Consider the following 121,896-nt stretch of genomic DNA (forward strand, 5'->3'; position numbering starts at 1 on the left):
CCTCTTGCTGCTGCCCTAGGCAAGGTGGCTGCAGCAGTGGCAGTTCCTCTTGCTGCTGCCCTAGGCAAGGAGGCTCCAGCAGTGGCAGTTCCTCTTGCTGCTACCCTAGCCAAGGTGGCTGCAGCAGTGGCGGTTCCTCTTGCTGCTGCCCTAGGCAAGGCGGCTCCAGCAGTGGCGGTTCCTCTTGCTGCTGCCCTAGGCAAGGCGGCTCCAGCAGTGGCGGTTCCTCTTGCTGCTGCCCTAGCCAAGGTGGCTGCAGCAGTGGCGGTTCCTCTTGTTGCTGCCCTAGGCAAGGCGGCTCCAGCAGTGGCAGTTCCTCTTGCTGCTGCCCTAGGCAAGGCGGCTCCAGCAGTGGCAGTTCGTCTTGCTGCTACCCTAGCCAAGGTGGCTGCAGCAGTGGCGGTTCCTCTTGCTGCTACCCTAGGCAAGGAGGCTGGTGCTGAAGAAATTCAGTCTTGAGACCTTCTGCCTCATCAGCACTGTCTGATGCCTCGAATCCACCAGTGCCTAAGTGTTACATTTGCACCTGCCTCCTTGTTGAACCCTAAATTCTTCTCATCTTCTCTTTACTTTGTTGTCCTTTAAGGAGGCATGACACATGAGTTCTCTTTATCATAGGATCATCTCTCTTTCCTTTCTTCTCTTTGAATCGCTCCTCTGCAGATACTAAATCTAACCAAATTCACAGCAAGTAATAAAAATCCCAAAGCATCTATGTCATCTTCTTGCCTTCTTTCACCTCGATACGTGGGAAATTGCAGTAGCTTCATGAAGTAATGCAGAGGGTTGCAACCAAGGGGTCTTCATTCTCTTCTGAGCAAAATCTCTGAGGTCACATGGACAGCCCCAGAGACAAAAGTGAGCAGAACAATGGATGCAAATGTTATCTATATTCAGGAGGCTGGTTTCTACACATATCCACACAAACACTGATCTCAGGCAGGCAAGCAAGCTCCGATAAGAATTAATGAGTCCCTGGCAGTTTTATGTACGTTTATTTACAATTTACATCCAGAGAGCAGCTCTGGGCCTACCGCCATTAGCTAAGACTTGGTCACTCTGATTCTCCGCCCCTGTCGCAACACTAGGGCGCCAAAGTCCAGTCCTTCCTCTTTTGTACTTCCATCGCATCTTAATCCTTTCAGCTCTTTGGTTCAAGGAGAAGGTGGGTGAACTGCCCCCCCCCCGTCGGCTACCAAACGACAATTCCTCCAAACACTGTCACCCTCCTGTTTGCATAGCAACCCCCTCAATGACTTCTATCTCCTCCCCTTCCTCTGCCTGTGAGCTCTCCAAGTTTAGGAACTCTTGATAAAGGGGGGTCAAACTAACCCACTCCTGCTCTGTCTGTGGCTGTAATCTTTCACTTCTAGAGTCAGACTCTGGCTCCCTTTGTACTGTCAATCCTTCATCTCCAGAGTCTGACTCTTCCCAGGTGTTCGATTCAGCCACATCCCCAACACATCTCTATCCTCAACTGAAGCAAAGAAGAAGCATTTTAGAGTTCTGAGAAATGTTCCCGCTAGATAAAAACATCAGTGGAGGCTTGTGAGGAGGGCTGGTTATGGTTGGATTCCATTTGGAAAGAGAATGTTTTTATGGAGGAATTGTGGCCTGCCAACTAGAGGTAACAGATCTCAAACATGTCAGGAGTGCAGCCTACACTCGAGTAGAACGCTGGCAGAGACACATGCCCGATTGGCATGTTCTCTCCTGCCTGGTCAATCATTCAGGACCTTCAAAAGCTTTCTTCAGCCCAAACATCACAGCGACTGATGCCAACCGATACCGGCACACTTAGGGATCCGCAGAGTTTGCACATCATGCGTGACAGACCTCAGCATTTTGGCTAATCTACTTTATTTACATATAAACACACACCGAGCACTGCAACATGGCTCCCTCTCTCTCTAGCATCAGACAGCAAAGAGAAAAAGAACAAAGGACAATAGTCCCACTTCACGGAACATAGTAACACAAACATCCTGTCTCCTTCACTTTTCTGTGGAGTCAAAACATATACCGTCATGTGAAAGACAAACAATCCTATGACTGCAATCATAGATCAGGAATTCTAACAAAACATTGGTATGTTCAGTTGAAGGGCCCTAATCCGGGGAAGCCCAGCCATCCAACACGACACTTGGTGGGCATGAAGTCAGCATCCTCAGCATAGCCTGGCCTGGTTCTCCTCTTCACAAGCATTGGTTCCTCAGACATCAAGAGAGGAGAGCTGGGAGCGGCTGTGTGAGGTTGCCTGCTTCACGCCCTCTCAAAAATCCACACCTAGGGCCACAGCTCCTCTGGCACCACCACCCCATGCTACATGTCAGGGATGTTCCCATTCTGACAGACAGAGAGGAATCCGAAGAGGAGGGGAGAGAGCCCAAGCGGAGTAGAAACCTGATTCCTTCACACAGTGAAAGCGAGATAAGCCTATCTGACTCAGGAATGCAGCCTGTCAGTTCTGAAAGTAACACAGAGCTGAACGAACAGGATGCAGGAGAAAAGAGGGGGTTCCACTCAACTCTAGAGGAGGAGGAGAGGCTAGCAGGGCCAGAATCTCCAAAAAGCAGAGATTAAGTCCTTTAGCAGAACAGTGTAAAACCGGAAAGAGGTGGGGGAAGAGGTGGAGACTGGCTTGCTTCGGCCGGAAAAAGAATCTAGTCAAGTCAACTGACTCTGATGATGATAGATGAGTTAAGGAAGCTCTGACTGCTGAACCCTGTCCAGTCATACCTTGTTTTGCAGCCAGGATCCATTCTGGAGCCCTGGCCGCTAGCCAAAAAGGATGCAGAGCAAAGCGCCGTGTCTGAGCATGTGTGTGGAGCAGTTTGCACTTCTGCACATACACAAAGTGCAATTTAGTGCTTCTGCGCATGCGCGAGCAGCAAACCTGGAAGTAGCCCATTCTGGTACTTCCGGGTTTGCCGCAGATGTTCGCCGGAATGGACGCTAGACAAGGTGGATGTTTGCAGAGGTATTACTGTACCTGGAGTACTGTGTCCAGTTCTGGGCACCATAGTTCAAGAAGGACACTGACAAACTGGAACGTGTCCAGAGGAGGGCAACCAAAATGGTCAAAGGCCTGGAAACGATGCCTTATGAGGAACGGCTAAGGGAGCTGGGCATGTTTAGCCTGGAGAAGAGGAGGTTAAGGGGTGATATGATAGCCATGTTCAAATATATAAAAGGATGTCACATAGAGGAGGGAGAAAGGTTGTTTTCTGCTGCTCCAGAGAAGCGGACACGGAGCAATGGTTCCAAACTACAAGAAAGAAGATTCCACCTAAACATTAGGAAGAACTTCCTGACAGCAAGAGCTGTTCGACAGTGGAATTTGCTGCCAAGGAGTGTGGTGGAGTCTCCTTCTTTGGAGGTCTTTAAGCAGAGGCTTGACAACCATATGCCAGGAGTGCTCTGATGGTGTTTCCTGCTTGGCAGGGGGTTGGACTCGATGGCCCTTGTGGTCTCTTCCAACTCTATGATTCTATGAGTCTACTGTAATTGTTGAATAAATCTGAAAGTAATAAAACTGCCAGAAAGTTGTGTCTTGTTTGGGAGAGACTTACCAAACCTGACACTACACATCTGATTCCATGCCCATAAATATGCACAGGGCTGACCAGCCACTGAATATTTCCCATTCCTGAGGGCCCTACAGCCCTCTAGATTCAACCAAATGATCTAGGGAACCAGTGGGTCGCATTCAACTCTGTTCTACACAAAGTAAAGCCTTTGGATTTTTAATGATCCAAAGTTAGTCATAGGTCTCTGAGTAAAGTTAATATTGGATATAGCCCAATGAGCCTATAAGCCTCAGCCCCTGGCCAATCTGAGTCATTCATCTCTTAGTCATAAATTTACACCCAATGGGCACGCTTATTTGTGGTATGACAAGGTAAAAGTTCATAAAGTCTTTCCGAACCATGTTACAAGGAAACCGGTGTATGAGGTATGGGATAAACACAAAAATTTATTGGAACACAAAATACCATGGTGGCTCTCTCCACTTGAAGCAGTACAGTGGTACCTCAGGTTAAGTACTTAAGTCGTTCTGGAGGTCTGTTCTTAACCTGAAACTGTTCTTAACCTGAAGCACCACTTTTGCTAATGGGGCCTCCTGCTGCCACCGCACCGCCAGAGCACGATTTCTGTTCTCATCCTGAAGCAAAGTTCTTAACCTGAAGCACTATTTTTGGGTTAGGGGAGTATGTAACCTGAAGCGTATGTAACCCGAGGTACCACTATATTGGTAAAAAAAAAAAAAAAAAGGAATGTGAGAAATGATTGGGCAAATTATAAAGAATTATTAAATTAAACAGACCAGGATTTAAAACTAAGGAGGTTTGAAGATATAAGGGAATTAGTAACAGATTGTTAAAGTCGTTGTCAATTTTACAAATAGGGGTATTTTATTTTACCTTTTTAAGCAATGCAATTTATGTGGGAAAACGTGATGGGAGTGTTAGGATATTTCTGTTCCACCTTAAAAGGGAGCAGGATGTATGTGTCACAGCCTGCATATTTCCTGTTCACAGGATGTTTCTGTTTTGATTGAGCTGTTGTCTCTCTCTCTCTGCCTGAGCAGACCAAAGCAGGCAGTCATGTTTTTCTTTGTTCTGACCAACGCTGAATAAACATTCTAAATGATACTCTCCTGAGTGCAACTTTCGCTGTGCATTATCTGCTGATAGAGTGTGCATCATTTCTGGAATGTAGAAAGTTATTTTCTGGAGCTCGTGTCGCTAATTGCTGATACTGCGTATCTACGGGAGGTCGATGGACGTCTGGAGACGGCTTGGGAGCCATGATGGACTTTGTCTCCCTGGCAGTATCCCAACAGGGAGTAGTTCCAAGAAGGTCCTGATTTCAAGCTTTATAACTCTGCTACATACATATATACAGACATACAACCTATAAGCCAACCAGTTTTATTTTCAGCACCAACCACTTGCACCCACCCTCAGTTGAGCCACACGTTTCTCCTTCTTTCTGCCTTCCTGACCCTAGAGTTCTGAACCTGCAGAGAGCAGAGCAGGAATCCCCATCCGGCCTTAGGACCTTCAATATATATCATAAGTGTGAAAGAGCATACAAAGCTCCTTCGCAGCACATTCATATTGTTTGTCTATTAGACCTTCATCATCATTTATGTCAGCTTGGAGCAGCTCTTCAAGAACTCAGGTCCTGGATCCCTCAAGTTGAATATGCAATACATTGGAATTGGCATGGCTTGCATCCAAAGCATGCGCTCCTTATGCACACTGAACTGTTGGAAGGTCTCCCCACCCTCCATTTTTACTACCAAAATCCTACCCAATAAAGAGAGTTTCATCCTCCCCCATGTCTCCATACCTTGTCTAATCTTACTCCACACAACCACTTAATTGTTCTGAATCAGAATAGCATTCTTATTTGTTATCCAAATACAGTGGTACCTTGGTTTAAGAACAGTCTAGTTTATGAACAACTTGGATTAAGAACGCTGCAAACCTGGAAGTAGGTGTTTTGGTTTGTGAACTTTGCCTTGGAAGCAGAACATGTTCTGCTTCCTGTTGAGTGCGTTCCATTTGTAAATTGAGTCCCCTGCTGCTATGGGAAAGCACACCTTGGTTTAAGAACGCTTTGGTTTAAGAATGGACTTCTGGAACGGATTAAGTTTGTAAACCAAGGTACCACTGTATTTCACTTTCTTCTCCACCTTAATACACAATAGTTTTTGCACATGAGTTTGCAGCAGCACTCTTGGAGTGTGCTGGTCCTGGGGGGTGGTGACCGTGCGGCGTGGTCTGCGTCCGGTCCGAGGCTGAAGCGGGGTCCAAGGCAGGCAGTCGGGTGAGGTCAGGAACTCTGGCAGAAAGCAGGACAGGAACAGGTAACCAACAATGTTGCTCCCACAACCTGGGACTGGGGCTGGCTGGCCTTTATCTCCTCTGAGGCATAGGATGGCCCCGGTCCACAGGTGACTCCCTTCTCCTGGCCTGGAGGCGAGCACTCCTCCTGCGAGAACTTAGTTCCCTCCGCCTCTCTGCCCTGAGCCTCTGCAGCTCAGGAGAGGCTGGAGGGTTACTGGACCCAGAGGCAACCTGAGCTTCCCCTGACAGGGCTGGGAGAGGAGCACCTGCAGGCAATGGGTCCTCCATCACCTCTGGAGCCAGAGCAGATTCAGCTGGTGTCTGCTCCTGAGGATCCGGCACAGGTGAGGGCCCTTCAGGTTCAAGTCATGCTACAACAATAGAGGAGTTAGGAAGGAGAAGAGAAGAGACAGAAAAGTGAGCATCCCACTCCTTGAGGTGGTCATGAGGACACTGTTAGAAATACCTAACAGGCATGCATCCTTGGAGAATTTCATTTTGAAGGGTAAAGAAAGACGAGAGGAATCTACAACGTACGGGGGGAGGGAGGAAGTTACAGAGTTGAGACACTGAGCTCAGCAAGGAGTCAACCATAGGTCACTGAAACCAGTGCTTTCATGCTGATAGTGTTGGTAATGGTGGTGGCTCTGGACCACAAGCCATTAATACCTGCTTGCCTTCAGAGCATCCCTTGGCATCCTTCAACACCTGCATTGCTTGGGAAAGCAGCATGTGGAACCACAGCAGGAAGACCCACAGCACCCGGAACCACAGCAGGGGGAACAGCAGCAGGAGGACTGTCCTCCACAGCAGCCGCTGCAGCAAGACTGGCCGCAGCAGCAAGGGGAGCAGCCGCAGCAGGGGGAGCAGGAACAGCAAGAGGAACAGCCGGACGGCTTGCAGCAGCAGGGAGAGCAGCCACACTTGGAACAGCAAGACATATTTGCAGTGGGGAAGGAAGGCAGCGCTGAAAGGAAAGAAGACATTGCCCTTGAACCAACCACATCATCATCAGACACATTAAACTATCTACATGTCAGTGCCCTGCATTGTGGAGACTGGCAAAAATGGGATTTGCACTTAATGTTTCTATGCTCAGCGGTGCTCTTAGCGAAGTTTAGATCTGAAGTCTCTGTGGCTTTACATCTACAAGGTTTTACTTGAGAAATAATATGGGATAGACAGAGTCTGGAATGCTGCTTTGTTATAAACCCTTGGACGCGGGTGTCTCTTGGGCTCCGATCAACTCTGAGCCTCTTGGGCTTGCCGATCAGAAGGTCAGCAGTTTGAATCTCTGTGATGCGGTGAGTTCCCATTGCTCTGTTCCAGCTCCTGCCAACCTAGCAGTTCAAAAGCGTGCCAGTGCAAGTAGATAATAAGGTACCGTTGCGACGGGAAGGTAAATGGCATTTCTGTGCACTCTGGTTTTCACCACAGTGTTCTGTTGCACCGGAAGTGATTTATTCCTGCTGGCCACATGACCCAGAAAACTGTCTGTGGGCAAACGCCGGCTCCCTTGGCCTGAAAGCGAGATGAGCGCCGCAACCCCATAGTCGCCTTTGATTGGACTTAACCATCCAGGTTAAGTCCAACCATTTCTTAAGGAAATCAGCCCTGAGTGCTCACTTGAAGGACAGATCCAGAAGCTGAGGTGGCAATATTTTGGCCACCTCATGAGGAGAAGACTCCCTGGAAAAGACCCTGATTGAGGGCACAAGGAGAAGGGGATGACAGAGATGGTGGGACAGTGTTCTTGAAGCTACCAGCATGAGTTTGACCAAACTAAGGGACGCAGTGGAAGACAGGAGGGCCTGGTGTGCTTTGGTCCATGGGGTCACAACGACTAAAGAACAACAACCATCCAGGGGTCCTTTACCTTTATACCTTACCTAAACCCTGGGATAGTCTGCCCATAATCATAATTCGGCAAGAGGCCCAGAATGATTCCCAAGCATAAAATCAGTGGTGTGAAATAGTGCCTTTGCAAGATCAGAGGAGACCTTAGCTCCCCTGTGGTCAAGAAAGCTACAACAATGAGCAAACTCTGGAATGGGACTTACCTTGTTCAGCAGGAGGAGTTTGCGTGAGTTTTGGATCCAGTGATTGTGTGAAGAACTGCTGGGGTGGGCCTTTTTATATGGCTCTGTAGAACCTTTCCCCAGCAATGAGGCATGACTCAAGAATGCTGACGTCTCCCTTAATCCTCAATGGTTGGCCTCTACTGCACCGTCATCCAGCGTGCATGCTTGACTGTGTGGACATCCTTCATTTTTAAATGTATGTGATTAAATATATTCAGCAGTAGTTAACCCTGTCATTCTCCCTCCTGTCCAAAGGAGTCATTTATAGGATTGTTTTGAAAAGGATTATGTTGAGATGAACAAATGAATGGGCGTCAGATGAGCTTCTAACCTCCATCCAGAGCCTGAGGATTTTATTTCTAGAAAAATCTTTTGACTCCCTACCAATTATTTCCAGGGGTCATAGGTTTCCCATAAGAAATATGATTTACGCTAAACACACACTAATTTCATGTCTGACTTTAAAATAATCATAGAATCATAGAATTGTAGAGTTGGAAGGGACCTGCTGTAATGACCGCTCTCCCATCAACCGGAGGGCACCCTTTGCGTGGCTGCGAGCAGCACCCCATTTCCTGAGACAACGGCAGAAGTTCCTGGTCCATGTCCCCAAGTTACAGCCCTTTGAGGTTCCCACCAAACTCAGTTCTAATGAACCTATCTGTGGCGGGGGGGAGGCAGAGCTCTTTGCGTAGTTAAAAGGGGCGAAGCCTACCTGAGAGCATGCGATCGGCTGAGTCGGAGGGGAGTCACCTGCTGAAAGGTTGTCAGTGGTCTCCCCAGTATTGCAATAAAATGGGGGCAGGCACTCTGCGTAAACAAATGTTTTCCAGAGCCACCCACTTCCCAGAGAGACCTGAATACCCTGATGTGCCCCAGATCCCCGGCAGGGACTGGGAGGGATACACACCCAATGCCTAAACCAAGGTCTTCCTACATCTGAAGTTTAAATAAAGTTGTGGCCAATTTAATCCCATAACACATTGGCATGAACCATTCATTTCTTCCGGGTGGCTCTTGGGGTCGGGGGTCTCTGCCTGGGCACGCAATAAAAAGCTGTAACTATTTTATGGCCAAATGTGTGTTTAACCAGTGAGATGTGCTTTGTGATATAGCAAATTGCTCAAGAATTATTATTTTTTGTCAATGTTTCCAACCTCTGGAAGGCCACAGTTTCCTCATTGTCTGAGTAAACACTACTGATGGAGGCAGTGGTACAGGAAAGTGACTTTAGATTCTGAATGGTCTAATGGAAGGACGGAGTTCTTTGTGTTAGGGGTGGGGAACCTATGTCCCTTCATATACATTTGAACTGCAGATACAGTGGTACCTCGGGTTAGGTACTTAATTCGTTCCAGAGGTCCGTTCTTAACCTGAAACTGTTCTTAACCTGAAGCACCACTTTAGTTAATGGGGCCTCCTGCTGCTGCTGCGCTGCCGGAGCACGATTTCTGTTCTCATCTTGAAGCAAAGTTCTTAACCCGAGGTACTATTTCTGGGTTAGCGGAGTCTGTAACCTGAAGCATATGTAACCCGAGGTACCACTGTACCATCAACCCCAGTCGGCAAGGCCAATGGTGAAGTTTGATGGGCTTCAGGAGTCCAGCAATATCTAGAGGGACACAGGTTCCCCATCTTTAGGGTGGACGGTACTGATGGACGCAACAGTGCAAGGAAGTAATTTCAGACTCCTGACCCAATGGTCTCTTATGGGCCACTTAGATCAGAAGCAGGGAACAGCCAGCATGACCAATGGTGTCCAAAACTCTGGAGGGCAGCAGTTATCCCAGATCTAGGATCTAATTAGGGCAATGAGTGAATGAAGACGTCTCCATTGCAAGTTCTTTTTTTCAAGTTCCATTTGGCCCTCCCTGGACAATGAGGCACCACTTAAGAATGACAGGTGTTGAGTAGCTACTGAGGCAGATGTTCATCCTCTATGTTGTCTGTTGCTGTGTTCCGTGCCAGCACTCACATCATTTCATTAAAAGGGCGCGTGCTGTGGCATATGATTAAAGCCAACATCTGCTAATAGCTACCCTATGGTTCCCACCTTTGACCAGAAGTCATTTCTGGATACAAGGTGAACCTGCTGTCTGATCCTAGTGGAGCAGATTTGGTGTGTGTGGAAGCAGAGTTTCATTGCACAATTGCAATGCCTTTGATGAATCCACCACATATGTTTTAGCTTAAGATACATACAAAAATGCATCTTTTTGAGGAAAAGTGTGTTGAAAATAATGCAATTTGGGTGTGTGTGGTTTTAAACAACAACAAAAATCAGAACAATGCTGGAAGTTACTTACAGACACAAATGAAATCGACACAAATTAGAAACAGAATTATCTACACAACCCTGATTTGAACATACTAAAATATACATTGAAATGCCTATCATGAATGAAAACAGAAACTTAGATGATTTTCTTAAATAAATTTGAAATTAATGTAAAGGTATAATAACAATGTGTGTGTGTGTGCGCGCACCAACTAAAAAACATTTCTTTCTTTCTTTCTTTCTTTCTTTCTTTCTTTCTTTCTTTCTTTCTTTAAACTAATTAGAATTAATGTCACATGAATGTTAGAATGGAATGAAGGGGCTTATGGTATGAATCAAACAGAAGTCACTGAGCTAAACAAATGGGAATGTATCCAACTAAGACCAAATCAGAGCAGACCTATTAAAATAATTGATGCAAGTGAGTCATGTCCATTCATTTCAGTAGATGTACCCTGAGTATGGCCAACGTCGCATTCACCCCATACAGGGAGAAATTCGGTGATGGTAATGCTTTGGGAAGCTGTATCTGGTCCTTGAGTGACCATTCCCTGCTTCAAACCTTTCTCGGGATCCATCGTCATAAGATCAGGGCTATTATTTTAAGGTCACCAGTGACACTGAAGCCTCACTGGTATCTTAGTAGCCCACCTGACTTTGCTGGGTGCCAAATGCCTTCCTCAGTAAGCGTACTTAGTACTATATGTCACATGGATTCTGTGATTTGATGGGAGGCCAACAGCAACATTAAACCCGTATGTCTCCAGTGGGATAAGCATCCAATGAGACCTTCTGGCTCGTGAATCAGGGTCTGTCGTCATCAGATCCCGGAAGACAGCTTAGTAAAATGTCCAGCATCCTTGATATTCTCCCATTTAAATTAATTCTCTGAGTGCCTCTTGGACACATGAGCAAATTACAGTGCTATTAGATGAAACTAAGTTTAATAATAGACCACAAATAGACTTTGTTCATCACAAATATAGTGAGGACCAAGAAGGATCATGGACCGGATGTTGGCACATGGGATGTAAATGCATTTTGATGGCCAGAGGAACTGGGCATGCTTTGAAGCTGTCTCACTTCCTTCGGAAAGGGCTCCCAGAGCTATATAAAAGGACTCCAGCTCCTCAGCCCTTCATTCACTTGACTTCATTGTCCTTCCACTGACCACTCCCAGTAAGGTAAGAGAAATTCTATTGATTCTTATGACTTGGAAAAAGACAGGGTAGGAATAACCTTTGACAGAATGGAAGCTATTCCTTCATATTATGAGACTGTTGTGTAAGTGGGTGCTAAAGTTAATGACCAGCCTGTTCTCTGCTGGAGAAGTACAGTAGTAGAAGAAGAAGAATTTGGATTTGATATCCCGCTTTATCACTACCCGAAGGAGTCTCAAAGCGGCTAACAATCTCCTTTCCCTTCCTCCTCTACAACAAACACTCTGTGAGGTGAGTGGGGTCGAGAGACTTCAGAGAAGTGTAACTAGCCCAAGGTCACCCAGCAGCTGCATGTGGAGGAGCGGGGAATCGAACCCAGTTCACCAGATTACACCACTATACCAAGCTGACTCTTGCAACTCCCAGGTAGAGCCTCTGCTTTGTATGCAGAAGGTCCCAGGTTCAGTTTCTAGTATATTCAAGTGGGACTGGGAATAGTAGGCAATACTGTGATCCGAGGGCCAATGGTCAGACTCAGTATAAGGCACCTTCCAGTGCTCCTGTCCTCCATTGGTTATGAACTAATGACCTTCAGCAGGATGCAAACTCTTACTCAAAATTAGGTTTCTTTTTAAAATTATATTTAAAAAGTTTTTTGCTTTTGTTCATTGCTGACTGATTCCATAAGAATGGAATCAGTTGGGAGATTTCTCATTTCTCTTGCAGAAATCCATTCAGGGATTTCATTAATTTAATTGTATCTCAGTTTGCTTTTGTCCTCAATTTAGATACATCAACCCTATATTTTAACTCTGTTCATGTTGGAAATTGTGAGCTTTGGGTCTTGTAATTGGTTTTTGATGCACCTGTGGCCAACTGATAAAGTGTGTTGTTGTTCACGATACCACATTGATTGTGAATTGATAACCATTGATAGAACGTAAGATGGTTGGTAGAAAGTGAGAAAACTCTTGAGTCTTTTGCATCATTACATCGCGGGGAGAATAACATCAGTGTGGGTGTTAAGAAGACTCTTACGCTGCTGAGATTTAGGTCTTACCCACATTTGTAGGTACAGGTCTGGGTTTTAAAGCTCTCTCCCCAAGGGTGTTGGGGTTTCCTCCCTGGCACTTTCCATGTGAAAACCCACTCTTTGTGGCTGAATCAGAGCAAATGGCAATCTGCAGAAAACCCAAATTCTCATTTGTTCCAATTCAGCATTAAAATAGTGGGTTTTCCTGGGAAAGGTGGGAGGGGGCAAAACAAAGGCTTTTGGACACAGACAAGGAAAGTGTGGAACGGTACCTTGAAAGCACAGAGCAAAAATTAAGTGTGGGATGAGTCCTCCCACCTTACCCTCCCATTTTGAGAACTGTTCATTCCTATTTTCTTGTTTTTCCTTACAAAAGAGTCTCTGGTACAAAGTCCTTCTGAATGAAAGTGAATTTCTGAATTTCTCCATGTAGTTTCTTAATGGTGAAATGCCCAGTGTATGTTTCAGCCCTACTCAGAGAAGACCTATTGAAATAAATGTCCATAAGTTAGCTGTGGTCATTTATTTTCATGGGTCTATTCTGACCAAGGCCAGTGTTGGATTCCTACAACCCATTCTGTGCATGTGAGGAATTCTCAGCCACTGAAAATCCACTATTAGTTTGTTGTGATGGATGAAGGAACCAGGGAGGCTAAGACCCAGAGACCAAAATAGAAAGGGGCCAAGTCTGTTGCTTCTGTTAACAATTGTAAAAATGGTAAAAATGACCGTTAGAAGCTGAGAAAAGTGTGGAATGAAGAAGTAACGAGTGAGAATAGGTATAAAAAAAACCCCACAAGCAAATCTGGATGAATTCAAGATGATTGTTCATTGTTGTATAACCAACTGCAAACAAAGCAGACTGGACACAAAATCTTTTAAAATGATAAATTACAACATTAAACTACAGATCCACATTTTGAGCACATTTGAAACACAATTTAAAAGACATGACTTCCCCCAAATGATCCAGGAAACTTTGATTCCCCCCTCACAGTGCTACAACTCTCATCACCCTTAGTGAACTATAGTTCCCAGGATTCCTTGAAGGAAGCCATGTGCTCTGGATGTGTTTATGGTGTGGATCTGCCCTAGATGAGCAGTGCATCCAGAATTGCACCACAAATCCCCCACCCTAGCAAAAATGGGGAGGCCACATCACCATATATTCTCCAGAAAAGGACTCAGATTCTCCTATGGTTCAGGAGAAGATTGAAAAAGAATTTACAAAACAGTCAGCAAACTTCCTTTCTGAGACTACTTCAGATGAGCCATAGTTAAAGGCATCAAACTGCTAGGACCTTTGCTTGGTAGGGTCAGGAGATCTACAATGGTGGGGAATTTGACTATGGAAGGGAACTTCCCATTACCAAACAAACCCTATGTGAGTTTGGGGCACATTCATTTTGTTAACAATATTGAGTAGTCTCATTATAAGAGGATAGGGGGAGTAGAGGAATGAAAGCATCAAAAATCACTTCAGACAAGATTGTTCAGGATCCTGATAGGATACAGCTGATCACCAAAAAACATACATTTATTATACTACAATGCGGGTGGCGCTGTGGTTTAAACCACTGAGCCTCTTGGGCTTGCCAATCAGAAGGTCGTTCGTTCGAATCCCCACGACAGAGTGAGATCTCTTTGCTTTGTTCCAGCTCCTGCCAGCCTAGCAGTTTGAAAGCACACCAGTGCAAGGAGATAAATAGGTATCACTGCGGCTTCCACTTTCATCAGTTGCTCTAAATTTTTTTTAAAAAAATCTGCTTCTAAGGTGGCAGTTCTAGAGCACTGAGGATGGGGTGAAGAATCTGTAGCCAGGTATTGCGGAACTACAATTCCCATTAGTCCCAGCCAGCATGACAAGTGGCCAGGATTATGGGAGTTGTGGTCTGACAATATCTGGAAGCTACTGGCTCCCCACCCTTGCCCTAAATTATGAATGCCACCAGTAGAGTGGTTATGTTGGTTGGGAAAAAATATTGCTAGCAATTTACTGTGTGTTCAACTTCACTAGGGGGTATACCTTATACCTACTTAATGATAAAACTCTCATCTTTGCGTATGCCAACAATACCATGGTATTCTGAGTATGCCTTGCAAACCAGTCCTGCAAAGCTACTGAAACATGACTGTCCGTGGCACATCAAAGTTTTCAAATATGTAGCCTACCCACCAGAAATAGATCGCTACTGCAGGTGAAGAAAGAAGTAGCTTTTTTTTTTGCAAACTTGAGCTGGAATACGAAGCACATTTTAATGAAAAGAAGGGGGGGGACCCTGCTAAACTCTCCCTCTCAGTTTCACAATAACTTGGGGACCTGAAAAATGTGGCAAAAAAACCTAATTGTTCTTCTTTGGCCTTTCTTCAAAATGAAAAGCTTTGTGTTGTCATTGTGTTGCCCATATGATCCCTGATTGACTGGACTGTGTGTAAGTCAATAAGAATCTCCATTCCATTTCTTTAAAATATAAATAAATGCCAAAGATGGAGCAGTAAGAGGAATGAAAAAAGCAAATTGTGTTGGGTATGTGTGGGGGTCTTGGAGAGCATTTGCAAAACCCTGGGAAATCCATGCAAGAAATGGTTATCCATCAAAAAACAAACAAACAAACAAACATACAAAAATCAGGGAGCTTGCCCCTAATATATGCAATGCCTTTTTCCATTTCAGCTTCACCTCCACTCCGTAAAACATGGGCTGTAACGATTGCTGCGCTGTGCCCTGCTGTGGCCAATCCTGCTCCTCCCCCTGCTGTTGCATCCCTTGCTGCTCTCAATCCTGCTGCACCCCTTGCTGCAGTCAGTCCTGCTGTGGCCAGTCTTGCTGTGGCAGTTCCAAGGGCTGCTGTCAGTCCTGCTGCGGCAGTTCCAAGGACTGCTGTCAGTCCTGCTGCGGCAGTTCCAAGGGCTGCTGTCAGTCCTGCTGCGGCAGTTCCAAGGGCTGCGGCCAGTCCTGCTGCGGCAGTTCCAAGGGCTGCGGCCAGTCCTGCTGTGGCAGTTCCAAGGGCTGCTGTCAGTCCTCCTGCGGCAGTTCCAAGGGCTGCTGTCAGTCCTCCTGTGGCAGTTCCAAGGGCTGCGGCCAGTCCTGTTGTAGCATCCCTTGCTGCCAAACCTGCTGCGCCCCCTGCTGTCCTCCATGCTGCAGTACCAAAGGATGTTGCTCCAAGAAATGCTAAGGAATGCAGTCTCGACAGAAGCTGCCAGGTGGAATTTACATCTTTGACAGAGTCGCCCTGCTGAATTAAGCACCTAAAGCTTTGAACCTCCCCCCTTCTCTCTCTCTCTCTCTCTCTCTCTCTCTCCTTCTTCCCCTCCCTTTAATCTTTTCTGATGTCTTCTCGGCAATGAAAGGGGGAGCCTTTTTAAGGTCAGACGCGGTGTTCCCATTTTCTTCTTGGTGCCCGGGGTCCTTTCAATCATAGTTCAATAAACTTATATGATGACTTGATATTCTTGTAGCCTATCATTTGTGAGTCTCTCTCCTTTCTCCCGCCCCAATGGTTTCCTAAGAATATTCTCATTCCTATTACTCTTGCAATTAATTTATTAATCATCTTCTGAACCACTGACTCAAGGCGATTTACACGTAAGGTGATTAGAAATGCAAAACAACAAGCGTATTTAAAAAGAAGACCATACAAAGTCATGGTGGAGACCCATTTATCCAGCTGGGAAAACCTGTTGGAACAAAAGCATCTTTAACCGTTTCCAGGAAGTACAGGAAAGGGGTGCCTGTTGTGTCTTGCCAGGAATGCTGTTCTACAGCAGCCACTCTCAAAGCCCTGCTCCAGGTTACTGCTGAGAGGGCTTTTGAGGTGTTTGCAACTTGCAGGAAAGACTCTCCCACATATCACAGCGATCTACTGGGTGTATAATGGGAAACGCTGTCTCTCAAGTTACCTGGTCTTGAGCTGTATAGGAACATAAGAAATACTTAGATGGATTAGGTCAATAGTCTACCCAGTCCAGCATCCTGTTCTCACAGTGACCAACCAGGGGAACTATGCAAGCAGAACTTATGCTCAAGAGAACTCTCCCCTCCTGCAACTTCCAGCTACTGGTTTTCAGAACCATGTTGCTTCTAACAGTGGAGGTAGTTGCAACCAGGGGTGTGGAGAAGATCACCTAAGCCATGGGTAGGCAAACTAAGGCCCGGGGGCCGGATCCGGCCCAATCGCCTTCTAAATCCGGCCCGCAGATGGTCCGGGAATCAGCGTATTTTTATATGAGTAGAATGTGTCCTTTTATTTAAAATGCATCTCTTGGTTATTTGTGGGGCAAAGGAATTCATTCATTCCCCCCCCCCCCCAAAAAAATACAGCGGTACCTCGGGTTACATACGCTTCAGGTTTCATACGCTTCAGGTTACAGACTCCGCTAACCCAGAAATAGTACCTCGGGTTAAGAACTTTGCTTCAGGATGAGAACAGAAATCGTGCTCCGGCGGTGCGGTGACAGCAAGAGGCCCCATTAGCTAAAGTGGTGCTTCAGGTGGAGAACAGTTTCAGGTTAAGAACGGACCTCTAGAATGATTTAAGTACTTAACCCGAGGTACCACTGTATAGTCCAGCCCCCCCCCCAAGGTCTGAGGGACAGTGGACTGGCCCCCTGCTGAAAAGGTTTGCTGATCCCTGACCTAAACCCTTATATTCCAGCTCAATCATTGAGATTGCCATTCACCAAGCTGGTGGCTCTCATTTGACAACAACAAGAAACCCAAGCCTTTAGTTGTACTCACCCGTTCCTGTGTAATGCTCTGCCATAGATATTCAGCAGGTGCCTTCTGTCCCAACTTTAAATGCAAGCTGAAAACTTTACTATTACATGGACAGGTGGAGTCACCCCAACCCCCAGGCAACCCCTGACAATGTGCTATGGGATTAAAATTGGGCACAACTTTCTTAAATTTCAGATGTAGGGAGACCTTGGCTCAGGCATTGGGCGTTTATCTTTCCCAGTCCCCAGCTGGGGTTCTGGGGGACATCAGTGTTATCCAGAATGTGTAGGGATTGGGCTGGCTCTGGAGAACATATGTTCAAGCAGAGAGTCCACCCCCCATTTCACCGCCACTGGAGGGGAGAGCAATGACAACCTCTCGGCTTATGGCCAATGCCTCCCCTCAAGACCCCTTTAATGGGGAACCCTGGGATCACAGCTGCAAGGGGGTGTGGGTCACTGCTTCACGCCCCCCCTTTTTTAGGAAGATAGACTAAAGGATTCCGCCCAAGACCTGAAACCGCCAAAGTTGTGATGTTTTGCTACAGTAAAGGCAAAACCTGTCAATGCAGGAAAATTCCTTTCCGGCCCTTCAACAGCGACCCTGACGTAGCAGCACCTGTGTACCTGTGGAGAAGAGGTTAACCTGCAAAAGAAGCCTTAACTGAGGGAGGGCTGGGTAGGAGAAGCTCTGGAGCCAACTGACGCTTCGCAGGTAAGATTCACCTTCTGTTGTGTGGGCAGGGTGGTCCCTCCCCTTACCTGGCTGATCCCCTGGCAACTCCTCCCCAGGCAGGATTGGGTGATTGGCTAAGGTAGGCGGAGACCGCCAGGTATTCAGCCCAGGGAGGATGAAGCCAGCCCGAACTACCAGGAGCTGCACTGGGATCCGTGTGTGTGTGTGCGCACAACCACACAAAAGGCACGCCCCATTTGATGTGGGGAGCAGTCATTACACCAGGCAATTTAGGAAACATCCTTCCACAATGGTTCATGGGTGTCAGTTTTTAATCTTTATGTGGTTTTTATGGCAGTGTTTTATGTTTCATTGCTACAGAAAGCTTTGGGTTTTTTTATGACATAGCAGTATATAAATATATCTTAAAACTAAATATGGAGAGGCCTGGGGGTTGCATCTGGTCTCCAAGCCTGAGGTTCCCCCAGTTTTGGGCTAAGCAACAAAGGTTTGGCTTTTAAACCTGAACCTTCCCTTTCAAACAGTTGCAAAGTCTGAGCAAGCACATTGAATGTTTTGCGATGCTGTGGTGTTCCTCCTTGTTAGGTTGATAATGAGGTTGTTGACATCACTCAAATTTCCTGGAACACCAAACCCTGATGCTTATCTTCTCAACTGTATATCTCTAGTCTTGTTTAAATCTAAACATTAAAGAGGCCTTTCTCTCTTCCCTGCTCCAAAAAAGTATTAAAGGGGAAGAAGTAGTATTGAAAATTTCTGCAGAAAGATTAAATTCATCCCCCATTCGTAATTAAATAACCGACAGGGTTTCCCCCTCCTGTCCTTCTGTGATAACCTTAGTCTGATGTCTGTGGTGGCTACTTCATTCTCACTTTGCCTCCAAAGCCTCACCTCCACTCGCCACTCGCCACTCCCTACCACCCACCACCTGGTGCCAGCCCTGTGTACAGTCTAGACACTGATATGTGGTATTGAATCCATCAGGGCAAATGGGGCACTGCCTCACCAACCTTTTTCAGCCCTCAGCAACTCTGAAAATATTTGCTGCCTTACCATCACACAGAGCGTGATGCTGCCTGTCATCCCCTCTGGCTCCTCCTACTCCTGGTGGCCTCTCTGTCCTACCAGTCCCAATGGGCAGCACCAGCTGCCACTGGCTTTCTGCTATGCCTCCAATCAGAAGAGAATGCCTGAGCTGTGCCACTGCTATGACCCTGTCTGTGACCAGGAGTCGGATTCCTCTTGACCAGGTGGTTGTGAAATCCGCTCCACTTCCCAGTGGGGAGGAATTGCGGTGGACCGTGTGGCCTCCCACTCCCCACCGGGGGCAGGGGACTTTGTCCCCCATTGCCTGGGGGATCCCGGCCATGTCAGAGCCCGGCCAGCCAATCTGCTGGCTGGGTGTGTGTGGCCGGGGCCATTTAAACTGAGGAGCGAGCCAGAGGACTTCCTCTTTGGCTTGCTTCCTCAATCACCCACCCTCCCTCCCTATTTTGCAGGTTAGGCAATGACCTTGCTATGGACTTCGGTTGGTCGCCTTGGTTGTCCAAGGGGCCTGGTAGGAATTTTTCCACTTGGCATATTGGGATTGGCCACTTGGTTTTCACCTAGGTTGTAGCAATAGTCACATCTTTGTTAGGGTTGCGGTTAGGCATTGTTTGACCTTATGCGGGGGAGGGGAGGTGTGGCCATCACCTCCATGCTTAAGGGTATTCCACCAAAAGTATCCAGGGGTGTTGATCTTGTCCGAAGCCCGGTTGGGGGCTAGGGCCTTGACACGACCCGATGGGATCACCAAGGGGAGCTTAAGTTGGTTTGCATCGACAGGGCTCCCCCCACCGGTGGTTTACCCTTACCGGACTTCCTGCACAGGGGCAGGAGTCAGATATAGTTGGGTCCAACCAATGGCTAAGCCAATACCGCTCACATTCTGTAATTCAATAAAGTTGTGGCCAAAATTTGCCCAATAACATAAACCTAATATCTGTGTCCTTGTGTGGTTATTTCCAACGAGGGGGTGGTTGCGGGGTCTTGACACACAAGCCAGTGTTCCCTGCAAGCCCAACTCAAGAATGTGGCACTTCCATGGTGATTCTGAGGACTCCATTTCAGAAGACCCTGGAAGACCTGGATCACCCTCAATCTGTCGCAGTAGGAGGCTCTGCCCCTTTAAGTAGAGCAGAATGTCGCACCATGTGTGGTGGTGCTCACAATTCATCTGTACCTAATGAGCAAGGGCTCAGTTTCAGCTTATTCTTCAGTGGAACAACTTCAGAGCTCTGTGTTTCCCTTTGCACAAGCCTGCATCCATGCTGACCTATATCTTTCCTTGCCTTGTGTCCAGCCTGAGTGCCACCTTGTTTTGCAACTTGTTTGCCTCACTGCAAAGTAGGACACTGTCATCCCTCCCGGCTAGAAGTACAATGGATCTGGAGGCTGGCGAGTTGTTTTTCAACAACTTCTCTAGAGCAGGGGTCAGCAAACTTACCACGCCTCGGCCGGTGTCTTCAGTGCCAATTGCACGGCAGACCGGAGGATGGGGGAGCGCGTGCCCATACGCATGCACACATGCTATTTCCACTGCACTTCCGGGTTGGAGGAGCACCGGAAATAGCTTGTGCGCATGCGCACAGGCCTCCTCTGACCTGGCTGTGCACCGGAAATAATGCCTGCACATGTGCAAAGAATGGCTGTGCATGTGCAAAGAACACTTGTGCATGCACACAAGCTATTTCTGGTGCTCCTCCAACCCAGAAGTGGGCAGCAGTGCAGCGCCGGTAAGAGCGGGTGGTGGCAGTGGGCAACCCCTCGGGCTTTCTCCGGCCCACGGGCCTTAGTTTGGGGACCCCTGCTCTAGAGTATAACAATGTGCACTTGGAGATGGAATTCCATAAGATAAGAGAAGTAGCCACCCATCCACCCAATTCTACCTGCAGAAGCTGACAAATGTCAGGTGGGATGTCTGCCCACCTCACACACCTTCACCCTCTGTTGTCTGAGGCAGCTTCCTCACTGCCTAATGGCAGGGACAGTCCTGACATAGCCAAAGGAAACTTCCAGAAGGCCTATGGCCAAGCCCAAGAGACTATGTGCATTGTAGCATCTAGGAACTGCGATGGAAACAAGAGATTCAGGGGAAATAAAACAGAAGACAAATGGAACATACATAATTTCAGAAGTTTTATTGTTGCTGCATTAGGAGCGTCTCCACCCCCATCGTTCTGCTACCTGAAGGAGCGTCTCCACCCCCATCGTTCTGCCCGGACGCTGAGGTCCAGCGCCGAGGGCCTTCTGGCGGTTCCCTCATTACGAGAAGCAAAGCTACAGGGAACCAGGCAGAGGGCCTTCTCGGTAGTGGCACCCGCCTTGTGGAACGCCCTCCCATCAGATGTCAAAGCGATAAATAACTACCTGACATTCAGAAGACATCTTAAGGCAGCCCTGTTCAGGGAAGTTTTTAATCTGTGATATTTTAGTGTATTTCTGGTTTTTATGGAAGCCGCCCAGAGTGGCTGGGGAAACCCAGCCAGATGGGCGGGGTACAAATAATAAATTATTATTATTATTATTATTATTATTAGGAGATTGAAACACTGAGTATGTCTGTAGCCAGCATAATGCCAATCAGATGTGGCTGGATTTGGTGCACACCAGAAGTTGTTGCTCTCATTAGTCCCATCCAGCATGGTTAAAGGATGATGGGTGTTGTAGTCCAACAAGGAACTGTATGGTGCCATTTTGGCTATGCTACAACCCTCTGCTGGTTTTTTGCTATGAGGTTCTATGGATAATGTTGGGAAGTGGAGTTTGTTGAGGTTGCCGAGGTTTCTCTGGTGAAGAAAGCAAGGGCCCTCTTGCAAAAGAACTACAGTTTCTTGTGGAATGACAGTTTCAGCCTTTAAGTGTAGAATACATGCAAAGAAAGGAATCACTAAAGAACTGTAAGCCAGGCTAACAACGACACCAAGAAAAACAATGACCTGCAATTATATAACACGAGAAGGGAAGAACATAATGCAATTAGAGTGTGGAGGCGGGGAAAAGGCTTCAGGCATCTAATGTGGTACAGCAGATAAGCCAGAAAGTAGTCAAACTGGGACTGCAAATTATGCCCTTCTCCTGTCAGCTGCTGAGACTAAGACATACAGGATTGCTGATGGAGTTCCTTTAGCATTTCTTCACTGGGGGGCAACACCGCTGGATGGGGAGCTGAGCCCTAGGAGCGCAGCAGGAAGAATAGGAATACCGGGTGACCCAAGAACATTGGTTGGGTCTGCTGACATAATAGACCAGTCTTGGACTGGGCCTCTGGCAACAGCAGCACCCACGGCCTCTGCAGCAGCGACAACAGCTCATCTTTAGAGAGGAGAAGGGTAAACCTGGAAAGAAAGATTGGGAAGGAGAGTTACAGAGAGTTGAACTAGGGCAAGCAGGGTGCTATTAGGTAAAGGGAAAGGGACCCCTGACCATTAGGTCCAGTCGTGACCGACTCTGGGGTTGCGGCGCTCATCTTGCTTTATTGGCCGAGGGAGCCAGCATACAGCTTCCGGGTCATGTGGCCAGCAGGACTAAGCCACTTCTGGCAAACCAGAAGCCGGAGCGGTACCTGTTTATCTACTTGCACATTGACGTGCTTTTGAACTGCTAGGTTCGCAGGAGCAGGGACCGAGCAACGGGAGCTCACCCCGTCGCGGGGATTCGAACCGCCGACCTTCTGATCAGCAAGCCCTAGGTTCTGTGGTTTAGACCACAGCGCCACCCGTGTCCCTTCAGGATGCTATTACTCTCCGCTAAATCCCCAAGTGACTCATTCACTTCCCCTGACCATTAGTTCTATGTCTTGGCATGTTGCCTTTGTCTCCATCTCAAAGTTCAAACAGCCACAGAGAAATCTTTAATTCCTGCCCATATAGCTTATCCCAAGAGATAAGAAAAGTTTGTTCCTGTTTCAAAGCAGCTACCCTTTCTTCTTCCAAGTTACATGGAACCAGGCAGAGGGCCTTCTCGGTAGTGGCACCCGCCCTGCGGAATGCCCTCCCACCAGATGTCAAAGAGAAGAACAACTACCAGACTTATAGAAGACATCTGAAGGCATCCCTGTTTAGGGAAGCTTTTAATGTTTAACAGATCACTGTATTTTAATACTTTGTTGGAAGCTGCCCAAAGTGGCTGGGGAAACCCAGCCAGATGGGTGAGGTATAAATAATAAAAAATAGAATAATAATAATAATAATAATTCCAAGAGCCAGTGGGGTGGGGTGGGTAGAGTGTTGGACTAAGACCTAGGAGACTAGTGTTCTTGTCCCCACTCAGACATGAAGCTGGTCTAGACATTGTATCAGTGTGGATAAAATGGGGAGAGGGAAAATCATGTATGTCAACTTGGGCTACTTGGATGAAAGGTGAGATATGAATGTAACAAAAATAAAATCCCAGGGTTACACCCAACTCAGTCCACTGAAATAAATGGACCCAAGTTAGGCATGTCTGTAACTGTGGCTGAGTCTACTCTGAGTAGCAAAAGCATTGGCTACAGCCCCTATATTCCAGGGAAGGGAAACTTGCTGGCTCTCAGGGATGGTGGGAGTCTAATAGTACCTGGAAGGACACACGTTTCCCATACCTGTCCTATTCTTTCAACAAGATTATTTTTGGCCCTGGTATGGGACAAAATGGAACCGAGACAGAGCTGAGGGACAGCCTCCCTCTCGACAACAAATAATGAACACTGAAAAATCACTTGCTTTCTCAGAGAAGACACATGAATTTAAGAATTTGCAAAAAGAACTGACAATGAAGGAATGTATGAAGGGACGACCAAATTCCATCAAACATATATTTTCCCTGCATCAAAAGAGATAAGCAAAATCAGCTTACCTTGGCCAACTTTGGAAGTGCTCAAGAAGTTCTAATGAATGAGTGAAGAGCCTGTGGATCAGGGACCTTTTATATGGCACAGCAAACACTTCCTAGAGGAAGTGAAGTAGCTCCAAAAAGCCACTAATTCTTGATGAAAGGCTCATATCCTCTCTGGTTTGCCACCTTCCAGTTTAAGATACTTGGCTTGATCAATATATCTCATTAAATATCTCTCATTAATTAAAAATGTGGGTGATTAATGCTATCCCGGTTTAATACACTGATGATTTTGACATCGAAGTGGAACACACTTAGAGAAGTATGTAAGAATAACATCAGGTGAGTTGCTCAATGATGCCCATCAACTGAAGTCTCTTGCGGATGACACAGTGCTTGGAATAAACAACGTAGTTGAGTTCACTGAATTAGTTCACAAAACCTGTGGACTACAGTGGTACCTTGGTTTGCAACTCTTTTGGATTACAACCACGTCAAACCCTGAAGTGTGTGTCCCTTTTTTGGGATTACAATCTATTCCCCCCCCCCCCGAGGGTTGGAGGAGCACCAGAAATAGCTTGTGCGCATGTGCACGGGCCTCCTCTGACCCGGATGTGCACTGGAAATAACACTTGTGCATGTGAAAATAATGTTTATGCATATGCACAAGCTATTTCCAGTGCTTCTCCGAGCAGCGCAGCACGGGTAAGAGCGGGTGGAGGCAGCGGGTGGCAGGGGTTGCCGCGGGCCAGATAAAGTAGTCCCTCGGACCTTATCCGGCCCACGGGCTTTCAGTTTGGGGACCCCTGGTCCATTCCATGCACATATGCATTCATTCAAATCGGATGAACACTTGGAAAAGGCTGGGGCCACGTATGAAATGCAGCAGTGATTCATGTGGAATCTGAGCAACCTATCTTCTGCCTCATCATTTGGAGCATCATAAAATGCCATCTCACCTTCTGAAGGCTGGTAGTAGGCGTGATGAGATGGACATATTGCAACACGAGTGCATGATCTGACCATTGGGAAATGTCATCTTAAAGAATAACAGCAATTAGGATGCAAGGGAGAGCAGAATCCATATTAGGACACGGGGTTTCCTTCCAGGTGACGTGGCAATGGCAACTGAACTAGCTGGTGAAAAAAAAGGGGGGAGAAAAATTAATGGAGGTGCAAACATCTATCAATATCTATTAGTGAGATCTAAATGGAACTGCCAAGTTCAAAGGCAGTATAAGAACATTAGAAGAGCCAAAATATGCAGGGATTTATGATATGTAAAAAGAACCAAGGAAAGAGAAGATGGGAAGTCACTGATATCTTAAGGATGTAAAAATGAGTACAGTGGTACCTCAGTTTAAGAACAGCCCTGTTTACAAACTATTTGGTATATGAACTCCTCAAAACCGGAAGAAGTGTTCTGGTTTGCAAACTTTACCTCGGTCTACAAATGGAAGCCGAACGGTGGAAGGACACTGGTGGTGGGAAGCCTCATTAGGGAAAGCGTGCCTCAGTTTAAGAATGGCTTTGGTTTAAGAATGGACTTCCGGAACGGATTACTGGTAAGTTCGTAAACTGTACTTTAAACTGTAAAACAGATTATCAAGAATGTATAAAATTTTGGCAAATGCTTGTTGGCGATGTGGAGGAAATAACAGTGACATGATCCACATGTGGTGGACTTGTGAAAAGATTAAGATTTTTTTTGGGGGGGGGGAATATACGATGAATTTTAAAAGTTGATGGGGATAACTTTTACTAAAAAACCGGAGGCATTTCTATTAAGTATTTTAGATAAAGAGATTCTAAAAAATCTAAGAGAGGTATTCTTGTATGCAACCGCAGTGGCTCGTATACTTGTGGCCAAGGGATGGAAAGATCACGAGGCTTCAAAAATAACAGATAGGCAAATCAAATTACAGGATTTGGTGGAGACGGCTCAATTGACTAGCAAACTCAAAAGGAACTGAAAGCAAAAATTTGTGGGAAAATGGGATGGTTATAGTAGATATGTTAAAAAATACAATGATAGCTTTGACTCCGTGCTAGCATTTGAGTGATAAAGGAACTAAAAGGAGGTGGACAACAATTAAGGATTTATTATGTTTTCAGAATATATTGGAAAATTTATATAGAAAGGTTTATTGTTTTGTGTACATTCGGATTGTAAGATAAAACATATGCAAAGGAACTTGACAGGAAGTCAAAGTTGAAGAAAAGATTTTGTAAGATAAAAGGGGAAAATATTTACTTTCATTATTATCATTTTTTTGTGTGTGTGTGTGTGTCTGTACATATGTGTGTTTTTGTATGGAATGTTTGGGAGGAAATAAGACGGTAAATAACAAATAACAAACTAAATATTGATGTAGGTAATTTTTTATTTCTCAATTATATTTAGTGCTAGTATGGTTGTAATGTTTTTTGTAACATAAAATCATTCAATAAAAATTATTTTAAAAAAAAAAAAATTGTAAAACAAAAAAATTAATAAAAAGTATCAAAAGACATTAGAATAGCCCTGTCTTCAGTAAAGTGTTGACCTCCGATTGTGCTGATAAGCAGGGATGTGATCCTCAAATGCTGTTGGACTCCAACTCCCATCTTTCTTGGTCATGTTGGCTGGAGCTGCAGGAAATTGGAGTCCAACAACATCTGTCCACAGGTTCCCCACATAAGAAGAGGCTGTTGGATCAGAACAATGACCCATCTGGTCCAGCCTCCTGTTCTCACAGTGGCCAACCAGATGCCCCAATAGGAAGCTCACAAGCAGGATTTTAGCACAAGTGACTCTCCCCTCCTGTAATTTCCAGCAACTGGCACTTAGAAGCACTGCTGCCTTCTGTGGGAGCACAGCATAGCTATCATGCCTAGAAGCCATCAGTAGCCTTATCCTCCACATTTCTTTCAAATCCTCTGTTAAAGTTACCCAAGCTGGTGGCCATGACTGTATCCTGTGGGAACGAGTTCCATAGTTTAACTATGTGTGGTTGGAAGAAATGCTTGAATCTCTCCTAAGTCATCCGACATTCATTACTGAATGTCCACGAGTTCTAGTATGATGAAAGAGGTAGAAAAACTTTATTGGCTTTCTTTGCGCAATGCATGATATTATAAACTGGATGGACTTTGATTACATGAAGCCAAGCCTGATTTAATTAATTGCTCATCTACGCAAATACTGTCATCAGTACTATCTCAAACACTCTGGCTGAGATCCGATGATGTGCTTGTGATGCAATATCTAATGCTTACAACATCTAACACCTATGACCAGAAAAACACTCCAAGTGATATTGTGGCAGATAAATACTGTATAGTATTTATGCAGCATGATTTCGGATTGTAGCAATACGATGTGGCCTTTCAGCCAGTGTTTTCATTGTTCTGGCTAAAACCTTTGCTCCTTGAGCCTTAACCTGGTGAAAAAACAACTCTTTTTCTGACTGCCTTTGAAATGTTTGAAACAGGCAATAAATGCCACCCCCATTTGTCATGTGTAGGGGACCTGTGGTCCTCCAGATGTTGCTGGACTCTAACTCCCATCATTAGCAGTCATTTTGCTTTTTCTGGGGGTTTAATGTATATTTTCAGGGGTTTTTCCCAAACCGTGGAGCAGATTTGAGGATGGTGCAGGTCACACACAGGGGTAGAAAGGTAGAAGTTTCATTGCCCAAATTGAAGTAATTATACATATGCAATTATTTAGTTGAATGCTGGTGTTTGCTCCTAACTAACTTAAAGCAGTTATAGCCCGGCCACTTTAGTCCATGTGTTTGTAACCTCAAAGCTGGACTACTGCAATGAGCTCTATGTGGGGCAGCCCTTTTGGCCTGGTTTGGAAGCTTGAACTGGTGCACAATGTGCTGGCCTGATGCCTGATGGGAGCATGTGGTTGATGGAGGCATCTGACTAACATGTGATACCATTGCTAAAGCATATTCACTGGCTGCCCGTCTACCAGTGAGCCAGGTTCAAGGTCCTCACATTAAAATACAAAGTCCTGAACAACTGGGGTGTATGGAGTGTTAGGGAAGGGGGCATAACTTTAGTCCCCACCCTGTACTTAGCTCTCACCTGTGGTTCCTAGAAACTCCTTAGCATGTAACAGCAACCACAACCCAGGCATGGCTTTGACTGGCCGGCTCAACCAGGTGAGGGTAGCCATTGAGTCTCAAACCCTCAGTGAGTTAGGAGCTTCCCCTGCATGTGAAGACAGGCTCCAGCAGATTGAGCAGATGAGACAAATAGTGGGTCCAAGGGTCAAGAAGGTGGTTTCTGCATGTGTTGTAGAAAGAAGTGGGGGCAGATGGATCTCACCAACCTGGGAAGGTAGCTTATGTAGGAGAAGGAAAACTCTGATCCTGATCCTCTACTGCTTTCTGGGATATCTTTTGCAGAAGAAAAGGCTAAAAGGTAAACCCTACACAAATCCAGAGTGAGTCCATAAGAGGCTGGATGGCAATCTCTACAGCTCCTTCCGGGAAGTCCTGAAGCCAAGCTGATGCCAAACATATGGATGGACTTTGGTTACATGAAGCCAAGCCTAATTTCAGTAATTGCTCATGTAGGCAATTACTGTCATCAGTACTACCTCAAACACTCTGCCTGAGATCCAATGACGTGTTTGTGATGCAATATCACATGCTTATCACATCTTACGCCCATGCTCAGAAGGTGAGCTGGTATATGATGACCAGAAAAGCACTCCAAGTGATACTGCAGCGGATAAATATATTATTTACGCAACATGACTTTGGAAGTTATGTGTGAAATCTAGGAACCCGTGACTTTATATGTGAAAAGAATTGGATTGTAGCAATAAGATGGGGCCTTTCAGCCAGCCTTTTCATTGTTCTGGCTAAAACCTTCACTCCTTGAGCCTTAACCTGGTGAACAAACAACTCTTTTCCTGACTACCTTTGAAATGTTTGAAACAGGCAATAAATCCCACCCACCCCCATTTGTCATGTGTAGGGGACCTGTGGTCCTCCAGATGTTGCTGGACTCTAACTCCCATCACTACTAGTCGTTTTGTTTTGCTTTTGCAGAAGAAAAGGCTAAAGAGTAAACCCTATGCAAATCCAGAGTCCATAAGAGGTTGGATGGAAATCTCTACAGCTCCTTCTGGGAACTCCTGAAGCTAAGCTGATGCCAAACATATTGATGTGCTTTGGACCACATGAGGGAGGTTTCTTGTCTGGGCAGCTCTGGATATCCATACAAACTGCCCAGGCTTGCACCCTGGAGAGGTCACATATGTGTTGCTGAAATAATGGTTTGACTTCAGCCCAAGAGGCACACTCCATTGTTTTCGAGACAGATGAATGCCAACAAGAACAGCTGAGCTGCCTTAGGGACCACCTGAAACCTTATATCTCGGCTCAGTCACTGAAATCATCTGCAGGAGCACTGTTGGTCATTTCCTGAGTTGGCGAGACTCGGGTGACAACAAAGAGGAGAACCACTGAAACTGAATAAATGACAATATCTCTTTAACCAGATCTTTGACTGATTAACCATCTATGGCTTTTAAAATGTGTGTGGGTGTGGGTGTTATCACTTTGCTTTGCTTTTGTCTTTGTTTTATTGTGTACTTTGCATTTTCAAATTGTGTTTTTATGTTGTGAACTACCTTGTGATCTTTAAATGAAGGGCAGTATACATATTTAATAAATGATGGTGGTGAATGGATGGATGGTGATTACAAGGAAGACAGACCGGATCAACAGAACAAGGCATTGCCATGAATTCAGATTTATTCATTCATATCCCAGACACATGGGGAAAATGAAAGCATCATCCATTTCAAGAAAAAGACTCTTTCATCTGGATTTTTGAGACTGATTGAAGAGAAGAATTCCAGTTTCCTGAAGGTTGCGGGAATGAAGCTAGAAGCATCAACCTCAATGAGGTTAACTCAGGAAGGCAACAAGCAGGCATTAAATATATATATATATTGACATTGATCTCAATGTCTCAGGTTTTGAGCTGGCAAACAGCAAGCTGGCATTCGCTTCTGGGTATTAGGATTGCTATCAGTCTTCAGATTCAGAGACCAGGTAACAATTTCTAAAGTGCTCAGAACTTGTACTGCTGGCAAGTATAGCGAGACTGGTTGCAATAGCCACGGCTAGAGCAACAACATGGGGAGCAGCCACATCTGGAACAGCAGCTGCGCCTGTGGCAGCAGCAGGGAGAGCAGCCACATCTGGAACAGACTTGACGGCTTTGACAGCAGCAGGGAGAGCGGCCACATCTGGAACAGCAGCTACGCCTGTGGCAGCAGCAGGGAGAGCAGCCACATCTGGAACAGACTTGACGGCTTTGGCAGCAGCAGGGAGAGCGGCCACATCTGGAACAGCAGCTACGCCTGTGGCAGCAGCAGGGAGAGCAGCCACATCTGGAACAGACTTGACGGCTTTGACAGCAGCAGGGAGAGCAGCCACATCTGGAACAGACTTGACGGCTTTGGCAGCAGCAGGGGGAGCAGCCACACTTAGAACAGCGGGAACTCTGGCCTCCACAACAGGACATTTTGAAGTAATGAAGCTAAAAGAAACAAATAAGGCTTTGGTGTAATCAAACCACGGTATGTTCAATATGCATTGTTCAATGTGCATCTTGGAAGTCATGATTTTCCTCAAGTGCTTTTCTGTTCAGCGTTATTTATGTCTATATTATATTTTAGCTTCTTCAGATGAATGTCAGATTGGAATGTATAATTCATTCTTATTCAGTATCCTCAAATCTCACCACTTAAGATTTTAATACACAATCAAAATCCATAGTTTGAATGTGATTTCCCACACACACACACCCTCTGAATCTGAAACCTGGGCAACTTAACACTTTCAGTCTGTTCCATATTATTTAAGCAGCCTTCAGATATGTCTACTTGCTTTCAGATGCATTCAAATAATGTTGCACACCAACCATCTAATGTCTAGAGGCATGCAATGCCCTTTCCCATTATTTACCAACATGAATAAATAAATAAGCAGTGCATGTGAGCTCAGTAACTTTTCTCATAAAATGTAAGATTGTTTGTCAACTGTCATCTATAGAAACCATCTCTACAAAGGAGGGACACAGAGGTGACCCTTGTGTCTTTCTCTACATGCTACCCATCCTTCTCTCCTCTCCCCCCTTTTCAGCTCTAGATTGCTCTGGGTGGACCCAATTGGATATGGAGCAATCCAGGATACAGTTGTGCCTCGCAAGACGAAATTAATCCGTTCCGTGAGGCTCTTCGTATAGCGGTTTTTTTCGTCTTGCGAAGCAAGCCCATTGACAGCTTAGCGGATTAGCACTACTGTATTAGCGGTTTAGTGGCTTTTAGCGGATCAGCTGATAAGCGGCTTAGGGCTTAGGAAAAGGGGGGGGTCAAAAAACCCCGCAGGAACTCGCAATACATTTTTGTCTTGCGAAGCAAGCCCATAGGGAAATTCGTTTTGCGAAGCGCCTCCAAAACGGAAAACCCTTTCGTCTAGCGGGTTTTCCGTCTTGCGAGGCGTTCGTCTTGTGGGGCACCACTGTACTTCGACCCAATCTGGACAAGTCCAGTATCAACTTTAATCTACTTGTTTAAGCTCAAAATCTGACTAGATCCAGAACAAAGCCCTCAGAACGATCCCATGGATTTCACACTTCCTTGAATTTGCCTATCCAGTAAAGGTAAAGGGACCCCTGACCGTTAGGTCCAGTTGTGGCCGACTCTGGGGTTGCGGTGCTCATCTCGCTTTATTGGCCGAGGGAGCCAGCGTACAGCTTCCGGGTCATGTGGCCAGCATGACTAAGCCGCTTCTAGCGAACCAGAGCAGCACACGGAAACGCTGTTTACCTTCCCGCTGGAGCGGTACCTTTTTATCTACTTGCACTTTGATGTGCTTTTGAATTGCTAGGTTGGCAGGAGCAGGGACCAAGCAACGGGAGCTCACCCAGTCACAGGGATTCGAACCACCGACCTTCTGATTGGCAAGTCCTAGGCTCTGTGGTTTAACCCACAGCACCATCCGCATCCCTTTGCCTATCCAGTATTAGGTCAGTATTCAGAAATTATCTGAACAGTTTCAGAAGATTTAAATTGTTGCCACTGGAAATGTATGGTTCTCGACCACAGCAAAGAGCACATCAAAAATCAAGCAGTAAAGCAGACAGCCTGATGGATCTGATCCTTCACGTATTATTAGTGGATCCATCCAATAACACAAATTTCAGGACTGAGGTTCTGGAAGACATTTTATGCCAGCTAAATGATCCAGCTTCCCAGCAGTTGAATTGAACTTACCTTGCACAGCAGTCAGAACTTGTCAGGTCAATGGAGATTCAAGTCAACGAGTGAAGAGCTCAGAGACAGATGTTCCTTTTGTAGAGCTCCAAGAGCCCTGCCTCCTTGAAAATGAAGCACTACCAATGAATGAACTCATGCTTCATTGCTACTCAAAGCACATGTCTATGTGTTACATCCACCAACCACATATTCGTTGAGTTTATCCACATCTTCCACTATGACAGCATTTCCCCAAGGTCTGTAATTAGGTAGCATTTGATGCTTATCACGCTATAATCCTCACATCGCACACACTCTGCGGAGGTAACTTCAGAAGTGTGGTTTCTTGAATAGTAACACTGGCAAGAATGGAATGGACCTTCTCATTGGATCCATCCCCATGACTCAACAGCGCAGGATTGCTCAGTAGTTTGTTATTCTGCCGGAGCTTCATTGCTTAGACTCAGAAATTCATTTTAATCTATTTGCTGCGGTTAGCTAGATGTGTCCATTCTGATAGGTCACAAAGGAAAGATGAGATCAACATCTCAAAGACGTCAGGGTATTTTTTCCTCCTCTGTTGTGAGCCATCCCCTCACCCCCCAAATGATACCATAAGAACATTAACAGAGTCTACTGGATCAACTCAATGGCTCATCTAGCCCACTATCCTGTTCTCACAGTGGTCAACCAGATGTCCATGGGAAAAGTGGAAGCAGGATTCAATCATAATAATACCCTCTGCTCCTTTGGGCTTCAGCAACAGAATTTTGTCTTTCTCACTGTCTCATTAGAGGACCTGTGTCATGTTCCGCATCATACAAGAAAAAGCCAACCATTAACAAAAGACTCGTTTCTTTATCTGCCTTCACAATTCTACCTGGCATTTTTAATTGCTTCTCTCTGGGTAAGGATGGAGAGCATGTCAGTGTTGGCTTTGCTGTATTGGTTATATGTCCAATGCTTTGGTTACATGAGTACATATAGGACTGTAGCCAACTAAGTTATATAGAGAACAGACCTATGCAAATCAAAGATTCTAAGTCCAGCACTGAATTTAGTGCTGTGCTGGTGATTCCCTTGCACATGGCTCACAAAGATAGATGATAGGTGTCAGGGAATGAGCAGAGGAGGAATGGTGGAGACCCCCTCCCCAGACTGACCCTTCCAGAGAAGAGGAAGATAGTTCAGAATTACAACAGAGGTTTGAGGGAGGTCACAGCTCATAGGCAGATGAGGTGAAAAGTTGGGGAATAATGAGAGAGGAGGAGGAAGAAGAAGAAGAAGACAAAGCACCAGGGAGTGACAGCTGACAGACACAGTGTCCTTAGAAAGCATTCCAGACCCCGCTCTCCCAGAACCCAGCAAGCCTTGAAAGTAGGAGAGCAAAGAGCTCAAAGACAGAGGACACTCATCAGCACCAGTAGAAGAAGTGATGAAGATGATGAACGAGGAAGTGGGAAGATGGGGGAAGGGGGGAGAATCACTTGGGACAACACCATAATTCAAGAGGCTGGGTTCTAAAGCCTCTCTCTCTCTCTCTTTGGACGTTCCTCAACAACCGGCCTAGAAAGTTGCTGACAGCAGCCTGACAATAGGTTGCTCAGATTGCCCATAAATCAGTCCCGCATTTCGCACATGGCCCCAGCCTTTTCCAAATTTTCACACAACTTGAATGAATACATTAATGTGTATTGTGTGGACAAGGGAAGTCCTTCTGGCTGGAGCTGCGGGGAATTGAAGCCCAACAACAGCTGTCCACAGGTTCTCCCCATCAGAACAGGCTACTGGAGCAGGACAATGGCTCATCCAGTCCAGCTTCCTGTTCTCACAATAACCAACCAAATCTCCCAATTGGTAGCTCACCATCAGGATCTGAACACCTGAGTGACTCTACCCTCCTGTTGTGTCCAGAATCTGGCATTCAGAAGCACTGCTGCCCTGAATTGTGGAGGCACAGCAATGCCATCATGGCTACTGGCCAATCCTCTCTTAAAGCCACCCAAGTTGGTGGCCATCACTGCCTCCTGTGCAAATGAATTCCATAGTTTAACTATGTGTGGTTTGAAGAAATGCTTGTATCGACCCTGAATCTTCCAATATTCAGCATTATTAGATGTCCATAAGTAGTAGAATTACGAGAGAAGGAGAAAACGATTTTCCCTATTGGCTTTCTCCAATATATAAACGCGGGTGGCGCTGTGGGTTAAACCACAGAGCCTAGGACTTGCCAATCAGAAGGTCGGTCGTTCGAATCCCCGCAACGGGGTGAGCTCCTGTTGCTCGGTCCCTGCTCCTGCCAACCTAGAAGTTTGAAAGCACAAAGTACAAGTAGATAAATAGGTACCGGTCTGGAGGGAAGGTAAACGGCGGTTCTGTGCGCTGCTCTGGTTCGCCAGAAGTGGCTTAGTCATGCTGGCCACATGACCTGGAAGCTGTACGCCGGCTCCCTTGGCTAGTAAAGTGAGATGAGCGCCGCCACCCCAGAGCCGGTCATGACTGGACCTAATGGTCGGGGTACCTATACCTTTACCTTTACCTTTTTAATGCCATGTCACCTCTATCGCAGCTTTCCTCTACACTAAACTGCCCCAAATGTTGTGTATCTCTGAGAAGGAGGTGGAGGGGCAAACAAGATGAAAGGGTGTGTGTCTTTCATGTTCTTCTTATTTGCTCCTTGCTGTCCTCTATTGAAAACGGAACTCTGTACCGGATGGACTTTGGTTAGATGAAACCAAGCCTGATTTTAGTAATTGCTCTTCTACGGAAGTACTGTCATCAGTAGTACCTCAAACCCTCTGGCTAAGATCCAATGATGTGCTTGTGATGCAAGACCTCATAGTTATCACACCTAACACCCATGCTCAGAAGATGAGCTGGAAGTTATGTGTGAAATCTAGGAACTCATGACTTTATATGTGAAAAGAATTGGATTGTAACAATATGATGTAGACTTTCAGCAAGCGTTTTCATTGTTCTGGTTAAAACCTTGACTCCTGGAGCCTTAGCAGCATAGTAAACAAACAATTCTTTTTCTGACTACCTTTGAAATGTTTGAAATATGGAGAAGGCGTCCCCCATCCCCTGTTTGTCATGGTTAGGGGATCTGCGGTCCTCCAGGTGTTGCTGGACTCTAACTCCCATCATTACCAGCCGTTTTGCTTTTTCTGGGGGTTTATGTATATTTTCAGGGGTTATCCCCAACCTGTGGAGCAGATTTGAGGATGGTGCGGGTCACACACAGGGGTGGTTAGGGGGAAAGTTTCATTGCCCAGGTGGAAGTCATTATTTATTTGAATACTGCCATTTGCTCCTAACTAACTGAAAACATGACCACATGTGTGTAACTTCAAGGCTGGAAAACTGCAATGTGCTGTATGTGGTGCTGCCCTTTTGGCCTGGGTTGGAAACTTCAGCTGGTGCAGATTGTGCCAGCTGCATTGCTGATGGAGGCACCTGGCTCATGGAGGCATCTTGTAATACCATTGTTAAAGCTATTCACTGGCTGCCCATCTACCCCTGCGGCAGGTTCAGGGTCCTTGTGTTACTTTACAAAGCCCTGTACAGCTGAGGTCCAGAGACCACCTGAACCCTGGTGTCTCAGCTCAGTCACCAAGATCATCTGTAGGAAGAGTATTGTTGCTCTTTTCCTGAGTTGGCAAGACCTACTTGACAACAGGAAACCAAACCTTTAGTGTTATCTGCCCAGTTCAGCAGGAACCTTCTGTTTCAACTTTTAAACACCTCCTGAAGTCTTCTCTATTTTGTCAGGCTGACAATTAGGAATACATATTTCCACAAGAGTTTGCTGATCTCTCAGCTTGACTTTCTATATGGTTTTTTTTGTATAGTATTATGTACATTTGTGAACTGCTGTGATATATTTTATAAATAGTGGTGCATATACATAATTTTATAAAAATATAAAGTTATTAATACGTGTTTTATCTTGGTTCAGAAGTGCTTGTCACAGTTGCTTCTCTACAAGGAGGAAAGTTGTGTAGCCTCCCTTTATTCCAGTTCTCTCTCTCCCTCCTCCTGCTTTGTTGAGAAGTTTTGCCATAGCCACAGCATTTGAATGGAATTGGCTGGGGGCCGCTAGGGGCGCCTTGGAAGATGGCAGATAATAACATCTATCCAGCCCGCACGAGGTAATTTGAGGCTGATTATGGGGAGTAAATCAGTCTCCCTCGTCTCTCCAGGGAATGGAAAGACACAGTTTTCACCCGTAGTTGCCATAAATCACCCCCGAGTTCGGAAGAAGGAGGGGGTGCGAGGCACTGGGGGTCTCGGCGGGTCTCGGCACTCCTCTGAAGCTGCTTCCAGGAGCGAAACTAGTTGCGTTACTTAAAAGGAAAAAAAACGGAGAAAGCTATCACACATGCTTCGAGAGAGGCAGGAGGTTTTAGCTGCTAATAATTTGGCCACTGAAAGGAAGAAGATTGAGATGGAAGATTACATCAAAGTACTACAGACATGCTGGTATGTGGAAGGCAACGGAACGGAAAGGAGGGGGGAAATGACTTTTTATTTCTTGTTTCATGTGATTACCAAATAACCCTCCCCCTCAGAAGATTCGTCACAATAACTAATTGGCAAATGGGGTTAAAAATGAGCTGCGTAGGGAAAAATAATATGAATTTAAAGGTTTTAAAGGACTTGGAAAAACAAAGGCTCTCTTTGTGGCGCAGCAAGAATTGAGATTTGATACAGAAGGACAGACATCTGTTGCGGGGAGTTTGGTGTTAGGGAGGGTGAGCCGAAGATTTGTTATCTGGATGGGATTGTGAACTGGAAGGGGCAGCCCTCCTGGAAAAGACTAATTTATGATGCAACAGGTCTGGAAAGTTAACGAGTGGGCTTTTAGACTGTATTTCACTGGAACGGCAAGATGGTGATTGCCCGCTCGAGTGGAAACACCTGGACTATTGGATGAGAGTGATTCACGAGAGAGCAATACAGAATCCGCACAGAAATATAAATAACTGTTTTTTTAACCCACTTGCGGAGATAACTCAGAGGTGAATGAAAAGGAAAATGAGTAACAACAAGGACTGAGAAGAGGGACTGAAAATATCATTGTAAATATGAAAGCAGCAGAAATATCCGAGGATTGGACTCCTGTCGATCAAGAAGCATGGGTACCCACCACAAAAATTTACAATTGGGAAATAATTGGATTATATGATGTGTATTGTTATAATTTGGATTAATTGGTTTGATATGTTTAATTTGGTAAATGGAAACTTAATAAAAATTGGTTTTTTTTAAAAAAAATGAATGGAATTGGCTGATGAGTGAAAATAATTGATTGGCCAAATTATGGGGGAATTTAGAAAAAATACCTCCCATTGTCTTTCCAAGTTGAAATATCAGAATATGAGTATGGGGGGGTGTGATTTTTTATTTTTAAGTTTTTGTTTAATGTTTTTATTGGAGTTTTGCCCCAACTTCCACTGGAATGGCAGAGTTGCATCAGCAGGAACCTATGTACACAGAAGGGCACCAGAGCTGTGTTTTATTAATTGCCCAGGCTGGAATGCAGCCATTTGGCTGGAGAAGGTTTCTCCACCCATTCATAAACCAACCCTGACATCCAATGTCATCCCATTTCACAGTCACGGCAAGACCTTTGTATCGTATTCAACCAAGGCCACATTCAAAGCATATTTTTCAAGTACTGTGATACATCTTTAGCAGTCACATAGAGGAGGGAGAAAGGTTGTTTTCTGCTGCTCCAGAGAAGTGGACACGGAGCAATGGATCCAAACTACAAGAAAGAAGATTCCACCTAAACATTAGGAAGAACTTCCTGACAGTAAGAGCTGTTCGACAGTGGAATTTGCTGCTAAGGAGTGTGGTGGAGTCTCCTTCTTTGGAGGTCTTTAAGCAGAGGCTTGACAACCATATGTCAGGAGTGCTCTGATGGTGTTTCCTGCTTGGCAGGGGGTTGGACTCGATGGCCCTTGTGGTCTCTTCCAACTCTATGATTCTATGATTCTATGATTCTATGATTCAGTCATAGGTCCCCCCTAGAATTCTGGGAGCTGTCATTTCTTAAGGGTGCTGGGAGTTGTCATGGGACAGCCTATTCCCCTCCAGGAGCTATAATTCCTTGAATTCCCCAGGAAAATGGATGTTAAACTCCCCTGAGAACTGAAGTTCTGGGAGGGGAACAGACGTCTCCTGACAACTCTCAGCACCCATAACAAGTGACAGCTCCCAGGTTTCTTTGAGGGAGGCAATGACTATCAAAATAGCACCAGAGTGTTTCAGACATATTGCATGAATATGGTCTAAGTTATTCCCCAAAGACACCCACTGAAATTTAACAAATGAGAATATCTGTTTAGGGAAGTTTTTAATGTTTAATAGGTTATTGTATTTTAGTGTTCTGTTGGAAGCCGCCCAGAGTGGATGGGGAAACCCAACCAGATGGGCGGGGTATATATAATAAATTATGATGATGGTGATGATGATGATATCTTTAACGAGGTGTCTGGCTGATTAACATTCTATGTCCTTTTAAATGTGTTTGTCAGAGGTGATTATCAGTTTCTTTTGCTTTTTTCTTTGTTTTACTGTGTATTTTGTGTTTCATTTTTGTGTTTTTATGTTGTGAATTGGATGAACGGCAGTACACAAATTTATTAAATGATGATGATGATGATGATGATGATGATGATGAATAGGTGTGGTTGCATGAGAAACAGACCAGACCAACAGTACAAGGAGCATTGCTGATCATTTCCTGAGTTGGTGAGACTCAGTTGACAGCAAAGAGGAGACCCACTGAAATTTAAAAAATGATAATATCTCTTTAACCAGATGTTTGGTTGATTAACATTCTACGGCCTTTTGAATCTCTCTCTCTTTCTCTCCCTCCCTCTCTCTCTCTCTCTCTCTCTGTGTGTGTGTTACCGCATTGTTTTACTCTTCTTTGTTTTATTATGTATTTTGTGTTTTCAGTTTGTGTTTTTATGTTGTGAAGTACCCTTTGATCTTTGAATGAAGGGCAATATACAATTTTAATAAGTAGCGATGGTGGTGAATGGATGGGTGGTGATTACAAGGAAGACAGACCAGATCAACAGAACAAGGCATTACAGTGAATTCAGATTTATTCATTCATATCCCAGACACCATGGAGAAAATGAAAGCACCATGTATTTCAAGAAAAAAGACTCTTTCATCTGGATTTTTGAGACTGATTGAAGAGAAGAATTCCAGATTACTGAAGGTTGCGGGAATGAAACTAGAAGCATCAACCTCAATGAGGTTAACTCAGGAAGGCAACAAGCAGGCATTAAATAAATATTTTTTGACCTTGATCTCACGTTTTGAGCTGGCAAACAGCAAGCTGGCATTCACTTCTGGGTGTTAGAATTGCTATCAAGCTTCAGATCCAGAGCCCAGGTAACAATTTCTAAAGTGCTCAGTACTTGTACTGCTGGCAAGTATAGTGAGACTGGTTGCAATAGCCCCGGCTAGAGCAACAACATGGGGAGCAGCCACATCTGGAACAGCAGCTGCGCCTGTGGCAGCAGCAGGGAGAGCAACCACATCTGGAACAGGCTTGACGGCTTTGGCAGCAGCAGGGGGAACGGCCACATCTGGAACAGCAGCTACGCCTGTGGCAGCAGCAGGGGGAGCAGCCACATCTGGAACAGACTTGACGGCTTTGGCAGCAGCAGGGAGAGCAGCCACATCTGGAACAGCAGCTGCGCTTGTGGCAGCAGCAGGGAGAGCAGCCACATCTGGAACAGACTTGACGGCTTTGGCAGCAGCAGGGGGAGCAGCCACATTTAGAACAGCGGGAACTCTGACCTCCACAACAGGACATTTTGAGGGAGTGAAGCTGAAAGAAACAAATATGGATTTATTGTAATCAAACCATGATATGTTCTCATCCATGCATTATTCAGTATGTGTACAACTTGGAAGTCATGATTTATCTGTTCTCTGTTCAGGATCCTTTCATTATGGTTCACCGTTATTATTATTATTTTATAATTGTTCATTCTATTATTCAATAATTTATAATTAAATTAATTATGTCCGTATAATATTTTAGCTTTTTCAACTGAAGGTAGAAATGGAATACATAATTCATCTTTATTGAACATTCCCAAAGTTTATCACTTGAGTTTTTAATATGCAATCACAATCAATAGTTTGAATGTGATTCCCTCCCCACTCCCTCTGAATTTGAAACCTGAGCAACTTAACTCTTTCAATGTGTTCCATATTATTTAAGTAGCCTTCAGATATGGATAGTTGCTGTCAAATCCATTCAAATAATATTGCATACCAACCATCAGATGTTTTCAGGCATGAAATACCCTTTTCATCAGTTAACTAACTAACTAACTAACTAACTAACTAACTAACTAACTAAGCCACACCATTATATGTGAGCTCTGTAACTTTTTCTCATGAAATATAAGATTGTTTGCCAACTATCATCTATAGAAAGCATCTGGCCTATCCAGTATTAGGTCAGTATTCAGAAACTATCTGAACAGTCTCAGAAGAAGAAGAAGAAGAAGAAGAAGAAGAAGAAGAAGAAGAAGAAGAAGAGGAGTTTGGATTTGATATCCTGCCTTTCACTCCCTTTAAGGAGTCTCAAAGCGGCTAACATTCTCCTTTCCCTTCCTCCCCCACAACAAACACTCTGTGAAGTGAGTGGGGCTGAGAGACTTCAGAGAAGTGTGACTGGCCCAAGTTCACCCAGCAGCTGCAGGTGAAGGAGTGGAGATGTGAATCCGGTTCCCCAGATTACGAGACTACCGCTCTTAACCACTACACCACACTGGCTCTTTAAATAGTTGCCATCAGAAATGTATGGTTCTCAATCGCAGCAAAGAACATTCCCAGCTGAAGGAATAACCCATATTCTATCAGTAAAGTAGACAACCTGATGGATCTGATCTTTCAAGTATTTTTGGTAGATCCACTCAATAGCAAAAATTTCAGGACTGGGGTTCTGGAAGACATTATATGCTACCTAAATTACTAGTCTCCCAGCAATTGAATAGACCTTACCTTGTACAGCAATCAGAACTTGTCAGCTCAATGGAGATTCAAGTCAACGAGTAAAGAGCTCAGAGACAGGGGATCCTTTTATAGAGCTCCAAGAGCACCATCAATGAATGGACTCATGCTTCATTGCTACTTAAAGCACATGTCTATGTGTTGCATCCACTATCTACCAATCACATATTCGTAGAGTTTATTCACAACTTCCACAATGACAGCAATTTCCCAAGGTCTGTAATTAGGCAGCATTTGAAGCTTATCACGCTATAATCCTCACATCACACACACTCTGTTGAGGTTACTTCAAAAGGGTGGTTTCTTGAATAGCAACACTGGCAAGAATGGAATGGACCTTCTCATTGGATCCATGTGGCTGAACATCCCCATGACACAACAGCGCAGGATTGCTCAGTAGTTTGTTATTCCATCTGAGTTTCATTGCTTGAGCTCATAAATTCCTTTTAATCTAGGTGTTGTGATCTGCAATACGTGTTCAGGTTTGTAAGTCAAAAGGCGAAGGTGAGATCAACATCTCAAAGACGTCAGGGTATTTTTTCACTCCTCTTCTGTGCCCTCCTTCCTGATGGATGCTTCCAAGGAAGCGGGGGCATTTGGCAGGCCCCCAGCTCACTCCAGCCCACCAGCCGGTTGCCGGGTGATCTCCGGTCCTTGGATCGGCATGTAACTGCGACTTGAGCTTCAGAAGCTGAGCACACAAGCCAGCAGAGTAAAAAACTCTTCGCAACAGAAGGGCAGATAGAGGCTGTGTAAAGCATATTTACAAGCAGTTTATTCAGCATCAGGACAAAGGAAAAACATGTCTTTTCCCTTTCGTTTCCAAGAGCAAGCAGCATAAGCAAAAGCTATACACAAACGGAAGTTCCCAGCAAGCTGTGCTGGAGTGTAAACAGGCATGTGACACACTACAGCCTGTTCCTCTTAAGGTGGAACAGAATATAGTAACACCCCCACCCCCAAATGATACCATAAAAATGTAAGAAGAATATACTGGATCAACTCAATGGCTCATCTAGCCCACCATGCTATTCTCACAGTGGTCAATCAGATCTGTGCATGGGAAATGTGCAAGCAGGATTCAAGCACAATAATACCCTCCACTCCTGTGATTTCCAGCAGCAGAATTTTGTGTTTCTCGCTGTACCATCAGAGGGCCTGTGTTACGTTCTGCATCATACAAGAAAATGTCAGCTGCTACCAAAAGACTCATGTCCTCATCTGCTTTCAGAAATCTATGTGGCATTTTTAATCTCTTCCCTCTGTGTGAGAATGGAGAGCATGTAGATCCATCCAATAACACAAATTTCAGACCATTTAATGCAACAGAATTTTGTTTTTCCTGCTGTCTCATCTCTTCCCTCTGGATAAGAGCGAAGAGCATGTTCAATGTAGGTTTAAGAAGCTACTGTAGGGCTTATGTTCCTAAACCTTTGGTTACGTGATGAACACATAGGATTGTAGACAACTACAAGTTATGTAGAGAGCAGAACTGTGGAAATCAAAGAATCTAAGTCCAGTGCTGAATCTAGTGCTGTCTAGGTGGCTCCTCTGAACAGGGCACCAAGCCAAGAGAGTTGCAAAATAATAAATGAATGAATTGTTGTGAAAAGAAGAAATATTTAGAAGTGGGCACCAGATTTTGTCCTTGCTCATAGTGCCACATAAAGCAACTACTCTATTCCAAACTTAAAAATGGAAAGCGTAATGCTGGTGGTCAACAAAATAGGTTTAAAGACTCTCTCAAGGCAAATCTAAAAAAATGTAGTATAAACACCAACAACTGGGAAACACTGGCCTGCGAGTGCTCCAGTTGGAGAACAGCCTTTACCAAAGGTGTCACGGGCTTTGAAGACACTCGAACTCAGGACGCAAGGGAGAAACGTACTGAGAGGAAGGCACGCGTGGCAAATCCTCATCGTGATCAACTCCCACCACATGTCCCAACTGTGGAAGGATGTGTGGATCCAGAATTGGCCTCCACAGTAACTTACGGACTTATTGTTAAAACCGTGTTTGTCGAAGACAATCTTACTCAGCTATGAGTGATCACCAAAGAAGAAGAAGAAGATATTAGCCATATCTACCCCTGCTAAATTAGTTACGTCTAGACTTCCGGGTTAGCGCGATCGGCTAATGGCGGATTCCCTCCGAGCTCCGGAGGGAATCGGCTTTGCTGCAGACGGGTCTTACCGCGACGGCGAAGCGGGGACCCTCAGAAACCGCAGGCGCGGAAGCCTGCGGACTTGGTGACTCGGTGGGCACCTCAAGCGCCCCCCCGACCCACGAAGAGCCTTTTTAAAGGCTACGGAGAGGGTACGGAGAGTGGCGTGGTGCTATGAGTAGACCGCTACTGCAGTGAAGCGAAGCCGCGAGCCATGGCCGGAGAGCGCTGACTTTTTTTCCCTGAAATTTGGACTTGAAGCAACCCGTGAGTAGAAGGGAATTTGGACTTTAAAAATTTTCACCTTTGAATTCGGTACGACCGGGGGATGTGCTAAAGGGAAGTCCGCACCCCCTCTATCTACAAAAAGATTTAAAGCAAAGATAGGAGAACTAAGGTGGAGAGATCTCTTTTTTGGTATGAGTTAAAAGACATTAATTCCACGAATTTGACAGAAGAAGATTTGTGCTGGAGAGTAAGAGTCGAATTTTGGAAGCTTTTGTTTAAACCCCACCCCCTAGACCCGGGAGCGCCCTGTGTGTGAGCTGGAGGAAAAGGAACAAGGAGTTTGACAGCTGTCAAAAGAGCTGTCAAACGGGCAGTTAAAGTTAAAAATTTTATTGTTTAACATCTCTCTGGACTAAATTTGTTACATTTGAATTAAAGTGTTTGGGAACAAAAAAGTTATAAACAACAAAGTATCTGACTGTTGGACTATTAAGTAACCAGAATCCCCCTAGGGGAAACTTTGAAACATTGCAATGGCTACAGATGGAAAACTACAGGCAGAGATAGAAAGAATGTTCTTTTTCGTGGGAATACTGCAGGAGCAGAGCACGGCTATGAACAAACAACTTATGACCTTGAACTCTAAAACAAGCAACTCTGCTGAATGCACAAAGGATTTGACTGAAACAGAAGCTGCAGCTGAACAAGAAGAGACATCTTTGGAACTAGGGGAGAGGGAAGAAGGAGCTAAGAAAGTACAGGAGAGTACCAACTTCAAGCCTACATTGTTAGAATATAAAGAAGAAGACTTTGGGATTACCAACCTGCGAAAGATGCGAAAGAGGAAAGAGGAAGCCTTGGAACACTTGGAATATTGGAACTTAAAAGAAATAAGAAATATGATTGGGGCTTCCTCTTTGTGCATGGGAGATCAGTTGACTTTTTGCAGCAGTTGTTACCAAGTTTCTTGAATGGGAGAAAATTTGATGAGACTGTGTTTGAGCTCCTTCAAGACCCGAGGATCAACAAAATTTGCTACCAACAAAACCGGCAGAGAGAGACTGACAGAATCCAGGCTAGGAACTGTTTTGTGGACATTTAGTTGGGAAGGGACAGAAACCGGGGTAGGGAGGGGGGGAAAAAACAGAATTTTAAAATTTTTATGATTTCTATATTTGTCTATTATGACCTACATTTAATATATGAAAGGGAATTCGTGGAAGGGAATTTGGGTCGACCTTAGAAAAGAATTTAATATTCATAAGAAAATTGGATAAGTAAAATTTGGCCAAGTAATAAGAACCAACTGTAAAAATAATAATAATATGTTAAGGATGAGAGATAAGAATTTGCTAACTTCCGGGTTAGCGCGAACGGCTAATGGCGGATTCCCTCCGAGCTCCGGAGGGAATCGGCTCTGCTGAGGACGGGTCTTGCCGTGCCGGCGACACGGGGACCCTCAGAAACCGCAGGCGCGGAAGCCTGCGGACTTGGTGACTCGGTGGGCACCTTAAGCGCCCTCCCCGACCCACGAAGAGCCTTTTTAAAGGCTGCGGAGAGGGTACGGAGAGTGGCGTGGTGCTGAGAGTAGACCGCTACCTCAGTAGAGCGAAGCCGCAAGCCATGGCCGGAGAGCGCTGACTTTCTTCCCAAAATTTGGACTGGATAACAAAGGACCCGTGAGTAGTGGAATTTGGACTTTAAAAATTTTATCCTGTGAATTTGGCACGATCGGGGGATGTGTTAAAGGGAAGTCCGCACCCCCTCTACTTATAGACGTTTCAAAGCAAGGAACGGAGAATTAAGGCGGAATGAATACTGTTTTGATGATTTAAAAGTTTCTCACAAATTTGATAGAACAAGATTTTTGTGCTGGAGAGAAAGGGAATTTGGAACTTTGTGTGTATCCCCCCCAAAAAACCCGGGAGTGTCCTATTTGGGTCCCGGAGGAAGAAGTAAAAGGAGTTTGACAGCTGTCAAAGAAGCTGTCAAACGGGCGGACAAAGTAAAGAATTTTGCTATTTAATAACTCTTGGAATTAAAGTTGATACATTTGGACTGAGGCGATTGGAAACAAAGTATTGATAATAACAAAGTAACAGATTATTGGAAAAGGACTACTAAATAACTGAAAGCCCCCTAGGGGGAATTAGTGACATTACAATGGCTGCAGAGGGAAAATTACTGGCGGAGATAGAAAAAATGTTTTTTCTCGTGGGAATCCTGCAGGAGCAGAGTATGGCTCTGAGTAAAGTTTTTATGACCTTGAATCCTGAAACAAACAACTCTGCTGAATGCACAAAGGAGATGTACGATAAAAATTCTGCAGCTGAGCAGGAAGAGATGCCTTTGGAATTGACAGAGAAAAAAGAAGGAGTTCAGACACTACAAGTGGAAAATATCAACCAGAAATCTGCAGCGTTAGAGTATGAGCAAGAAGACCTCTGGATTACAGACCTGCGAAAGATGAGAAAGAAGAAGAGAGAAGCCCCTGGAGTACTTGGAATATTAAAACTAGAAAGAACAAAGCAATATGATTGGGACTTTTCTCTTGAGTATGGAAAACTAGATGGTCTTTCGCAGCAAACACTCTTCAACATTCTGAATGAAAGAAAATATGATCTGACTCTGACTGAACTCCTTCGGGGTCTTAGGACCATCAAAGAGGACTACCAATATAGCTGGCAGAGAGGGACTGACAGAGAATCAGACGCCTCGGACGTGAGGAATCCGGGCTAGAAATATTTTTTGTTTGTTTTCTGGACATTTGTCTAGGAAGGGACAGAAACCGGGGCAGGGGGGGGAGAGAATAGAATTTTAAAATATTATGTTTTGTTTTACTTGGTCAATGTGACCTATAATTAATATAATAAAGGGAAAATTTGTGAAGGGGAAGTTAGATCGACCTTAAAAAAAAAAGAAGTTAATGATTATAAGAGAATTGGATAGTTGAATACAGATAAACAAAAGATTTTAATTTTTAAAAGCAATGTGAATATCTTTAAGAGGTTAGGTAAGAACTTGCTGAATTAATTTTGGAATTGGGATGTAAGAGGAGGGGGTGGGGGGAAGTCAATGAAAGTGGGTAAAGAAACTTAGGGTATGTAATTGTATTTGTGTGTTTGTTTGTCTTTGTCTTTGTGTGTGTGTCTGTTGTTATAAAATGTAAAAACCCAATAAAAATTATTTTTTAAAAAAAAAAAGAGAGATAAGAATTTGCTGAGTCAATTGTTGGAATTGGGATGTATGAAGGGAGGGTGGGGGGAAGTCAGGGAGGGGAGTTAAGAAAGTTATGAAATTATACATGTTTTGTTTTTGATTATTTTTGTGTGTTAAATGTGAAAACCTAATAAAAATTATTATTAAAAAATAAATAAATAAATTAGTTACGTCTATCAACTTCAGTGGGTCTTCATGTGGATACAATATCCTCATTTGAATGAAGTATTTAAGAAAGATGGGATATGATGCTTTGGGGAACAAATATCACAACTCAAGAGAGACCTATTGGAATGTAATGTAAAAGTGCTGTCTAAAATGTATAAAATATTATTGGAATAGGAGACAAATGATAAGCAAGTAAAATCCTCAATGATACATTGGGCAATAGATATTGGTCATAATATAGACATGGAAGCATGGGAATCATTGTGGAATATGGACAGAAAAGTTACAGGATGTTATGGTTTAAAGAGATAACTATATGAAAATGATATATTGATGGTATCTAACACCGAGTAAATTGGCAAAAATGTATAAATCTAAATCAAATAAGTGCTGGAAATGTAGAGAGAAAGAATGCTCTTTTTATCATGTGGTGGTCTTGTAGTAAGGTTAATGAATTGAAAAAGATGTTTGAAATAACTGGAGAAATAACCGGAAATCAAGGTAACACACTTTTTATAAAAGAATAGAAATGGTTTATTGAATATTTACAGATAAATTGTAAACAGATAAGAACATTGGCAGGGTTATTGTTATAACCTGCAGTTTCATAAGAGTATATATTTAAAGTAGATGAATAAATGAACAAATTAATTTGGATATGCAGAAGATATTAAAAATATATTTTAAAAACTGCAGAAAGAGGGGGAAAGAAGTCAAGTCTTGAAATGTTAAAATGACTGTAAAATTATTGAAAAGTATAAACCTGAAAATCAAATATTATTTTTTTTTTAAAAAAATACATTAAATCGTTGAATCACATAAAAACTTACAGTGATTTTATCACACTCCTTTTTTCCTGGTTTTTTAAAGCCAGTGCATAGAGGGCTATGTTCTAATTGTTGTTAATCACCTTGGGACCTTAGTGTGAAGGGAAGGAAATAAATTGTACTACTACTACTATTACTACCAATGTATGAGCTTGAAAAAGCCAGATCAACAAAAGATCAAAGTAATTTTGGAGTTCTGAATTAGTGGGCAGTATCCAATGTTACTCCCACTTCGAGCAGACATACTGAAATTAATCAATATTGCTAAATTAAGTCAATTCATTTCAATGGGTTTACTTTGAGTGGGCCTTTGTCAGCAGCAATCCACTGGGTTATAGTCTGTGTAAGTCCTACTCAGAGTATTCCCATTGAAATTAATAGATATGAATAACTTAGGCCGATTAAAGTCAATGGGTCTAATCTGAAAAAGACTACTTTTGGACAGCCAATGTCTGTCACCCATATGTTTTGCAATGCACCCTGCTTGGTGTCTACTGAAACTTTCCCTTCCTTCCACCCAGTTGCATCTGTTTCTCCCTGACCACTTCATAAAAATGTATATGACCAACTCTTTGATTACGTGGTGGTGAACACATAAGCCAGGCACTACCACAGACTTGAATGGCCAATGCTTTAGTTATTTGAGCAACACATCTAAGAACCGATTCCAGAGTTATATTGCCAGCCCATAAACCAAATTCCACTGAAGGATTATGAGGTGAACACACTGGTTACGTGGCCAACACTTGATTCTCAGCCTACAGTACGGTTGAATGACAAATATCTGGGGTATGTTGGTCAGCTAGAGCACGATAATGAGTCATGGCCATAACTGGGATCATGGAGTGCTGTAGAACAGATTCTTCACCGGAAAGCTCAAAACTGAAGCTTATAGCTACTGAGGAAGTTGGTAAGAAAGGGTGGTAAGGACAAGAAGGCCTGGGATGAAGGAGAAATAGAAGGCTTTTGTTAAAAAACCAGAAGCTTTTTTACTGGGTATAGTGTGTAAAGAGATACCGAGAAACAAGATAAAAAATTGTTCTTATATGCAACAACTGCGGCAAGAATTTTGTTAGCCCCAAAATGGAAAGTACCAACAAAAGAAGAGTGGCAGTTGAAATTGATGGACTTTGTAGAATTGGCAAAACTGATGGGAAGAATCCAGAACCAGCAAGATCGAACATTCCAAAAAGACTGGAATAAATTGATATTATATTTGAAAGACAACTGTAAGCAGTTAATATCACTAGCAGGGTTATCTGAAGATTTGTAAGATGAAATTGTTACTTATTCAGGTGGAGTAATTTAATGATATAACAAGAATATGAGAGGAAGTGAAATGCAAGGATGCAAAATATAATTTTGTAAACCATTAGGTGGGAGGGAGGGAAGTTGGCAGGCTGAGTTGAGCCAAAGAGTTATAAGAAGAGGATATAATCTTACGTAATGTGATTATATGTAAAACTAATAATATATTTTTTAAAAAGTAATAGAAGGCAGGTGTGGTGGAACAGTCTCTGTTGGCAAGCCAAGGGACAGTTGGTGGTGGAACCCACCCAGTAAGCTGCAAAGGTGGCTAGAGAGACTTTATACTGAAGCCTCTGCTGTAACAGCAAACTGGTGCTTTAAAACAAGGTTTCAGAATAGCAAGGACAGAGTTGGGCAAAGCTCCATTGTACATGATTTTTGGTTAACATATATTGTTATCATCTCTGTTATTTTTTCTTGTATTTTTTTTTAACTGTCCCTTTCCAACCCTGTTCCAAAATCACCAAATAATTTCCTATCTCATTACCCAATAGCCCATGGGTAGGCAAACCTAGGCCCGGGGCCCAGATCCGGCCCAGTCGCCTTCTAAATCCAGCCCACGGATGGTCCAGGAATCCGCATGTTTTTACATGAGTAGAATGTGTGCTTTTATTGAAAATGCATCTCTGGGTTATTTGTGGGGCATAGGAATTCGTTCATTTCCCCCCTTCAAAATATAGTCCCCCCCCCCAACGAGGTCTGAGGGACAGTGGACCGGACCCCTGCTGGAAAAGTTTGCTGACCCTGGCAATAGCCCCCAAAACTGTGGATTGAACTGTTGTGCAACCTGCCTTCATTTTTGCTCCCCTATCCAACCCTAATGTCAGGCAAATCCAGCACTACAAATCTTCCAATGGAGGCTGTGTGATGATACCTTTACACACCCACACACGGATGTATATTTTATGTTGAAAAGACCTTAAAAGGTAAAGGGACCCCTGACCATTAGGTCCAGTCATGACCGACTCTGGGGTTGCGGCACTCATCTTGCTTTATTGGCCGAGGGAGCCGGAGTACAGCTTCCGGGTCATGTGGCCAGCATGACTAAGCTGCTTCTGGTGAACCAGAGCAGCACACGGAAAAGCCGTTTACCTTCCCGCTGAAGTGGTACCTATTTATCTACTTGCACTTTGACATGCTTTCGAACTGCTAGGTTGGCAGGAGCAGGGACTGAGCAACAGGAGCTCACCCTGTCGCGGGGATTTGAAGCGCCAACCTTCTGATCAGCAAGTCCTAGGCTCTGTGGTTTAACCCACAGCGCCACCCACGTCCCTGAAAAGACCTTAGGGGTGTATTAATATCTAGAATATTTACCATACACTGGGGAAACCTGTATTCAAAGATCACCTTGATTTCTCTACCACAGATAAAATGAGGAATCCTATACACTATCATGAGATAGTTAGATGAATAGCAGGGTAAAATAAAGTAATAATCATCAAACTTAGAGGCACATTGAGTATGCAGGGTGGGACCTTCCTTGATCTGGACTCCTGCTAAATGCATGATCTGCTAGCAACCACGAGGGAATGTTGCATTGAATGTAGAAAACTCTCAGATCAGGAAGATGGCCTTAAAATCAGAAGATAAGAAGAGCTGGCTGGGTTAGGCCAATGATCAACAACACAAGACACTGCCAGGAATTCAGAATTTTATTAGTGGAAATAAGGAAGAGCTAAAGAGAAAATACACCCAATACACCGAAAGGTAAATATAGAACAGCATATATAATTCATGAACATATCAAGGCACTTTTAGGGGTTTTCAAATGTTCTGAAGAGAAGAATCTTAAATTTCACGAAGGAGGCAGGGACAAAGGTTGAGGCATCTCACTCAACGGGAAGGTAACCAGCATGTCTTTAAGTATTGTATTTATGATGACGTTCATCCCTATATTCTGAGTGTTGAGCTAGCAACCAGAATGCTGGGTTTTCCTGCCCAGATCTGGGCTGACATGCAGTTGTTGTTGTTGTTGTTGTTGTTGTTGTTGTTGTTGTTGTTGTTGTTGTTGTTGTTGTTGTTGTTTAAACCCAGGGCCCTGTTAGCAGTTTCTAAAGAGTTCAGCACTTGTACTGGTAAGTAGAACAGCAGGTCTGGCCGCAGCAGCAGGGGACACAGCAACTCTGGTTGCAACAGCAGCCGGGGGAACAGCCACACTGATTGCAGCAGCAGCAGGGGCTGCGACGACAACGGGAACAGCAGCACGGAGAGCAGCGGGACTGGTTGCAGCAGCGGGGGCAGCAGCAGCGGGACTGGGAAGAGCAACAGCAGGGGGAGCAGCCACACCTGGAGCAGCAGGTCAACTTGCGACAACAGCAGGGAGAGCAGCCACATCGAGAACAGCAAGACTGGGAGCAGCAGCATGGAGAGCAGCCACATTTGGAACAGCTCTGACGCTGTGAACAGCAGCAAGGGGAGCAGCCACACTTGGAACAGCAGGAGGACTTTTGACAACAGCAGGGGGAGCAGCCACACTTGGAACAGCAGGAAGACTTTTGACAACAGCAGGGGGAACAGCCACACTTGGAACAGCAGGAAGCCTTGTGGCAGCAGCAGGGGGAGCAGCCACATTTGGAACAGCATTTAGCCTTGTGGCAGCAGCAAGGGGAACAGCCACATTTGGAGCAGCTCTGACCCTGTGAACAGCAGCAAGGGGAGCAGCCACACTTGGAACAGCATTGAGACTTGTTTTGACAACAGGCCATTTTGATGGATCAGAGCTGGGAAAAAGTGAAGAGTTGGTTTCAGTAATCAAACCATGCAGTTCTCACATCCATACATGCATCGAGAAACACACAATGCAATCTTTTGTTATGCCTTCAGTATATTCCTGGCAATTATCAGTTACAAGAACCATACTTGACAACCCCATGGTAATTTCAGCCGTGGCCTGAGAGACCAACACACATCAACATGGTAAGACAGAACTCAATAGATTATAGAAACTTGAAGTTTATTAGTCTGGGATGACAGCTAGAGATATCCAGCATTAAGTGACCATTTAGCCAAAAAAGCTAAATGACATAATATATGGAGAACAATTTACAATAAGGAATGAAATTCTGACAAGGGATTTCTTTGCAAATTCATTCCTTCTACTGCAAAAAAAATCTCTGTAAGGAATGAAGTGGAATATAGCAGTAAAGAAGAAAACCTGATGGATCTTGTCCTGCAGGTAGTTCCCGTAAATCTACTCAATAACTCTAATTATGGCTATGGTTTCTGTAAGACATTTAATGCTATCTAAATAACCGGCAATTAAATTCGAACTTACCTTGTACTGCAGTCGGAACTTGGAAGCACAATGGAGATTCAAGTGAATGAGTGAAGAACTTGGGGAAGGAGGATCTTTTTATACAGGACTAAGCACCCAGCCCCTAGGAAATGAGGCACCGCCAATGATGTTCTTCATTGCTACACAAAGCACATCTCCATGTGCTGCGCTTTCCATCTCCCAATCCCATGTTCGTTGTGTTGGTTCACATCTTCCACCTCAAGAGACTTTCCCCAAGGTCTATAATTAGAGGCATTTGAGGCTCATCACATTGTAAACCTCATGTCACGCACACACCAGAGGGCACCTGAGAAGGACAGCTTCATGAATTCAAATGCACGAAAGAAGGGAATGGACCATTTCATTGGACCCATGCGGCTGAACGTCACCATTGTGACTCAACAGCGCATGATTGCTCGCTAGTTGGTTACACCATCTGAGCTCTCTTGCTAGAGGTCATTCCTTTTAATCTAAGTGTTCCAATTAGCAACATGTGTACATTTTTATAAGTCAATAGGAAAAGATGAGATCAACACCTCAAAGACCTCAGGGCACCTTTTCTTCCTCTTTTTGAGTTTTTCCTTTGGAATCTCACATTCCTCCAGCATCCGTAGGCTTGGGAAGATGTTCACAGGTTCACTGTATAATCAGAGCACCTGTGTGTGATGTTCTCACTCCACCTGAGGTGAAGTCAGCTGTCACCAAAAGGAGCATGTCACCTGCTTTTTTATGTACAGTGGTACCTCGGGTTACAGATGCTTCAGGTTGCAGAATCCGCTAATCCATAAATCGTACCTTGGGTTAAGAATTTTGCTTCAGGATGAAAACAGAAATTGTCCAGTGGCATCGTGGTGGCAGTGGAAGGCCCCATTAACTAAAGTGGTACCTCAGGTTAAGAACAGTTTCAGGTTAAGAACGAACCTCCGGAACAAATTAAGTTCTTAACCCAAGGTACCGCTATATTTATATTCAGAGGGCAGTTTTAAGGCAATGGATGTTGAATACTGCAGTGATTCCCACCCCCCACCTTCCAACAAATAGATAAAATCATCTGCTAACAACTGGAAAATGTATCACCTACTATATGCAAATGATTTGGGGAAAGAAAAAACCCCTGGTCATAGCAGTAATGATTACTTTTACCTATTACAAAATAATACCTAGAAAGCAATGTACTGTAATAGGTTCGTTAAAAAATGGGTCTTTTCATTACATTTTGTAATACTGTGCTTAAGTATAATGTCCAGTGATGTGCTGCTTTCAATCTGTTATAATACTTTGAGTATCTGCCCAAATATTACTTTTTTGGTAGACACTGTGTTGAGGAGGTTAGCCTAGGACCTGGGAGTTGAGGGTTCAAATCCCTATTTGGCCATGAAACTCTCTTGGTTACCTTGTGCTAGTCACTTCCTCTCAGCCTAACCTATGTCATAAGGCTGTTGTGGGGATTAATTAATGAGGGTAGGATATAAATGCAATAAAATAAATAAACAAACAAATAATGAACATTTTTTAATAATAATAATAATAATAATAATAATAATAATCAGATAAATTTAAACAGTTTTAAATACAAATAAACAATATTAAGTCAATAATTTTTTTAAAAATAAAGTGTGTGTGTGTGTATATATAAAAGATACATGTGAGATTTGAAAGACTGTCTGACTCAACCTGACCTTACTCACTGCAAACTTTAAGCTCTTCGGATTCATGGTGCAGGTTTCCTGTTGAGAACTGGTTTCACAACTAGTAGCAGAACTAAAGTTCTGCTTCTGTAAATCATTGCGAAACCTCTTCAGGAATGGTATTGTGCCCCCAGGGTCTTGTAGCATCAGTGTTCTCAGAAAAATAAATATTTTATTTATTTATTTTGAGTTGATTCTTTCATAAAACGTATATACCATTTGATTGTAAAGAACCCTCGCCACCTCATCTTGCACTTGCAAAAGCAATCACACCTTTCTGCAATTTGTTTTCTCCTTTGCAAAATGTCTCTCCTTTTACACGTGCCACTCATTTTTGTGGTCTTCTGATGGTTTTGATTCACTCATCCATTTTTGCAGTCGATGGTGCTTGTGTTTGTTCCTTCTTCTTTAAATCAGTTGGGGGATTTTCTATTTGTTAAAACAGTGTTCTTCAACCTTGAGTCCCCATGTTTTGTTGGAATACAACTCCCATCATCCCTGACCATTGCCTAGGCTGGCTCAGGATGATGAGCCTGAGCTCTGCGAGTGCGGCTTTTTCCTGATTGAAGTGCAGAGTGTTTGAGGACCTGGACATTCGAAGGAAAACAAAATGCTTGTTTACAAAGCTATTGTACTACCAACTTTACTGTATGCTTGTGAAACATGGACCACTTATAAATGCCATCTCCAACTCCTTGAAAGATTCCATGAACAGGGTCTTCAAAAAAATTTACACATCACTTGGGAACATAGGCGAACTAATATCAGCGTACTGGAAGAAGCAAAGATCACCAGTGTTGAAGCAATGATTCTTCAACATCAACTTCGTTGGACTGATAATATTGTGTGGATGCATGATTCTTGTCTTCCAAAGCAACTACTCTATTCCAAACTTAAAAATGAAAAGCGTAATGCTGGTGGTCAACAAAGTAGGTTTAAAGACTGTCTCAAGACAAATCTAAAATAACATAGTATAAACACTGATAACTGGGAAACACTGGCCTGCGAGCGCTCCAATTGGAGAACAGCCTTTACCAAAGGTGTCATGGGCTTTGAAGACTCTTGAACTCAGGATGCAAGGGAGAAACGTGGTAAGAGGAAGGCACGCTTGGCAAATCCACACCGTGATCAACTCCCACCCGGAAACCTATGTCCCCAACTGTGGAAGGACGTGTGGATCCAGAATTGGCCTCCACAGTCACTTACGGACTCATTGTTAAAACTGTGTTCATGGAAGACAATCTTACTTGGCTATGAGTGATCGCCAAAGAAGAAGAGAAGAAGATGAGAATTGTAGTCCAACAACATCTGTGGACCCAACCAGCTTAGTCCCTTTTGTCAAGGGATGGATGTTAACTGAGATTAGTTGCTTTTGGGAAATGTTGAAACTCAACCAAAACTAGTTCCTTTTCAAAATGGACTTTCCAAGCTCTGGTATGACCTGAATGACACTATTTCCATAGCATCCATTTCTCCTACACCTATTTGACTGTTACTTGCCAGTGATTGCCATGGATCATTTCTATGGCCTTCTCTTGCCCACTTCTTGTATTTATGCATTCAAATTGGATGGAAATGTGGAAAAGGCTAGGGCCAAGTGTGAAGTATAGGAGAGATTCATGTGGACTCTTAGTGACGTGATTCTGGGCTACATCACCATTTGGAGCATTTTGTGGTCATTATAAAATACCAGCTCACCTTCTTCAGCCTGGTTGTGGATGTGATCTGATGGACACAAGCTCATGATTCAGTCATTGGGAATTTTTAAAAATTATAGCGAACAGGACTCAAGGAAGAGCAAAATCCATATTATAATGTAAGAATTGCATGTAAATAAGACTGAAGGCAAACAGGGTTGATGGGGCACTGCCCAATTTACCCTAATAGGCTGGCCTCCAATGACAATGACAGCAACAGCAGTGACAATAATACGGAAATGTGTCATATTGGGAATCCGCTGACAGCATACAAATCAATCTGGCGAACCTGATCCAAACACACACACACACACACCATTCACACTCAAAAACAAATCTCATTACACCAAAACAAAGACAACCAACCACACCCTAGGCTACCCCAACCTCTTTCACCACCAAAGAAACACAGCAAGTGGATAGAAGAAGAGGAGGAGGAGGAGGAGGAGTTTGGACTTGATATCCTGCTTTTCACTCTCCTTAAGGAGTCTCAAAGCGGCTAACAATCTCCTTTCCCTTCCTCCGCCACAACAAACACTCTGAGGTGAGTGAGGCTGAGAGACTTCAGAGAAGTGCGACTAGCCCAAGGTCACCCAGCAGCTGCATGTGGAGGAGCAGAGACATGAACCCGGTTCACCAGATTATGAGTCCACCGCTCTTAACCACTACACCACGTGGGTAAGAGAATCCACACAAGCGACACTGACACAAAAACCCACACCTACACTAAGTAGAAGAATAGAAGCATTGCCACCTGACTCCACCCCACTCATCATTCCCCCTCTCCCTCTTTCCTATTCTTTTCATCCTAACCTAACACTAATGTCTAACAACAAATAAAACTGATCAGTAGAAAACGCAGCTTGAATAAAAGAGACATTGCACACATTTTTGTAAACTAAGAAATCTCCAATAAAAATATACTTTTAAAAAAGAAATGTGTCTTATTATTGACTGTTATCAATAGAATTTATACCCTGCCCTTGGAAATGTAAATAACTATCAGATTTTTGAAAAGCTAGCTCATAAAAAAAAAAGAATTAAAATAAATAGCATTAATTGAATTAATGCGAATAGATTGTTGCTGTTTTGACTTTCATTTTGCTATCTTATTTTATGGGCTGCACAAACTGCTTTTTAAATAATGGTTTTTATTGGGTACTACAGGGAGCACCGGGAATGAGTTTCTTGAATCAAGGAGGTGGTGGCCTCCAAACATTTGGGAATCACTGCTCTAACTCATTTAGCTTAGTATTGTCTCCACAATAACTGCTATCAGTTCCCCAGGGTTTCAGACATAGATTTTTTCTCTCTCTGTCCTACCTGGACATGCCAGAGATTGAAGCAGGGACATTCTGCATGGAGAGCAGGGGCTCTTCCATTGAGCAATGCACCTTTCCCCAAGAAAGAGTTTTGTGAAGTACAGAATGAACCAACAACACCCTGCAAAGCCATGATTCCAGAATTTCATTGTAGGAGTCATTTCAGAGTTAAAGTTAAAGGTAAAGGTAAAGGACCCCTGACAGTTAAGTCCAGTTGCAGACGACTCTGGGGTTGTGGCACACATCTTGCTTTACTCACCGAGGGAGCCGACGTTTCTCCGCAGACAGTTTTTCCAGATCATGTGGCCAGCATGACTAAGCCACTTCTGGCAAAACCAGAGCAGCACACGGAAATGCCATTTACCTTCCCGCCGGAGCGGTACCTATTTATCTACTTGCACTTTGACGTGCTTTAGAACTGCTAGGTTGGCAGGAGCTGGGACCAAACAACGGGAGCTCACCCCGTTGCGGGGATTCGAACCGCCAGCCTTCTGATTGGTAAGCCCAAGGTTCAGTGGTCTACAGCACAGCACCACCCATGTCCCAGAGTGAGGCAGAGACAATCACCCACCAAACACCAAGGGGATAATAAGAGCACCATATATTCCATGAAAAGTCAAGACTGCTTCACTGAAAATTTAGAAGAAGTATTGAAGAGAATTAATCAACTGTTTCGCAAAGGAGGGACACTGAACTCAGCAATGAGGCATTGAACTCAACAAGATGAGCTGGGGGGGGGGGAAACCAGGCCATTTAAATATATATATTCCTGACATTCCAGGTGTTAAGTTGGCAAGCCAGTGGAATGTTGCTTCCAAGTTGGTTTTTACATCCACAGTGCCGTTAGCAATTTCTAAGGAGCTCAGCCCTTGGTGTGGAAAGAATTGCATCCAGAAGAGCAGCAGGAGTTGGAGCCACAGCAGCAAGAGAGCAGCAACCCTGGTTGCAACAGCAGCAAGGGGAACAACCACACTGGTTACAGCAGCATGGGGTGCAATGAGAAGAGGAGCAACAGTTGCTACGTCCGAGGTTCATTACTTGCACTCATTCCTTCTAATGCAGTGATGGCCACACTTGGCCATCGCTAGCTAACAGGACCAGTAGTCAGGGGTGATGGGAATTCTAGTACCAAAACAGCTGGAGGGCCAAGGTTGGCCATCACTGTTCTAATGCATGTGCTGTAATTAGAATAAGTGTACATATTTTTTATAAGTCAATAGGAAAAGATGGGGTCAAAATCTCAAAAACTTCAGGGAATTTTTTTCTTACTCTATTTTGAGACCCACCACGGCAAAAAAATGATACCTTAAGAATATAAGAAGAGTCTGCTGGATGGTTCATCTAGTTTACCATCCTGATCTCACAGTAGTCAGCCACAGAAGGTGCATTGCCCATTGGATAATTGCGAGCAGAATTCAAGCACAATAGCACCCTACCTTCCTGTGGTTTCCAGCAACACAAATGCATGTTTCCGGCATAATGTTCCAGCACAATATAAAGCAAAGCCAACTGTTACCCAAAGGCTCATACCTTCAGAATTCTGATGTAAGAGAAAGAAAATTCCAGAGACACCAACAAACTTAACTCTAGTTTAAGTTCAAATTAAATCATTGAATCACCCAAACAACCTATAGTACTTTTATCACACATCTTGTCCCTGATTTCCTCCCAACCTGTAGCCAGTGCCTAGTAGGCTACTCTCTGTGTTATGAAGCAACTACTGTGTTTTAATTGTTGTTAGCCACCCTGGAACCTTAGGGTGAAGGGAAGCAAATAAATTGTACTACTTCTACTATCACTACCAATGTATGACCCTGAGTAAACCAGATCAACAAACGATTAAAGTGATTTTGGAGTTCTGAATTAATTAGCCAATGTCACTCTCACTTAGAGCAGACCCATTGAAATTAATCAATATTACTAACTTAGGGCAAGTCTTTTCAGTGGGTTTACTCTGAGTGAGCCTTCATCAGCAGCAATTCACTGGTTTGTACTCAGTGTCAGTCCTACTCAGAGAATGCCCCTTGTAATTAATAGACATGAATAACTTAGGCCCATTAAAGCAATGGCTCTAATCTAAAGAATATTATTATTATTGGACAGCCAATGACTGTCACCCAAATTTTCTGCAGTGCGCCCTGTTTGGTGTCCACTGAAGCTGTTCCATTCTACCACCCAGTTGCAACTGTTTCTCCCTGACCATTTCATTACAGAGTACACTACCAACTCTTTGGTTATATGGTGGTGAAGACATAATCTAACACTTTAGTTATGTGAGCAACACATCAAAGAACCGATTCGAGAGCTATATTGCCAACACATAATCCTGATGCCATTGAAGGATTTTAAGGTCAACGCCTTGATTACATGGGCAGTACATGATCCTGAGCCTACAGTACAGTTGTGTAACAAATATCTGGAGTATGTTGGCCAACTAGAGCATCAGAATGAGCCATGGTAGTAACTGGGATCACTGAGTATGGTAGAGCAGTTTATTCACTACAAAGCTCAAAGGTGAAGGTTTACAGCTACTGAGGAAGATGGTGACAAGGGCTGGAGAACATCAGGAGACCCAACAGTGAAGGGGCAACACAGCCATCAGGGTGAGTTAGCATTGATGGCCTTAGCCTCCATGAACAAGCCTAATGCTCTTCTGGATAGGCACATAGAAAGTTGCCGAATAAAGAATCAATCCATTGGTTTTGGAGCTGGAAAATTCTCAGGCCCACTTGAACATCATGGCTTTTGAACCTGGGACCACGTGCATATAAAGCAGACACTCTACCCTGCAACTGAGCTAAAGATTTTCAACCAACAACACAAGACACTGCCAGGAATTCAGAATTTAATCAGTGGACATTAGGAAGAGCTACAGAGAGAAAAACACACCCAATACACCGAAAGGAAAACATAGAACACTATATATATTCCATGAACAAATCAAGGCCCTTTGGGGGGGTTTGAAGAGAAGAATTTCATGAAGGAGGCAGGGACAAAGGTTGAGGCATCTCGCTCAACAGGAAGGCAACCAGCATACATTTAAATACTGCTTTGTGTTGATGTTGATTCCAATATTCTGAGTACTGAGATTCTAACCAGGAACCCGGATTCTGTTTCCAGGATCAGGGCTAACTTTCTAGTTTTTGCATCAAAGGCCCCGTTAGCAGTTTCTAAAGAGTTCAGCACTTGTACTGGTAAGTAGAACAGCAGGTCTGGCCGCAGCAGCAGGGGACACAGCAACTCTGGTTGCAACAGCAGCCGGGGGAACAGCCACACTGATTGCAGCAGCAGCAGGGGCTGCGACGACAACGGGAACAGCAGCACGGAGAGCAGCGGGACTGGTTGCAGCAGCGGGGGCAGCAGCAGCGGGACTGGGAAGAGCAACAGCAGGGGGAGCAGCCACACCTGGAGCAGCAGGTCAACTTGCGACAACAGCAGGGAGAGCAGCCACATCGAGAACAGCAAGACTGGGAGCAGCAGCATGGAGAGCAGCCACACTTGGAACAGCTCTGACGCTGTGAACAGCAGCAAGGGGAGCAGCCACACTTGGAACAGCAGGAAGACTTTTGACAACAGCAGGGGGAGCAGCCACACTTGGAACAGCAGGAGGACTTTTGACAACAGCAAGGGGAGCAGCCACACTTGGAACAGCAGGAGGACTTTTGACAACAGCAAGGGGAGCAGCCACACTTGGAACAGCAGGAGGACTTTTGACAACAGCAGGGGGAGCAGCCACACTTGGAACAGCAGGAGGACTTTTGACAGCAGCAGGGGGAACAGCCACACTTGGAACAGCAGGAAGACTTTTGGCAGCAGCAGGGGGAACAGCCACACTTGGAACAGCAGGAAGACTTTTGACAGCAGCAGGGGGAACAGCCACACTTGGAACAGCAGGAGGACTTTTGACAACAGCAGGGGGAGCAGCCACACTTGGAACAGCAGGAAGACTTTTGACAGCAGCAGGGGGAGCAGCCACACTTGGAACAGCAGGAAGACTTTTGACAACAGCAGGGGGAGCAGCCACACTTGGAACAGCATTTAGCCTTGTGGCAGCAGCAAGGCGAACAGCCACATTTGGAGCAGCTCTGACCCTGTGAACAGCAGCAAGGGGAGCAGCCACACTTGGAACAGCATTGAGACTTGTTTTGACAACAGGCCATTTTGATGGAACAAAGCTGGAAAAAAGTGAAGAGTTGGTTTCAGTAATCAAACCATGCAGTTCTCACATCCATACATTCATGGAGAAACACAGAGTACATTATGCCTTCAGTATATTCTAATTCCCTGACAATTATCAGAAACTATACTTGAGAACCCTGTTGTTATTTCAGCTGTGGCCTGAGAGCCCAATACACATCAACGTGTGTGTTACTCAAAAGATTATTAAAAAACCTTGAAGTCTAATATTCTAGAGTGCCAATACAGAATTAGGTGAAAATTCAGCCAAAAAAATCTCACAGAGTATTCACACTATCTGGAGAACATTTAACAATAAGGAACGGAATTCTGAAAAGGGATTTATTTGCAAATTCATTCCTCTTACTGAAAAAAAAAAAAATCTCTCTAAGGAATGAAGTGGAATAAAGTCATAAAGAAGAAAACCTGATGGATCTTGTCCTGCAGGTAGTTCCCGTAAATCTACTCAATAACTCTAATTATGGATGTGGTTTTTGTAAGAAGTTTAATGCTATCCAAATAACCAGCAATTAAATTCAAACTTACCTTGTACAGCAGTCGGAACTTGGAAGCACAATGGAGATTCAAGTGAATGAGTGAAGAACTTGGGGAAGGAGGATCTTTTTATACAGGACTAAGGACTCAGCCCCTAGGAAATGAGGCACCGCCAACGAATGGAGACGTTCTTCATTGCTACCCAAAGCACATGTCTATGTGCTGCGCTTTCCATCTCCCAATCCCATGTTCGTTGTGTTGGTTCACATCTTCCACCTCAAGAGACTTTCCCCAAGGTCTATAATTAGAGGCATTTGAGGCTCATCACATTGTAAACCTCATGTCACGCACACACCAGAGGGCACTTGAGAAGGACAGCTTCATGAATTCAAATGCTCAAAAGGAGGGACTGGACTGTTTCATTGGACCCATGCAGCTGAACGTCACCATTGTGACTCAACAGCGTATGATTGCTCGCTAGTTGGTTACACCATCTGAGCTCTCTTGCTAGAGGTCATTCCTTTTAATCTAAATGTTCCAATTAGAAATATGTGTACATTTTTATAAGTCAATAGGAAAAGATGAGATCAACATCTCAAAGACCTCAGGGCACTTTTTCTTCCTCTTTTTGAGTTTTTCCTTTGGAATCTCACATTCCTCCAGCATCCGTAGGCTTGGGAAGATGTTCACAGGTTCATCAGAGCACCTGTGTGTGAAGTTCTCACTCCACCTGAGGTCAAGTCAGCTGTCACCAAAAGGAGCATGTCACCTGCCTTTTTATGTATTTATATATAAAGGACAATTTTTTAAAAGGACAATGGACACTGAATTAAATCTGCCCCCCCCAATATATAAAATCATCTGCTAAAAACTGGAAAAATATTACCTACTATATGTGAATGATTTGAAAAAAAAGATCTGGTCTATAGAAGCAGTTATTAAATTAACTTACTATGAAATTATATATATAAAGAGTCTGAGAGGTTCATGGAAAGTTGGTTTTTTTGTGTTATGTTTTGTAATAATCAGTTTAACTATAGTGCTCAAGAGCCCTGTTTATTGAAGTTTTTAATGCCTGATGTTTTATTGTGTTTTTAATATTCTGTTGGGATCCGCCCATAGTGGCTGGGGAAACCCAGCCAGATGGGTGGGGTATAAATAATAAATTATTATTATTATATTATAACATTATGCTGCTTGCAACCTATTGTATTACTATGGGCATCTGTCCAAATATGAGTTTATTTATCTTCTTGGGTCTAATTAGGCAGCATGGTGTAATGGTTAGAGTGTCAAGACTAGAACCTGGGAGACTAGGATTTAAATCTCCACTTGGCCATGGGGGACAAGGCCAACTGTGACTTTAAGGAAGAATGGGAGCTTTCTACAAATTATCTAAAAAGACAACAAAATGAACTGGACTCCTTGGCAGGTTTTGAATAAACATACACAAATTTAACATGCAGAGAATAATATGTGTAGAGAAATCAGAGAGAGGAGCTGAAGGAAGTCCCTGGTGGGAGGGGGGAGGGAGAGATGGAAGGGGGGTAGGGAAAAAAGGGGGGAATAATGTATGTGATTATACGGTTTGATAATTTGTTATGTTGAAACTGGTTAATAATTTTTTTAATAAATAAATAAATCTCCACTTGGCCCTTGGACCAGTCACTGCCTCTCAGCCTAACAAATCTTATAGAACTGTTGTTGAGGGGGCTTGAGTAATTCTCCTCCTCCCCCAATGGCAACAAGAAGCAGGGATGAAACAAGAAATTCCTACTATGATTTATTCAGATATTATGGTGAAAGACAAAGAAATATAGTCATTCCTCAATCGTGGTGTTGCTCACACTGAGCTCCTCCCCCTTCCCCCTCAACAACAAGACCTTTTTCTATGGTCAGAAGATTGGAAAACTTTTTCTAGGTCAGAAGATTGGAAAACTATTGCCTAACAGAAGGTAGATCAGTTGGGTGTCATTCTAGAGTGAATATTTTCTTTTATGTACAACCCATTGGAGGGGCAGGATTACCTGTGGGGACACTAAGAGTGAAGTGGATGGTGGGGGGGGGGGGAGGCTGGAAAGGTAAATAACTATCAGATTTTGAAAAGTTAGTCACTGGATCAAGATGATCAATTCTGTTGAATTGCACAGTTATCTGAAATCCAAATAAAACCATTTAGTTTATTTAACGAAATAGTTTTAATTTGATTTCAAATAAATGTGCAATTAATTGTTAATGTTCTGAGTTTTATTGTGTCATCACCCCATTTCATGGGTTGAACAAACTGATTTTCTCAATAATGCTCTTGATTGGATAGTGTGGGGGACAATGAAAATGAGTTCATGAAACCAAGAAGATGGTGGCCCCAAAAACTTTGAGTTTGGATGCTGTAACCTATTTAGCTTAGTATTTTCTCCACGGTAACCACAAGCAGTTCTTCAAGGTTTCAGACATAGATTTTTTTCCCTCTGTCCTACCTGGACATGCCAGGGACCTTCTGTATGCAGAGCAGGGGCTCTTCCATTGAGCAATGGGCCTTTCCCCCAGGAAAAGTTTTGTGAAGTACAGAATGAATCAACAACACCATGCACAGCCATGATTCCAGAATTTAATTGTAGGAGTTTTTCCAGAGTTAGAAGGAGACGATCACACCCCAAACACCAGGGAGAAAATAAATGCAGCATATATTTCATGAAAACGTCAAGTCTCCATCACTTAGAAGACATATTGAAGAGAATTACTCTTCAGTTTCATAAAGGAGGGAGGAACATTGAACTCAGCATCAAGACATTGAACTCAGGGAGATGAGCCTAAGAAGGCAACCAGGTGGTTTAAAAATATATAATCCTGATACTATGAGTGTTGAGTTGGCAAGCAGCCAGTGGAATTTTGCTTCTAGGTTCTGGGCTAGCAGGTTGGTTTTTACATCCGCAGTGCCATTACCAATTTCTAAAGAGCTCAGCACTTGTTCTGGAAAGAATTGCATCCAGAGGAGCAGCAGGAGTTGGAGCCACAGCAGCAAGGATAGCAGCAACCCTGGTTGCAACAGCAGCAAGGGGAACAGCAGCATGGTCTGCACTGACAACAGGAGCAACAGCAGGGCTTGGAGCAGCACTGGTTGCAGCAGCAGGGGGAGCAGCAGCAGGACTGGGAACAGCAACAGGGGGAGCAACCACACTTGGAACAGCAGGAGGACTTTTGGCAGCAGCAGGGGGAGCAACCACACTTGGAACAGCAGGAGGACTTTTGGCAGCAGCAGGGGGAGCAACCACACTTGGAACAGCAGGAAGACTTTTGACAACAGCAGGGGGAGCAACCACACTTGGAACAGCAGGAAGACTTTTGGCAGCAGCAGGGGGAGCAGCCACACTTGGAACAGCAGGAAGACTTTTGACAACAGCAGGGGGAGCAACCACACTTGGAACAGCAGGAAGACTTTTGGCAGCAGCAGGGGGAGCAGCCACACTTGGAACAGCAGGAAGACTTTTGACAACAGCAGGGGGAGCAGCCACACTTGGAACAGCAGGAAGACTTTTGACAACAGCAGGGGGAGCAACCACACTTGGAACAGCAGGAAGACTTTTGACAACAGCAGGGGGAACAGCCACACTTGGAACAGCAGGAAGACTTTTGACAACAACAGGGGGAGCAACCACAGCTCTGAGTCTGGGAGCAGCAGCAAGGACAGCACCCACACTTGGAACAGCAGGTTGACTTCTTTTGACAACAGGCCATTTTGATGAAGTGCTGCTGAAAGAAGCAAAGCATTTATTTCTGTAACCGAACCAGCTGATATTTGCACATATGCCATTGGTAATAAGCATGCATTTATGCAATCTAAATGCTTGGGTGCCAGCTTGTGCTGGGTCCCCTCATTATAATCTAAATCCTTGCCAACCATCAGGTACAGAAAACACCAACCATCAAAACTTATTTGACACTCCAGGGTTGCTTGTTTCACATTTGTTTTGCTAGCTGTTTACTGCAAGAGTGTTCAACAATGCCCTAAAGTATGATGTTCTGAGGGGTCAGTACTCACCAATACAAAGGGGACAGAAAAAAGTGACATGAAATTATATGAGTTATATCCTAAGTTAGTCCTCCTCAGAGTACACCCCCTTAGGCCCATTCATTTCAAAGGGTCTACCCTAAATAAACTTTAGTTGTGTTGTTGTTGTTGTTGTTGTTGTTGTTGTTGTTTAGTCGTTTAGTCGTGCCCGACTCTTCGTGACCCCATGGACCAGAGCACGCCAGGCACTTCTGTCTTCCACTGCCTCCCGCAGTTTGGTCAAACTCATGCTGGTAGCTTCAAGAACACTTTCCAACCATCTCATCCTCTGTCGTCCCCTTCTCCTTGTGCCCTCCATCTTTCCCAACATCAGGGTCTTTTCCAGGGAGTCTTCTCTTCTCATGAGGTGGCCAAAGTATTGGAGCCTCAGCTTCACGATCTGTCCTTCCAGTGAGCACTCAGGGCTGATTTCCTTCAGAATGGATAGGTTTGATCTTCTTGCAGTCCATGGGACTCTCAAGAGTCTCCTCCAGCACCATAATTCAAAAGCATCAATTCTTCGGCGACCAGCCTTTTTTATTGTCCAGCTTTCACTTCCGTACATCACTACTGGGAACCACCCTATAAAAGCTTGTAATATAATGTTCCACAACAGGAATGGTAAGATAGAAGTTGTGGTCCAACCACATGTAAAGGGCTACAGGTTCCCCATCCCTCTCCTAGAGTGTTGGCAAGAGCTGTCCAACATCAGCTGAATATTTAGCAAAGAAGAAGAATATTCACATAATATCTGGAGAACATTCTACCATAAAAATGTAGGAAGATCCTGCTGGATCCGTCTAATGGCCCATCTAGTCCAGCATCCTATTCTCACAATGGCCAACCAGATGTCTACGGGAAACCCATAAGCAGGACTTGTGCACAAGAGCACTGTCCACCCTTGGGGGTTTCAGCAACTGGCCTTCAGAAGCATTACTAACTTCAACTGTGGAGGAAGAGCACACACATTATAGCTAGTAGCTGCCCATAGACTTCTCAGACATGGACTGGCCCAGTTCTCTTTGAAAGCCACCCAAGTTGGTGGCCAACATGGCCTGTAAGTAAGGATTCAAAGAAGGGAGCTGGTTGCAAATTCGTTCGCGCTCTTGCAAATAGTGTCCTTGAAAGAAACCAAGCAGAATTAAGCAGCAGAGAGAAGAGAACCTGATGGATCTCATTCTGCAAGTAGTTTCAGCAGATCCACCCAGTAACTTCAGTAGTAGGAACTTCAATGCCTTCCTGGAAGAACTACCACACTAATTTTGCTATTGCCCAGCAATTAGATCCAACTTACCTTGTTCAGCAGTTGTAACTTGTAAGCAGAGCTAATATGCAATTGAATGAATGGAGAGCTCAGGGATGGAGGATCTTTTTATACAGATCTGTGCACCATACCCCTAGGAAATGAGATGTGGCCAATGAACGGACACATTCTTCATAGCCCACCGAAGAACATACCCCAGTGCTGCGCCATTCATCTCCCAATCCCGTGCTCTTTGAGTTTATTCACATCATTCATTACAATAATTTTCCTACGGTATATAATTAGAGGCATTTGATGCTCATCACACTGTGCTCCTTACATCATACACATGCACACCAGAGGGCACTTAAAGCGGATGGTTTGGTGAATATGAGCATGGCGTGAATGGAGCGGAACTTCTCATGTGGTTAAACATCATAATCATCACTCAAAAGCGCATGACTGTTCACACTTTGGTTGGCTGGAGGTCATTCTTTTTAACATAATCACTGCAAAGAGCAAAAGCACATGCATACCCCTATACCACAATGAGAAAGGTGAGGTCAACAGTTCAGAGTTTTTTAAATAATAATAATAATAATAATAATAATAATAATAATAATAATAATAATTTATTTATACCCCACCCATCTGGCTGGGTTTCCCCAGCCACTCTGGGTGGCTTCCAAAAAATATTAAAATACTGTAATACATCAAACATTAAAAGCTTTCCTAAACAAGTACTACTACTTCTTCTTACAACAACTTCTTACAACAAGTACTACTACTACCTAGTTTTTTGGGGGTGGGGGTTCCTCTCCACTAAATAACCTAAGAATGCCATGTTCCTCCAGCAAAAAAATGATGCCTCTGAAGTTGTTGGCATCGCTCAACCTAAGAGCCTGCCACCTAAATCCACCACTATCTAGGACAAGAGTGCAGAGCCTATGGTCCTCCAGATGTTCCTGGACTCCAGCTCCAACCATTCATGACAATCCGGCCTGCTTGTTGGAGTTGATGGGAGCTGGAGTTCAGCAACATCTTGAGGGTCACAGGTTTCACATCCCAATCAATAATGCAGAAGTTGTGCTTTTTTCTTTTTCTTTTTCTTTTTCGGTAAATTGTCCCTGCTTATGGCAATTCCTCTCAAGGGGAACTCAGCTTGACCCCTTCATCCTCTCCTTTTGAAGACTGGATAGGAAGCTGCCTTGTAGTAAGTTGGACACATTGGTCCATCTGAGTACTGACTACATTGACTGGCAATGGCTCTCCAAGGTTTCAAGTAGGGAGTCTCTCCCAGCCCTAACTACAGATGCCATTGGGGACTGAACAGGGGACATTTGGTATGCAAGGCAGATGTTCTACCATGGCAAATATGACCACTTCTGCAACCTCATCCGTACCTATTTTGGCTACTTTGGAACAGGCCCTGTAGCTGATTTTCCTTACCCCAATGCAACAAAATAAAACTTTTACAAATGGGAATGAAATGCATATTTCTAATTCTGCAGCATTTTTTTGGAGACAGGCCAGTGGCACATACTAGATTGGTACATCACTACTAGTGATTTCCTATCTTGAACCAATCTCCTTATGTCTCCTATTAAAAACAACAACAACAACACTCTTTAATTGGCCTTACATAAGCAACCCACCTTTATAGATTAGCTAAAACAAGCCCTGAGTGCCCACTGGAAGGACAGATCCTGATGCTGAGGCTCCAAGACTTTGGCCACCTCATGAGAAAAGAAGACTCCCTGGAAAAGACCCTGATGTTGGGAAAGATGGAGGGCACAAGGAGAAGAGGACGACAGAGGACGAGATGGTGGGACAGTGTTCTCGAAGCTACCAGCATGTGTTTGACCAAACTGCTGGAGGCAGTGGAAGACAGGACTGCCTGGCGTGCTCTGGTCCATGGAGTCATGAAGAGTTGGACACCACTAAATGACTAAACAACAACAAGCTGTGGTCTAAACTACTGAGCCTAGGGCTTGCTGATTGGAAGGTTGGCAGTTCGAATCCCTGCAACAAGGTGAGCTCCCGTTGCTCTCTCCCAGCTCCTGTCAACCTAGCAGTTTGAAAGCACGCCAAAAAGTGCAAGTCCACACCAGCGGGAAGGTAAACGGTGTTGCTTTGCGCTGCTCTGGTTTTGCCAGAAGTGGCTTAATCATGCTGGCAACATGACTCGGAAAAACTGTCTGCGACAAATGCCGGCTCCCTAGGCCTGTAAAGTGAGATGAGTGCCGCAACCCCAGAGTCGTTCGCGACTGGACTTAACTGTCAGGGGTCCTTTACCTTTACCTTTAAGTTAGCAAAAATGTATAGCACAAGTACAAATATCTGCTGGAAATATAAAGAAAAAGAAGGTATCTTTTATCATATGTGGTGGACTTGTACTTTAAGGTAATAAAAGCTTTCTGGGAGATGATATATAATGAAATAAAAAAAAAGTTAAAATAACCTTTGTTTAAAAAAACAGAAGCTTTTCTATTAGGAATTATAGGCAGCGACATTCCAAAGGAGCAGAAAGGACTGTTTGGAACAGCTGGCCAGATGTTATTAGCCCAGAGATGGAAAGAAGACAAGGTCCCTAGCAGAGGAATGGCAAACCAAGCTGATGGACTATGGCAAAACTGACTGGAAAACTCAGAAACCGAGAGGACAAAATTTTTATATAAGAATGGGAAAAAAATTATAAATTATTTAGGAGACCACTGTAAGCAGATGGAAACATTGGCAGGATTTTTATTTTACTTGTAGTTTAACAAATAGCATGGACAATACAGATTGATATAAAAGATAGAGTATGGAAGTATATGCAGTTGTAAATTTTTAAAATGGGATCCCATGGAGGGGATGGGGGGGGGAGTCGTGAGATTCGGAGGAATCTCTGTGTATGGACTTATATTTGGATTTTTATAACTTTGCATTTGAAAAATCAAATAAAACTGATTTCTTTTTTAAAAAAGCATTGACTTGACTATTGTTGGTCCATTAATGTCAATGAGTCTGCTATGAGTAGAACATAGTTTGATACCACTCATGGTTTTGCTCCAGACACACTCAAGTGATTACTGTATCACACACATACCAGAGGGCACTTGGTTTTCTGAATATGAGGGAGAATGGAAATGAACTTCTCATGTGATTGAACATCATAATTGTGAGTTAGGAGGTATAATGACATGAAGTGGTGGGAAGATGGCCTCTGGTCTGAGAAACCAATTTGTCTGTGCATATCGCCAACACCCAGAAGCCTCTGGGTGCTGGTAACAGCCTCTCTAGCCAACAATTCCCATTGACTTTCTTTGCTCGCAGACCTAAATCACAGACTCAGTCATCCCACACGGGTGTACCCCAGTGTGCTTATTTGAAGATTAATCTTCTAACAACCTTCTGATGAAGTCTGTCATTAGCTGAAGGTAGCCTTACAAATCCACAGTCTGAGGACATCATCCAAATGAGGGGTATGAACTGAGTCAAAAAACCCACGTGTCGGATGGCTCTTATTTGCCGTTCTATAGTGGTGCCTCACTTCCTATGAGAAGGGTTCGAGGAGCTGTATAAAAGACGCCTGGTTCTCCAGAGGTCTTCATTCACTTCGTTGGATTCAATCTTCCTTCCTCCTTCCATCACTTTGACAAGGTAAGGTCGTGTTCCAGTAGAGTTAGCTGGAACAACAGTGGCAAAATTGTGGGATAGCTTTTGGGCTCTGTTTCCAACTGGATTCTTGTTCTAATAATTGAGTGGTTCACTGTACTTGAGAAGGCTGTCCAGCTTTTCCATTTTAAAACAGAAAACGTTTGATGCCTTTTATATGTACATTCTAGAGCTAAACAATTGTTTCTCTGCTAAGTTTTTTTTTTCATTTCAGTATTTTGGTGCATGGGTATATTTGAAGTCTTCCAAAACAATTTCACTGGATTTTTTGAGGGTGGGTTGGGATATCTCCAGTAGCCTCTTTCAGCATATATATATATATTAATTTTCTGTACAATGTACCAGAAGTAGCATCCTTCTTGGTGCGGGAAAATATTGATGATCCTTTGTGGACATCCCCAGGCTTTCAGAAGAGCTAAGGTCTTGGGCTAGTGCTTCAACTAAACAGTATTTTCACTGAACTAAGTTTGGGCTATGCTTCGACTAAAGTTTTTCAATGCATGTCTTAAGTTATTTTGCAGAGTAGCTAAAGTCTTGCAAAGAGCTGTGCTCTGAGTAACAGGCATAACAAAAATAATAACTTCATTATTTATACCCCACCCACCTGGCTGGGTTCTCCAGACATTCTGGGCAGCTTACAGAATATCATAAATAATAATAAAGCATCAAACATTGCTACAGGTGTCACATAATGCCCATTCCACATTTGTAAGAACTTAATCCTTTCATGTGGCAGCCGCTACACATTGGAGCTCCCTGCCTACTGATATCAGGCGGACACCCTCATTGTACTCTTTGCAACGTCTGCTAAAAACGTTTTTTGTTTAGACAAGCCTACCCTAGTTAGTGAGACAGTTGGTGCGAGTTTTAATCTGTTGTTATTCTATTGCTATTTTAACTTTTTGGAAAGCCTTATTACTGCCATTCTTCCTAATGATAATTTCATTGTTTTATCTTTTTTTGCAAACTGCTTTGAGGGGTGTGTGTGTGTGTTTTAACAATCTAGCCATGTATGCATTTTGTAAAATGCATAGATATATAAGCAACCGCCACCAAACATTTAGAACTCACTTGCTGCATTATATTAATGAACATGGAGTGAAAGTTATATTTGATAAGCTACCAAATCCTGTTCTTCATAGATTCTATCTTCTGAGTTGCCAATATAAGAAATATTGGTGAGAAACCTTAGGCAGAACTTTATTTATATGGAGTATATGGACACGGCACTCATTCAGACAAGCGATTTGGCTTTTACCAATGTCAGACACAAATAAAGCAGGATCAGATACTTTGGAATGGTCCCACAAGATGTTTCTCTCTTTCCTATAGCTTTATCTCTACTCTGAAAAAATGAGCTGTTCTAACTGCTGTGGCCAAAGTAGCTCCTCCTCCTGCGGCTGTTCCCAGGGCTGCTGCACCCCCTGTTGCTGCAACCAGGGCTCTTGCAGCCAGGGCTGCGGCTGCTCCTGCTGCAACCAGTCTTGCTGTTCCAGGGGCTGCTGCTGCCCCTGCCAGTGCCAGCAGTGCTGCTGTCCCTCCTGCTGCTGCCCCAAGTGCTGCTCCTCTTGCTGTAACCAGTGTGGCTGTTCCAACTGTGGCTGCTCCTCCTGTGGCAGCCAGTGTGGCGGCTCCTCCTGCTGCTGCCAGAAGCCTTGCTGCTGTTCCAAGTGTGGCTGTTCCCCCTGTTGCTGCCAGAAGCCTTCCTGCTGTTCCAAGTGTGGCTGTTCCCCCTGTTGCTGCCAGAAGCCTTCCTGCTGTTCCAAGTGTGGCTGTTCCCCCTGTTGCTGCCAGAAGCCTTCCTGCTGTTCCAAGTGTGGCTGTTCCCCCTGCTGCTGCCAGAAGCCTTCTTGCTGTTCCAAGTGCGGCTGTAGCCCCTGCTGCTGCCAGAAGCCTTCCTGCTGTTCCAAGTGCGGCTGTAGCCCCTGCTGCTGCCAGAAGCCTTCCTGCTGTTCCAAGTGCGGCTGTAGCCCCTGCTGCTGCCAGAAGCCTTCCTGCTGTTCCAAGTGCGGCTGTAGCCCCTGCTGCTGCCAGAAGCCTTCTTGCTGTTCCAAGTGCGGCTGTAGCCCCTGCTGCTGCCAGAAGCCTTCCTGCTGTTCCAAGTGCGGCTGTAGCCCCTGCTGCTGCCAGAAGCCTTCTTGCTGTTCCAAGTGCGGCTGTAGCCCCTGCTGCTGCCAGAAGCCTTCTTGCTGTTCCAAGTGTGGCTGTAGCCCCTGCTGCTGCCAGAAGCCTTCTTGCTGTTCCAAGTGTGGCTGTAGCCCCTGCTGCTGCCCCAAGTCCTCCTGCTGTTCCAAGTGTGGCTGTTCCCCCTGCTGCTGTTCCAAGAGCAGCTGCTCCGTACCCTGTTGCCAGCAGGTTTGCTGTAAGCCCTGCTGCCCCCCCTGCTGCAGCACCAAATCTCCCTGCTGTTCCAAGTGTGGCTGCTCTCCCTGCTGTTGCTCAAAAGGCTCTTCTCAGCAATCAAAGTCCTGCTAAAAGCTGAAGAGCAGATCAGTTTCCTCCATGCCAGCTGCCTGCTAATCAACTCCATGTGACCTCACCAGCCCTACCAAAGCTGATTCCAAGTCCTCTTGATTGACTGCTTTCACAACAACTCCTTAAATGCTTCATAATTTGCACTTCATTCGGTCATTAACATCAAAACTTTGGTTTAAAAAAATCTAATAGTTTATATGTGTCCTTGAAGAGTAACTCTTTTAAGCCTCTTGGGTGTGCAGAATGGTTTTTGCTTCAGATAATTGGCCAGTCTTCTGTTGTCCCTTTTCTTGATTGTCTACACAGGAGTTAATAAAATCTTGAAATCAAAGATGTTACTAAAGTCTTGGTGTGCTTTTTCTCCATTCATCTTTGAACACTCAGTTATCAACATTCTCCTATGTTCTATGGAAGCAGTGGGGAGCCCTTTTCAGCTCAAGGGTCATAGTGCCTTTGGGGTTTCCTTCCGGGGGCCTCATACTAGTGGGGGGCAGAACTGGGGGCCAATGGAGGAGGGGCAAGAAAGGTGAATTTTACCTGTGTGCCATAGACTATTTTCTATGCACATTCACACACATCCTCTATATTCTCCACCTGGTGAATTAAGAGGCATGATCAGAGTTCAGAGGCATGGTAGAATCGGGGGGGGGGGGGGGACTGTGTGCCAAACAAGGCTAGGGTTGAGGACATTAGTTTAATGGCAAACACATCAGTGCAGAGTCGATTCTTGATAGCCACAGTCACAAAGTGAGTTGGGGTGAGTCTTCAGGGCTGCATAGAGAGAGCCACATTCAACCCCTGAGATTCCCATTCCCTCTTCTACAAAATAAGCGCTTGGAGAATTTCACTTCACATAGAAAGGAGGAGGAGGAGGAGGAGGAGGAGGAAAGAGAGAGAAAGAAAAAGGGCAAACACTTTTGTATTCAACCTCACACACTACAAGCAAGCAACCACCAACGGATTATTCCCCAAGGTCATGCGGCCATTAACAGAGGAGGGAATTGTAGTCCCATCCATCATTTAGCCCGAGGTCAGTGTGTGTGTGTGTGTGTGTGTGTGTGTGTGTGTGATGGAGAACAATCTGAAGTATTTTGCCTAAAGACCTTCTCATTCCACCAAAAAGTAGGAAACAATTTCTGCAGAAAATAAGCCCTTTGCACCAAAAATAATTGCTGGACACTTGAAAGCCACACACATTTTTCTTCTTTTTCTTACTACCCACAATGGCTTTGCTCAGCCTCCACAGCTGGAAACAGCAATGTGGAAGCCACAGGAGGGGAGAGGGCTCTCGTGGTCAGGTTTTGCTTTTGGGCTCCCCACTGGTATCTGGTTGTCCACTGTGAGAACAGGATGCTGGGTTGGATGAGTCATAGGCCTTATTCAGCAGCCAAGCTCTCCTTACGTTCTGATGATTGTGTCTTAGAGGAATCATCAAATGCAAAGGTTTTGTTTTACAAAGGCACTAAACCTAGATTCCGGGCATCGCTGACAGAGACACTCACCTTCAAACCATTACTGCTATTGTTGATCCTGCCCTGCCAGTGGAGTTTTCTGCCCTCTGGCTCCCGACACTCCTAATGTCTATTTCTGTAAACCACCAGGTCCTTCAAGTTTTCTGGGAATGGCCTTAGGATGGGAGGCTGCTTGATGAGAGACCTGCCGTAATGGCAGTGATTAGGCAGATTCCATGGGATTCCATGGGATTCCTCATCGACAGTCATATTTGGGAAAAGGGTGTAGCTCTGTGGCAGATCACCTGCTTTTCATGCAGTAGGTCCAAGTTTCGGTCCCTGGCAACTCCAATTAAAGAGTCTAATGTCATGTCACGTTGCCGGCACTGGGATAGACCTAATTCTAAGACTCTGGAGAGCTTCTCCCAAACAGTATGGGCACTACTGAATTAAAGTTCTTCCTAATGTTTAGGTGGAATCTTCTTTCTTGTAGTTTGGAGCAATGGATCCAAACTACAAGAAAGAAGATTCCACCTAAACATTAGGAAGAACTTCCTGACAGTAAGAGCTGTTCGACAGTGGAATTTGCTGCCAAGGAGTGTGGTGGAGTCTCCTTCTTTGGAGGTCTTTAAGCAGAGGCTTGACAACCATATGTCAGGAGTGCTCTGATGGTGTTTCCTGCTTGGCAGGGGGTTGGACTCGATGGCCCTTGTGGTCTATTCCAACTCTATGATTCTATTCTATGAAATGGGCCAATGTGAGACAAGGATATAAGAAAAGCCTGCTGGATCAGGCCAATGGCATCCTTTTCTCACAGTGGCCAACCAGATGCCTAGGAAAAATACACCTGTGATTTCCAGCAAGTGGTATTCAGAAGAATTGCTGCCTCTAACTGTGGAAGCAGATCACAGCCATCATGGTTTTGTTGTTTAGTCGTTTAGTCATGTCTGACTCTTCGTAACCCCATGGACCAGACACGCCAGGCACTCCTGTCTTCTACTGCCTCCCGCAGTTTGGTCAAACTCATGCTGGTAGCTTCGACAACACTGTCCAACCATCTCGTCCTCTGTCATCCCCTTCTCCTTGTGCCCTCCATCTTTCCCAACATCAGGGTCTTTTCCAGGGAGTCTTCTCTTCTCATGAGGTGGCCAAAGTATTGGAGCCTTAGCTTCAGGATCTGTCCTTCCAGTGAGCACTCAGGGCTGATTTCCTTCAGAATGGATAGGTTTGATCTTTTTGCAGTCCATGGGACTCTCAAGAGTCTCCCCCAGCACCACAATTCAAAAGCATCAATTCTTTGGCGATCAGCCTTCTTTATGGTCCACCTTCACTTCCATACACCACTACTGAGAAAACCATAGCTTTTAGTATACGGACCTTTGTTGGCAAGGTGATGTCTCTGCTTTTTAAGATGCTGCCTAGGTTTGTCATTGCCATCATGGTTAGTAGCCATCAGTAGCCCTCTCCTCCATGAATTTCTCTAATCTTAAAAAATGCCTGCTTCTTGGGAGAAAACAGATGACAAACCTAGACAGCATCTTAAAAAAGCAGAGACATCACCTTGCCAACAAAGGTCTATATAGTTAAAGCTATTGTTTTCCCAGCAGTGATGTATGGAAGTGAGAGCTGGACTATAAAGAAGGCTGATCACTGGAGAATTGATGCTTTTGAATTATGGTTGGGCTCCCTCTTTGCTATCCTTCTACCAGCAGGCTATCCTTCTACCTTCCTCTCCAAACAGGCCTTTGAAGTGCAGATGATGTTAATTGCTGGCATGCTGTCAGGGCAAACTGTATTTTAATTGGTGGTTCTAGATGTGTTTTTATATATTTTGACTATCATTTTTAACTAGCTTGCTTTTATGACTTTGTATTTTATAATGATGTTTTAAAATGATGTTGGAAGCTGCCATAGGCACCAATGAGAAGGGGCCCAGGTCTAGGCTTGTCATACATCCAGAAAATTCTGGACATATATGGAAATAAGATGTCTAAAATAGCGAGGGGGCGAGGGGGGGTTGAATTTTAACAGGACATTGGGTGAATTCTTCTCGGCTTCTTCCTCCCTGCCCAGCAGCTCTCAGTGCTGCTCCCCCATGTACATGCCCCTCTCCAAGTACACTGCTACCTTGGTTCTCAAACACCTTGGTTTTCAAACACCTTGGTACTCAAACAACTTGGAACCCAAACACTGCAAACCCAGAAGTAAGTTTTCCGGTTTGCGAATTTTTATGGAAGCCGAACGTGCTCCGTTTTGAGTGTTATGCTTCCTATTTGAGTGTTACGCTTCCGATTTGAGTGCCACACTTCCGTTTTGAGTGTTACGCTGAGGTCCGTCGTTTTTTGCTATTTATTTTGTGTTTTGTTTTTGCGGCTTTTTTGTTTTGTTTTTGTGACTGTGTGCAACCCAGTTCAGCTACTGATTGATTGACAGTGTGACTGCAGTGCATTGTTGATTGCTTTCATTTTATAGATCAATGGTCTCGTTAAATAGTAAAATTCATGTTAAATTGCTGTTTTAGGGGTTGTTTTTAAAAGTCTGGAAAGGATTAATCCATTTTGCATTACTTTCTATGGGAAAGCACGCCTTGGTTTTGGAACGCTTTGGTTTTGGAATGGACTTCCAGAACAGATTAAGTTTGAAAACCAAGTTACTACTTTATTCTGAACATTCTGGTCTGGCTTCCACACCACTTCTAGCCCTTCACTTGGGGGGGGGGGGTGAGGTGTCCCCAGTTTTCCTTCATAAAATTTTGGCTCAACAACTTTGGGGTTGTTGTTGTTATTATTTAAAGTTCAACAATTTCAGTGGTTTCAAAAGACAAACAGACAGATGATAGATAGATAGATATAGATAGATAGATAGATAGATAATTTATTATGGTCAAAGACCATATTTATTGCATAACACAATAAAAACAGCATTCAAAAAGATTAAATATACAATCAGAGCAGATTGCAGCAATAGCTCATGAGTTAAAATTGAGATATATACATACACCAGTACAACTGAGATTTGGGCTACCATAAAGAAATTGACCCTGAGGCACCCCAAAGGGTGACTTCAGGATTTCCCTAGTAAGCTATTTTATTCTAGAGGATGATCTCTGCCTACAAATCTGGGCGCAGAATTTGGCTACCAGCCAGGTCGTCTTGTAATCTTTGCCTAAGAGGAGAGAATTAGGTTTAGACTTGTCTGAAAGATCGGCGAGCCTCTTCAGCAAAGGATCAATCTGGATGCGAGGAAATAGAGATATGTTGCTGGAACGGCTACGTATCTCCCATTTTCTACGATTTTATAATTGGGGATCCCTTGTACAGTCCTGTTGTCTCTCTATGTCCATGATTCAGTGGTTTCCTTAAAAAAAGCTCACTCAACAACATTGAGGATGTCAGGAATTTATTTATTTTTAAAAAAATACGGCAAGCTACCCAGGTATCTTAAGCAACTCCCAATGAAATATTTGGGAGGAAGAGCTCCCCCATGTAGAGAACAATCAGATGTGGAGGGGACCAATCGCAGAACCAAGCACAGCAAAGCTTTGATGGCTGGCAACTCCTGCTACCCTGATGCTGGGAAAGATTGAGGGCACAAGAAGAAGGGGACGGCATGGTGGAAATGACTGGCAGAATCCAAGACCTGGGAGAAGAGTTGGTGGAAGAAGATTGGAAGAAATTTAAAGATTATTTGCAGAAACACTGTAGAATTAATGAATGTTAAAATGATGTTGGACTGGAAATAAGTGGCATTAGCAACAAAAAAGAGTATGCAAAAATGAACTAAAAATTTGGCGAAATTATAGGGTTACAATTTGTTAAGATTTAGAGTTAAGATAAATGAAAGAGGGTAAGGATTTGCTGATTTGAATATCTTAATGGGAATACAAAAAGGGGAGGTGTGAGGAAGTCAAGGAAACAAGTTAATGAGTTCAAAGTTATAAAAAATGATTTGTTTTAACTTTCTTTTTTCTATTTCTCTATTTTTTTCTTTTGTTTTTTGTAGCTTGTATTTTTGTTCGAGAGTGAGATGGTTGGACAGTGTTCTCGAAGCTACAAACATGAGTCTGACCAAACTGCGGGAGGCAGTGGAAGACAGGCGTGCCTGGCGTGCTCTGGTCCAGGGGGTCACGAAGAGTCGGACACAACTAAATGACTAAACAACAGCAACAACTCCTGCTACTGTGGAGACGCAGGAGGAGGAAGCATCCCTGGGCCAGTGGCAGCAGCAGCAGGAAGAGGCTGAGTGCCAGAAAGGAGGAGCTGCCAACCATTGAAGCCACACTGCCACCACATTCGACTCTACCCCCTGGCTCCTCCCAGCACCATGTGCATGTCATGTGTGCATCATTGGGCCCCCCAAACTTCTGCTCAAGTTTGTACCTCTGGAAGCTGCCTTGAATCCTAATATGGGAAGGAAGGAAGGAGATGAGTCAAGCATGGTGGAGATAAGTAGTCCTGGAGTTCTAAACTGGATTTAAGACAGCCTAAGGGATGCGGGTGGTGCTGTGGGTTAAACCACAGAGCCTAGGACTTGCCGATCAGAAGGTTGGCGCTTCGAATCCCCGCGACGGGGTGAGTTCCTGTTGCTCAGTCCCTGCTCCTGCCAACCTAGCAGTTTGAAAGCACATCAAAGTGCAAGTAGATAAATAGGTACCACTCCAGTGGGAAGATAAACAGCGTTTCTGTGCGCTGCGCTGCTTCACCAGAAGCGGCTTAGTCATGCTGGCCACATGACCCAGAAGCTGTACGCCGGCTCCCTCGGGCAATAAAGCGAGATGAGCGCCGCAACCCCAGAGTTGGTCATGACTGGACCTAATGGTCAGGGGTCCCTTTACCTTTACTATTAAATGGTGATTATTAAAATACATAACTAGGGGCTAAATTTCTGAAAGTGAAGTTTTTTCCTAACTTGTTCATCTGAGAAATGGAAACCCTTTTGGATTTAAAATGTAATTGTGGAAAGGACAGCTTCAGGATCAAGGACACCAATACAGTGGATTGCTGCAGAAAAGTCTATTTTTTATTGCATTCTACATATACAATAAAAGCAAGTAAAGAAAAGTTTCAGAATTTGGAATCTGGGGATTTGTCCCGTCTACCAAGAAAGCAGTTGAAAACAGTGTGATAGACTCAAAATGTGATCCTCTCAAATTCATCTCCCCCACCTCCTCTCAGAAGCATTCCAGCAGTTAAAGCAATAGGACAACCTGCGGTAAGATAAATCAGGTAGTGAGACAGAGCTGGACATTTTGCTCAGCGGTATGTTGGAAGGGAAAACAAAACAGCAGGCCTTGAATTTAGTGTTATTGGCAGCAATGTTGATTCCTTCAGCAATTGCAGGTGAAGTGGGGGGACGGGCACACTCCCCTTAGCAGCATTTCTTGCTTGGGACACAACACTGCTGAATTTGAGCACAGCAGCCATGGGACTTGGGAGCACAGCAGGAGTGCATGGATTGCATGGGTGAACAGCACGAGCAGCAGCAGGAATTCATGGACTGGACACCGCTGTACGGCATGTAGCAGTAGACTACTCTGGTTCTTCCATGCCCATGGCAGCTGCAAGAGTCAGAATGGCCACAGCAGCCCATCTTTGTGGAGTGGAAGCAAAGCTGGGGAGAAGAGGAAGAAGAATGGGGCATGTCAGCAAGAAACAACAGCATCCACATGAAATTTGAACTGCATTGAGAATACAACTAGGGCTCTCCTGAATGAGACAGAATGTCAGAACATAGGAAGCTGCCTTAAATGGAGCCAGATCTCCAGTGTTTGAAGCAGGGGTCTTTTCCAGCCCCAACTGGAGATTTTGAGGATCAAACCTAAGACCTTCTGTGTGCAAAGCAGATGCTATGCTACTGAGCTACGGTCCTTGTCCTATGAATAAAGTAAGATGCCTGCTGTATAGCTGTATAGTTACTTATTTCCTTGACATCTGATGGGAGGGCATTCCTACTACCAAGAAGGCCCTCTACCTTGTTCCTTGTATCTTCACTTATTGCAGTGTGGGAACTGCCAGAAGGCCCTTGGATCTGGACTTCAGTGTCTGGGCTGGACGATGGGGGCAGAGACGCTCCTTCAGGTATACAAGGCTGAGGCCATTGAGGGCTTTAAAGCTCAGCACCAACACTTTGAATTGTGCTCAGAAATGTACTGGGAGCCAATGTAGATCCTTCAGGACTGGTGTTATATGGTCCTGGTGGCCACTCCCAGTCACCAGTCTAGTTGCCACATTCTGGATTAGTTGTAGTTTCCGAGTCACCGTCAAAGTTAGCTAGCTCAGTACTGGTTGTGTCTCTCCAGGGTTTCAAGTTGAGAATATCTCCCAGCTTTACCTGGAGATGCTGGGGATTGAAGCCTTGTAAATCAGGTACACTATCACTGAGAAAGATAATTTTACTTCAGGAGGCTGCTTGCTATGTAGGGCAATTAGCTGCCTCTAAGGAGATAAGGAAATTCTCTGGATAAGGCCTCCAGGGAGGCCTTTTCAAAATGGCCAACCCAATTCCCCAATGGGCAAGCCTAGAAGTCAAAGAAATACAGCTTAGGTTTCATAGCTTTCTAGGATGAGAAGGGGACCTTCAATCTCATTGATTCTGTCCAAAATCCCTCCTCAGTGCAGGATCTGTTCATCCAGGATGTTAGGGCAGTATCCTTGATTATTCTAGTTCAGCCTCTGCTTAAATCTCTCCAGTAAAGGAGAAAATAATAATATAAGAAAATAGTCCTGCTAGACCAGGCCAGGCCAAGGCCTCACCTGGTCCAGCATCCTGTTCTCACAGCAACCAACTAAATGCCTCTGAGAGAGTCCACTCACCTTGAACGCAGGTGGGAGATGGTGATTCTGATGAATCCAAGTGTATGACTAGAGATCCCTGGGAGAAGGGGAGCTTTATATATGCTGTCCAGAACACTTATCTCCTAGGAGGTGTGAGGCTCCACCCAAGCATCGCAAACTCTTCATGAACCATGAGGGCACATGTTACATTGCTGTCACCACACCATCTTCCGGTTTATGCTTGTCTTGTCTTAATTCATGTCTATTAAAAAATGATTGTAATCGCTGGCTTAATGACAACCTAATACACAGACCAGCCCCAGAAAAGAGTTTATTGGGGTGTATGGAATTTAATGGCGGGAAATCATGGGTCTTGCCTGGGGCGTTATGGAAGCTGGTTCAATCCTTCCTAGTCGAATTCCAATAAGTGTCTACCACTGCCTCAAAGTTTCCATTGCTTGGTGCTTTAGGGTTTAGGTAACCTCAATTTCTAGATCTCTCTGATGCATTTGCCCAAGGTAGCAAATATCAAAATGGTATAACTGTACAATTAAAAATCAAATGAATATATATATATATATATATATATATATATATATATATATATAATCTAAAACATTTGAAAACATTCAGAATATCTAAAACCAAACCAAACCAAACCAAACCAAACCAAACCAAACCAAACCAAACCAAACCAAACCAAACCCAGACCCTCATTGTTCCACAGTCGTCACCACTGACACCTGTCAGCCACTCAATGTTTATGTGTTGACTGCTACATCAGAAAGTTCTGACCAACATCTTGAGTTGAGGCACCTGTCTGGTCACTAAAAAGGTAAAGGGCCCCTGACAGTTAAGTCCAGTCACGAACGACTCTGGGGAACAGAATTCTGAATCAAGGCTTCTTTGGTATTATCCAGCAGGACTCTCCTTATGCTATTCCTGAATCTGAGGACCCATGCAGTTTTAATATAGAGTGGAACCTCAGTTTTCGAATGTAATCCATTCCAGAAGACTGTTCAACTTCTGAAATGTTCAAAAACTGAAGACTGCATTTCCGGAAGCATTTACGTCCTGAAAACTCAGTACAGAAGCCACGTAGCATGTTCAGCTTCTGAAAAGCATTCAAAAACTGGAGCAGTTACGTCTGAGTTTTTGGCGTTTGAAAGACGAAACGTTCGACTTCCAAGATGCTCTAAAACCGAGGTACCATTGTAGTTGGACATGTTGTTAATTTTGTTGAAGGAAGTGATGGGCTTAGAAACCTACTCTTAGTCCATTGCTTCCTTCACCCAATAAAATGAACTAGCAATGTAGTCTCTTTCTGTGCTAAGGCCATATATAACATTGCCATTATAGCAGTAGAATCTTAAGAGATGGCCAGGGCACTGTCTAGTCCTGTTTCGTTGGATGAATTTCAGTTGGTGTAGTTTGAGGATGTGGAAAAGGCACTTGGATCAGTTCAAGGAACTACCTGCACTCTGGGCCCTTGCCGTTCCTGGCGGATAAAATCTAGCAGGTTGGAAACAGCTGTCTGGGCCAGGAAGGTGGGCAATGCCTCTTTACAAGGGGGGTGGTTCCCACCTGTTTGAAAGAGGCAATGATAAGACTGCTCCTTAAGAAACCATCCCTAGATTCTGAGATCCTAAGCAACTACAGGTCAGTTGCCAGCCTACCTTTCTTGGGCAAGGTTCTTAAACGGGTGGTCACTGACCAGATTCAGGCACTCTTGGAGGAGACTGGTTTTCTAGATCCATTTCAGTCAGGGTTTTGGGTTAGTTTTGCCATACAAACAACCCTGGGGATAGGGGTAATATATCCCTGTTAACCCCCCTTGACTTCTCAGCAGCTATTGATACCATTGACCATAGTATCCTCCTGGAGAGGCTATCCAAGTTGGAGGTGAGTGGCACCACTTTGCAGTGGTTCCAGTCACACTGGGATGGTTGTCTTCAATAGGTGATGCTTGGGGAAGAGTTATTCAGCACCATGGGGCCTTCATTGGGGGTTCCCTCAAAAGTTCAATTCAGTTGCCCCATGTTGTCTCTCTCATTCATTCATATATATATATATATATATATATATGCTTTCGTAGATTTTCACGGGTACAGGAATGCAGGTTTTGGTGTCCTCGGGTGTCTTCCCGTGTAAAAGTTGGGGTGTCTAGGCGACGTTTCAGGATTACGTAACAGGATTACGAAGCTAATCCAAAAGGAAACACCCCCCAAAAACCAAGACACAGAAGAAAACAATGGCATGGCCCTCCTTCCTTATATCAAGGGCACTACAGATAAAATTAGCAAAATCCTCCATAAACACAATATCAAAACAGCCTTTTGCACCAACCAAAAAATAGCCAATATCCTCAGAAACCCCAAGGATAAAATCCAGTTGGAAAACCAAGGGATCTATGAAATACCCTGCAAAGTCTGCCCAGCCACGTACATTGGACAAACAAACAGACGAATAAATGCACGTATCGCAGAACACAAGAATGCCGTCAAAAAAGAAGAAAAAACTTCCTCTCTTTTCCAACACATGAAAGAAACAGGACACGAAATTAATTAATTAATTTTGCAGATTCCAAATTGCTCTTTAACACGGAACATCACCACAAGAGAATAATCATGGAAGCCATCGAGATAGAGAAACACCCTCACAACATGAACAAGCGTGACGACACATCCCGCTTGCCAGACATCTGGAAATTAGCCCTCCCCACAAAAACTGACACCAGATCCAGAGGCACACAGAACGCCAACACCAATCAACCACACCAGACCCAACCCAGACCCTCTCCACAGATGAATTACAGACACCATCCAGTAGCCAATCCATGGTGGCACCTCCGGATGCTGCACCCCCCTGCAATCCCTACACAGATCTGGCTGACACAAGCCACAAAACCACAGCTCGCCCCTATACACGAAGCCAAGCCAGAGCACAACTAAGTACAGTACAGCCATCTTCTCAGGAAAACTCTTCACAAAGTTCAAGAGGTCAAGACACAAAGACTTTAACAACTAATCCACACCTAATGACCCACCTAAGTGGTACTCAGGATATCACTCAAGAAATCACTCAAGATATCTCTCAAGTAATTAAGGAACAAAAGAAGAAAAGGCACACTAGCCTGGGAACTTCCTCTCTGCCCAGAACATTGGAGGCTATACACCACACCCCCTCTACAGTATTTATAGGAACTCAAACACTGAGATCCTGCTCTGTTCCAGTAACAAGAAGCCGAAAGCACCAGCCTGAAGATGACGAGTGAGACCTCGTCGAAACGTCGCCTAGACACCCCAACTTTTACACGGGAAGACACCCGAGGACACCAAAACCTGCATATATATATATATATATATATATATATATATATATATGAATGAACACACACACACACACATATGTATATGTATATGTATATGTATATGTATATGTATATGTATATGTATATGTATATGTATATGTATATGTATATGTATATGTATATGTATATGTATATGTATATGTATGAATGAACTGGCAAACCACTCCAGTATTTTTCCAAGAAAACTCCATGGACATAAAAAGAAGACGCTCTGAGAAAAAAGTGAGAGTTTCTAAGGCATGCTCTGGTTCATGAGGTCACAGAGAGTCGAACACGACTAAGACAACTAAATGACAACATATATATGTAGAGTCATCCAGAGGTTTTGTAGTGTGTTGTCAGCTGTATGCTGAACTCTGGGAATTATAGTTCTGAAATGGGAATCAGGGACCTACTAACAACTCTCAGCCACCTTAACAAATTACAGTTCCTAAGATTATAGTTAACAAACTATAGTTCTGATCCGCTTTCATTTCCCTTGTCTTTCAAGTTGTCTCAGACGGTGTCAGGTGTCTGCCAGCAACTCCCACAGCTGGCTGCCCAGGAATGTACAAAGACAAGGAAATGTTTCTTACCACCTGTTTTTTATTCAGTATTTACGGAGAGAGGCTTTGGAACCCAGCCTCTTGGATAATGGCGTTGTCCTGAGTGAATCTGCCCCACCCCCCGCCACCTCTCCCACTTCCTCATTTGTCATCTCTACGAGTGCTGATGAGTGCCATCTGCCTTTGAGCTAGTTGCTCTTCTACTTTCAAGGCTTGCCGGGTCTGGGAGGGGGGTCTGGAATGCTTTCTAAATACACTGTGTCCATCAGCTGTCATCCTCCTGGTGCTTCCTTCTCCTTCTCCTCCTTTCCCATTATTTCCCAAGTTCCCCCCTCATCTGCCTCTGAGATGTGACCTTCCTCAAACCCCTGTTGTGATTCTGAACTGTCTTCCTCTTCTCTGGAAGAGTCAGGCTGGGGAGGCGGTTTCCACTATTCCACCTCTGCCCAGGGTCCTTAGTTGCAGGGATTTTTGTTTTGTGCTTCTCTTAAAACCATTGTGTCTTTTTTTAAAAAAATAATTTCATTTTAATACATCACATAAAAAAGAAATATGAAGATAAACAAATATCCATCACCTCCTAACAACTAAGAAAACAACAATCACAACAACAACACCAATAACTTAAATAGTGCTCATGATACATTTAACATAAAGACGACTTTTCCTATATAGCTGACTTCACGTCTACTCCTTCTATTGCTCATCCATTATTCACTTCCATATTATAACATGTTTTGGCTTTAATATTATTTATTCTATCCTAGGTTTTTCATCAAACTTAAAACTCCTACTGAAGTTATTCGAATGCTGCTACAGACTTAAACTGTCATTACTATTTTTCAAATAGATTTTTAAAACTTCCCATTTTGTGATAAAGACTTCCATTGATTTATTTTTTATTCTTTCTGATAAATGGTCTAATTCTGCATATTCGGTCATTTTTTGAATCCACTCTGATCTAGAGGGGACTTTATCGCTTTTCCAATTTGTCGCAATGAGTATTTTTGCTGCAACCATAGCATAGAGAAAAAGTTCTTTTACTTTTTTAGGGATGTCCGAATCTGTGATTCCTAATAAGTAAGCTTCTGGTTTTTTGCTGAAAGATATTTTTAACATTTTCCCCATTGTGTCTTTTGATGGTGTTATCATTATGGTTCATAACCAAACTAGGACTGGGGAGTGTCAAACCTTGTTTCGTACTGTTTGAGCACAGACTAATTTCTCAGACTAATCTTATCTCTCAGACTCATCTACCTCAGATGATTGTGCGGAGAAAGGTGGGAGGCATTTCCGCTACCTTGAGGTCCTTAGAAGAATGGTGAATCATAAATTAAATAAGAAAAAAATAGGGCTCTTCTATATTGGTCTAATCCAGCACTTAGGTGTGGCCCCAACCCCATGCGATCTGTAGCAGATCCAACCTGATTTGACAGCCCTTGATCGCTGTAAGTAGGCCTGGTCCAATCTGGGTGAATCAGGATCACCTCAACTTGCTCTGGCTGAATCCCTGGTTGATCCAAATTGACCACAGACCTAATAAATATACACCAACCACATGTTTATTGATCATATCAATTGCATCCCAGACATGAACCCCAAAAGTCTTGTCATAGAATCATCTTCTGGTGTTATGGCTCTCTGACTCAGCTTTCAGGGAAGAAAGAATTAGTTTTGCCCTGTAGATGATTAAAAAGTATGCGTGGAAAATAATAACGATGTCATTCTGACCCTATCCCCAAAGGCAGTTTAGAGGCCTGTTGTTAAAAGAAGATTGCTAGGTTGTTGTGACCTCAGGTGATGTGCTGACTAGGTTCAAGATGAATTATGATACCTGGGACCAACCTGCCTTGTATTTTCCTGCCACATTCCCCAACCATTCCACAGTAAAGATAGCACAACTTAATTCACACCATTTGTGTGAGTCATAGAAGTTGGGAGGACCAGCTGAACCATCTAATTCAACCTACTTTCTTAAGGAATGTCTATAAAACACAAGAAGATGCTCTTGGCTGAGTCAAAGCATTGACCGACCTTACCTGGGCATCGTCTACTCATGCATAGCATCTTTTCAAGGTCTCAGTCAGAGGGAAGGCATCCATTTCCTTCTTTCTTTCTGGAAAGAAGCCAAAGTCCCAGCAAAGGGAGAATGGATACGAAAACTTATGGAATATGCAGAAATGGCGAAACTTACCAGAAGAATAAGAAATCAAGATAACAAATTTTTCATATAAGAATGGAAATGGTTTATTGAATATTTACAGATAAATTGTAAACAGATAAAAACATTGGTGGGATTATTGTAATAACCTGCAGTTTCATGAGTATATATTTAAAGGAGATAAACAAATGAGGAAATTAAGTTAATTCCGATAGGTAGAAGATATTAAAAATAAATTTAAGGAACAGTAGAATGAGGGGAAAGGAAGTCAATTTTTGAAATGTCAAAATGATTGTAAAATTTGTGAAATGTATAAACTTGAAAAGTATAAATATTATTATTATTATAAAGGAGGACATTCCTGTCACAATGTAATTAATCATGGCCTGTAGACATATTAGGCTGCCATCTTGCTGAAACTTAGTGGGTCAATTCCTGGGTGGTTGATTACGTGTATGATGCAAATATGGTGCCTTTTGGTTTCATGATGAAAGGAAGATGAGATAATGAACGGTCCTTTTTGTGGGAGGGGGAAATATGGTTGATATCTATCCAATGTTAGCCCAACTCACAGTAGATCCACAGAAACCAATGAAATTCAGTTAACCATGGTAATTCATTTCAAAGGGTTCTTCAAAGTAGGGCATAGCTGGATACAACTTAAATGTCACCAAGAAAGGGGTAAAACAAGTGAGAATTTCAAAAATCTTGAAATCCAGGGAGAAATGGTCTTGCTTTGTTTTATGCACAATCACAAGACAGGAAGACAAACATCACAAGACTATGCACACATCCGAGGCTGGCACCCACACTCACTCTGCTTGCCATCCTTCTTACCTCTTTGCCATTCCCCCACACCTGACCAACGCCACCACACTTTACACACCACCCACCCCTCACTTTTATCCCCACAGCTTACCCCAATCACCTCCCACTCCAAGTCCCACTCCTTTTTAAAAGAGGAGCATGTACTTCACAGAGATGCTTGCTAAACCACTGTGTGAAGGCCCTCCCCTTTAGAAGAAGCTAGGGCCTGACAACAATACACCCCACCCCCACCAATATACCCCCCTCAATATACTTCACCTATCTTAACAAAACACTTCAATGTTTCTCGGGTACTTCATGTAAGAAGGAATTCTTAGGTTTACTTTGGGTTGAGTTTTGACAGCACCCCTTTTCGCAACAGAAATGGGCAGAGGCTAGATTGGGATTCGGATGGATTTCTGGGTAATCTGATCACCAAGGATTTATAACTCCCAGCTGCTTAACCTGTTGAATTGTCTCTTTAAATTTGAAGGCGCATTATTGTTCCACAAGATGTGTATTTCTTTAAAGGCCAGAGCAAATAACATGACCTAGTTTTACAGCTGTGAAGCAGTATAGCAGCTGCTGTTAAGTTGTGATAATTAAGTTGTTGGGTATGGTATATAAAGAGCAGCACCTAGCTCCCTCAGTACCCTGGTGGATGGGTCATGCTTATTGATATATTGTAATTAAGTGCAAAAGGAGTTTTGGTTTTTGTTATTAAAACCTAGCAAAAGTTATTTTGCGTTTCTTGAATGTGTGGTCTCCCCAGCACGCCTTCTGCAGCGCAACTAATCTGCAAATAGCCAACATAACCATGTGTTCCCAGTCCCTATAAATTATACTGCAGAAAGGGGGGGGAGTAGGGGGGAGTAGAAGTAACCACAAGCAAGTTTTCCCCTGGAAGAGCTGTGAACTCAGTTCAACTTTGATACTCAAAATTCCCAGGCTCAGGATCCTGTGTGTGTGTGTGTGTGTGTGTGACCTGACTCAAAGTCTGCCCATTCCCACGGGCAGAGGAAGAGGAGTGCGGGGGCAGCACACCGCCCCTGGAAGCACAATCCTGGTGGGATGCTATCATAACTGCCCCCCCCCACCCGCGCGGGGCATCATGCCCCTGCGGGCAGCGTGCCTTGCCCCCGGGATGCACGCCAGCCCCACCTCTGCCTGCTCCCCCCCCCCCCAGTGCCAGAGCATGAAGCTTTGCCACTGTCCATTCCTGCTTAATATTTGGAGTAGCAAACATGATGTCCTCCAGCAGCTGCTACACTTCCTAACCTTTGGCCATGTAGACCGGCACTGATGAGAGTTTGAATCCAGCAGCATCTACAGAGGACTGCACTGGCCTCCAGTGCTTTAGATATCTCATGTAGGAAGGGGTGTTAAATTTCATAGTGCAATTTGCCTTGGTACATGAATGAAGATAGAGAATGCAGCTCGCTCCAAAGAAAAGATCCCTATGGAGACTGAATCCCAAAAGGTATTACTGCCCTTATGTCGATTTGAAGATTGAAAAACCAAAATATAAACCCGAAGAAATTAAGGGTGATCTCCAGGGGAGCAGAGAGGTGGTGTATTCCCTTTGCTCCTCAGAAGCTATTAGAGGAGACAGTCTTACTGTTCAATTAGAGGAGGAAGCAAAAAGCTTTAGGCCTTTAATTTTGCAAGATGAGCATGGGAAGGGCAGGCGGCAGGTGTTCAACTCTCTTTCAAGGACATAAATCCAGTTCAGGCTGCACAGCTGTAATTCTGTCCTGAGTTTCCCTTACCACCCCTTCATTCCACAGCAATTCAGTTTCATCGCCCGCCAGCAAGTAGATTGGATACAATTTGACGAAACTACAGAATAGGATGCAAATGGTTAAACAGCAGCAGGATTAAGAAAGGCTGGAAGGAGGTGGGAAAGGAAGTGAGGTCTGGTTGTGATGGAATGGCAAGGAGGAAGGAGAAGAGAAGAAAGGCTTAAGAGGCTACAGGAGAAGCTACAGGAGAGGCAGATCTGGTGGTACCAATGTCTTCAATACCAACACACTAATAAACAACTACCTCTGGTCAGTCATTCTATGGAAACTAAGGTGTGTGAAATGTTCATAACTGCAAAAAAGAGAGAGAAGAAAAGCTGCAAAACCCCCAAGAGGTCCAACTTCTATGAGTTTAGAACTTTATTGGAGAACAGCATAAGAATGGGCTCTAGACACCAAGGTAAATATGGGAACACCATTTATGCAAGCTTCACATATTTTGTCGAATGAAAGAAGAGGAGAATCTTTCAACAGCGTGACACAGGGAAGTTGAAAGCTTTGCACTGCAAGATTAGGCACATCTACTCAGAAGTAACTCCCACTGAGCTTAATGGGGATTGCACCCAGGTAAGTATGCTTAGGGCTGCTGCTTTAGGTAGCTAATTCACAGGGAAGATTGTGCAAAGAAAACATTGTGGCCATGAGATCAGTGATGTTGCTGGAGATGTTCTTCCGTCTTCTAAAAGGTTATAGGCTTGCTTGAACATCCAGAGTTTCTTTAGCAGCATTTCTTGGAGCAGGGGTTCCTGCAGCATTTGGTCTGAGAGAGCTGGGGAAGTGGCAAGACTTAGCACAGCCACAAGAGGGAGCACAACAGTAGGGGACTCTGTAACCCAAATACTGGCCACGGCAAAGGGGAGTGGCAGGGGGCAGAGCAGCTCATAACTGCAAGAAAAGGTGAATGAAAAGCAACCGAGGACAAGATCAATTTGAATGCTTTTAGAATTTTATTGGAGACCTCCGAAAGGACCCTGCACCCCAAGACAAACATGGGCACCATTTACCCAACATTTACTTTACATTTCATTTGTTAAGAGGTAAAAGGAAAGAAGGGAATGACCCAACATTGGAGTGAAAGAGAGAGGTTCAAAAGCTTTGCATTGCAAGACTGTCATATTTACAGTGGTACCCCGAGTTACAGACACTTCAGGTTACAGACTCTGCTAACCCAGAAACAGTACCTCTGGTTAAGAACTTTGATTCAGGATGAGAACAGAAATTGTGTGGCGGCAGCGGGAGGCCCCATTAGCTAAAGTGGTACCTCAGGTTAAGAACAGTTTCAGGTTAGGAATGGACCTTCAGAACGAATTAAGTTCTTCACCCAAGGTACCACTGTACTTGTAAGTAACTCTAGTTGAGCTGAATTGTTCTTAATCTAGATTAAGCATGTAGTTTAGGTAGTTAATGTCCCAATGGGGACACTGGATGGGCAGAGAAAACTTGCGGCCATAAGAGCATCGCAGCTGGCAGGGGAGATGTCATTCCGGTTTCCATAACGTTCTGATCTAGACTTGCTCGTAATTCCGGGATTTCCTTAGCAGCATTTCTTGACTTGAGCGCAGCAGGGGACGCAGCAAGACTTGGAGCAGCAGCAGGGGACACAGCAGCAGGCAGGCTTGGAGCAGCAGCAAGGGGTGCAGCAGCAGCAGGGACCGCAGCAGGGGGCGCAGCAGGAGTTGCTGCCACCGGATGGGACACAGCAAATGATGGTTCCTGAATTAGACGAAGAGCCACAGCAATCACAGCCCATCTTGGTTGGAGAGAATGCAAGCACTGAAAAAAATAAATAGTGGCGTGGGTTTTTTTGAGGATAGGTAACATGTGGTTCAGTTCCTTATCTTCTTCTTTGTTCTTTGGCAATCACTCGTAGCTGAGTAAGATTGTCTCCCATAGACACGGTTTTCACAATGAGTCCATAAGTGACTGTGGAGGCCAATTCTGGATCCACACGTCCTTCCACAGGGGGGACATTGGTTCCCGGGTGGGAGCGTACAAATAGGGATGGACAACTGTGCTTATTTTGAATTTTTACTTTCTCGTTTACCCCATTTCAACATGCCATTTACTGCATTTCTACATCAGCTTACTCTCCCCTCTTTTAAAATATAACCTACTTAACAAAATGTTTTAGTTTATTTTTCTCCTAATATATCTTTTTGGTTGTTTGCACACACCCCCTTACAACCCTACACTAAACACCCCATATAATGCATTTTTCATGATATTAGCATTTTAATGTGCATTTCCCATGATATTTGCCCAACACAGAGATACAATGTATGCTCTGAGATGTAAAAAGTGGAGCTATGTCATTTCTGACAGCAGGCTGATGTTTTGGATAGACATTGGGTTGCCTCCAACAAAATTATGCTCCACTGAAATTGATGGGCCGAAGTTAGTCGTGATATTTATTTTCAAAGGGTCAACTAACTTCGATCCATTTATCTCAGTAGATCTACTCTAAGTAGCATTTAGTTGCCGACCAGCCATTGCATTTCTTCCATTTAGAACTAATCACAGCTCGTGCAGCTAAGACAACAAGCTATCGCTTAAGAAGCTCCTATTTCAATTTTTTATTGGCCATGAAGTCCATAAGTGGGTGTAGAAAAACGCAATATCTCAACATCAATCCCTTATCCCCAACCTGCAAAACAAACCAGGGCTGTTAATGGGTGGCTAACCTGAAGGCAGGGAAGTTTTTGATGTTTGATGTTTTATCATGTTTTTAATATTCTTGTTGGGAGCCGCCCAGAGTGGCTGAGGAAACTCAGCCAGATGGGCAGGGTATAAATTATCATCATCATCATCATCATCATCATCATCATCATCATCCTGGTTCACCATATGCTGTTGGGACTCAGCCAGCATGGCCAATAGTCTTGGATGAGAGCTATAGTCCAGCGACGACTGAATGGTCAAAGCTTAGCCACTCAGGGATTACAACAGGTGTGGGTACCTTTTGGTCTTTCAGTTGCTGCTGAACTACAATTCCCATGATTTCTGGCCATTGGCTATGCTGGCTGGGACTGATGGGAGTTGTAGTACAGCAACAGCTGGAAGGCCAAAAGTTCCCTACACTTGACATGACACTTTTAATGGGAGACGTCAGGCATTGAACCTGGGACTTTCAACATGCAAAGCAATGCCCTCTACCTTTAAGTTAATGGTCCCTCCTGTAAGATTGATAGTTTGGTTAAAAGAAGATGTGGAGACCAGATGTGGAGAACCTTCAGCCCTCCATCAGCTCCAGCAAGCATGGGCAATGGCCAGGGCTGGAATTTGTAGTTCAGCAACATCGATCAGGCCATTCCTGCCATAGACTCTACCAAAGGAAATTCCCCCCTCTGTAATGAACAATTCGTGAAATTCTCCTTACCTTCTTAAACAGAGAGACGTCGAGTGGAACGGAAGCCAATGGATCAAATGAATGAGGAGCCAATGTCATGAGACCTTTTATACAGCTCCTTGCATCCTCCCCCTTAGGAAGTGAGGCACCATGGAGGAACAGCAAGTTCTCCAATAGCCACTTGCGGACATGCCCTCTTTCAGTTTGATTCAATTCACATTCCTCATTGCAAATTGTTTTATGGCGGTGTATTCTTCCATGGATCCCTTCCCACCCTCACAGGGTCAATCCCAGGCTAGAACCCATGCAGAAATTTAATTTTAAAATAAGTATCATTGTAGGGTTTCCTTAAGCCATTAAGTGCCTTTGTCACCGTCATCCTATAGCTAAAGACCATAATTATTACCCAAGTAACCATAGAGGGGACCTTTATTGCTAGAAGTCGATGTTGTCCTTTTGTGGCATGTAATTAGCAATAACGTGACTATTTTGCAGAGACTGGGTAGGAGAAGCTCTTTTCACATGCAATCCCTGGTTTGTTATATTCTGGGTTTGGCCCTCCTGACTTCAGTCTTATTAAGGAGGGTTTAAGAAAATAAGAACAGGCCAATGACCCGTCTAATCCCCTGTCCTGTTCTCACAGTGGCCATTCAGATCCCTGTGGGAAACCCACATACAGGATGCAAGCCCAAGAGGATCCTCCTGATGTTCAGAAGAATTACTGACCATTGAGGCAGAGCACAATCATAGAGACTAGTAGCCATCATTAGCCGTATTCTTCCTGAATTTATACAATCCTCTTTTACAGACATCCAAGCTGGTGGCCACCACTGCCTTTTGTTAGAGCAAGTTCCATACAGTCATACCTCATGTTACATCTGCTTCATGTTACGTTCTTTCAGGTTATGTCCCGTTGCAACCCAGAAGTACCGGAAAGGGTTACTTCTGGGTTTTGCCTCTCATGCATGCGCAGAAGCGCAAAATGACGTCACGCACATGCGCAGAAGTGGCAAATTTCAACCTGTGCATGTGAGGACATGCCACTGCAGGTTGCACTCTTTTCATATTGCGAACGGGCCTCCAGAACAGATTCCCGTTCGCAACCAGAAGTACCACTGTAGTTTGTCCATGAGGTGTGTGAAAAAACTGCTTTCTTTGTTCTATCCTGAATAATAATTTCTTTAAAACAATTCTGGTATTGGACTTGTAAAAGGGTAAAAGAGTATTGGGAAATGATCCCATAATGAATTGGAAGGAAAATGTTTGAAAGTACTTCTCCCCCCCAAAATCAGAGTCCTTTCCATTGGAGATAATTCAGACTGAAATTTCCAGGTGTCAGAAAAGGTTATTTATGTATACCACTACTGCAACCCGTGTTTTGTTAGCCCAAAAATGGAAATCGAGTGAGGTCCCAGCTAAAGAAGAGTGGCAACAGAATATGTGCAGCTTGCAGACTTCACATATAGAATAAGAGAACAAGAAGAGCATACATTCAGAGAAGATTGGAAAATGTTTATTAAATACAGTGGTACCTCAGGTTAAGTACTTAATTCATTCCGGAGGTCCGTTCTTAACCTGAAACTGTTCTTAACCTGAAGCTAATGGGGCCTCCCACTGCCACCGTGCCGCCAGAGCACAATTTCTGTTCTCATCCTGAAGCAAAGTTCTTAACCCGAGGTACTATTTCTGGGTTAGTGGAGTCTGTAACCTGAAGCGTATGTAACCTGAAGCGTATGTAACCTGAGGTACCACTGTATAGGGGAAATAACTGCACAGCTGAAAACGCTGGCTGCATTGAGATGAATTCAACAGTGTAAATGAAGTTATGATGGATGTAATAATGGAATACTGAATGGTATAGTTTTTTGTAAAATATTCAGGGATTTATGATATGTAAAATGAACCTTTACCTCACAACAGTGAACACGATGAACCAATTGATTGACTCTGTAGAGGGCAGCTTCCTATGTGAACCTATTCAGAAGAACATCAAACAGGTTCAGGCCACCAACAAACCCTGATGGTTGTGTTCACGGACCTCTTTCACAGGCATTGAGGGAGTTACCTTCCAGGGATCATGCCCAAAGCCAAAATCACATTGGATTTCTATTGCTCGATACTGGATTTAATTCAAATCACATTGTTCATCATCCCCGCAGCAATGTAAGCCATGCTGAAGATGCATTCTAAACTGTGGAAAGGTTGGCGTTCTTTAACCAATAAGAGCAACAGAAGCCCTATGTCATTATTATCCGAGTTGCTAGGATAATACCTTGCCCATCCTCTGTCACCAGAGGACAATATTTCTCCCCTTTGTGCATATAATTAGCAATGCATCTGACATGCATATTGTGTTTTTAATATGTTCAGCACATAATTATGGGAGTCTACATAGGATGTTGTCGTTGTTGTTGTTGCTGCTTTGCTTTTATTTGTTTATTCCATTTCGATACCACTTTGCCCTTAAGGAGATCAAGGCAGGGTACATGGTTCTCGTCTCCCTTGTTTTATCCCCACAACTAGCAGAAACCTTTGTGTGGGATTCCACTAGAGCAGTGTTGGCCAACTTGGTCCTCCAGCTGTTTTTGGACTACAACTCCCATCATCCCTAGCTAACAGGACCAGTGGTCAGGGATGATGGGAACTGTAGTCTCAAAACAGTTGGAGACCCAGGTTTGGTCAACAATGCACTAGAGGAACTCGTTAGTTGAATTCGTCTCACTGTCATTATGTTATGCCTTCCAATTAAATACATTAAAAGGAAATACAATGCAAGTGTAGGGGAAATATAACCAATTACATATCATTTGTGGGCTGAAAGCAAAACCCGCTTTCTATCTTCAGGCAGTGGTAGTGGTCGTGGCTTGTTATCGGGTCACCATATGGGGTCAATGGCAAAAATGAATAAATCTAAATCAAATAAGTGTTGGAAATGTAAAGAGAAAGGAGGTTCTTTTTATCATATGTGGTGGTCTTGTAGTAAGGTTAATGCTTATTGGAAAATTATATACAGTGGTACCTCAGGTTACAAATGTTTCGAGTTACAAACACTTTGGGTTACAGACTCCGCTAACCCGGAAGTAGTACCTCGGTTTGAGAACTTTGCCCCAGGATGAGAACGGAAATTGTGCGCCTGAAAACCCAGCTCACCCACTGAGATAATAAGCAGGAGAGTTGCTGGTTGTTTCCTGAGTTGGCGATACTCCTTTGATAATAAGAAACCAAGCCTTTAGCAACTTCTGTTTAAGCTTTTAAACACCCACTGAAAACTTTTCCATAATAGCTAGCTGACTTTGGATTTAAATTTTTAATATGTGATTACATGCTTTTGTGTACAGTTGTAAACCACTTTGCTCCCCCCCCCATGAATAGCAGTATCTAAATATTTTTAAATAAATAAATAAAACCCATAATCCTTCACCTGGATTGGTGGGGTTGTTTTGTTCTGCATTCAAAGCAGGTGCTCAACCTGTTGGGCTTTCCAAACAAAGCAAGAGGAAAATCTTGTATTATGGGATTTTCTTATCTCCCATACACATACTTTGCATTGAGTCAACAGTGGAGTTACTCCAAGAGATGGAACAGAACTAGGGGAACCCCGTTTCGAAAACAGCCATGCCTCCTCCATGAATTACAAAGCAAAGAGTAGAATCAGAGGATATGAAAGGCGATCTACCAATTAGTAGAGGAGGCAGCTGCAAAGCTTGAGAGAATCAACTTGGAACACCGAACAAAAGGAGACAAGCAGAAGGGCAAGTCTGAGTGGTGGTGGTTTCAGGTCCCCTACTTGCTTCCAATGCTTCCCTTGAGGTTCTTCAGCAGCAGCTCTGCCTAGGAGAGCAGCAACCAGAACCTCAGCCACAAGAGCCAGAACTATTGGGACCACAGCAAGGGCGGTAGCAGCAGTTGCAGCAGCAGCAGCAGCAGCAGCAGGGAGAGCAGCGACATTTGGAACCACACAACATCTTTGAGAGGAGGATGGAAAGAAGAGATTTTTGTGAAATTGCCTCAAGAGACCCAAGGGAGCTTCTACTTGCCAAGGATGTGCTCTACCATTCAGCTATGGCTTTCCATATTCCAACCCCACCTCCCAGCAGGGGTGGATGAAGGGGGTGGGCTGCCCTGGGTGTCACCACTGAGGGGGGTGATAAAATGCACTCACCACGGGGCCTGCAGCATGCCTGAGCCACATGTCTTTCCTGGGAGAGACGTGGTGGCTTATGTACACAGGCTCTGTGCTGCCCCAAATGGTCCACCCACCGCCTCCCCCTCAGCTGTAGGGCGGCTGATTGGGAGGAGGCAGGCAGACTCCTCGGAGGCCCCACAGAGTGTCCTGCACCAGCTCGCCCCACCCCTGGGTGTAAGGAATGCACGGTGCCCGATCGGCTTGCTCCAGCGCTGCCTCCCAGGCCTTAGGTCATGGAAGGGGAAACTGCAGCCTCCCATATGTTGTTGGACTTCAACAACCCATCAGCCACAGGCACCGGAGTTTGGGGGAATTGGGGCCCAGCAACATCAGGAGGGCCACAACTTCCTTACCTCTGCTTTATATGAAGACGTCCGCTAATTCTATCACATTCTTATGTTTATCCCTTTACTGTGAACAAAGATCTGCTGAGCAAAACAGACCTTATTAAGCCGTTCACAAAGATTCCTCAAGCTAGACTTACCTTGTTAAGCAATGGGAAATGGCAAGGAGGGATGCATCCTATTGAGCAAATGAGGAGTTTTGTTGGGGGAGGGAAGCTTTTATACAGCTCTGTGACTCTTTCCCTTTGGAAGTGAGACACTACCACAAATCGGCAAGGTCTTCATTAAACATCAACCCACATGGTCACCTGCCGTGACGTCTAATGGTTCATGGTGCTTGACTCAACCCCCATATCCCATTCTTCTTTAGATGTGTGTTTGTACTATGTATGATTAAAGCTTTGTTTAGATAATAGCACAGTGATTCTGAGGGCTTCCCAGGAGGCACAGAGAGGAGTGTTTTCTTTTTCAAAGGACGCACTGTGGAGTCTATGGATGTTGTAGGGTCTGCTTATTGGGAACATGTGACTCTTGACTGTTGATTATTATCCAAGGTTTAATGAGGTCACATCTGACCCCTGGGCCAGAGGTCCCCCACCACTGCTGTAAGGGGAAGAAACTTGGGTTTTGTTTGTTTTTAAGACTTGAATAGTAATATAATCAATAACAATATTCACATAGTCAAATAGGGTTATATCCAACCATGACCTGTTCATGGAAGAGTGGAGACACTTTTTGGACTATTTGAAGAAATGTTACAGTCAAATGAAAACATGGAATTATGAGCAGTGGAATGAAAATAATAATAAGTGAAATAGATGATAATTGTAGTAGATAAAAGTATGTTATATAAAGCAGAAGGTATAAGGTGGAAATAAGAACATTATAGAGGTAAGAGTGGGAAGTCAAAATTTTAAGAAAAACATACACTGAAATTTAAGTAAATTTGTAAAACGTGTGAAAATCAATAAAAAATTATGAACCTGCCCCCAAAAAACTTCAGTTGGTCTACTCTGAGTAGGGCTGATACTGGATACAACCAACAAACAAAAAGCTAATGAAAACTTTAAAAGAGGATTGGATTGGATTGGTCTTTATTACGGCCATTGGCCCGTTACACGACAGTTTCCCATACCAACATATTATACTTAAACCTCCAAATTTAAAATCGCCAAAACTAACAAAAGACAAACAGGAACCGAAGCAAAACAAAAACAAAGACCACCATCATACATTACAATAAATTTGTAGCCTATACATCGCCCTCTGCTCATAAATTAATCAAGGATATCAATGGTGATATCGCCTAAAACATAGATCATGGTTTAAAGGGGTTATCCGAGCCACACAGGAGACCGTTTCTCTTCTTTAGGGATAGGACGCTGATCAAGAATCTGGCAACCATGAGTGATCTTAGGGGGTCATCGTCAATTAGTAGATATCTCAGTTTGGCTTTAAAAGAGGAACATAATCCAGATAATTACAAAGCATTCCTAAAACTAAGGGATGCATCCAGTGTAAAGCCTACTCAGAGTAGACCCAATGGAATAGATGGGCATGACTAACTCAGGTGCATTGTTTTTAATCGGCTTACTGTAAGTGGATGTTAGTTGGCTGCAGTCCTTAATTTTGACTGCAGCTACAACCCCTAAGCTATGTCCCACCATGATTATCCAGTTGGAGTCCAATAACATATGAGGGCACCATGTTTTCCCACCAGCTTTAGACCTTGCTGGTTGCATTCATTATGGAAGCAAGAACCTTTGCTGCCCCCAGATGTTGGCCACTGGCCACGCTTCTTGGGGTTGATGGCAGTTGTAGTACAGCAACATCTGGAGGGCCGAGGTTCCCCACACCTGTGATAATCTGATGATGCATCAGGAGGACGCAGAGTCAAAAGAATTTGGGGAATAATGTCTATTTAGTCATATGGTCCTTAGGTTTCATATTTTAAAATCATTCATGTGCCTCCTGGTCTTGGAATTACCACGTTGCTAACTCAAAATCCCTTTAATCACACACCATAGGGAAGTGCTCTTTTAATGAGAAATGGGCATTCCTTTGAGGAACATGAATTGGATGATGGCATCAGGGAAGGAAATGTGTTTTGATGATGAATGAAGGCTCTGCCGTTCCACGGCGGTGCCTCACTTCCTACAGGAAGGTTTGGTAAATATATAAAAGGTGCCCCCATCCCCAAAGATCTTCATTATCTCACTTGGGTTCATTGTCCTCATACCAGCTTCAACCTCTCCGAACGGTAAGTTGCATTTGACAGGTCATTACTGCAATGGGAAATGGTTTACTTCTAGATCAGGGGACGGTAACCTGTGGCTGTCTGCATTTTGTTGAACTCCAGCTCCCATCCAGTATGGAAAATACTCAGGGATGATGGGAGCTGTGGTCCTTCAACATCTGCAGAGCCGCAGGCTTCTAATGTGGCTTCTAATGCTCAAAGTAGACTATATTAAAGATTAAACAGTAGTGAATGTGTTGCTTTCAAAATATGATGCTTTAAAAAATTACTAAGTACTGAATGAGGGTAAATAAACTTAAACTCAATCCTGATAAGAAAACTGATTATGGTAGAGGTCTAAGTAAAATTGAGCAATGCCTCGATAGGACCACATTCTCCTATAGGAATCAAATTAATTGCTAAGAGGGTACTATTGAAAGCATCCTTGCTCCAGGAATCCTTGTTTGTATATTTGTTTGCTTGCCTTTTCATTTATTTCATGCAATTTATATAATGCTTGTTTGTAAAACAAACAAACAAACTTCAGAGTGGTTTACAAGAAGTTGGTGGCTAAAGTCCAGGATACTTTTTTCAGCATTGGCTTATTTGTTGGCTATGCCCAGCACTGAATGGCAGAGGCCAGGCCAGTGTCATTCATGCTAGTTGGCTTCCAGGTTAGACTACTGCTGTGTGCCTTATGTGGGGCTGCCCTTGGAGACTATTTAGAAAGTTCATTTAGTGCAGGCAGCTGTGTCTCTCTTGAGCCACCTATATTAAAACAGAGCCACAGATTTCAATCCCTCCCCCGTCTTTTTAATCTTCAAACCCTTAAAAAGAAGATTTATTTTATTGTCTTAGAGAAGCACCTCTAACATGATTGTTCCCCTACCTCCCCACCCAAAAAAATGGCATTCCATAAGGTTCCACCTTATGGACTTCAATAACATAAAATGTCAACAGACATTTTCTGTTGAAGCCCCAGAGGTCTGGGATTCTTTATTTTAGGAAATTGGTGCCTGCATTTGTAAGGAAGTACTATGACATCTACCCACTCTCCCAAGTTTGCTTAGGAGACCATTTGAACCTTGGTGCTTCCAACGTATATTCAGTGGTTCATGGTTAATGTGCTCCTGACTTCAGCCAGGGTTCTGCAAAAGGTGTTGTCTCAAAGCTACCTTCTTAAAGGTAAAGGTAAAGGGACCTCTGACCATTAGGTCCAGTTGTGGCCGACTCTGGGGTTGCGGCGCTCATCTCGCTTTAGTGGCCGAGGGAGCCGGCGTACAGCTTCCGGGTCATGTGGCCAGCAGGACTAAGCCGCTTCTGGTGAACCAGAGCAGCGCATGGAAATGCCGTTTATGTTCTTGTCGGAGTGGTACCTATTTATCCACTTGCACTTTGATGTGCTTTCGAACTGCTAGGTTGGCAGGAGCAGGGACCGAGCAACAGGAGCTCACCTCGTCGCGGGGATTCGAACCGCCGACCTTCTGATCAGCAAGCCCTAGGCTCTGTGGTTTAACCCACAGCGCCACCCGTGTCCCTACCTTCTTAAACATGGCTAAATTCCAAAGCGCAGTTGTCCCAAAAGTTGCCTGATCTGTTTATCCATTTTTTGGAAACCACATCGTTCATCTCAAAAACCTGGCTACCCTACTAAACATGGGCTGGATTTTAAAGAGTGTTTTTCTCAAAATCTCTCTCACGCACACAAAAACCACAGACCGTTTTCTATTAATACCCCCCCCCCTTTGCTTTACAGAAATGGGAAACGGTGGTTCTTGCTGCGATTGCGGTGGTAGCAGTGGCAACGATACCATGATTGTTTGCACACCCTCCTCGGGTTGCCGGCCTTGCTGCGCTCCCTGCTGCTGCGCCCCAATGTGCTGTACACCTTGCTGCCCTCCCTGCTGCTGCTGCTGCCGCCCGTCTTGCTGCACACCCTGCTGTTCTCAGATGTGCTGTAGAAAATGCTGAGCGCAGCCCACAGCTGCACCACAAGGTGCCTTCTCATGGGTAGCCATCTCCTCTCCCCATTACTACTCTACAGGTAGCCACCCCCCCCCAGCCTCCACCCTTGTCACTTCCACTCCCCAGTTTCCATCTCAGGTTCCTCCACTCCCCCATTGCCAACCAAGGTGTGTCCACTCCCCCATTTCCATCCCAAGTGCAGCCACTTCCCCCCTGTTTCGACACCATGTGGAGCCTCTTGTCCTTCCAGTTGCAGCTACTCCCCCATTGCCATCTAGAGTGTAACAATTCCTCCTTGTTGCCACACCCCGGCTGCAGCAACTCCCCCCATTGCTATGCTTAGGGTGACTACTCCCCATTCTGCCATACTGAATGAAGACATTCTCCCCCCACATTGCTGTCCTAGCTGAAGCCACTGCCCCCTTCCATTTCCATTCCAGGTGTTTACACTCCCCTTGCCCCTTGCTCCCATGGTCAATCTTCCCTGTCCCTGTAACCAGCCATCCCCACTTTGAATATGGTTGCTCCCCGCTATCCCTAGTCTCGTCACTCTGTCTGTTCCTGCTGCTCCAATGGCTGCAGATCCAAATGCTGAAATCCTCTTCAACTTGCAAGCCAACTTCAACAAAAGGGGAATCTGGCATGGAAGCTCAAGTCTGCCATCTGCCAGAATAACAGTGGGAATGAACTTCAGCAACACTACGTTCCATGGTGATTTGAAGACTAGGTGATTCACTTCCATGGCCTCCATCTTGCTAATTTGCCTGCCTGAAGCTTTTTCTTAAATTACAGATCCTTCTTTGGCCACAAGGACATCTGGGAATGATACACCCCCATGGTCTATTAGCTGTAATTTGAGAGGCTCAATACAATAAAAGATTGGAATAATTGAACTTGTGTCTTGTCGTGGAATTAAGGGGTCGTGTGGTGGTGAGGGTTGTTGGCAGCCAGATCCCACCAAAGCAACATTGGCTGGGCTTCCAAGGAGCTGGTGGCTGCTGTTGGATAAGCTCTTTTGATCCCCTAGGGTGGAGATAAGGGGCAAATGGAATGGCTTACAGCAGGGTTGGGAAACTTTTTTTCAGATCAAGGGCTGCATTCCCTTATGACAAACCTTCTGAGGTTCACATGCCAGTGGTAGACAGGGTGGAATAATGATTGGAAAATTCCTCTTTGTCTAGTAGCCTACTTTCTACAAACACAGACACTCCTCTCTAACCTCCATAAAGGCAAGCAAGAGGCATTACAAGAGTTCAAGTATGCATTCTAGTCCGGCAGCCCCCCACAATGCACACATAAACACTTGGGAGTGTGAATTAGGGCCAGTGATGGATGTGGCCTGAGGATAGAGGGGGTGGCTGAGGAGAATTCCTAGATTCAGGTCACAAAGCCTGAAATTCCTCACCTATGGGTGTACATGGGTTGGAGAATCCACACAAGGTGAAAAGCCGGAGGCTGAAAATGGGAAGAAGCCTAGCAAGTGTAGTATAGAGGAGAATGAATAAAAGGATAGAATGTGGAGGAATGAAAGGCAAAGGGAAGGAAATCAGTTTCCTCCTGTTGCTGCATTTTTTCTCCAGAGGTATCCAAATCCACTTGCAAGGGGGCTTTATCTATGGCTGTGTTCGTCAACGTTGGGTCCTCTTATCTTGTTGGACTACATAAGAACATAAGAAAAACCTACTGGGTCAGGCCAATAGCCTATCTGGTCCAGTATCTTGTTCTCTCAGATGCATGTGGTAAACCTGAATCAGGACATGAGCTGAACAACACTGTGTTCACCTGTGATTCTCAGAAACTGGAATTCAGAAACATTACTGCTTCCAAATCACTGAGTTCAGCTCCCATCACTTTCCCCCCCACCCCCAGTTTAGCCAGTGTTCAAGTATAGTAGGAGTTGTAGTCCAACAACCTCTGTGGACCCAAAGTTGAAGAACACTGACCTGTGGAATGACTACGCTGCAGATTCAGCCTCCAGGATGCAACCTTGTTCTCGGTGAGGGATAAACTACCTTGGCTTTATGAGTTCAGATCCCTGGTACTTATGTTTGTGGGTGTTGGAAGGAGGAAAGAGGAAATGAGGAAGGAGGACATCTGAAGTACTGCAAAATAGCATTTATCTGAGCCTAAGGCCCAGAAACTCCTGTGCTTAGATATTTGAAAGGATGTTTCAGCAGGTTGTTGGGACAATGCTCCATTTTGGGAGTCCAAACCTGTCAGTTGTAGGACAATGCAAGAAGCAAATGGGAAAGGATATGTGTGCCCTTGGAAAAGGTCTCTCCTCTGCCCTGGAAATGTGTTTGGCTTATAATAAAGGCCATTTTATTTTTAGCCTGCCAGTTGTGCTACCCCAGTTTTGTGGTTGGAGTGAAGGCATTCTTTGGATAGAAAGCTCCTACATTCTTAATAAAACCCACTCCATGGAATATAACCATATTATGGGGCCGAAAGTTCATATCCTCCAACATTTCTCTGATAAAATAGGGATATCCTATTCCATAATAGTAACTTAATTATCTGTATATCCTGCTCATTTGACTAGGTTGCCCCATCCACTTTGGGCGACTTCCATCATATAACACACACACACACACACACACACACACACACACACACACACAATACAGTGATACCTCAGGTTAAGAACTTAATTCGTTCTGGAGGTCTGTTCTTAACCTGAAACTGTTCTTACCCTGAAGCACCATTTTGGCTAATGGGGCCTCCTGCTGTAGCTGTGCTGCTGCTGCACAATTTCTGTTCTCATCCTGAAGCAAAGTTCTTAACCTGAGGTACTATTTCTGGGTTAGTGGAGTCTGTAACCTGAAGTGTATGTAGCCTGAAGTGTATGTAACCCTAGGTACCACTGTAAAACATTAAACATTTTAAAAAAACCTTCCCCATACAGGGTTGCCTTCAGATGTCTTCTAAAGGTTGTATAGTTACTTATCTCCTTGGCTCGGGGGTCGTGTAACTCCATACCCACCATCATTTTTCGGATGAAAACAGGGACACCCTAAGGAAAATAGGGACATTCCAGGATCAAATAAGAAACTGGGATGGTTTTGTAAATCCAGAACTGTCCTGGGAAATAGGGACATTTGGAGGGTTTGAAAGTCCTCTTTCTGACATGTACATTTTCTACTGCGTCCAGGTGGAAATTGCTAAAATGTTCAGTAAAATCCAGACATATGGCATCCCATTTTGGAAGTGTAGATTTTGGCTGTTTTCTTTAAAAAATAGCTCAAAAACTCAAACAACAACAACCAAATTCTCAACAACTTTTGCTTCCAGATTTTCACTTTTTGAAATACGGCAACCCTATCTTAGGCTACAGGTAGTCAATGTCCGGCCTCCACTGTAAGAGGCAACATGCCTCCGAATACCAGTAGCTGGGAATCACGAGTGAGAGAGCGCTGCTGCAGTCAGGTCCTAATTTCTGGTTTCCCACAGGCATCAGGCTGGCCACTGTGAGAACAGGAAGGTGAACTAGATGGGCCATTGGCCTGATTCAGCAGGGCTATTTTGGTGGGCAACTCCCCTTTGAGGAAAGAGTTGCAGCATTTGGAGTTTTCTCCAATACAGAATGCAGCAGCTAGACTGGTGACTGGAAGCAGTGGCTGAGACCACATAACACCGGTCTTGAAAGACCTACATTGGCTCCCAGTACATTTCCGAGCACAATTCAAAGTGTTGGTGCTGACCTTTAAAGCCCTAAACGGCTTCGGTCCTATATACTTGAAGGAGCGTCTCCACCCCCATCGTTCTGCCCGGACACTGAGGTCCAGCGCCGAGGGCCTTCTGGCGGTTCCCTCACTGCGAGAAGCCAAGTTACAGGGAACCAGGCAGAGGGCCTTCTCGGCAGTGGCACCCACCCTGTGGAATGCCCTCCCAACAGATGTCAAAGAGAAGAACAACTACCAGATTTTTAGAAGACATCTGAAGGCAGCCCTCTTTAGGGAAGCTTTTAATGTTTAACAGACTACTGTATTTTAATACTTTGTTGGAAGCCTCCTAGAGTGGCGGGGTATAAATAATAAATTTTATTATTATTATTATTATTATACGTAACACCAAAAAACATCAATTTCTGTTACGGTTCTTTGTCTTATACTTCAAAATTTTATGCCTCTTCTCCTCTCAAAACACGAGAACCTGTAACCATCCAATGAAGCAGTGTGTGGGAAGATTCAAGACACATAAAAGAAAGTATTTCTTCACACCACAAAGTTAAGCTATGGAACTTGGTCCCACAGGAGGCAATGATGGCCTACAACTTTAATTGGTCAAATTAATGCAGGAGAAAGCTAAGAACCATCACTAGGCATTATGGTTATACTCTGTCTCCACAAACCAAGCCACCAGCTTCTGAATTTCAGTTGCTGGTAACCACAGGAGGGAGTGATCCTGTTCTCAGGCCCTGTTTGTGACTTTCCCACAGGTATCCAGTCAACCACTGGGAGAACACGATGCTAAACTTGATGGGCCATTGTCATGATTCAGCAGGTTCTTTTTATGAACAGAATTTGTCGACAGCTCTTGTTGGCCTCCAATTCCCACCAGCTCCAACCAATAGACAAGAAAGATGGTAGTTGGAGTCAAATAATATCTGGAGGGTCAACCCCCCCCCCCCAATTTATTAGCAGATCCTATCCTGGTAAACTGGTGTCAAACCTTTGCTGAAGCCCCTCTAACTCTGTGGTTCATGAAGCGCAAATAAGAGAAGACTTTATACTTAAGAAGAAGGCTAGAAATACTGCAATGAAGGCCCAATAAAATTAAGCCACTCATAAGTCAGAATCACAAGGAACCTGGAGCACCAAGACACTCAGAGTCAAAGCACCCCAATATTCACCTTTTAAACACAGACATGTGACTGCCTTTGGGGCTAGCCTAAGAATAATCCTGCTATTATCCAAAGATAGCTTAATTGCCTACCCTACCAAAACAACAAGTAAATAAATATTTGCCCGGTGAGCTGTGAATTGAGTTAAAGAGCATGAACCGGAAGTTTGAGCATGGGGCTGAATTATCATGAATATAGGGCACGGGATTTTCCACCTGTTGTTTATATCTCTTTGGTTGTTTTATTTCTTGCTTAGCTTTGTTCTAACAATATAGTTGTCCAATATTGCCCTGAAACATTTCATTCCACAATATTGTACATATGTAGCATGTCACAATACATATTTAAAGCACATGGACTTGTCCCAAAGACTCCTGGGACATGTAGCTCACCACTCATTGAGTTACAATTCCTAGCATCCTTAACAGTTCCCAAGATTATTTGGCTCAGTCATGCATTTTAGTTGAAATTTGAATTTACAGTGTATCTACAACTTGCATAGAATCAGCCTGTAATATTTTGAGACCCACATCTGGACCTGGAGTAATCAAGAAGGTGCCGTGAAGGACAATGCCACCATTGAAAAGTTGCTCTAGCACTTCAAATGTCTATGAATTAACTCACCTCTCCTTTCCTTTTGAGGTGGTGAGGGTAGTACCTCCACCCACTGAAAACTGCTTACTGCTAAAGGAGGAAGTTGGAAAGGGAATGCTCTTCAATACTTCCTGTTTCTGGGAATTAGGAATTGGATTAGCCCAATAGTGGGTCCAATGGTCAAGAAGGCAGTTTCTGCCCATGCTGTTGAGGGAAGTGAAGGGCAGATGGGGCTCAACCTGGGAAGATAGTTGAAAGAAAACTTTGATCTTAAACCTCTGCTGCCTTGTGGGATATCTTTGGGAGAAGAAAAGACTAAGGAGTAAACCCTACACAAATCCATAGCTGTCAACCGTCCCTTATTTGGTGGGAAAGTCCCTTATCCCAGCACTGTGTCCCGCTGCTGTCCCTTATTGATGATGTCCCTTAAATTTTCCGTGTTTTCAAAGGAAGCAGCTCCTCTCCCTCCTTCCCTGCCGGCCAGGGAGGAGGGAGGCTCCAACTGTGTTGCTTGGCTGTGTTGCTCACCCAATAAGGAGTCTAAGAACGACTGGGGGGTGGAGCTTGCATGCCTTGTGCAGATCAAATTGGCTGCTGGCTGGGCTTTCTGCCTTTGGCTCGGAGGGGCAGAAGTTGAACATATCTGTGTTCGGAAAATCCCTTATTTTGGCTGCTGATCCCTTATTTTCAAATCTGTAAGTTGACAACTATGCACAAACCCAGAGTAGAGTCCCTAAGACGGTTGGATGGTGCCTTGTCTGATGCAGCAACTCCTGCAGCCAAGCTGGTACCAAACGTATTGCTCTGCTTTCCTTTGGACCACATCAGTGAGGCAGACAGAGGAGTCTTGTCATCCAGGCATCCCAAGACCTCAATACACACTGCCCAGGCTTGCACCCCAGGGAGGTCACTTTGGTGCTGCTAGCACAGCAGATTAGCTTCACCCCCAGAGGTGCACTGTATTGTCTCTCAAGACAGACAGATGCCAACAACAACAACAACAAAGTCTGTCATTCACTGATCAGAAAATAAGGGTGCTTTGTTGTTCTTCCTGAATGAGCATATGCAGAGGAGGCAACACAATCAGAAGAATACAAGCAGATTTCCCCATCTGCATTCTTACACAACCCTATAATTCTGTGGTGGTGAACCTTTTTCAAGCCTTAGAAAGCTGTCACATAAATAGGAGAAACAACTGGCCATAGGGGAAAAAAGCCCGCTTATCCACTCAAATGGCAGATTTAAGAGAGAGTCTGTTTGATGGATTCTGTCCTAGATTTTGAGGTTATGCTTTGTCAGATATGTTGCTGGCACCCATAAGCTTCGTAGCATTCAGCTATGGAGATCCCGATGAGAAAAGCCATCAGCAGACATTCACTCCAATATTCTGTAACAGAATTTTGGGCTAGTTTGAAAATTAATATTTTTTAAAGATTTTTTTATTAGTTTTTACAATTCAATATTCAACACATTCATCATATAAAATAAAAAAATCCAAAAATCCAAATCCCCACCTCCACCCCGTGACTTCCCTCAACTTTCCCTTCTGGTTCTTTAAATATTTGCTACTTCTCCTTAATTTGTTTTTCCTTAATTTTGTCATCTTTTAGCTAAACACTCTTATATTCTTATCGTTTTATACCATGTTTTCTTTCAAATTACATCTTACACTTGATTAATTTCCAAATTATTATTTCTTAACCTTTACATTTGCTTTCTTAGTTGTATGTCTTTACTCAAACCCTGCTAGTGAGTCCATTTCTTTACAATGTTTCTGTAAATACAGCATGAACGGTTCCCAATCTTTTTAAAAGTCTCTATTGTCATTGTCTCTGAGTCATCCCGTAAGTTTTGCCATTTCTGCATATTCCATAAGTTTAAACTCGCCATTCTTCTTTCATTGGCATCTTGGCATCTTTCCATTTTGGGGCTAGTAGAATCCTAGCTGGGCTAGTTTGAAAATTATAATGTTAACTGATGACCAGTCTCATCATCTGCACCATTAAAGGAGCATAATTTTTAATGGGAGTTGAATTGAGCCAGGAAATATAATCAAGAAGAAATAATGATGCCTTGGAGGTTGAAGAAGAATTTTCAACTTTTCGATGATGTGTCACTTCCTAGAGGAAGGGCGACTTGAGATGTATAAATAAGGTCCGCCGTCCCGCAGAACTTCATCCAATCCACTTGGGTTCATCGTTACCAGTTGCTCCTGCTAACTAAGGTAGGAAATATTCCATTGATGTTCAACTTTGGGTGGACTTCTCATTGGTTATTTACTGATTGCATGGAAGGCTATTTGTGCCCTCCTTGCAGGCTCTGCCATGGGAAACCTTTATGATAAGACTAGATGGAGCTTTGGTCTGATCCAGCAAGACTCTTCCTGTGTTCTAATGAAGGAGGATGAGGTTAGGGAGGTGAGAGATTAAACCTTGCAAACCTCCCTCTCTCTGGTTGAAGAGCCATAGCTCACTGGAAAAGCACCGGCTTTGCATGCAGAAGGACCCAGGTTTAATTCCCAACATCTCTAGCAAGTACTGGGGATTGCCCTTTGCCAGAAACCCCAGAAAGCCACTACCAGCCAGTATCGTAGACAGTACTGAGCTAGATGGATCAATGGTCTGACTCAAAATGAGATAACTTCATATGTTCCTAGGAGACCAAAGTGTGTGGGGGGGAGGGGTGTGTGGATTCCACCCTCTTCCTTCTCCTCCAAACCCACTTGATCCCAATCTCCCCATTTGGTCCCAGAGACTTTTCCCAGCCACAACCCATCTTCCCCACCACACCCCTCACCAGTCCTATTTTGAATCCTCCTTGAGTGTTTTTACCTGGCTGGAATGTGTCCTTGAACTCTGATCATGCCCCTTGCTTGCTTGGATGGAGGACAAAGAAGGGTCGTTGGAGTGCGTGAGCAGAAATTAACCTGCTGTACAAAGCTAAAATTCACATGTGTTGCTGCATCCACTTTTCCCTTTCGCCTACTGCCCCATAAGGTTTCTCAGAAGGGAATGTGGCCCTTGAAATGAAGAAGAAAAAAAAATAGTTCACCATCCCTGGACCAGAAGGATACCCATTTTGAACCAGCAAGTGTCTCTTTTTTGTTTCTTATGGTAAACATACCTAACTGAGGTGTTTTGATTTATCTTCCAGCTTTTCATTCGCTCAACAAAGATGAGCTGTTGTGGCTGTTGTGGTGGCTGCTGCGGTGGCAGCGGAAGTGGGGCAACCATCATTTATTGCCCAATGCCCATGGCACCCCAGCCATGCTATGCACCCCAGTGTATCCCTGTCCAAAGCTACTATCCTTCCATGCAATCTTGTTGCCAGTCTCTGCAATCCGCCTGTGCCCCTGCAAAGGCCTGCTGCCAGTCTCTGCAATCCGCCTGTGCCCCTGTGAAGGCCTGCTGCCAGTCTCTGCAATCTGCCTGTGCACCCGTGAAATCCAAGGGTGGCGCCATTCCCCTTCAGCAGAGCTTGGGTTCGGCCAAGATTTGTTAATGGAACATCTGTGGAAATAAAACCCAGCCTCCAAGTTGCTCGATCATCAGATGGATTTGGAGTATCATCAGCTGAAGACTTCCTGGTCTATCTTCTGCCTGCAACTGGCAAAAGCTATCACCTCTCCCATCCTCCTTTGCTAAACATCTCTTCTTTTCTTTGCTGGAATTAGTACAATATTTATCACAGCTGTTATTAAGAAACAGGAGCTTTGCTGCTGAATAGTCTTCTTGATATTTTCCGTTGATAGGTGAGCTAAATTGCTTTCATATTCTTCTCCTCTATAGCTTCCTTCTTGGATGAGGTACCTAGAGTACAATAAAGCTTACATGCAATTTGCACAAGTTCCTGTTTGTTTTGGTGTTTTGTTGCAAATTACTTTGCTTGAAATGGTCTCACTTTCCTTCCAGATGAATGTCTGCTACTTGGGGGAATGGGTCAGGGTGGAGACAATTCTGGAGATAAAAGGCCCCTACAAACTAGTGTTTTATTACAGTGTATTCTACAACATGCTCTTGACATAACAGCATACACACAGTCTCTAATCTTGTGGATACAGTGGTACCTCAGGTTAAGTAATTCGTTTCGGAGGTCCGTACTTAACCTGAAACTGTTCTTAACCTGAACCATCACTTTAGCTAATGGGGCCTCCTGCTGCTGCCGCACCACCAGAGCACGATTTCTGTTCTCATCCTGAAGCAAAGTTCTGAACCCGAGGTAATATTTCTGGGTTTGCAGAGTCTAACTTGAAGCATCTGTAACCTGAAGCCTATGTAACCCGAGGTACCACTGTATTCTAAATGCATTGTGATTTACCAATGATATTTATTTTTAAAAAATAACAATGGATGCTGAGAGACCCAGCAACACCTAGAAGACCTTGAATTGGGCCTGGAACTGAACTTGCAGAAGAGCATCAATCATGGATTTCTTCAGCTTTAGTTTCTTCTGTGATGCTTCCTCAATGCTGTACCGCATTATTGCTGCCTGGAAGGTCTACAGTGCAACAAAAGCAGGTCAGAAATAAACCAGAGTATTTGTGGCATAAAAAGTCTCAACAGCCAGTGTGGTATAGTGGTTAGAGTGTCAGATTAGGACCTGAGAAAGACCAGGGTTCAAATCCCCACTTGTCTATGAAGCACACTGGGCATGATATTGGGCCAGTCATTACTTCTCAACCTGATCTACCTCACATGCTTATGGTGGGTTAAACCACAGAGCCTAGGGCTTGCCAATCAGAAGGTTGGCGGTTTGAATCCCCGCGACGGGGTGAGCTCCCGTTGCTCGGTCCCTGCTCCTGCCAACCTAGCAGTTCGAAAGCATGCCAAAAAGTGCAAGTAGATAAATAGGTACCGCTCCGGCGGGAAGGTAAACGGCGTTTCCGTGCGCTGCTCTGGTTCGCCAGAAGCGGCTTGGTCATGCTGGCCACGTGACCCAGAAGTTGTACACCGGCTCCCTCGGCCAGTAAAGCGAGATGAGTGCTGCAACCCCAGAGTCAGCCACGACTGGACCTAATGGTCAGGGGACCCTTTACCTTTACACAAGGAAGGGGAGAACTATGCACATTACTTTGAGCAATTTGAAGGGGGGGGGGACATAGGATGTAAATGCAATACAGTGGTACCTCAGGTTAAGTACTTAATTCGTTCTGGAGGTCTGTTCTTAACCTGAAGCACCACTTTTGCTAATGGGGCCTCCTGCTGCTGCCACACCGCTGGAGTGCGATTTCTGTTCTCATCCTGAAGCAAAGTTTTTAACCCAAAGTACTATTTCTGGGTTAGCAGAGTCTGTAACCTGAAGTGTATGTATCCCAAGGTACCACTGTAAATATGTAAAATGAATAAATGGATTCAGCTTGACATTTCGGTCTAGGAAAAAATAAGGGTTCTATCTGAATAGTGCTTCTATTACAGCTTGCACATTCTGTGGGAGAAGAGCTAGAATTTCTAGTTGTCCAAATGATGTTCATGTCCCTCAGGACAGCTGGCTAATGGGCTCTTAATTTCCTCAAGCAATTACAACAATCAAAGGGGTGATCTAATTGGCTGAGGATGTTCCTTGAACCCATTGGTCACAAATAAAATTAAAAATGAATTCTCCACCAAGAATCAGGGAAAGGCCTACAGGAAGGGAGGGAATGCTCTAATCTTTCCCATGTTGCTAGACTGAAACTCCCATCATTCCTGATCACTGGGGCTAGGTTGGGAGAGCTGAGAGGGGAGAAAGAAAGGCGTGACTGGGCCTGGAGGTTGCCTCCTCTCAGCACACGTTTGGCCACCCTAAGGCTTCCTTGGAAGGGTAGAGTGTTAGGATGGTGTGGCCACCTGGGAATGGCCATAGCTCAGTGGTAGAGCACTGGCTTTGCATGCAGGAAGTCCCAGATTCAATCCCTGACATCTCCAGGTGGGACTGGGAACAATCCACTGCCTAAAACCCTGGAGAACTACTGACAGTGTGGACAATACTAAATGCATCAATGACCTGACTCAGAATAAGGAAGCTTCCTACATTCCCGAGTCGCCTGGGATTGGAGGATGTTGGAATCTAGCAACATCTTAAGGGCTGCAAGTTCCCCATCCAAGACCAAAAAAGGCCGATTGAAACCTTTGTGAAAGTGTCTACCTTTAGTAGGGATGGAAAAATCTGTTAATTTCACTTCTCTCATCCCCCCCCCCCATTTTTGCAATCTTGATTTCAGCTCCCCACATTTCAGCCGTAACTTGCTTTTATGTTAAAAACGTCTCATGGAAATTCACCAGCATATGAATGTAAATTTCTCATAATAAGCACATTCTGTCTGCAGTTTGGACTGGTCCACTCACCCTCTCTGGTGGCCGCCATTGCATGGTGGCATCCTCCCACACGCTGGGATCCGATGTGGGAAGTCCCAGGGCCTGTTTCCCAGACAGCAAAGGAAGCCTCTGGGCTCAGCTTGCTACCTGGGTAAATTGGTCCTACCTGCTCACCTAATCAGCAAATCACAAGCAGGCATGGGCCACTGGGGACTGGCTTGGCCCACCCCTCCCGTATAGGCCTCTGCTTTCCTCTGCAGCCACTTTTCATTGGATCTCCCCCTCCCACATGTTATATATTGCTGCTGCATGTTATATATTGCTGCTGCATGTTGTTCTCCTTCACATTGTTATGGCATAGCTGGCCGGCGTATTCAGGGCCAGGTTGGCATTTTCCCAGTTGGCAAATTGGCTCCATCCCTCTGGTTTCCTCCATCCTCATAGCAATTGTCACAACTTTAGCAGTTTAGGCATTGGATAGGCATCGTCTTGGTCAGAGGGTAGGTTGTAGCCTCTGCCTGGCCCATCCGAAATAGGGTATCTAGGGTAGATGCTTCTATCCAGATGCCCATGTGGGGGCGAGGGGCCACAGCACTCCCCAGGTGCAACATAGTGAAGGAGTTACCTCTGGATGTAGGTCACAGACCCCAAAATGCAAGTTCTTTGGGCAGGTGGGCTGGAAAGGGTAGGGCCTACCCAATGCCCATGCCAAACCTCTTACATCTGTTATCAAAGTTGTGGCCTGATTTCTCCCAAATATTGGATGTCATGTGTCTTATTCTTGGGGGAGGGGGACTGAAGAGTAGAAGGGGTGCCTTGCCACACAAACTTCATTTTTTTCTGTATTTTGACAGATGTGCATATTTTAAAAAGCCATTTCCTCTAATGCAATGCTTTTTGTATCTTATTTTCACCGATACATTCATTTTAATGCATGCTTTCCCTTGATATATGGGGGGGGGGAGAGAAGTGCACCACAAAATTCAGATACATGTGCATTTCGAAGGGTGGGTGTGTTTCGGTTCTAATATTGTTTTGGAAGGTATGAATTTGATAGATTTGCCTTTAAATGCAAACTGGGTTGGATTTTTCTCCCATCCCTAACCACTGGGCAAAGGAGGTATAACCAGTGTGAATGCAGACAGCAGAGAGCCAGTGTGGTGTTGTGGTTCAGAGCGGTGGACTCGTAATCTGGTGAACCGGGTTCACATCTCCGCTCCTCCACATGCAGCTTCTGGGTGACCTTGGGCTAGTCACACTTCTCTGAAGTCTCTCAGCCCCACTCACCTCACAGAGTGTTTGTTGTGGGGGAAGAAGGGAAAGGAGAATGTTAGCCGCTTTGAGACTCCTTAGAGTAGTGATAAAGCGGGATATCAAATCCAAACTCCTCCTCCTCCTCCTCCTCCTCCTCCTCCTCCTCCTCCTCCTCCTCCTCCTCTTCATTTACCAAATGGTGTCTTGCCCCATTATTCAGATATACTCACTTCATCCATTCTTCTGCATTCTCCTGATCAGTGTTGCTGGAAATCCTATCCCTACACAATATCCAAATTAGATTTGTATAATTAGTTGGACACAGGACAACAAATGAAAAGTGTTTAGAAATTCTGGAACTGTAGTTTGTTAAGGGTGCTGAGAGTTGTCAGGAGATCTCCCCATCCTTCTCAACAGAGCTGAATTCCCAGAGTTGTTTAACCATAGATCCCTCTTCACAGGGATCTCTGAAAGGGATTCAAATTTGTGGATCCATGGGAGTTAATAATCTTTATAAAAGTTTATTGGGTGGCATTGGTGACAAAGGGGCGGGGCATTGTGAACCATAAAATGTCCAGATATGACCCACGAGCTGCAGAGTTATCCACACCCCATGTTGCTACTAGGGCTACCAGGAGTTGCAGTCAAACAGCCATTAGAGGACCACAGGCTTCCCATCCCTGTCTCAGATGTACACCAGGGATGGGCAATATATGGTCCTCCCAAATGCTTCTAGGCTCTAGTTCCCATTATCCTTGACCATTGGACCCAGAGGTTGAATCCTGACAAGTCAGAAGTACTGTTTTGGGGGGACAGAAGGTGGGCTGGTGTGGAGGACTCCCTGGTCCTGAATGAGGTAACTGTTCCCCTGAAGGACCAGGTGTGCAGCCTGGGAGTCTTTCTGGACTCACAGCTGTCCATGGAGCTGCAGGTCAATTCTGTGTCCAGGGCAGCTGTCTACCAGCTCCATCTGGTACGCAAGCCAAGACCCTACCTGCCCGCAGACTGTCTTGCCAGAGTGATACATGCTCTAGTTATCTCCCGCTTAGACTACTGCAATACACTCTATGTGGGGCTACCTTTGAAGGTGACCCGGAAACTACAACTAATCCAGAATGTGGCAGTTAGACTGGTGATTGGGAGTGGCCGCTGAGACCACATAACACCAGTCTTGAAAGACCTACATGGGCTCCCAGTACGTTTCCAAGCACAATTCAAAGTGTTGGTGCTGACCTTTAAAGCCCTAAATGGCCTCAGTCCAGTAAACCTGAAGGAGCGTCTCCACCCCCATCATTCTGCCCAGACACTGAGGGTCCACCACCGAGGGCCTTCTGGCGGTTCCCTCACTACAAGAAGTGCGGTTGCAGGGAACCAGGCAGAGGGCTTTCTTGGTAGTGGCGCCCGCCCTGTGGAACGCCCTCCCACCAGATGTCAAAGGAAAAAACAACTACCAGACTTTTAGAGGACATCTGAAGGCAGCCCTGTTTAGGGAAGCTTTGAATATCTGAAGGACTATTGTATTTTAATATTTCGTTGGAAGCTGCCCAGAGTGGCTACTACTACTGGAGGCTGTGTAAGACAGTACTGAGCCAGGCAGTCCAATGAGCTGATTCAGTAGAAGGTGGCTTCCTTCAGTGATGCCTAATTAGCTGGATTTGCACAGCGCATTGGCCATACCAGTTAAACACACACACACACACACACACACACACAGAACATTTCACCACAAACCAAACCACATCAGCTAAATCAGCTCATTATCCATTCAGCTATCATTTCAATGATAGCATTATTAACATTCACATCCATATTTTTACTATAATTATTGGTATTATTTCTGGCATTCCTGTTGATCTAATTGTTGTAATTTATTAGATTTATGTTCTGCCCTTCTTTCCAAAGGAGCCGCATGTGGTATTTCAATGGCTGAAAAATCCAGAAATCAACTTCAGACTTGATGACAAATGAGAAATTTAAAATTTGTGAATCGCATGGTTTTTGTTATTTTTCGTTTTAACAGAAGATGTTAAATCCTGGAGTTTTGAATTGAAGTCTTTGTACTTATGGTGTTGGGGGTGCTGCAGTGCTTGAAATGGTAGTTTATTCAGCCTTTGGTATGGACGGATTCTGGGGAATACAAGTCATGGTGTTTATAATGCATGGGTGCCGGAGGATAAGGTTGAAGAGGGTGATTCTGCCATGCTGGAGAAGGTCCAGAATGCTCCAAGTCATGGTGGGCAGGCCGTGGTTTGCTGCAGCAGCAGCAGCAGCAGCCACCACCACTATGATGGTTTCTGGGCTGCTTTGGCACACACGCTGCATGTCTACGAGTTTCATGCCATGTTCTTTCGTCATGCTTCCTCATACCACTTCCACAACAGCCCATCTTTCCTGTAGCTGTGGTGATGCTGAAAAGGGATTAAAAGCATTTGAGAAAGGAGCAGTTATGGCACTCAACATGTCCCACATGACTGTTTCCTGTCTCTGCAGAAGTTGTCATAAATTTCAAAACTGGCAAACAGAGGCTGGCTGGCCACTTTTGAGGGACCTTCCAACTCATGTGTAATGTAGATACCTATCTGAATGTGGTGCTTGAGCTGCTTCAGGTGGATTTGCCACCCACAGCCTCACACATCTCCACTGGAGGTCGGTCTTGTCCACCTAAAGACTTGAGATGTGGAAGGCTAATTGCATCTTCCTCTTCCTCTGCCCTGTCTTGCTACTTCAGAGGTGAGGAATGGAGGTGCCTCACCTCCTCAGCCACCTACTAATGACCATATCCGACATAGCCAATATAGTGCCCTTCAGAAGTTGTTACAGACTATCAGCTCCCATCAGCCCCAGCCAGCATGGCCAAAGGTCAAGAATGGTGTGAGCTATAGTCCAATGACACCTGGAGTGCACCACAGTAGGTACTCCTGAGCTAGATGCAGGTAGTATGAATAGGCAGGCCTATAGTCTTCCAGCCACTCGAGCCACCTTACAGAACTGCTCAGGAGTTTAAAAGCCACTCATTCTTTTACAGAAATGCCATTTTGAAACAACAACAGCCATTGTTTCCTGATACAGTTAACACACCAAAACAATTTCAGACATGAACCTAGTGTTCCCAGTTGACTTTGAGCATTTAGCATGGTGGTCTCTCAGAACCAAGCCAAACCCCTTGACTTTTCATGGGGCTTTCTGCCTGGATATAAGCAAAGACACAAATTTGCGTTCATGGCTGACGGATGGAATTCAGTGCTTCCCTTTTTTCCCAACAGAAGGTGCTATTTCATTATAACACAGTCAGTGCTATTTTTCTAGAAAGAGAGGTACCAGAGCTCACCATGAAAGTCTCCCTTGTTCTCTTATATTGGCAATGGTAACCACCTAAGAAGTGCTAGAACTGAGTTCTGGCAAGTTTTGCCTTTTAAAAGCCCTGGAACACACATAGGGGGAATCTATATCCTTCCAGATGTTCCTGAACATCCATTTCCCAACTCTCATCATCACTTATCAGGCAGGGATGGGGAACCAGTGGCCCTCCATATATTATTGGATTACAGTTCCTGTCATTCTTCATCACTGGTCATGCTGGCTAGGGCTGATGAGATAGAGTCCAACTACATCTGGAATGACAAAGGTTCCTTGCCCTAGTGAATGGTCAGAGATGTCTGATGAGAGTTGGAGCCCAGCTGCATCCGCAAGGTACATCAGGTTCCCTGTCTCTGCATCAAAGGAAGACTCCTACCAGAAACAGAACCCTTGGATCCAATCCAATGTACATTGGGTTGGATGCAAACACATGCAAGCACGTGTGTGCGCGCGTGTGTGCGCACACATACACACACAGTAGGGGCTTCCACCCTTGCTTGCCAGCACCATCTACCCCTCCCTTTACACTTCACTCAAACCCCATTTCCTCACAGCTTCTCCAAGCCTCTCATCCCCCAACAGCAACTTTGAGCCTCCCCCATCCCGTATCTTCAAATATAACAAAATCCATTCATGCTCACCCTTTATGGCAGCTGTGCAGCAGAAGGCCAAAGTGCTCTGAGTGAATTATTTGGACCATAGGACAGCCATCATTTTATACGGTGCCATGTCCCTCCCTCAGGACGTGAGGCATAGCCCCAAATTGGGAAAGACATTATGCACCTTAACCAGAACCACAACAGTCTTTTTGTGCCTTCATCCAACATCTGATCTTGGGCTCATTATTTTAAATGGAATGACAATTTAGACCTTATTATGAACAAAGAGATGGTTTGTGCTACCTAGCACTGAGAATATTCATACTTCGTGCCACAGAATGCTAATGGTTTTGTTTGTTTGTTTGGGTGTCTGTAAAACGTGCGAGAAGATATGGAATTCAATATCCTGGAAGAAGGTATCTCTTGTTGGGATACTGCTGGGGAGACAGGGGCATTTGGCAGGCCCCCAGCTGGCTCCAGCCACCGGCCAGCAGCTGGGCGATCTCTGGTACAGCATCAATCAGCGACACGAGCCTCAGAAACGTTCAGAAGCTGAGCGCACTCTTATCAGCAGAGTGAATAAATTCTCACAACGGAAGTGGCGGACAGAGACAAGTGTAAGCATTATTTACAGGCATTTATTCAGCATAGTTTGGGAACAAAGGAAAAACATGTCTGCTTCCCTTTGTGTCCAGCAAAACTGCAGTTAAGCAAAAACAATATACAAATGGAAGTTCCCAGCAAGCTGTGCTAGAAGTAAACAGACATGTGACACACAACAGTCATGCCTGTTCCTTTTAAGGTGGAATAGAACTGTATCCTAACATGGCTGTAGTACTTAACACTCCATCCTGCAGCATCTACAGTTGGAGGCAGAATGTCAGTTGCTGGAAATCACAATTTGGGAGAGTTGCTATTGACCTGCTATTGTTCCTGCTTGTGGACTTCCCATTTAAGCAACTGGCTTGCTGCTGTGAGAACAAGGTAGTGAACTGCACAGTCCTATAGCCTAATTCAACAGGGTTGCGAACATCACTTCGTGGGATTCACAAGTGGGAAGAGTTGCTGTTGCGCTTACATTCTGCTTGTAGTCTTCCCACTGGGACACTGGTTGGCCACTGTAAGAACAGAATCCTAGACTAGATAGGCCACCCTTGGTCTGATCCAGCAGAACCCTGCTTGTGTTCCTATGTTGAAAGCCCTATTTGTCCCAGATAATGCATCATTTCAGGACTGCTGCCCAGAAGGGTTAGATTTGGGCAGGGCCGTTTTAAGCATACCTAGTGCTGTGGTGCAAAGATCTCCCCGGCACCCCCCCCCGGCAACTCTAAAACAAGGGAGGGGTGGTGGAAAATGTCCTCTGCCTCCCCCACTGCCCCAATCCCTGGCGTGGTAGTGGCGATCAAGCGGGAAAACGTGCTGGCGGACATGCTCTCCAGCATCAAGGTGCCTGAGAAGGCAGCCCAGGAAGGCTGCACACCACCTTTCACCAGGAAACAGAAGGAGGACAACGACCGGGAGCAGAGCCGTCTTTAGCAGATGCAGATGCTTGGGAGGCCTCTGCGGGGATTGCTCTCCTCCTCCGGAGGCTTGAGAAGGAAGCTGCCCGCCCACCAACCATATAGTTGGTGGGGTGCAGCTGACGGGCGTGCAGAGAAAGGGGAGGCTGCCGGCAAAGCTGCGCAGCTCCCCCACTCGCTAGGGCACCCCTGAGAGGCCAGTGCCCTGGCTCAACGAACCACTAACACCAATGGGAAAGATGGCTCTGGATTTGAGAGCAATCTCATCATATGTGGAGGTATGTGCCTGTAGAGGTGCAGCCTCCCCAGCATTTTGGTAAGCTTCCTGGGTGTATCACCACCAATTTACATGGTATTGGGTACTAACTATAGGTAAGTTTTAATACTACCTCCTTCTGCCCCTTCTCTCCCCCCTCTCCCCCCTCCCAACATTATACAGTGGTACCTTGGGTTACATACGCTTCAGGTTACATACTCCCCTAACCCAGAAATAGTGCTTCAGGTTAAGAACTTTGCTTCAGGATGAGAACAGAAATTGCGGTAGCGGGCGGCCCCAATAGCTAAAGTGGTGCTTCAGGTTAAGAACAGTTTCAGATTAAGTATGGACCTCCGGAACAAATTAAGTACTTAACAAATTAAGTACTTAACAAATTAAGTGCTTAACCCGAGGTACCACTGTACAGTATACAACATCACTGTCTCACATAGAATGTTAGTGATCTGTAGAGAAAAAAACTCTACAACCTGAAAATAGAAACAATGCATGTATGTTTAATAAAAACTATTTTGAAAAAAGAAATACATTATTTGAAGAAGAAGAAAATTGTTCATGGGTACAAATCCCTGCTTCAGTTTCTGGCATCAATTTTTTTTTTTAAAGAAATTTTTATTAAGAGTTTTTTTTTTATAACAATAGAGAGGAAAAACAGCGCAGCAAAAAGCAAACAGAAAAAGAAAAACAAACATAAATTTTCGCATCGTATAATAACCAACTTTTCTTCGTTTTTGGACTTCCTCACGTCTCTCGCTCCTACTTTCCAAATTTATAAAACTTTAACCAGCAATTTATCACCTTATTTCCGTTCTTATTGTACACTTTTCCAATATTTTGTCCCTAACTTTGAATATTTTTATCTAGGTCTTAAATATCTAATCTTACCATAATATTTATTCAAAATTTATTTTTCTCATAAAATTCGCTCATTTTCACAGTCTTTTCACCAAATTTTATGGTGCCCTGTTATTTTCAAATCCCTCATCCTTCTTAGCACTCATGTAATTTACAATGTTTTTGTAGGTAGTCCTTGAATTTCTTCCAATCCTCTTCCACTGCTTCCTCTCCCAGGCAGTTTCTGGCATCTAGAGGTCAGGCAGGAAAGACCTCTGTCTAAAATCCTGGAGAGTCATTTCAATTTAGTGTTGACAAGACTGAACCAGAAGGATCAGT

At 44.3% G+C, this 121,896-nt stretch overlaps 1 protein-coding gene and 10 long non-coding RNA genes across 12 annotated transcripts in view; 4 read left to right on the top strand and 7 right to left on the bottom strand.

The window, feature by feature from the left end:
- The window catches only part of LOC309330153, a 3,141-nt gene extending 2,426 nt beyond the window's left edge, over positions 1-715 (top strand). The window contains exons 2-3 of the long non-coding RNA XR_014151318.1: positions 1-249; positions 385-715. The exon at positions 1-249 is cut by the window's left edge and continues 264 nt beyond it. This is a non-coding gene — a long non-coding RNA (uncharacterized lncRNA). The remainder of the gene's footprint in view (positions 250-384) is intronic.
- A 14,428-nt stretch (positions 716-15,143) lies between these two features.
- On the top strand, positions 15,144-15,861 carry LOC309330788. Its single transcript, XR_014151582.1, has 2 exons — positions 15,144-15,231; positions 15,346-15,861. It is a non-coding gene; the product is annotated as an uncharacterized lncRNA (long non-coding RNA).
- A 5,993-nt stretch (positions 15,862-21,854) lies between these two features.
- Positions 21,855-23,980, bottom strand: LOC309330226. The gene is made up of 2 exons (XR_014151393.1): positions 23,704-23,980; positions 21,855-22,205 (listed from the first exon to the last, which is right to left on the bottom strand). It is a non-coding gene; the product is annotated as an uncharacterized lncRNA (long non-coding RNA).
- A 5,446-nt stretch (positions 23,981-29,426) lies between these two features.
- LOC309330599 lies at positions 29,427-32,354 on the bottom strand. The gene is made up of 2 exons (XR_014151503.1): positions 31,976-32,354; positions 29,427-30,237 (listed from the first exon to the last, which is right to left on the bottom strand). It is a non-coding gene; the product is annotated as an uncharacterized lncRNA (long non-coding RNA).
- Positions 32,355-39,066: 6,712 nt separating this feature from the next.
- LOC309330789 lies at positions 39,067-41,098 on the bottom strand. Its single transcript, XR_014151583.1, has 2 exons — positions 41,003-41,098; positions 39,067-39,815 (listed from the first exon to the last, which is right to left on the bottom strand). It is a non-coding gene; the product is annotated as an uncharacterized lncRNA (long non-coding RNA).
- Positions 41,099-64,171: 23,073 nt separating this feature from the next.
- IVL (involucrin) lies at positions 64,172-74,724 on the bottom strand (the record flags this gene model as incomplete). Its single annotated transcript, XM_081840736.1, has 4 exons — positions 64,172-65,327; positions 66,920-66,950; positions 71,950-72,669; positions 74,602-74,724. The coding sequence occupies 4 exons, from the start codon at positions 74,722-74,724 to the stop codon at positions 64,360-64,362; spliced, it is 1,842 nt and encodes a 613-aa protein (XP_081696862.1). The 3' UTR covers positions 64,172-64,359.
- Positions 74,725-79,473: 4,749 nt separating this feature from the next.
- On the bottom strand, positions 79,474-82,156 carry LOC309330605. The gene is made up of 3 exons (XR_014151508.1): positions 81,939-82,156; positions 81,267-81,489; positions 79,474-80,064 (listed from the first exon to the last, which is right to left on the bottom strand). It is a non-coding gene; the product is annotated as an uncharacterized lncRNA (long non-coding RNA).
- An 8,684-nt stretch (positions 82,157-90,840) lies between these two features.
- Positions 90,841-97,969, bottom strand: LOC309330168. 2 transcript variants are annotated; one of them, XR_014151336.1, is made up of 3 exons: positions 97,929-97,969; positions 93,289-93,553; positions 90,841-91,685 (listed from the first exon to the last, which is right to left on the bottom strand). It is a non-coding gene; the product is annotated as an uncharacterized lncRNA (long non-coding RNA). The 2 variants fall into 2 exon arrangements; XR_014151337.1 differs by lacking the exon at positions 97,929-97,969 and having other exon boundaries at positions 93,289-94,239.
- Positions 97,970-99,736: 1,767 nt separating this feature from the next.
- Positions 99,737-102,882, top strand: LOC309330600. Its single transcript, XR_014151504.1, has 2 exons — positions 99,737-100,048; positions 101,781-102,882. It is a non-coding gene; the product is annotated as an uncharacterized lncRNA (long non-coding RNA).
- A 6,092-nt stretch (positions 102,883-108,974) lies between these two features.
- On the top strand, positions 108,975-111,271 carry LOC309330836. Its single transcript, XR_014151612.1, has 2 exons — positions 108,975-109,650; positions 110,580-111,271. It is a non-coding gene; the product is annotated as an uncharacterized lncRNA (long non-coding RNA).
- Positions 111,272-116,915: 5,644 nt separating this feature from the next.
- LOC309330146 lies at positions 116,916-119,572 on the bottom strand. Its single transcript, XR_014151310.1, has 2 exons — positions 118,972-119,572; positions 116,916-117,381 (listed from the first exon to the last, which is right to left on the bottom strand). It is a non-coding gene; the product is annotated as an uncharacterized lncRNA (long non-coding RNA).
- Positions 119,573-121,896: the final 2,324 nt, after the last annotated feature.

Source organism: Podarcis erhardii (genome assembly GCF_964252035.2).
Source record: "Podarcis erhardii genome assembly, chromosome: 15".
NCBI classification, from domain to species: Eukaryota; Metazoa; Chordata; class Lepidosauria; order Squamata; family Lacertidae; genus Podarcis; species Podarcis erhardii.